Here is a 144,179-nt window from a genome sequence, read left to right as displayed (position 1 = left end):
GCTAACTGTCCCCAGTGAGACTAATCCAGTGCCCCATTGCAACAACAGATGATGCAACATATCACGAGCTCCAGCATTTTATGGAGTGACGGTTTCATTGGTATATTTCCACTTATTTTGGCTTGAAGATCTTTGTGATATGTTACAGAAAGCCGTGTCATTTGGTGATAACAGATGCTAAAAACCGATGTAGTATCAACAGGCAACGATGCATTTAGACAACAAACCCATATGGAAGTCAAATATATTGGCCAACACTGGCTGTTCCAGAGCCTTTGAGTCAGCTGTTTCATCTCTGTTACTGGTGGCATCCAGGAATTGTATGGGAGAATAATATAAAACATACTCTCTTTTGCAGTTAAGGTTCGAAGATGGAGATTTACAAAAAAAAACAATTATTATTGGTTTTCAATTTTTTTGTTGGCCAAAAAGTGTTACAAATGGTTAACTCATTCAGTGCAGGCTATATGAAATTCCAAAATATGTTTTCATTTGAAATGTAAAAGCAGTGTGAAAAAAAAAGATATATATATATGCATGTAGAGGTATTAGTAACCTGTTAGCCGAGCTTCAATAATCAATAAATAAATAGATGATACCGTTCTGTGGCTAACGAAATGCTTTTATTTGTGCGAGCTTTCGAGATACACTGATCTCTTCTTCCGGCGATGTTACAATGAATGAAGCAAGCAAAAGGTATACTTAAAAACAGTTTCTCTTGGAATGTTATCTGTGCTAGTCCTTCCCCCGGTGTGGATGTGTTTTATGGTGTCAAAAGGTTCCTGAAAGCAAGTGATGTAAGAGTGTGTGTGTGTGTGTATCTGTGTGAATATAAATGAATGGAGAGCCCACAGTATATACAGTGCAGTGCTATACAAAAGGTGTGTGTGGAGTGGGAGTGGATATAAATGGTATGGGTAGGTGTGGAAATGTGAGAGATTGTAGCACAACTAAAAGTGTGTGTGGATACTATGTGGTCCCTATAGGTGTATAGGGATGGAAAAATAAGGAGTATTAGTATGTGTAAGAGACAGCTGTGTGTGCATACATATAGCACAGTATGTACAGACATGGCCTATAGCGCTCATGGGAAGAGAGTTCACTTGTGTCAGTAATGACTCATAAAATTTCGATCTCTGTTTAGGCCACCGCTAAGTGTCCCGAACAGTTGCATAAATTGTGTTCATGCAACCGTCTCTCTTTCGGTGTTTTAAGATTACCTTTGAGTATGGCAACCCTCAGATCGTTCATCTTATGGCCAGAGTCAGAGAAATGTTCGCCGACAGGACTGTCTCTTGTTCCGCGCATGATGCTGTGGCGATGCAGGTTCATTCTCTTGTTTAGCCCCTGCCCTGTCTCACCTATGTAGTAGCAGCCCCCTGGGCATTTCATGCACATGATGAGGTACACGACAATGCTGGAGGAACAGGTGAACCTTCCTCTGATTTTGTATTCCCGATTCCTGTGTGGTATTTGTATTGTGTCCGCTGTGTAGAGCATTACGCAGGTTTTGCATCTTGGCATGGTTTCATCCCGCATTCAGTTGTACTGCTGAATACTTTACTCCTCACCATAATATTCTTGAGATTATGGGGTTGTCTGTATGATAAAAAGGGTACTTCAGGGAAGACCTGTTGCAGTCTTGTATCTTCCTGGAGGATGGATTGTGGTTTCCTGGCGATCTTGCGTAGGGCTCCTAGGTGTGGGTTATATGTGACCACCAAAGGTACCCTGTCGCTTGTCTTCTTCTGTTTGTATTCAAGGAGATCACTTCTTGGTATTCTGGTGGCTTTGTGAATTTGCTGGTCTACAATTCTGTCGTTATATCCACGGTTTATAAAATCTGATCTCAAGGCTTTAATCCGCTGGTCTCTGTCTGCTGTGTCGGAGCATATCTGGTTGTATCGTATGGCTTGACTGTAGATGGTTGCATGTTTGGTGTGTGTCGGGTGGAAGCTGTTGTCCCTCAAATAGCTGGCTCTGTCTGTAGGTTTGCGGTATACAGAAGTCTGTAGTTGGTTGTTCTTTATAGTAATGGTGGTGTCTAGGAAATGTACTTCATCCGGGGAATGGGTGAGTTTGAGGTTGATGGTCGGGTGGAACGTATTGAAGTTGTCATAGAGCTGTAGGAGGTCCTGTTCGCCAGAGGTCCAAATCAGGAGGATGTCATCGTTGTAGCGAAGGTATGTAAGGGGTTTCAAGTGACAGGTGGAAAGAAAGTCACTTTCTAGTTTTGCACAAAACAGATTGGCCTACTGTGGCGCCATCCGAGTACCCATAGCTGTCCCGGTTGTCTGGAGGTATGTGTCATTTCCAAATGTGAAGTAGTTATGGGTCAGAATAAATTCGATGCATTTAGTCACTGTCTCTGTGAGTGGCTCCTGCGGTCCCAGAAAGTATCTGCAGGCTGAAATCCCATCCTCGTGGGGGATGTTTGTATAAAGTGACTCTACATCCATAGTTGCTAGTAGTGTTCCTGTTGGGAGGGGGCCAATGGCATTAATTTTGTTTAGCAGGTCGGTGGTATCCTGGATATAGCTGGGTGTGTTCCTGACAAGTGGTTTTAGAATGCCCTCCAACCAGCCAGAAATATTCTCGGTAAGTGTGCCAGATCCAGAGATAATAGGGCGCCCAGGGTTACCCTCTTTGTGAATTTTAGGGAGCATGTAGAATGTGCCAGGTTTTGGGTTAGCTGGTATCAGGTCCAGAATTTGTTCTCTTGTGCGGATCGGGAGTGTTTTAATGATCCTGTTGAGTTCTCTCATGTATTTTTTAGTTGGATCCTCCTGCAGTTGGGTGTAATATTTTGAATCAGAGAGTTGTCTGTGCGCTTCCCGCAGGTAGTCTGTGGTGTTCATTATGACATCTGCTCCTCCCTTGTCCGCAGGTTTGATTGTTATGTTGTGGTTGGCCTTTAGCGATTCTATGGCTCTCCTCTCCATCAGTGTCAGATTATACGTTTGTTTCCTTACTTTGTCCAGGATGGTGGTTTTGGCGCTGTGTCTGAAGCTTTCAATGTACCGGTCCATTGTGGGGTTGCGCCCAGTTTGTGGGATCCAGTTGGATTTTTGCTTATCCCTGCTCATGTGCAGCGGCTCTCCTTCTGCCGTGTTGGCATAATCTTGGTTGTGTCTGTTGTGGAAGAACTCCATAAGACGCAGCCTTCCGAAGAATTCTTCCAGGTCACTGCACAGCTCAATCTTGTCCATAGGCTTGGTAGGGCAGAATGTGAGACCCTTTGATAATACTGAGGACTCTGCTTGATTAGATATATATATATATATATATATATATATATATATATATATATATATATATATGTATATATGTATATATGTTCTTGTTTAGCGCTGCTAGTTTTATGTAATATATCATTTCTTTTTTAATATTAAATACAACAGCAAGTTCTCCAAGAAATATATTTATACCTGTATTTCCCCCCAAATATAGTTGCTGGGAAATACTGGATCCAAATAAAAAAAGAAGTGTGTATAAAAAAAAATGTTTTCTCTGTTTAAATCTGTGGATTCTATGAACAGAAGAATAACACAATGGATCCCTGATTTCAGAATGTTCTCAAACTGACCGGTTTACATGTTGAGTTTAGCAAAACAATAATACTAAATCTGCAGCTCGTGCATAATATCCGTTATTGACTGATGAGGACTAATATTCACTGCAGAGCCTGTTCCACGTGCTGACTCCAAACTGATCCAATAATTGGAGATGCTTAAAACATTTCCTATCATGGAAAGGGTTAAAGAAAGGCTACCAAACACATTGGCCCAGGGGAGGCCCACCAAAAGGTCAGGTTCCCAGGATATCCCTGCCGAGCCAACTCTGCTGGAGCAGGCATATCCTGAAAACCTTGAGGATTGCAGTTGGCCACCCCTGCATTGGCCCTTTCAGTACCAGGTGTGCCAGCGACACAATTCCCCTTCCCCCTAGCATTCAAAGGGTTAAAGTTGGCGTTGTCGGCTTCGGCTCCTTGTGACTTTGGGCAAGTCACTTTATCTCCCTGTGCCTCAGGCATAAAAAAAACATAGATTGTAAGCTTCACGGGGCAGGGACTGTGTCTGCAAAATACACAAAATACTACGTAAAACTAGCAGCGCTACACAAGAACAAACAAACAATTATTATTATTATTATTAGTAGTAGTAATATTAAAGTTAATTCTGGCCATTTCATTACAGGCTTTCTTGCTATATTTACGGAAACAACCCCTGTTATTTTTGCAGCCCACTAGTGTAGTGGTGGCACTAATGTCCGCACTGCACAGAAATGTGCGGTGCTGCTGGAATTGATGAATTATTTAGATATACTGCAATAATGAGACTTCTCTGGGACTTCACATTTGCAAGTGGTTTAAATACCTGAATTAGAAAGTATAAATTGAAGGGGATTTCCCTGGTCTTTATTCCTGAAAATCCATCTGTACGTACAGGCTCGCCCATGTGGACGTGTGTGAAAGAGGTTCATCACAAACTGACCGCCCAGTTGTCCCACCTTCCCAATTTATGATCTATATCAGGAGTGGCCAACTCCTTTCCTGGAGGGCCACCAACAGGTCAGGTTTTAAGGATATCACTGCTTCAGCACAGGTGGTGCACCCAGTGGCTCAGTCATCAGCATGATTAAGGCACCTGAGTTTAATCCAGGATCTCCTTAGAACCTGACCTGTTGGTGGCCCTTTAGGACTGGAGTTGGCCGCCCCTGTTCAATATCATAAAACTTCTCAGATAAGACTCAAGGACCTTAATATGTACCCTTTGCAGGAGAGAAACTCTGAAAGTCATAAAGTGTTCCACCAAAGTACAGAAGGAAATCATATTCTCAGAGAACGAGAAGTGCTGGGGCTCTGGCAGGCTGAGAAGAAATGTCAGGAAGAGTGGTGGGTTTATGGAATAAATTCCCAGCAGAGGTGGTTGGGCCCTAATACAGTAAGGGAATTAAAACATGCTGGGGGTAGACAGAAATATATCAATATTAAAGAAAGCCAAGGGTGAGATAGGGTCTAAAGTTTCACAGCAAATGGGCAGAATGGGCGAGCCACGTAGTTTTTGCCTGCTGTCAAATTCTATGGTTGTTAAAAAAACGGGATGGTAAAGCGTGTGCGAAAATAAGGACAACCTCCAAAGAGAAAGACCAATTGGGCTGTTATGAACAGGCACCTCAAATGTCTCGTAGTAGGTTTTCCCCCGAAGGATCATGGGAAGAACATGAAATTTGCACACACACACGGTGTTTCCATGACCTAAATCTAATTTCTGGGTTCCATAAAGAAATCTTTATACCCAATGTCAGTTTTATCTGTACGAGGATCCAGACATCTTGGCAGGTGCCAGGGCGTGTCTTAAAAAGTAATCTATCAATTCCCCCCAGCTTTGGACAGTTTTACAACCTGAGGTCTTAGAAAGGGGAATTATATTATTCCAACTTTAATCAATGAGGATAAAATGCTTTGCAACTCTCTCCAAGTAATTACAAGATTTATTGCACCAGTTACAACATATTTAGGATAACCTCCAGGTCGTACACATACGCAATGTAAGTGGTTTCTATTTGTCATAGGGGTGTTTCGTTGATTTCTACTCTATGACGACCAAGTATAATCATTGTTTACATATTTATAAATGACACTTCTGAGGGCTGTACATGACACAAATGATTTTAGTGAAATTTAGGCTAAGAAAGTACAGAGCCTACAAACCCATGCAGGCATAGCGGTTTTCCAATCTGAGCTTCATCAGTCTGGATCTTGTTGTTGATTCACTGCATTGTGATGTTGGAATCAGGCTACAGACAAAACACATTATTACGCTTTCAATGCATCTCAAATCTCTTCATTAAATAATAATCCATTAAAAACTATTACCTAAAAAACACATCAGGTTTATTCATGGTAAAATACATACTCAAACAACCCACAATAAATGTATCTTTTTATTTTAGTTATTGCTGAAACTTTTCTGAGAAAAAACAAGTGGATACCTCTATGATATTTTTCTTCAATACACCATTTACTTTCAGGACTGGGCAGGAAGGGGCAACTGTCAGACCCGAGCTGTTTATCCAACATCCCTGTTACTATGTTGGAGTGTAATATGTATAGAGGTACATTTTCTAGTCATGACAAGGCAGGAAGAATATAATAACACCATACAGTTCTGGATACAAAATGTGAACAACAAACTTTACAATGTACAGAACAACCTTAATTACATGATGTGCTAAACACCTTTTAGAAATCTACATGTATCCCCCTCTTGGGGACTACTAGTTCTGTAAAGGGTTAATTGCATTAATGGGTTAACTGTGTGGGCTCACTCAGGTTACTCCCCACCATGTGATGTCAACGTAAGGGTATATATAGCTGCCTCTTATGTTCTAGAAGCAGGTTCTTCAGAGTTCTTGTCTTCCGTGTAAGGGAGGAGTGCTCGTTCATAGGTGATTTATGAGAAGAGAAAAACCAATAATAGTGTAGTAATAGAGACAATACTCTGTCTAATTAATGCTATATTGGTCTCACTCACAATATACTTCTTCTATGTTATAGAATGTCAGAGATCCTTCTCTCTCTGACGGGAGCCCTTTAATGAGATCTTTGTTGGGTTATGTGGTAAGTATAGTACCCCTTCTATCATGTGTCGCTTTTCCTCATACAGTGTGCCAACGGATGTAAAAGAAGAGAGATGTCGCAATAGTGTGATAACGTATAAATGATGTATGGCACAGAATAGCAGATAATATATGACACTCACATTCCAATAGATAAAATGTTTAATGGGAGAGGACTGTTGAGGGAGCTTCCGAATCTCGCCGTTTGTCTCCCTGGTCTGGTCTTCACATCTGCTGTAAACCGCATGCATCCGCGTCTACGTCTGCATACGTCACTTCCGGTGATGTGTCTGACTCAGGGCGGAAGTGGCTTCTCGGATAAGCTCGGGGCAGCAATGCCAGTCCCTTCAGTCTCCAGTCCTCCCAGGATCAACGATTCAACGTGTTTCCCGTAGGCTTTGGTTTTTCTCTTTCTTCTCATATATCACCTATGAACGAGCGCTCCTCCCTTACCTGGAAGACAAGAATACTACTACAGGGACAGCGAACAGACCCATACAAGGGTGTAGAGCAGGCCTGCACAACTCCAGTCCTCGAGGGCCGCAAACAGGCCAGGTTTTCAGGATATTCCTACTTCAACACAGCTGGCTCAATTAGTGGCTGAGTCATAGTGAGCCACTAATTGAGTCAGCTGTGCTGAAGTAGGGATATCCTGAAAACCTGGCCTGTTTGCGGCCCTCGAGGACTGGAGTTGTGCAGGCCTGGTGTAGAGCATCCATTTACTTCACTTATTTTCACATTGTCACTTGTTTGAGGGTGACGGGTTTTGCACTTATTGAAGTATTGTAATTCACATTATATATATAGGTATCACTTTTCATTTATTGATTTGACACAGTTCACTTTTTATTTTGCATTTAAAGAAGAGCCCGGTCCATATTTTCCTTTGTATCTTCAGAGTTCTGACTGGGGTCCTACTGTGAGTCCTATAAACAGGTTTGTGTGTGTATAGTCATGTGTATTAAGGTGTGTCCTGTCACCGTTGTCACCATTTGTTGCATATTCCGTTAGTAACATGCCCTTTAAGATAGCACCTGTAAGAGGAACAGGGACCTTAGTTTGTGGAAGAGGGATGCCACTTATTCTGGTCTCGTAAGGTTGCCGTTACCGTAGCTGCAGCCCGTATTCATGTAGAACCTGCCCTGTCCAGCAGGTTCTCACCGTATCACAGCCACCTACAAGCAGTCCTCACAATATCCTTTATAATGGGCCCTCAAGTTAAGTACCTCCCCGGCATAGGAGTGAGAGCTACCCGGGGATAAAGTCCAAAATTCTATTGTTTGCTATGAGCTCTGTCCAGATGTAACGTATGTCAATAAAGCACATTTTGTTTTTATAAAAGTTCCTGGCGCCCATCTTTTTCCTATCTGCTTATTCACGCCCAGCCTGCACCTACCCAGCACCCTGCAAAGGCCTGAGAGACTGAGCACTGCCAATGTGTATAGTCACTCTGAGGTGACCTTCTTGAGAGCCATGTAAGGAGGTTTACATACATTATACAATATACAAAAACACAATACATACAATAAACTGAAGATAATAATATATGTGCAACGTACACAGCTTGAGATTTGTGGAGTTATCCTGGATGACTGTGTAAACGTTCACACGCAATTCTTAATACATTTGCTTAATAACAAAGAGGTTGTGCATTTTTCCGAGACGTTTTTGTGATTTCATGAGAGAATTGTCATTGTGAGATATGGATCTAACACCTTGTTGCTTTTTGAAAATTCTGAAATATTTGACTGTAGCGAGCGTTCGAAATGTGCAATTTTTGCAAATGATTGTGAATATCTCACGTCTGACAATAACACTGAGGTAGTCAATATACTTCACGCAACAAACACTAACATGTTTCCAGGTTAAGCCTGTACAATAAGCCGCTCTGTCAAATATATATGTATGTATGTATGTCTTTATTTGTATAGCGCCATTCATGTACATAGCGCTTCACAGCAGTAATAGTTACAATCATATAAATAATAAGATTTAAATAACACATAATAAGATATAAATAACACAAAGGGAAGAAGTGCTTCAGACTTAAAAGTAACATTTAGGAAAAGGAGTCCCTGCTCCAAAGAGCTTACAATCTAATTGGTTGGTAGGAACGTACAGAGACAGTAGATGGGTATTCTGATAAGTGCGTCTGCAAAGTTCTATCTGTCCATGAAATGTCTGTGAATTCAATGTATAACCCTGTTCTTTTAATGAAACCATGTCTTTTTTATAACTCTGTGCCCAGGACATACTTGAAAACGAGAGGTATCTCTCAATGTATTACTTCCTGGTAAAACATTTTTATAAATAAATAAATATAAAAAGGGGCCAAGGTTAATGTAAGAGGTGTTAATTATCAGCCATTGAGCTACTCATATGCTTCCTTAAGCAGGTGTGTTTTACAAATATTTACATGGAGACTATTAAATAACAATTTCCAATAATAAAATATCTCACCAGCAACAAAACAACCAGAGGTGTGCAGCATTTAAAGCTGCAGTTCAAGCGCCCGTTTTTTTTTTACTTCAATAGTTTCATGTGGGCAATCTCTACTTACCTAAAGAACTGCATAGCTGCCGGTCAATTCGTTCTCCGTCTATTGATCGGCAAAGTTTGGCGACATCTTTAAATATGGGGAATATAAATGGTTGCTATAGCAACAAGCATGCTTTTAAAAATACAATACAAGAAAATTGGTCTTTCAAAGTTGTTGTTTTTTAAAACAGAAAATGCCAAAAGTATTTTTTCTTACTACAGAACTGATTTATTAAAAAAACCCACACATGCAGGATATTGCTTGAACTGCAGCTTTAAGGCCTAACTACTAAGTAGGGAGATTTACTGGTGGTCAAATATTCCTGGCCATTGTTTCCTAGATATATACGTATGGCTGGACAATATAACCCAGCTGTAATTATTTCTCTATGAATTTTCAGAAGGGTTTCTACAAGGGAAGACGTCCACTTCTGATATCCTCTCACGGTGTTGGGCTGCTGTCCAGTTACTAATTATCTTAGCTTCACTGGTGCTGAGAGTATTGAGATCTGATAGGTATTTCTTTTCGCAGTAATGTTTGCTGAGGAAACATATCCAACTGGCAGACTCGGGAAGATCTGACATACTCATGGTTTCAGCCGCTCGTGCCAAAGCATTATTTGCAATTTCATTTTCTGCAGAGTTTTCACCCTAATTAAACGTCCACCTCTCAGATGATAAAATATCCATTTAATAGACGGCAAATGCTGTCCCGCTCTGAGACATTATGACAGCGGTGGGGCGGACTTATTCATATCAGTAGCATTTTACCATCTAGTCTGTACTATTTCAGTTCTCCAAATACATGGGAGAATTTGGATCATTTTTATATCCAAGCACGACAGGGATGAGTAGCACCCAACAGAATAAAATATATTTGCCATTTTTAACCCCTTTACAATGGGATGCAGAAGAATGGAATGGAATATGTCTTAAGATAAGAATATCAATAAAAATTTAAGTTACAAAAAATGATCCAAATTACATTTCTCTGCGGCCACATGACAAATAAATCTGAACATTATTTTATCAAACGTTCAAGCTCAGTTGTTGCGAGAGGACACATTTTGACAGGGAGACAATAAATCACTGTTCTTGAGACCCAATCAATATTGTTACGTATTCAAAATTGTAGGAAATCAGTTTTATCAGTTCCTTATTCTAAAGAGCATTGACCATAGAAATGTGCAGTAGTATTCAACCAATACATTAAAAATAGTAGAAAAAGCAGGAGGTTGGTGTCTTTAAGTGGCTGTTACATTGTTGACACCGTGGCACTGAAAGGGTGTAATATAATCCAATTACTAACATACAGTTTTAAAGAAAATAAAATAACTGCGCCAACCGTATAAAATGGGTTCAAAGTTCAGTCCCTTCTGGAGTAAAGTCCTGCTGCCAGAGTCTCTGTAAGAGGTGATTCAACAACCTCTTGATTGTAACAGGAGAGTAAAGAAGGGGGGGATCCTCCGGCGCGATGTCTTACTCAGGTTTCCAGGACACATGCAATATAAACAGACAGAGGGACCACAATCAGGAAGGGTTAAAACACAATGGTATGCTGGAGATATGGTGTTAAGGAAGCACACTTACATTAAAACCTCTATATCCACCTTGAGTATGGTGTGTGTTTCACAGAACAACCTCAGAGAAAGGGGAAAGACAGAAAAAACATAGTATAACACCGTTTTTATTAAACAAAATTGATTAAAAAGAGATTGCCAACTCACAAGCGACCATTAAAAAATGGCATGGAATGGTGAAGTTTTCAGTCTCTGCCTGGACTGCCTCCCAGATGGTTAGGTGTCCGCATGGAGTCTGTCCCAGTAGATGATGAAGGCAATGCAGTGGTACGGGTGTAGATCGGGTGGTTCGTCCTGACTTGTGCACAGTCTGGTCTTCCTCCCGGTCGTCAGACTCCAGCTACCTCCATCCTCAGTAGTAATTGAGTGACTGTCCCAGTCTTCCGGAATCCACAGGAGATGAGTAAAGATCCCAAGGAGGTCCAGGCAGCAGCAGCAGCATACAATGGTAGGACTTGCAGGTCGTACCACTGCATTGCCTTCATCATCTACTGGGACAGACTCCATGCGGACACCTAACCATCTGGGAGGCAGTCCAGGCAGAGACTGAAAACTTCACCATTCCATGCCATTTTTTAATGGTCGCTTGTGAGTTGGCAATCTCTTTTTAATCAATTTTGTTTAATAAAAACGGTGTTATACTATGTTTTTTCTGTCTTTCCCCTTTCTCTGAGGTTGTTCTGTGAAACACACACCATACTCAAGGTGGATATAGAGGTTTTAATGTAAGTGTGCTTCCTTAACACCATATCTCCAGCATACCATTGTGTTTTAACCCTTCCTGATTGTGGTCCCTCTGTCTGTTTATATTGCATGTGTCCTGGAAACCTGAGTAAGACATCGCGCCGGAGGATCCCCCCCTTCTTTACTCTAACATACAGTTTTGATGCTAATGAGAAGAACTGGATCGACAAATACAGCTCAGTCCCGTTATAACGCGATCCGTTACAATGTGAATCCGCTTATAACGCGCTGCAAGCGCGGCTCCCAATTTGCGTATTTATGAATACTTTACAACACGATTATTGGTATCTTAAATACTTTATTGCACAATGCATACAATTGTACATTATTTCTAACGCGACCCGCTTATAGCGTGATGTGATTCGTTGGACCCCAAGCACAGCGTTATATGGTTGAGCTGTACATGTAACATGTCATTAACCTATAGTCTCAGAGTACCACGTTTATATAGCATTGTATTCAAAGGAAATCGGAAGTTTCATAAACAAACATCCCCAAACATGGTGATGAGTATGGAGTATGTGTTCCCAGCTGCATGGAGTTGTTCCCTGAATGGTGTAATTACAATATTCTACCATACACAGTCATCAGCGGCGGATATCAAAATCCGCCCTCCCCCCCAGGCACTTACATGTGGCGAACGCCTCCCTTCTGCCGCCTTCCTTCTCCTTGTGAATCGCAGCATCAAATGACGCCGCGGACATCACCAACGTAACGTCGCACGGCGTCTCGTTGCCTAGGTAACGTGACGTCATTTGACATTTTTGCAGCCCTATGCCCGGGGCCTTATGGGAAACGCAGCTGACAGGCATTCTCTTATTCGTGCTCCACGACGCGAGACGGAGTGTTTTACTTTAACAGTGTACCCCAAAATGCCCACATTTTAGAGAATCCCTTTTTTGTCAGTAATGGTTTTGAAGTTTTCTTTTTCCTGCTATCTGCAGTGACCGTCCCCTTTCTATTTCGTGCGGTAGCCTTTCAAACGTACACCTGCTTCTGTCAAAGTAAAAGCATTTTCTATTCAAATTGCACCTCTGGAGTTATTGCACCTGTAATACTCTCCAATAATACAATATTACTTATGTCAGTGTTTATTCCTTGCTGATCAATTGCATTGCTAGCCACGATGGCAGCAAACAGGTTCATCAAAGAACGCCTTCGAAACAATGAAGTATTGCCGACCCTTTAGCTGTGCAGGGGTTAAAAACAGAAGAACATCTCCCAACAATAGATCAGAAAAAAAGTATTTCCCTTTTTTAAATATTTACATGGGGGGGGGGGAATAAAATGTTCACATGATACGAGGGTTGTTAACCATAATCTCATTAAACTCCGATAATGATGTGGTATTGTTTTACTTTTTATTGTTCTGTTAAAATAACGAAGAAGAAAAGAAAGACTGGCGCAATGGATATTATCTTATAAATTATAGTTCCAAAACTCGTAAAATATTAGTGTCTGGATCGGCCATAAAATTAATGGCTGTGGATACTTTTCGTGTTACTCCCTTCACATTAATTTTATCACTTTAATAGTTTGCGCTTCCCCCCAGCCCCCCCCCCCCCTTTTACCTGGATATTTGAATTTACCAATAGCTATCTCGCATTTTATTAACCTCCTTCACTGCCAGGGGGTGGCATGCAGCACATACGAAGGTTTTCCATTGAGGGGCTACATCAACATGGTGAGTCCTAGGTCATTCTAATAGTGAGGGGTTACATCAACATGGTGAGTCCTAGGTCATTCTAATAGTGAGGGGCTACATCAACATAGTGAGTCCTAGGTCATTCTAATAGTGAGGGGCTACATCAACATGGTGAGTCCTAGGTCATTCTAATAGTGAGGGGCTACATCAACATGGTGAGTTCTAGGTCATTCTAATAGTGAGGGGCTACATCAACATGGTGAGTTCTAGGTCATTCTAATAGTGAGGGGTTACATCAACATGGTGAGTTCTAGGTCATTCTAATAGTGAGGGGCTACATCAACATGGTGAGTTCTAGGTCATTCTAATAGTGAGGGGCTACATCAACATAGTGAGTCCTAGGTCATTCTAATAGTGGGGTTACATCAACATGGTGAGTTCTAGGTCATTCTAATAGTGAGGGGCTACATCAACATAGTGAGTCCTAGGTCATTCTAATAGTGAGGGGTTACATCAACATGGTGAGTTCTATGTCATTCTAATAGTGAGGGGTTACATCAACATGGTGAGTTCTAGGTCCTTCTAATAGTGAGGGGCTACATCAACATAGTGAGTTCTAGGTCATTCTAATAGTGAGGGGCTACATCAACATAGTGAGTTCTAGGTCATTCTAATAGTGAGGGGTTACATCAACATAGTGAGTTCTAGGTCATTCTAATAGTGAGGGGCTACATCAACATAGTGAGTTCTATGTCATTCTTATAGTGAGGGGTTACATCAACATAGTGAGTTCTAGTTCATTCTAATAGTGAGGGGCTACATGAACATAGTGAGTTCTATGTCATTCTAATAGTGAGGGGTTACATCAACATAGTGAGTTCTAGGTCATTCTAATAGTGAGGGGTTACATCAACATAGTGAGTTCTAGGTCATTCTAATAGTGAGGGGTTACATCAACATAGTGAGTTCTAGTTCATTCTAATAGTGAGGGGCTACATCAACATAGTGAGTTCTATGTCATTCTAATAGTGAGGGGTTACATCAACATAGTGAGTTCTAGGTCATTCTAATAGTGAGGGGTTACATCAACATAGTGAGTTCTAGGTCATTCTAATAGTGAGGGGCTACATCAACATAGTGAGTTCTATGTCATTCTAATAGTGAGGGGTTACATCAACATAGTGAGTTCTAGGTCATTCTAATAGTGGAAACGATTGACGAGTTTTGGAGAGACTTTGCAAATCTGCTTTAAAAACTCAGCCTTGATCACAGCAACTTTGGAATCTCTGCAGCTTTATTTCCCCAGTTAGGTATTACCCCCTATATAAAATATAGTAGTATTGTTGTATATATTTTGGCATGCTGTTAGGCTTTCTCGGCTCATAGATATAAACATATCTTTTGCTGCATTGCTAGCCCATCTGGCAGTGAAACTGTTAACTTTGAAAAAACTAAGTGTTAGAAAGTAATATTCTAGGTTACAGAACTGATTGTTTAAGAATTACTGCGATGTGTTACTAAGTAGGCCTGATCTTTAGGCCAGGGGCCCCTCCCATGTAAGCTGGTGACCTCTCCACAAGGTCACGACTTCCCAAAAGAAATAAAGCTTCTATTCCTCGGATGTTCAGAACATAATCAGATTTGAGCTAGTTCCCTGTACAGTACGCCTAGTTATTGCTTTGCACGATACCAAAATAATGTGTTCTCCCAATACCTCCCATATGCTTTGAGAGCTCCTGCGGCCAATGAGAGAGCTGCTTCTCGTTCAGTTAATGAATCGCTGTGGCTGGGATGTTACTTTGCTAGCCAGCACCTCTGGAGTAGTCATCACTTTGCTGTAACGTAGAAGCTGCTCGTTCAGTGGAAGCCAAACTAGGAATGTGAGTCGAGATCGCAGCACGGTCAAAATTCGTTCAGCGTTTCAATTCTTGATGCTAACGTCCATCTTGATCCTGAGATCTGGGAGGAGAGACCACTTGCCAATCGCTTGCAAATTGTGAGGTGCTGTTCATCGGTGAAACAGCAAATTGATAGTGGAAAGGTGTGATTTTTGGGAAACGTTTAGCCCTGAAAAGTTCTGATCCGGGTTCGCCAGGATGCAGCGAGCAAGTTTGCAAATGCATTTTGGAAAGATTCGCACATTTCCAGCCAAGACTTTATCCGCCCTGCTAAACTGCTACCGTGTTACAGCTACTGTCACAGATCTCCTGGATAGGGACTGCTTTTAGATTTTAAGAGGTCAGTGGCGACTGAACTTATGAGGTCCCCTGTCACCCAATCCTCCTGACCTTTAATGTTGTATCTATGTTTGGCTGCCTGTCCCGCACTGACAGGGTTAATTGAATGTGTTGAAAAAACATTATCAGTGCACGGAACCAAACGGAGGCCTGCCTAATGCGCTCCAATTGCACAGTCAGTCACAACCAGTCACAATCAGTGAACCAACTTCAGTCATAAAATCAGTGTATGATCACACAATAATTAAATCAGTGTATTAATCACACAATCATAAATTCAGCGCACCAGCAGCACAATCACACAATCCATGCACCAAACTCCACAATCACACAATCAGTACACCAAAACCACAATCATAAATTCAGTGCAACAGCTGCACAATCCCACAATCCAGACAAAAACTCCACAATAACACAATCAGCGCATAAGCTGCACAATCGCACAGACAGCGCACCAACTCCACAATCACACAGATCATGCACGAAACTTCACAATCACATAATCCATGCACCAACTCAACAATCACACAATCAGCGTACCAGCTGCACAATCGCAAAATCCATGCGCCAAACTCCACAATCACACAATCAATGCACCAACTCCACAATCAAACAATCCATGCAACAAAATCCACAATCACACAATCAGTACACCATCTCCACAATCACACAATCCATGCACCAAGCTCCACAATCACACAATCAGTGCACCAACTCCACAATCACACAATCAGTGCACCAAATCCACAAACAGTGCACCTACTCCACAATCATACAATCATAATTAAGTGCACCAGCTGCATAATTGCAAAATCAGTATACAAACTCTACAATTACGGAATCAGTGCACCAAATCCACAATCAGTGCCCCAACTCCACAATCACCCCAATTAGTGCACCAACTTTCCTATCACACAATGAATGCACTAACTCCACAATCACACAATCAGTGCACCAATTCCACAATCATACAATCAGTGCACCAAATCCACAATCAGTGCACCTACTCGACAATCACACAATCATAAATTCAGTGCACCGGCTGCCCAATTGCAAAATTAGTGTACCAACTCTGCAATTACACAATCCATGCACCAAACTCCACAATCACAGAATCGGTGCACCAAATCCAAAATCAGTGCACCATCTCCACAATAACACAATCAGTGCACCTACTCCACAATTGCACAATCAGTGCACCAACTGCACAGTGACATCAGTTTTTTAACTTTCTTTTTGGAGTATTTCAAAATTGAAATCCTTCGCTGATGACAGTTCAAAAAGACTAATAATTAAGAATCGAAAGAGGTGCTGCTAGAAAATGCCATGAAAACCAGCTGATTTTGTGTTTGCATTTTACAATCATAGTTTATTACTAGGTTACAGCAAATGAAAAATTCACTTGTGAGCACAGTCACATGTCTCAGACAGGTCTGCCGCCCTGCTTTTCACTGTTATCTCCTAGCATACAGTGCTTCCACTGCAGCAAGGGATTCTGGGAAATGCCATGCAAATAAGCACACCGTGTCACCTTGTGCTTCAAATCCATTTTGACATGAACCCCTATAAGTTTATGCCTGCCGCATTACACAGCTTTTCAGCCCAGCCTGGGTTATTAAGTTACAGAATCCATGTCATTTTCAAACGCAATTACTCGTGCTTCTCTGTCTAATGAAAATAAAACAAAGCATGCGTGTGAATGCTTTTTTCTTTTTCCTTCTTTTTATTGTAGACGTGTGCCACGGTTTTTACCATCAGGTTGTATCTGGGAAGGAACATTGCTCAATTCACCACTAGCAGGGGAAATCAGGCATTCATAAAAGAATGTCACACTCACACAAAAATAAGACAAGGTGAAAAACTGGGCAGACTTCTTATACAAGAGACCTAGTAAACTTTCTCCAAAATGTGTTATCTTCATCACAGCTGAGCCGGCCAGCAAAACATCACAGATTCATGTACAATTTATCCTGAGCTCAAACCAAGAAAATATTGTGTTCTGCGTCCAGTTGGCAAAACATCAAAGTCATCATATGGTGTAAGGTGCTTTCTGACTTTTGTTTAACTAATATCCATATAATAAGAACCACATTTCATGAGTTACACTGTATGGTTTCAATTTTCAAAATGCCCTTGTTTGTGAAAAAGCAATGTATATGTGTCTATATTAGACATACACAAACAATTGTACATTTTTTCCTATATAATGCTACTTTTATAAAAAAAAAAACTGCTGAACATAGTAAGGTATTACAGATATAATGAGGCTGTGCCGTGACGAGTTTACAATCTGTTTGGTGTCTGGGATTTGAATCCTCCCATTAATATAAAGCTAAAGAATATGGGCATAGTATACTGTATTTATGTTATCTATAAATAGGAATTACCTATACTGAAGATACATTATCAATGAGTAGCTTAATTTATACAAGGTCAATGGGAACTTGTCAAGAATACAATGGATCACTATAATCTGTTGTAAAACAGGTTTAGGAGCAAATGTATGTATCATAATAGAAGATTAATTACATGTGACTCACATTATAGAGGAGATTGGAGAATTGTTGAAGTATATGGTGTTTGAGTCCTAGCAAGGACTAACCTCCGATATGGGGTAATGCAAGTCAGCGGCAGCTAATGCAGGATCGCAGTGCGATAACCCGTATCAGAGGTTAGCGAATTCCGGCAATAATCTTCCAAGTCACTTCACTCTCATGAGATTCATTTTCAACCCCAGTGATCCACACAGCGTCTCTAATTTTACTGCGGTATTTATTGTTGGCTAGAGAATCCGCAATGATACTGGCAGTCCTACTCCGCTTTACTGGAAGTTTCTTTTTTACTCAGCACGGCTTTAACAGCCGCAGCAGGGACTGATGGAATATTCATCCTCAGTTTCCAAAAATGTTTTATAGCTGCATTGACGATGCTGCTGCAAAATACGCTCTTCTGTGTCTTTATGATTAGAAAGGTGTGGGTTTTACTCTGTTTTTAGTTGAAGGTCATAAGCCGTACAAACCTCTATTGATCAGAGACATTATTTAAACATAACCTACTGTATTTATTTGCTCTGTTTCAGCTAAGTCAAACAAAAGGGGACAGTCTTTAAGTAAATCTCTGCATGACATTTGCTGCCATGTGGTTCATTCACTTGGTATACAGATGTTTTCAATCTGTACAGTTTGTCTCTCACATCCATATGAGATGAAGCAGGCTTGATTTGCACTGGGACAGATGCCAAAGAGAAGAGATATGTTGTTAACCATTAATAGTTTTCTTTGTGAAAGATTCATTCTTGGCCATCGCTGTACGGGCAGAAAGCACTTTTTCTTGAATTAAAAAATAATAATTTTATTTTGATCTATGCTCAATTAAAATAAACATTAGCAGTTCTAGTTGCCGAGTTAATTTATAGAATGGAAGAAATCTCAACGGGGCTGATGTACTAAGCGTCAAAACTGTTTTGTTTTTTTTAGGTTAAATTGGTGCACGCAAATCTAATTTGAAATTGCGCTCCTATACTCCTACACCCATCCCCTCCAATGTTTAAGCTTGCCCCACCCCACTTTCCAAGGTGGCAGGTTAGTTTCATTTTGCCAGGTTACGACAGATCCAATATGATCATTCTTCCTGTAATTATACAGGTGTAGCCATGCTGTAAAATGGCTGCAGTCATCTCTCCTGCTGACAGTAAGGCCTGGTAAGTTAGGGGCATGTCAGCAGTAATTATGGAGGTTTGCCCTCACACCCTGGTGAGGTGCCCTATGTATGGATGGGAGTGGTCACATGCTCTGAATCCATGATTAGTGATGTCAGAGTTGTGTCAGCCCCCAGAGGATACATAAGGCACAGCACTGTTCAAAAGTTAGTGGTTAGAGGAGGAGTTCAGAAGCTGTTGGAAGGTTATGTAAGAGCTATGAGACAAGGAGCAAGTCTGAGTGCAGGCTTGGGAGGAGACAGCTTATAAGACTGTGACCAGGGACCTGGCCCAGGGACTATCTCCCTAAGGGGAGATAGGGAATCCACCAATTAAGGGAAGACATACCTTTCAAAGGGAAGTGCGGTGAACATGGGAGGCTAAGAACACCCATTGTGGAGGGCAGCTTGCCCACCGTGCAATAAAGATGTTGCTGATAAAAGAAACCCTCGTGTGTAAGTGTGGAGTGATTACACAGGAGGCTGCACCACAGAGGAGTTCCTCACCAGGACCATCCACAAGCTCACGCTGGGATCCTGATGAGGTGGAGGCTCTGCACTGGATATAGGTAGGACTCAGCACACTACCTCAGCTGCCTGTCTGGGTTGGCAAATCCCCACACACCATCATGCGGGAGACTCAGGAGTCCTATTGCCAACAGGTGCACCACCAGACATCACACTGTAATGGGGACTGGTTAGACCACAGGGGCCAATATGAGATTGGGTGGGTCAGGCCGGTTCAGAAAACCCATTACATTTGGAGGCGCTGCTGAGAGAGACCTGTCAACAGGACAGGCTTTTGCTAGGTCACTGGGAAACAGGGAGAAGTGTCTGCTGCCGCTTTGTGCTGCGTTGGGACGGACCTAGGGATAGTCAGGGGGCTGATGGAGTTTGTCAGTTCGCAGGGACGACCTAGGGGCCTGAAAGGAGTGAGGGGTTTGGAGCCGGGCTATAGCTGTCCTAGTCACCTTGAGGTAGTGCTAGTTGGTAGGATGCCTAAAGGGATAGCCTGTTAACGTGGTCAGGAGTCCTGGAGAGGGTCTGCGCTAGGCTAACCAAGATAGGTAGACGCCCCAGTACTGCATGGAAGCCCCAGAGTACTCTAGCCCATTCCAGATCACTCACCGAAGGGAGCACAGACTGGGAGGAAGGAGATACAGCAGACACTGAGAGAGTGAGCCTAGCCTGAGGTAGTGCAACACGAGTCCAGCCTACATTAGGTACACAAGGTGGTGCATCAGGGCAATCTTTATTGTACCAGTGTGGTGGCTGCCCCGCAGAGAGGAGCCCCATGTACGATAACTGCTACGAGAGAATGTCGACCGCAAGAATGGAGGATTCGCGCAGTGCGGATAGTCCAAAATGGCGACCGGAGGCTAATGGAGAGAGCACACGTGGCGTGCGCCCCACTGAAGAGCAAGCTGTTGCTGACATGTCTTTTACAAGCCTGCTGTGGAGTAGAGCGAAAGCTGTAGCCGCACCGTTTTGGCCCTGCCTAGGACCGCGGGGTGCTACCCTGAATGATAGTAGCGAGGACATTGAGATTGTATCTGGAGAACAGGACTTACAAAATGGTGGCTCCCGCCTCCCTGGGAGACCGCGTGGGCCAGTTGCAGAAAATTCTGCAAATTCGGGACTTGCAAGGAGTTGGCCAGAAGTGGCGCCAACAGGGAAACCCCGCCCTGATGGGGGGTATGGCGCGAAAGCTGCAGCCGCGCCCTCATGGACAGTGACTAATTCAGCCCCAGTGCTGGGTCACCCGATAAATCTATGGGACCCTCCCCTAATCTCAACCAGGGGGAGTGGCTTCCAGTTATGCCCTGTGGGCATGGGTCCAGTGGATCCAGGAGCTGGTGAGCTGACGGCGCAATTACCAGAAGTAGTTCCGGCAGCTGGAGTTGTGTGCAAAAAGGAAGGGTATTTTGGACGCAAGGCAGCTGAAAGAAAACGGCTGGAATTGGCGGCGAAAGAGGAACTCCACCCTGTTGGGGGTAATAGCGCGAAATCGGAAGCCACGCCCCCCAGGACTGTGAAAAGTTCAGCCCCTGTGCCGGGGCATCCTATTCCGGTTTGGGACCCTCCCCAAATATTCACCAGGGGGAGGGGTCTCTATCTCTGCCAGGCAAGACACTAGTTGTCTGAGGGAGGAGCTGGATGTGAGCTTCCTGTCCCACAGTTGCGAGGAGCTGGTGAACAGGAGAGACCACTGTGCAAAGTGTCTCCTGGATCCAGCACTACCAAAAGCGAGATGGACATTGGGGTATATCCCTATTTATTGCCAGGAGGCTCCCTGGTAGTCAAGGCGGGAGCGGACACAGCCATGCTGACGGCTGAAGCCCCGCGTGCGGCCTGCACCGAACCAGTTGATCCCGGAGAATGGGAATCGCTCCTAATGATCGCAACGGAGCCTAGAGAGAAAGGGGTCTACAACCGCGTTGAGAACCCGGAACCTCACCGTCGGTCCCCTGTGGAAGTGCCACTACTAGCGTCGGAGTCTGCTTCATCGGACGAGGAGCAGGCAAGCCCGACATCGGTGGTGATGCGTCTAGCGGCGGACCACTACAACGGTGCTGCAAAAGAACCAGCACTTACCTGTGTTGCAGCGGAGCGGAGTCTCGAGGTGCCGAGATCGCCTGTGCGGAGACAACCGGAGCGGCGGAGTCCCACGGCCGTGGTGACTTACAGCGCGGAAGGAGGAAGAACCATCCCGAGCCGACGGAGCGGTGAGACACATCCTTACCCTCCACAGGCGCCGGTGGTGGCAACGGTGGAGGAAGGCCTAGCCCAGGCCCGAGCGGAGCGGAGAACAGAACCATCACTTCCGGCGGCGGATGTTGTTGTGGAGGAAGAGATCCTGCATGGGGATCCATCACAAGATGGCGGAGTATCCGGTTCCGGTGATGACGTCATTTCCGGCGGAGGTAGCGGAACGACCAGAGAGAGAACCACAATGCCTCGGCGATCGGTCAGTGCTTCCCGATCACCTGTGTCAACAAAGAGCTGGCAGGCTGCGAGGAGAGCTGAGACGGGTGAGGCCCAACCAGCGGCACGTCCGCACAATGATACGGGACTATCCGAAGGCAGAGAGCGGGTCGGAACCCCGCGGATGCCCATTTCCTGTCCCTATGCCCAACAACATAAACAGACAGACAAGTTCCTCCTTGAATGCACTCAGAAAGGTAAGTCAGAGCGATATGGTTGATAACATTAAAAACCTTTTAATCACCAAATAGTAAGAACATATTGTATAGAGGGAAATGGTAGAGGTAGTCCACGGCCAGTCCCTTAAGGTTTATGTCTGTCTGTTTATGTTGTTATTATAGTTTATCTTCTATTGCACCAGTTTGTGTGTTATTTGATTTCATATACTATCCTCATTTTTCTGACGCGGGAGCTTCCCCTTCCCCTGTCCCCTTCCCCCACCCCACCCCCAGATTAGCCCTATGCCCAACCCCATGCCCTAGATAAAACCCCTGTCCCAGTCACCTTTTCCTTTGGGTCCACATCCAGTTTGGGAGTGTCGGGAGGGTCCCAGGGAATCGGTGAGGAATGGACTGGGGAGAGACTGAACAGCTATGCCTCTGATGGTGGGTCGAGGGGTGGAGGGCAGTTGGGAAAAGTATCCGAGTCCCGATGGGTACCCAGTGTGGCCGTAGTTAAGTCTCAGGATAGCTCCAAACAAGAGAGGTGGTCTAGGCCTCTTTCATCAAGGACCTCTGGGATATCTTCTTGGGGGGATACAGAGGAGGGGGACTGACTAGAGTGGGGGTCTGAGGAACGTAAGGAGACCCGATGGTGGGCTCCCTTATTTGAGGGATACGTGGGGTGGATGGACCGCACACGGTTCTTACTACAGAAAGAGGACGTAGTGGACTATTGGTGGGCGGTGGGGGAATTTACACCGGCCCAGAGGGAGAGGGAGATGCAGGAACGATGGTTTCAGACATGTCAGCATTATATAGAGCCTATGGGGCCTGGGATATTATCTGACCCCGTGGACACAGACGAGCTCCTGTCATGGGTGTTGCCAGGGAGGGCAGGGAACGCAGAGCTGACTAGGAGCAGCCGGGCCGAGAGGGCTATTATAGCCAAGTACAAACACTCGCATGCCTGGAATACCCATACGTCCCTGAGCCCCTCATGGAGGGAGAAATTGAGTTTAAGATGGGTTCCACTGGTGAGGATAGGGGATATGGCACTGATAAGGAGGAAGGATCAGGGGAAGAAGATTGGGATCCTGGCGGGTTACCTAAGAAGTGTCACCCAGAGGGTTACAGCATTGCTGCTTTAAACCCAGTGGACCATGCTGTGCGTAGGCCACCGTAAGGGGGTATGGTAGTACCACTAATGGATACTCCATCAGGGAGTAATCCTGGTTGTTATCATCTAAAGTTAGGATGTATCTGTTATATGTTATGATATAAAGATGATGTTCTAATAATGATGTGTGTTCCATTTTACAGTGCTTCCTGAAGAAAGGTACTTCAAATTTAGGTCCCAGCCGGGGCCGGTGGGATTCACCAGGGGGAGAATGTAGCCATGCTGTAAAATGGCTGCAGTCATCTCTCCTGCTGACAGTAAGGCCTGGTAAGTTAGGGGCATGCCAGCAGTAATTATGGAGGTTTGCCCTCACACCCTGGTGAGGTGCCCTATGTATGGATGGGAGTGGTCACATGCTCTGAATCCATGATTAGTGATGTCAGAGTTGTGTCAGCCCCCAGAGGATACATAAGGCACAGCACTGTTCAAAAGTTAGTGGTTAGAGGAGGAGTTCAGAAGCTGTTGGAAGGTTATGTAAGAGCTATGAGACAAGGAGCAAGTCTGAGTGCAGGCTTGGGAGGAGACAGCTTATAAGACTGTGACCAGGGACCTGGCCCAGGGACTATCTCCCTAAGGGGAGATAGGGAATCCACCAATTAAGGGAAGACATACCTTTCAAAGGGAAGTCCGGTGAACATGGGAGGCTAAGAACACCCATTGTGGAGGGCAGATTGCCCACCGTGCAATAAAGATGTTGCTGATAAAAGAAACCCTCGTGTGTAAGTGTGGAGTGCACCACCAGACATCACACTGTAATGGGGACTGGTTAGACCACAGGGGCCAATATGAGATTGGGTGGGTCAGGCCGGTTCAGAAAACCCGTTACACAGGTAAATAAGAATTTTAACCCAGGTGAGTGTTAGGACCTGTTACGGTCATGCCTTGTAAGTGGCAGCAGGCTTAAGACGCTTTGGCCAAAGGGTTAAACTAAATGACCTTTTTATAAGAGATATATAGGTATTGCACTGTGTATTTTTTGTCACATTGGAAGTAGCTTTGGGCATTTTTGTTGTATACATTTAGCCACGCCCACTAGCACTCCTTTTGATACTTATATGCATATATATATTATGTGGTAATGGTTGGGGTTTCTCAGAGCTTGTTGGGAATCTGTGCACCTATATACTAACCTGAAATCTCTCCAGTAAAACAGTTTTTCATATTTTGTGGCACACCGACTGCGAAAGGTGTAGAGATGTAAACGGAATATACTAAAAAAGGATGTTTCCAAATAAATCTGTTTATATTATAAAAGCAGATGCATCAACCTAAAATGTATCTTATGCAGCGCAGGTTTACAAAAATATTATTTTCACAATATGGCTGTAATAAATAATATTACTCAAATAATTGATATTTACTAATTAGTTAAAAATAAAAATAATACACAAAATTCTGTTATAATTTAAATTTGATCAATCAGTTATTCAACACGAGGCAATGATATCAAAATTCATTTCAAACAACCAACAACGTGTAATTTGTATGACTCAAATAATATCTTAGTATGTAGGCCCCAAAGAGTTTGGTAACTCGTACTGCATGCTGGAGGAAACGTACCAATGTCTCCAGACTGCCCAAACAGGTAAAAAGTGGAGCACAAAAGAAATGCACTGGTTTTACTAAAGAAAAGGTATCGCATTGAAAGCGATTGGATTTTTCCCATGAATAATGTGGGCGTTACTTTGCTCCACGTTCTCTCTGGTTTTGCAGCCGGGAGACTTTCACATGCAGTCTCCGTTATTGGCAGACCAGTTGCATGCTTGATTATACTGCAATCGTTATGGAGGTCCTGTGGATAAGTTCCTTAGCTCTGTTGCTACATGAAAAAAAAGCACATGATAAAGCAATGTCAAATCTACTATCAATGTATAGAGTGAAACTGGGGTTTGGGATGAGAGATGAAGTATTGTATTTACATTGTGTTGTGTGAGCAACTTGGGATTGCAGAGTGAGTGAGGTCAGCACATGCTGCGGTCACTGATCAGTGCTGTAGCATGCTGGGCTATGGTTGCACTCTGCATAGAGATCTTCGTGGCTTCATTGCTGGCTGTAAAGTGGTTGGGGACATGACCTCTTTTAGCCCCCAGTGGCTGCGCATTTGGATGAAGTTTTCCAGATTTGTGAGAACTTGGGCCCACATCCACAAAACGGTGCTAAGCTTTAGCGCACTTTTACTCCCATTCATATAAATTAGAGCTAGGTGTGCTAACGCTTAGCACCCCTTTGTGGGTCTGGGCCCTGGTTCTACCAGTAATCTACGTGGATTTGATGACTACATTTCCGCATGATCAGCCCAAAGTTTGCATACAGACTTGCAGTAACATATTCCTGCTGAGAGATGCGGCAGCCGTGACAATGAATCATGTGCTTATAGAAAACTGTTTGGGGAGACATCAGCAAATCTAACTTTGACACTGTCATAGTCGGAAAGATCCACCGATTTTACTCTCCCCAGGAATTAATGAGCTTGTAAACTCATCTCTCTGTCTCTTAAAAACAAACACAAAGAAACAGAGTTTATGAGACAGTAAGCAGAATTATATGTGAGCTGCAAATAATGATGCCCCTTATCAACTGAATATCATTTTCTTTATTAAACCAACTAAGGGCCGGTCCTATTGAAATGAAGAGCCAATAGTAACAACTCTTCATTTGAAAGTTAAGTCGTGTGGTTTGGCAGCAAGTAACCTGAATTTATTTGTTTCTTCATTCCTTTCTGGCTCAGCAAAAGATATCGTAATTCAACACACTAGCTCTGTTTGGATGCTAGGCCGCTGGTTACAGGTTTCCTTGATTGTCTTCAACTGATCATGTAATCACTCTCAGTGCTGCAAGTAAATATTGCAAGATAGTTACAAATCATACTAGGGGCCTATGCTATAATCCTTGATAAGCCACTTTTCTCCAAAAAGGCCTACTGCTATTCAGTAAGCCTCGATAAGTAGCCGATAAAGGCCTTTATCTGCATTTTTTTCTCTCAAAAAAAAACATCGCCAAGCGAGCCGCGATAAGCCATTTATCGGCAGGTTCTCACATTTGTGCAATTCTACTAGCCTCGAGTAGATTATCGGGGCTAATCGAGGCTCTAGAATAGCGAATTCCTCTCAAAATCCTCCAGCCAGGAAAAGTTGGCATGTAAGCTGGGGAGAACCTGCCGAGAAGGCGGCGAGAGAGGACTTATGGATTGATGCCGGGAGTCTCCGGAGCTGATACACATTAATATCATACAACAAAAATCAAAGAAGCCCAAAGTTACATCCAATATGACAAAAATATACAGTGAAATAACTATATATCTCTTTAAAAAAGGGTCATTTAGTTAAACCCTTTGCCAAAGCATTTTAAGCCTGCAAGTCACTTCAAGGCATGACCAAATATTGCAGGTCCTAACACTAACTGATTAAAATTCTTATTTACCTCTACAGTTAGAGGAAGAATAATCGCATTAGATCTGTCCCAACCAGTTGCATGAAAGAGAACTTGCTTACTTGGAAAGTGGGGAGGGTTGAGTTTAAACCCCGGGAGGGAGCAGCCCCTAACCTCCACAACAGCTGAGACCAGCTGGACAAGGTTAATAAACACACAGATACCCAGCAAGTTCTAAGAACCCCCCAAAATTACCACATAATATATATATACAGCTGAACCCCGTTATAACACAGTACTCGGGGTCCACATAATGAGACTGCGTTATAACCGGGATCGCGTAAATTGTTTTTTTTTTTTTAAACAAAATGGCCGCCGCGATCAGGGGTTCCACTGGGACTTACCCGCATCTGCAGCTCTCTCTATTCTGTTTTGCTCAATGTATGATTCTGGTAAAAAGGTGTAAACTGCCTGGTCTCCCATGACAGACGTCACATCCTTAAAAAAAAAAAAAAAAGAGGCAGGCACATGATACAGCGTCCAATCGGATTGGAGCTGTACTATCTGACCCTAAAATGTAATGTCACAGGCACTATATAAGGCCTGTTCCGTCTCATTTTACCTCAAGAAGACGACGAGACAACATCCATTGGGGATTTAACATGGGGTACTTTGAATTGACAGATGAAGAAAGAACATTAAAGAAAAGAAGAAAATAGAGAGAGCCGCCTCTCCCTGCGCATATCTCGCCAGCGATCAAAAGTTTTTAATATAAATTTTAACACTAGTGTAGATGAGCAGGGGGTCACCGGAGCAGAACCGTGTTGATTTTAGGTCCGGTGACCCCCTGCTTCCTGAGATACAGGCCTCGTTATGGGCTGCCGGTATCTCCTACGCATTTAAATATCTCGCATCACGTGACCGTGGGAATAAAACGCATAGGTGATACCGGTACCCCATAATGGGGCCTGTACCTCAGGAAGCAGAAATCCCCGGACCAGAAATCAACACGGTTCTGCTCCAGAGACCCCCAGCTCATCTACACTAGTATTTAAATTTATATTAAAAACTTTTGATCGCTGGCGAGATATGCGCAGGGAGAGGCGGCTCTCTCTGTGCAGCTCTCTCTGCTGTCCAAAAGAAATCGCCAGGTAAGGCCTTTTCAGAGAGGCGATCATCACGTCGCCGGCTACTCGCCCGTTTTGGGAATTTTGCTATCACAGGTAATCGAGGCTTTCTGAATACCATGGTAGCAACACTCAAAAAAACGGCGGCGAAAACAGCCCGGCGATTTTTCTTATGGCAGCTACTAGCATAGGTCCCTAAGTATTAATATACACATGAGGTCTCTAAACCTCCTTCTAATTACATGGGAAATTAAAGTAACAACAATACCTAGCAGTTTATTCACCAGTGGACAATAACCACTATCAATCTTAAATGGCCATTCAAATTAATAAAGCCACTGATAACGGCTCATTTAGTGCCATTGACGCTTGGCAAGTCAGTCATGGTGTTTTTCTCGAATGTACCCTATCTTTCGATATTCTTCCTGAGTCTCCACCACAGAACTTTAACATCACCAACCTCTCTCTCCCACAAGGCTCCGTGCATGTGCAGGTAATGCTAAGTCGCATTCATACATTGACGTGCAACATGGGATTGCAAAAAAAAAATCATTGAGAGATGTAGAAGTTCCCTGTAGCCTGATTCGTATATGATTGGTCACATTACAGGTATGGATATAGAATGGATGGTTGGACTACAATTCCAGGATCCTGGAAATGGTCCTCATCTCCTGTGTGTTTATCATGAGAAGATCTCCTGGGGCTAATGAGAGATGGATAGGGATGTGCAGACAGATCTTATCAGACACAAATGGGGAGCTGGCTAGACTGCAGTGAATTGGAGGTATGCAGAAGGTTCACAGATAATGGTCTCTTTTTTTGTCCCTCATTTTGATCATCCTGAAAAGCCTTTGTTTCATAACAGCTTCTAACCTCCAGTTTTTTTCAGAGCTGTCAAATCAAATTGATTTTTAGTCATTTCAACTGAGGCAGGATCAGCAGACAGGGTCCCGTAGGTGAGCTGCCAGCGTATCTGTGAAGCCTCTTTTGTTGGTCTAATTACCAAATTCTTTAACGATAGAAGGAATTTGTTTGTGTTGCTGATGAGAGTTATTGGAATGGAGGCACTAAAGGCTAAATCCTTTATTAGCCCCATGATACAATCTTAACACTATCAATAAAGATTGAGAGAAGCGCTCCACTCAAGTGAGATATTGCTGCTATTGGAAGCCGCAGGATAAAGAACCCTAGTATAATGGAAGGGTAGAAGATGGTTAAGGTCCAAATCCAAAGAAATGTAACGCACCGCCAAAGAGAGTGGGTCAAAAAGCAGGTAAAAATGAAATATTTTGTTCGTCCATAAAAAACGGAAGTGTAAACCTCCTACATGTTTCATGCGTGTAGCCCTTTATCAAGGAGTGCTGTGGATTTATATGGACAATCATTATCAGTGATATTTTGCGGATCCGACACTAGAGCACTCACACCACTTAAAATTTTTCATATATAGAAAATGGTTAAACAGCATTGGCGATGGTTCAGACACACACATAACTAATGCAGATACCTACAAGTAAACTGGCAGGTGTTTTGTGATGAAAATCCCTTAGGAGATCAAAACGTTGGTTTCCACGATAAACCCGATAATTTCAATAGATAATTTGAGTGTCTGAAATATCTTCAATGCTGTTTGAATTATGGACATCTTTTAAAACTGCTTGTCCCTAATCCAGTAAATATTAAACCTTTTCATTAGAGATTGTGTGTTTGAAATCAACCTGTTGTTTTACACTAGATGGTAGATAACCACTTCACATCAGTGCTGTGTGCTGCTATTCCCTCTGACAGTGACTGAAATATGCTTTTGATAAATGGTAGTTAGTGGCCAGGGATCAGATATATCAACATCTGGCCAGAGGTTAGATATAGGCTGGAGCATGCACAGGGCCTGGAGCAGAGCAGGGACTAGAGAATGCACAGGGACTGGTACAGAGCAGGGACTGGAGCATGCACAGGGACTGGTACAGAGCAGGGACTGGAGAATGCACAGGGACTGGTACAGAGCAGGGACTGGTACAGAGCAGGGACTGGAGCATGCACAGGGACTGGTACAGAGCAGGGACTGGAGAATGCACAGGGACTGGTACAGAGCAGGGACTGGTACAGAGCAGGGACTGGGGAATGCACAGGGAATGGTACAGAGCAGGGACTGGAGCATGCACAGGGACTGGTACAGAATAGGGACACATCATGAGCAGAAAAGGGGACTGGTCCGAAGCAACTACTTAATAGACTGTATCAGCTAATGAGAAGAGGGAAGGGGTGTCCCTTAAAGGCAGATATGTTGCTGGATATTAGCTTTTCAGTCAGCTGTACTTTGGGTTCTGCGGTGGTGCAGAGGCTATGCAAATTAGGCTGAAATGCTGGATATTGTGGTTTGAGTCCAGTGAGACCTCACACAGCTAATGCCCATGGGATTCAGTAGGTGTACTAACACTGCAAAGATGTTATTCTTCAGAGAAATAAATGAATGTTTCCCAAAATTGCATTTTAATGAAAAAGTTCTGACTTCTTTCAGTGAAATTCCATTGGAATCTCAGATGCACAGAAAACAAGCAAGTAGGAGACATGATAGGCCAGGGACTGAAGGGGTTAAAATACATCAGATAACTGTTTTAACTGTCCAAATAAATAACATAATGTGTTTTTTGATACGATGCATCACATTATAAACTCCTCGTGGGTGAAATGAATCTCTAGGTGTTAAACGAGACGTCCAAAGTATCTCATAAAAACAACTCATGAAATGGTTTACAAATCTAAACTGCTGTTTTAAAGAAACAATCCAGTGTGAATGGCAGCATGCATGTGTATGGCAGCATGTGTATGCAGCATGCATGTGTATGGCAGCATGTGTATGCAGCATGCATGTGTATGGCAGCATGTGTATGCAGCATGCATGTGTATGGCAGCATGTGTATGCAGCATGCATGTGTATAGCAGAATGCATGTGTATGGCAGAATGCATGTGTATAGCAGAATGCATGTGTATGCATGTGTATGCAGCATGCATGTGTATAGCAGAATGCATGTGTATGGCAGAATGCATGTGTATGGCAGCATGCATGTGTATGGCAGCATGCATGTGTATGCATGTGTATGGCAGCATGCATGTGTATGCATGTGTATAGCAGCATGTGTATGGCAGCATGCAAGTGTATGGCAGCATGCATGTGTTTGGTAGCATGCATGTGTATGGCAGCATGTGTATGCATGTGTATGGCAGCATGTGTATGCATGTGTATGGCAGCATGCATGTATATGGCAGCATGCAGGTGTATGGCAGCGCAGCATGCATGTGTATGGAAGCATGCATGTGTATAGCAGCATGCATGTGTATGCCAGCGCATCATGCATGTATATAGCAGCATGCATGTGTATGGCAGCATGCATGTGTATGGCAGCATGCATGTGTATGGCAGCATACATGTGTATGGCAGCATGCATGTGTATAGCAGCATGCATGTATATGACAGCATGCATGTATATGGCAGTGCAGCATGCATGTATATGGCAGTGCAGCATGCATGTGTATGGCAGCATGCATGTGTATGGCAACATGCATGTGTATGGCAACATGCATGCATTTGGGAGCGGCGCTTACAGAGGCCCCGCGCTCTTCCCGAATGCATTTAAATGAAATGCCGGGGGAGCGGGGAAGGCCTCTGTAACTTCCCTTACTTCGGCTCTGGCGGCTCCTGGTGACACGTCGCTATGGCAACGTGACGTCAGAACGCCGGAGACAAGGTAAGGAGGGGGGAGGGTGGCGCGAGCTGGGGTCGAGAGCCAGCAGGGAGGCGCAGGGGGAAAAGTTTGCGCACCCCTGCCTTAGAAAACAACATAACAACCATTTCTAATTATCGTGGTCCTGGAGTCATACAGTACGGTGCTGTCATTTGCATTTGGGGTTTCAGGGCAGTTTCTGTGCTAAAGAACTTGCTAATGTAAAACCCGCCTGAAAGTGTAATGAAGCAAAAAGAGATCCAGGATTTTACCATGTTCACGTGAACTGGCAAATCCGCTTCTAGGGAGGACAGAAGGAGTCTAATAAATGCAAAAGCAATACACCTCAATTTAGTGAAAGCCTGTCACGTATTTCCACTGCGGAGGATTTAAATGAGTGTAACCAGAAGAGGAGGAGGTTTTTAGAGATCGCATTGTCGGGCTGCCCTCTGCATAGTCAATTTATGCCTTTTACTATGCTCTTATTCAATATACTGTGATGCAGCTTCCCTGTGCCGGAGAAGATTTTAGCCCCGCCATTCATTTGAATAGAGCTGTTCTGTTCTGCAGCACAAGCAGTTCCCAAAGCATATGGAATAGGGGCCTTAGAGAGGCGTGATTGGAAGCTGAACACATTCACTGCCAAAACACACACCGCAGATCTGTTGACATTCTGGTGTGTAAGTTTGTTTACAGCAAAGTACGATCAACCACAATATAAGTGTGATGTCCTGTAGATTACACAATATTACTGTAAACGAGCTATTGATGGGGGAAATATTTGATATGTCCTGATGGGAAGATTTCACCACAGTAACATCACAGGAAGTAACACATGTTCCTGCTGTATTTACAAACAATAAGTATGGGGAATAAAAAGGAAACCAATTAGCCAGTGAATAACTGAAATCTGGCAACATACAGTATAGCATGCTGAGTGTACAGTATGTTTCCGTTAAATTGGCAGTGTGATCTACAATGTCCAAGATAATATGCTTATAACTTACAGAGTGCCACAGTGGGCCCAGTGGGAAGTGAGTTGAGGAACCCAACAGAAGAATTGCCTCACCTCATGAAGTGAGCAGAGAGGCGCAGCATTTGTCATGGACATTAAAACTCTAATAGTAAATTGGTGAAACTCTGCTGCACTTGTAGGGGACACCTTTCATTCATCCCATTATAATATTGTGGAAGTAACTGTTTCCCTAACTCCCCCCCATTACAACTCTCTTTGCTCATTAAAGTTAAAAATGCTCAAAGTGCTCAAAGTGCCTTTGCATTGCGTGCACGAGATGCGGACATTTTTTGCTGAAGTTCGCAAATCAGGCAGGATGTTGCGGTTTTGTTGGGGAATATTTAGCATAAACAGAAAGCTACGTGAGACAAATTACCCAAGCATTAAAAGTCAATGTACCATGTCATGTGGTTCTTTATTTCTTGCCGTTTACAGCTATTTTGGCTTAATTCTCATGAAAAATGGAAAAATTCTAAACTTTTCTAAACTTTCACAAAATATTTAGCAAAACAAATTTGAAGACGTTTGCACATCTCAACTTTACACATTAACACTAAGTCACGCAACACAAAACTTACACTATTCCTCAATTCACTTATCTCCAATAAACTAGGGTTAAAAAACCTCACAAATATGACTTTATTTACTAACATTACTATCTTCATGTAACTCTCCCTGCCGAGCTCTTAACATCTTTATATCAGTGTCTCCATTAGTGGCTGCTCAGAAGGCATTTACCTTATTCAGGGTGCAGGCTGAGTGTCATGGAACAGGAATACCCCTGTCTGCACTTCTGTTTCACCCCCCCCCCCTTTCCTCGCAGCCCTGCTTGCCAGTTTATTAGTGCCAGCTGTATGTGTTTGGTTCTGCACACAAACACAGTGCTTGTGTGATAAATACAGTGCCATTTCCCCTCTCCCAGCAGCTTTCTGTATTAGAGATGCAACATTATTGCTACATGTTGTAGCTCCCCCAGACACTCCTGTGAGTTGCCATAGCAGCCCCAGCCTTTCTCTCAAATGGGCTAGTCTGCTTTCTCCCCCTCTGCTCTGCCCACAGATGGTCTGTCCCCAGACTATCTTACTACCCAGCATACATTGCCCTTTTCCTTTCCACCATACCACTGGACGAGTGAGTACCTTGCTGTAACCCCTGTAATGGTGCTGCAGGATTATCTTTTCACCTCCCTTTACTACTAAGCACACACAGAGATTTAGACCTACACCTCTACACAAGATACTGTTTTTCCCTGCTTTCTCCAAAATAAAGTAAGAAAAGAAACAGACCTTGTCGTGCTTGGAAAAGAGGGCGAGTTGAAACTATCTGAGCTAAGTCATCACCACGTGACCCTCTGGCTTCCAGAATACTGAGTGTGGTTGGGCGATGAGGTAGCAAAGGTAGAAATGATGGGCGCCAGGAAGTTTTGTAGTGCAAACACTCTTTATTTGCCCCCTTTAACAGGGCTCTTCTCATCCATACACTGTACTAACCGTTACAGGTGTCATCAGTTCCATTTAGTTTCTTTGTACTCTTGACTTTTACGTCCCCTGGTGCCCTCACTTAACACAGGTGCAGACACTTGGTTGGATTCTGCTTAATTGACATGTCCCGTTCTGCATAACGCCCATTACGCTCTGTCACTAGGGGCCCCTTCTCAGGCCCTGGCTGACTTAATATGGATAAGGGCTCTACATCCCACTCCTGTCTCTGAACTGCTACTTCTAGACAGATTAGGACTGAGGCGTGTATGGATCTGCCTGAGAGCTTGTCCTTTGCACCCTGGGTCCTCCCTCATGGCATGCCTGCACCCTCTTCTGTGAACTGCTGGGTTAACCTTGGCAATTTCTCGGGACCCTCTAAGGAAGGGCACTGTCCCTAACTAGAACATAATAAACGGAGACTGGTCATTTACTCAGGAATATTCTTCCTAACTATATACACTGAGGCTCCTCCAATCTCACCCCTCCAGGAACCTAACCTCTCACACCTTCTCAATCCTATATCTCTCTCCGGTGATGTTCTTGTTTCCAGGCAACACAGGGCGAGGCTTAGCATCTGCGGACTCACCCCCAGTCCTACGTAATAGGAAAAGTATCACTCTCAATGTGGGTCCACATCATTAACCCCTAAAAGGCCATGGCAACCCCATAGGGGGTTACGTTCATACAAACTTATGCTTAACATTGCTATAAATAAAGGGGTCATTTAACACATGTTGTTAATTAAGTTAAAAATCTTACTTGACGGGTATGTAATATCATTTCTTAGAAAACATAATAGCAGACAATTATTTAACAGCAAAAAATAAAAACAAGATCAGCACACATCCAAATACATAAATCCCAATATTTACTAATTGGATCCTGTAAGCTCTCCGGAGCAGGACTCGCATTACCTTCTGTAGCTGTTTATGTAATATACATCACTCTGTAACACCATTGTACCATGCTGTGGAATATTTTGACGCTTTACAAATTAGCGATCATAATAACAATTGTATTTACCCTATACTTACAGTATAGCATGCTGCATAAAAACCTATACAGTTTTTACTACTTGTAATATTTAATCTATATGGGGTTTTTGTTACATTTTGTGCCCACCCCACCAAGTTCGTCCCAGATCACACAAGTCCTAACTTCTAATTAAAAAATTTTTTTGTGAGAAAAGCAGGAGGAAATTAGCTCAGAGGACAGGGCAAAAAAATCCTCACTTTATCATGCTTTACCCAGAACATACGGTATCGCAAACGCACTCCAGTAAATAAAAAACAAAACAAAACAGTAGTACTGAGTGTACTGCATGAGTTTGGAACACACTAATGTAACCCCTTTGATGCCTGAGCTTACCAGTGCATTGCAAAGGAATGCCTTTATGCCGCTACCATACAACACAAACACCCTGCAAATAAAACACAAAAAGCATAGCATCTATATGTGCAAATAACACACCTTCAGTACCTGGCAAGCTAGTCATGGGTTTACTACCTGGCCAATTAGGCTGCAAAGATTTTAATACATCAATAAATTCTACATGGCTAATATGACATATTTGTATAATCTATTCTGGGTTAGCTAGTATTATCTTGCCCATGTACAGTATATAGTGGCCATGAAATACATAGTTAAGATAGGCCAGCATGATAGGTGATACAAATATGTGCTATTTTGTTGTTGTTGTATTGTTGCCTGATATCTACGGGTAACAGAGTTTAGTGAACATACTCCAAATAAGTAATTTGGTGTTAGTGACTAATTTCAATGCTCATTTTCATGCTTGCTGTTAAGTTTAAGTTCCCGCGCGAATGAATCACCCAGTAAAAATAATGCATTTATTTTTCTTTAACTCAGATTTTGACGCTCATCAGAGTTTAGTGAATCCGCGCCTTTGTATTATCTTATTGGGAAAACTGCCTGTAATTGGTGCTGGAGACACAACCCGTGGACAATTACATGTCAGTGATCTAGAAAGGTTTCACTGTACTAATTCAGGGTATAAATGCACATTCCTGCAATCTTGCAGAATCTGCTTGTCATTGTTAAGTGTTATTGTTAAGGTCGATTATTTAGGAATGTGTGTCGACATTCACATAAACCAAAATATTGAATCTTATGGTGAGTTCATATAGGAATGGATTTTGTTGTTGAGTTTAGTGTCCTAAAAACTAATTGTTAAGAGAGACATCCTGCTAAAGGAAACATTTAATCTTGAGTGTACATGGCCCGGTAACAATTGTGTTATTTGACCCATGTTGTTTGTCGGACATTTTTGATAATGTTTATCCTAAACAGGCCATCAAAAATATGTTTCTTATTGTATTCAAGAAAAACACAAGATGTTCAATCAACAAGTGGGATGTCTCAATTTCTCATTCGTGTCTAGGACAATGTGTGATGCGAGATCCATTTATTTCCTGACACATAACCTAAAGATACGGCAACATCCTTCCACTGCAAAGAACCCATGATAGCTTGCTGTTTGCCGTCACCGTTGCAGCCAAAAGATAGCACCTACGGGTGTTACTATAAAAAGCATGGAAAATAATGTTCATGTTTTTTTGGGATATAGTTAAGGTTTCTGTTAACCTGCTCAGTGCCAGAGGGCAGAACTACTTGTGCGTGTTATTGCCTTAGCTGCCAAAGCTCAAGCAATACATTTTAACCACTTTTTATTATTTTGTTATTTTGTTGACAGAGGTGGAGGAAGGGGTTTAATGATATTAGGGGTATAATCACAAATATAAATTGATATATTTTCTTATAAAGCAATAACAGAGTACATAGCGATGTACATCGAATTTTGAAGGCTCACTGAGTTCTTGTCCTGAAACTTATTTTGGTGTGTAAGGCACAAGAAGGTGAAATATTTTGCGCAGAGATGTGCAAAGCGTTTGTATGCGTTCGCAAGCGATTAAGTCAGTGTGCATTGTAATTTCATTTAATATGCTAATTTGCAAAATTCTCTAAATTGCCAGATTCGCTTAATGCTGAGACCATAAATGGGGTCCACACACCGTGTTTCGGTAACAGTTTCAGCTGCATTCAATCTGAACCCCTTAACTGTACATCTGCGTCGCCCCAAAGGCGGACGCCTGATGGGGTTCCCCAAGAGCTGCTCCCCTCTGCACAGGACCAGCGTGCTAAGAGTTAACATTTGCTGTACTATGTGGAACGTCAACCCAATGTTAATATGCCAAGAAGACAAAGAACTTTGAATTCGCAGTTGCATTCAATCTGAACCCTTTCAGTATACATCTGCGTCGTCCCAAAGGCGGACAGTCTTTGGCGCAGCCGAAGGGCAGCTGAAGGGTGTGAGCCATTTGTTGCTGCTCGCTGATGTTTGGTGATGTTAAACCTTCTCTATTTCAATCTGAAACTCACCAGCCCTTTTACCCAATTTACCAACTCTATCTGTCCATGAAATGTCTGTTAATTGACTGCATAACCCTGCTCTTTTAATGTAAACATATATTGTTATAACTCTGTGCCCAGGACATACTTGAAAAGAGAGGTAACTCACAATGTATTACTTCCTGGTAAAATATTTTTATAAATAAATTTTTTGCTGAAAGTGTACTAATTTGGTGACTTTTTTTTAGCCCCTTTCAGGAAAGAAACCCACAATTTTTTGGGAATGCATATAGGAACAGTATGTTCACCTCCAGTCTTCCTCGCATCACAAGGAAAGCAGACAATGGGATTCAAAGCAGGGTCACCTTCTTACACTTCCCACTAAACTATTCCATCACCCCCGCTGAGCTCTGAAACTGCTGAAAAGAGGAAACTATGACCATTAGTGTTTTTAGGTATTAGTAAATAGACTCTAACCCCATCCACAAGTGATTTTTGGAACTTGGTTTACATGTCTAACTAATCATCGAGTAAACGAAAGTTACCCAGAAGTAACTATAATGGTTAATCTCCCAGAACCATAATGTGCCATATTCATTCCGCAGCTTGTGTCAATGAAGAGGGTAATTACTTTCAGTAACTAGTTACATAATACTCATCTACCGCTAAATTAGTCCCGCAGGGAGTAAACATTAAGATACTGGTATCCCAGGGATCATGGGAGGGTAAGTTTTGACCTATTTAATGAGAGCAATTATGTTCAACTAAAATGTTTGCAACTGAAAGCCGTCCCAGTCAGACCCTGATGAAACATCTGTCTACATGGCTTTTTAGAAACTGTTTTTCTTGTATGTATTTCCCCTTTACTAATGCTTTTTCATTGCAGTTTTAACCAGGAGCACTGATGTTACTTATGGAGCAGGTATACCCTAGTTCTTTGTGTCTTGTATGGTCACTATTGGTCTATTACAGGGACTGCTGAACAGTAATGGGAAGGGAATCCAAGACAGGGCTAACATGACATATTCAGTACAGGGTGCTATGTTTTAGCATGGCCTAACTCCCAATGGGAGCAGAAAGGAGACAGGCCTGTACCGATCAGAGGTCACGTAACCCCCCTACTGCAGGGTATAGTTTTCAATACATTGCAGGCCTATCATGAAACTGATAGGTTCATTGACATATTTTACAGCTATTACTAGCCAATTGTGACTTTAAGAAATAAAACATTAGGGGACCATAACCTGCACCTTTTTAGAAGTAGATGCGGCGAATATGTATTGCTTTGCAATCCTCTGAAGGGATTACAACACTATTTAAGATCTTTTCTTTTTATGAGACACATTAAACCTTTGATTCATAACACAGCAAAACAGGAAAAAAAACAAAAACAATTAGGTGATAATAAAAAGTGATACAGCTCAACCCCGTTATAACGCGATCCGTTACAACTCGAATCCGCTTATAACGCGATGCAAGCGTGGCTCCCAATTTTTGTATTTATGAATACTTTACAACACGATTATTGGTATCTTAAATACTTTATTGTACAATGCATACAATGGTACATTATTTCTAACGCGATCCGCTTATAACACGATGTGTTACTTTGGACCCCAAGCACAGCGTTATAAGGGGGTTGAGCTGTACAAATCTATATGTACTGGAGTGACAATGTTCTGCGTATACTGAGTTTGCATTTACCCTAGCACAGGCACTGCAGAAATGTTTGGCATGCTTCTTAAAGCAAAGAGATCATTGAGACAGCAAACTCCTCAGGAAAGAATATCTAGCCTGCACGTGTGCTTTTGTGAATAATCCTTATGCATGACAATTCCCAGAGGCAGAGATATTATTGCTGCAAAGTTTCGGCTTCCAAAGTCATATCTGAAAAAAAATCAGGGTGCAGTTTCAAAACGGTGTTTTCGATGAAATGATGAATCTGCCCATTTTGCGGCCAGGCTGCAAATGTCAGCGAGCAGTGCTACATTCCACATCATAATTACCTTCTGCGGGAAGAGCTCTTTTCCAGGACTGTTTGCATGCTGCTGTTTTAATCAGAAAGCTGTCTATTTGTATGGTAATAGTTTCATCCCTGCTTTATTAGGGCTGTTGATGGAAAAGCAAAAATCAGATGTTTTACTATATCTCGGCTGGGCTATTTATCTGCGATATTTTTTATGTGCCAGCTTTAAATATTTCAGCCTCCTCTGCCCTAAATCCTCTTAATGAAAGAATGAAGAATGATAAAATACTTCCTTTCAGAAAGCCGAGGACTGGGCCAGCTCCCTTTCAACATGTTAATTCATTGGAAATTAGGTAAATATGTTCCACGGGGGCAATTCCTCGAAATCAAATAGGCCTGGGTAATCAATTGCACCCATCCCAAGGTCTGTCCAGTGCGTGCTCTCTGTACTGTGCATCTAGTACAGGGGCGGGCAACTCCAGTCCTCAAGGGCCACCAACAGGTCAGGTTTTTAGGATATCCCTGCTTCAGCACAGGTGGCTCAATCAGTGACTCAGTCACAGATTGCATCAACTGTGCTGAAGCAGAGATATCCTGAAAGCCTGACCTGTTGGAGGCCCTTTGGGATTGGAGTTGCCCGCCCCATACCAAGTAACACAGAGACACAGTGACACAGTAACACAGTGAGTTTGTCTAAACTAAGTGTAGCAGAGTCCCCATACACTGCCTCCGATGCGGGTGAACTGCTCCGCTGGCAGCTGGTCTGAGGACCTTGCATCGGGGAAACTGTGAGGGCGTGCATGCGCTGTCTCAGTAGAAGCGGCGGCCATCTTGGAAGTTGAGGAACCACAACTCCCAGAAGCCTCGGGACTAAGTTGAGGTGGCCATCTTAAATGGCTCCGCAGGTATTGTATAGAGACTACAAGTCCCAGAATGCCTGGGAAACGGGCCAGAGGTTTAGAGGAGGTTGCGCCGGGAAGGAGGGCGCTCAAAGAGAGGAGGATAGCCTCTGGGACAAGGAGCCAGTGTGCTCAGTGCTGGAGGAGGCGGCAAGACAGCAGGTAGTGCCCAGAGAGCAGTGCCTCCTGGACTAGGCCTAGACATTGCCCCTTAGGCCCCAGCTAGGCCCTTAGCGAACCTAAGTTTAGTGTTATAGGGAAGAACCCAGATAGGGACTCTCCCTTTAGTACCAGTGTAATGCCGGTGGACGGACGGCCACACGGCACTCTGCGACCTGGGACCAGGCCGCAGTATTCCGGGACACTTGGGTGAGACACTCCAGCTGGAGCTCACCCCACGAGGAGGATGGGAACCCTTAGGAAAGAGGGGAATTGTTGCCAGAGGTCCCGCTGTGTGGGACCTGCTCCAACACACCTCTCCAAGCAGCACCTGGGTACTGGAGGACCCTGGCAGGTACCCAACGTACACCAACATTCATAGGGGGTAGCACTATCTCACATTTGGGTGGGATTGCAGGGACAGACACCAGCGGTTATTGTACCCTCTGTACTTTGGGAGAACCACCATTATTATTATTATGCATTGCAGTGTATTGTTATGTTGGTGTCATTATATGTATGAGTAAAGTGTGTTTATATACATTGGTTGTATTATTATTAGTTAGTATTGTTTTCAATGAGGGGTCAATCCCGCCTACGCTAGGATCCTCTTAGGTGGAGAGATCGCCGTGAGAGATGGCATCCCAGGCTCCCCAGGAGCGGAGGCTCTGGCTTCCTGTAAGCCTCACAGGTACAGCAGCACGCGTGATCGCCCGCGTATTTCCCTTAGGCATAGGGAAAGGGGGCTACATATGGATTCAAGGTGGCTGATTCACTAAGCTATGATGTGGGATGCCACACCTGATCCGACGGTATCTGATATTCAAGTTAAAGGCAGATACCACAGGAGGAGGGAAGGGGGGGGGGGGCGAGGACATGGATAGGGTGTTTTTTGTGTTCAAATTATTTTCTGCTGTAGGGTATTCTAAGAAATCGTATTACATAACTGTTGAGCGAGATTTTAATTTCATTTTAACAATATTTTTAACTCAAGTATTTATCGCAATACTTAACATCTTTTATAAAATATATTGCACAGATTTAATAAAGATAGACATGTTAGTGTGAATAAAGCGATATGTGTGAGTTCCAAACGCAAGGTTCTTTCACCAGATGTGATATTAATGTCATTAGAGTATACAGTTATACCATATACATTAAAATGTAAGGCATACCGAAGTCGTCACTTGATGGGTTATTATTAACCCATTATTAACACATTTCTGCTTTGGAGGGGACAACATTCCATCGCCCTGAAATGGTTAAAACACAGCCAAGGTTTGTTTTACTCAACAATCTTTTCTTCAACTTGTTATGTACACTGTATTTAGAAAAATAATTTATTGTACTCCTCTAAAGAAGAGGAATAGGAGTATGATTATTAGTAAGTAATTCAATTTATTTCAGTGACCCCCAAATATATAAACTCATTGAAATGATTAATTACAAGCATGAGCCCTTTCAACGGTAGACCTCATCTAAATAAAGGGATTTATTTCCTGGACTCCGGACGTAAATCTTCATGTTTTCAGAAGCTGTTGGATGAAAACATTGAGGACTTTAGCTATTGGGGTATAAAGGACAAAATAGAAATCTATAAAACTGATTACCTTCAAATACGCTGAAGCAACTAGTGTGTGAGCACATATAGTTAAGTAGGCAGTACAATGCCAATTCCTGCTAACTGTTGGCTCCCTGTTCATAGTGAAGCCATCTTCCATGTCCTGGAGAAGAGGTCACCTTCATGTAAATGTATGGGACTGAAATCTTCTCAAGCAGTGGGAACACTGCTCCACGGCATATAGAATAGGTGCCTTAAACTTTTGTGTGCCTCAGCCCCTTTGGCTCATCGCGATCACGTGACTGCACCTTGGCGTATGATCATGTGACCACTCCTTGGATGATATGAAAGGAACGATGAGAAAGTCCTCAGCACAATCTCCCCTAGAGAAGTGAGCTCAACACCTTGGCCCCAGGAGAGCCAGCTCCCATGATGTGCTGGCACTCAAAGAGTTACAACCCGTTTAGCATCTTATTGAAGTGAAACTTCTTTAGTGACAGTACCATCCACAAAAATCTCATAGGGAAAAAAAACTGAAAATGGTCGTGAAAATATAAACGGAAGAGTGTGACTGCGCATAACCGGAAGTGACGTCATTGTAGTTGTAGTTTGGGAATGGCGCCGCAATAGAAATCAATGGGGCCTGAAGTTGCCGGCGGCTATCTTGGTTATGGCAACGCCGGAAGGGGTGGGCCAGAAACAGGATTTTCCTCTGCGGACTGGAGACAGCACAGGCAGTTGTCAAGGAGCCCCTGGAGGGAGAGGTGCTGTCGCAAGAGCCAGTAAGCTCCTGGACTAGACCAGTGCGTTTCCACCTAGGTCCCGATCATGTGTGTGTATGTATGTGTCTGTGTGTGTGTAAATATATACAGCTGAACCCTGTTATAACGTGGTGCTCGGGGTCCACATAATGAGTCCGCGTTATAACCAGGATCAAATTATAACCGGGAACGCGAAATGGCCACCACGTGAGGACTTACCAGGCATCTGAAGCTCTCTCCTCCCTGCAGCTTTCTCCTCTCTCCCTGCGTCCACGTGCGCAGCACACATCTCCACACACACCATAAAGAGTATTCAGGATTAGTCATGTCAGGCTGCGTTATTAACCCATTGGCGACCCATCCAACAACCAAAAAAAGGTGTGTGTGTACCGAGCACGTTTGTTCTAAATGAAACTTCTTTATCAATTTTGCCACTGAAATTGTTTTTTGGTTTTGATGTTTTTGATTGAATGAAAGATTTTTGAGAGTATAATTACAATTTCAGTGACACAACAGAAAGAAGTTTCACTTAAAACGTGCATGCTCGCCACACACACCCTTTTTTATTATTGTCACTATATTTTATTTGGAAGGTGCTAATATATTCCATAGGGTAGTCAGTGGTGGATTTCCCATTAGGCCTGATAGGCCTAGGCCTAGAGTGGCAAAATTTTGGGCGGCAAAATTTGGGAGGAGCATACATCGGCACTTGCCGGCTCACGCATGCTTTGGCCGGCAACGTGATGTTACACGGTGTCGTGCTGACATGGCAACGGGATGGCGCAGTGTCAAATCAGTGGAGGAGGTCGGCATAAGGTAAGTGCTAAAGTGCGGCATATTTTTAAATCCACCACTGGGTATAGTACAAGGGGATTAAATGCAGTGGTGTATGAGTGACATGATACCAAAATATGAAATCATTATTAACCATAAAAACTGTAGTGTCACATAGTAAACCAAAAAATGAGAATGTTAATGCATATTGACACAACAGTTAAGAAGTCATTTCTGGTAAGCTTTCATTTTATATCATTAATTTCCATTATATTTGGCAAAAGCAAGCGGTTCACCATAGTTTGGCCGGAAATGTAAAAGCACTGCAGCATATTACAGCACATTGCAGCATATTGCAGGAACACGCCGAGGATGGGTGATAACGCCATTATTAAACTTTGGACTTCTCAAAGAGATTCACTGAGAACTGGACCATACATACATTATACCAGCTGTCTGATTTGGATAATCTGGTAGAGATTAATGCTATCTTTTGATCTTTCAGGTTAACTTGTCATCCAAAAAACATTTATCTCCAACAGCGACAGCATACACATTTTATTGGAAATTCATGAATTTGAAATGGACATCTTATACTAAGCAGGGCCGGTCACTTCATATGCCTTCGTATGATTAAACAACATGATTCAACTCCCACAAATATTAGAGACTTTTATAATATTTTAGTATACATGGCCCTGGTATCTAGGACTCTCGTTTTGTGAATTTGAGGTCAACAACACATCCCTGCTTACATTTTATCTGACTCTATGGATTTCCATGTGCAAAACGCAGTGAATTGTAAAATAGCAGAGTACATTAGCATAAAATATGCCTAGTTTATTTCTGGAAGTCGTTGTATTGTAGGGAGAGATGGGGAGAAACACAAATGTATAAATATATTTGTTAAATCAAGATATTTTCTTTTATTCCGAGAGTACATGGAATTTCTGAAAACCTTTTGCAATCTGTGAACATTTATATTTATGTAAATGTGTTTATGGTTGTGTAGCATATTCGTTGTTGCACTTTATTTAGTGCAGCTTTATTTTTAGGTTGATTTGAAAGTTGGACAATAGGCGGTGGGAACAAAAGACCAGTGGGAAGGTTATTAATCAAAATAAATAATGCAAGAATGTTACAGATTATAACGGTTTCGCTTTTGCGGATGTTTCTGAGTGTTATTTTCAGCAGATTTAACTATTTTGTTGTCAAAGGCAGGAAAGAGGTTAAGGGATTTAATAAAGTGAAACACAGTATGTACCAGTGACGTTCCAACACCAAACTGCCAGGAAGAGGAAGAGAACTGAGTTGTTTTCGCAGCAAACTGTTCGCAGTGTCGCTGATGTTTGGTGATGTTAAAGTGTCTCTATTTCTATCTGAAACTCACCAGCCCTTTCTGACCTGTACCCAATTTTCCAACTTTATCTGTCCATGAAATATCTGTGAATTGACTGTATAACCCTGTTCTTTTAATGTAACCATGTATTGTTATAACTCGGTGCCCAGGACACACTTGAAAATGAGAGGTAACTCTCAATGTATTATTACTTCCTGGTAAAACATTTTTATAAATAAATAAACAAACAAATAAATAATTGTTTGGAAATGTGAACTGTGAAGCGTAAAACTATATGAACAAAAAATGGAGGGAAAAAAGTGACAAAGTGACAAATTGTGAACACTGAAAAAGTAGCGAAACAAAGAAACGCTGAGAACCGTCACAGACACTCCACATCTATTCGGGAAGAAGACATTCTCCAGAAAATGACAGGCAGATTCCTTTGTACGAATATGGTTACAAATGTTCAGTATGTCAAACTTTTTCTTGGCTCTTGATGATGAAGATCAGAGTGTAAACCTTCACAGAAGATAGATATCCTACAACAGATCATCGTCTCAGCATAGCTGCTGACTAACTGCTGGTGCATGAGATTTCCAAATGCTCACACAATTCTCCCATCGAAGAGTACAACATAATTATGACAAACACTGTCAGTTGTTTTAGCAACGCAGATGTTGTGTACTGTATATATGCTAAATTCGACCATCATTTTTACAGTGACATCTACATGACAGTACTTCTGTCCTGCAATAGGACTTGAGGAAAGTCTGACAAATGAAACGAAGAGAGAATCCATGTCTAAATTGTTTTGAACAGTCAATGGGGAAATTAGTTCAGGCAAAAGCGACTCAGGTTTTTCACTAGTGTTTTCCAATGGAAGATAATAGGGCATTTTGTCCAACTTCTTTGCTGTCAGGGATGCCTGTCAGCACAGCAATTTATACAGGACATAACTTTTCTCACCATGTATAGAGATAAATAATTTCCTGGATGAAGTGTCAGCAACACATTGTTGAGTTAAAACATGTTTTTCAGCTGTGCTACAGTATGTTACTAATCACATGCTGGAGTTCATTGAGGGTGTGCTCATACAGTAAAAACGAGTGATCAGTTAGAGTAGACATTATACAATAGTAAGTTGCAGTTGCTTTCTTGCTGCTTCTGATGTTGGAAAGGATTGTAAAATATATGCGAGTCCAGGTAATCTGGGCAAGATTTACACCTATCAATGAAACAAGGAGCTTTGAGCTGAAACCATTTCAATGTGACGGAACAGAGTTGGCAGAAAAGGTTTCACTCACATTTGTAAAGCAAGGATTATAAAATGGAATAAACATGTCAATTTACCCTCTCTCTATTAGTAGTAGCAGTGTAGGATATTTGTTATAAGGCACCCTTTCACCATCACTTAGGCTGCGCCCCCGCTGGCGCTGACATCATCAAAGCATGAGCGCAGGGTGTCCTGACAATTTTGCAAGCAGGAGGGAGGAGGTGTCCTGGTTGCTACCTTAGAAAATCTGGTCTCCCTACCTAAGCCTAAAACACTCACCTATAGATACACTATAACAGGAGTGGCCAACTCGAGTCCTCAAGGGCTAACAACAGGACAGGGTTTCAGAATAACTCTGCTTCAGCACAGGTGGCTCAATCTGAGCCACTGATTTCAGCCACCTGTGCTGAAGCAGGGTTATTCAGAAACCCTGTCCTTTTGTTAGCCCTTGAGGACTAGAGTTGGCCACTCCTGTTATAGTGTCAAAAGACTGAGCCACAGAATGAGCCACATGTGCTGAAGCAGGGAGCCACTGATTGAGTCACCTGTGCTGAAGCAGGGATATCCTGAAAGCTTGACCTGTTGGTGGCCCTTGAGGACTAGAGTTTCCCACCCCTGCACTTTAATATTGTGAGATATATTTTCAGATTGCTCTTTAACTTAAAGTAATGACAAACCTGCCTAATAAACAGGAGGTCAGGGGCAGGAACCAAAATAACATGGATTTTAAGGATTATCGCACACTGTTCTTTGACTCCCACCAAACATCTTGGTATAAGTGACTTATTAACAAAATATTTCTGGGGTGAAAAACTCACAATTAATAAACTGCTTACTATGCTTAGTGATGGACGGTTTCATTAGATACTTGTTATCTATTTAAAATCTTCAGTAAATAATTATCTTGTTTTTGCTGTTTTCGGATTATTTTCTGCATTGCTTGATTGCAGCTGCATGAAATAGCTCGAATGGAGTTTGATCTCGTCTCATAGAAATACCCGGAGACTGTGGATGCAACAAAATGTGCAAAAAGGTTTGCAAAATATTCTGATTTAAAAAAATAAATAAAAAAAACATGTTCACTATGATTCACAAATGCACAATAACATAGAAAAAGAACAGTGGCACGTGGGAGATTCACCATTTTAGCCGTGATGATCAGCACTTTTATTGTAGTATCTGTGCAAACCCATGTGTAGCCACAATGTTTCGGGGGGGGGGGAAACTACCCTTCGTTAGGTGGATTAGCATGGGCAGGGCCACTGACGGGTGGGGGGGGGGGAGGAGAACTGGAAAAAACAGGTCAGGTCCAAATTCTGCATCTGGCTGCCGGGTCTTTGATTGCTGCCATCCCCTAGCTGCTGCAACGGGCCTCCCCCCGCTGACTGGCGCCGGACGTTGGGTCCACCCAGAAGTCGGGCCCAGCTTCCATTTTTGCATGTGTCACGAAGGTCTGAGACCACCCCCAAGGTAAAATAGAGTGCGTGTGCAGGAGGGGAGACTTTGTGTGGGTATTGTGTGTGTGTGGGGGAGGAGGGAGTGGGAAGAATTGTGGGTATTGTTGGTGGTTAGTTGCGTGGGAATGGTTGGGGAGGGCATGTGTGGGAATTGCAGGGGGGGGAGGGATTGTGTTTCTATTTGAGGGGCTTGTGTGAGTATTGGGGAGGTGTTGTGTGGGTATTGGGAGGGAATTGTGTGTGTGTGCGTGGGGTTTTGTGTGAAGAGGGGGGGATTGAGGGAGTCGGATTGAGTGATGGGGGGGGGGGGAGTGACGAAATTGAGTGATATTCTAACGTTTGAGACTGCCGTCCAACGGGTAGAGCTGTCCTCGAGTGCCAACCTTACAATGTCCCTTATTTAAAATGCGGTAGTCACCTTCCTTGTGATGGGGTAGAGTTCAGCTCCCTTCAAAGTAGTCAAATGTTCTCCAGCAAAGGCAGAACCGTTGAATAGGGGCCAATAATTATAATTTAAAGTGTCTCTCAGTGAATATGGATTTCCCACAATGACTGAAAATATTGATGAAAGAGACTTTATGTAAATACATGAGGCTGCAGAACACTGAGTAACAATGTAAATTTATTGCTGAGATGGTCTCCAACAAATATAGCTCAACCCCGTTATAGTGCAATCCGCTACAACACGGATCCGCATATAACGCGGTCTAAGCGTGGCTCCCGTTTTTAAAAAGCAAAGCTGCATTTTTTTTTAAATACAAATATTCATTGCTTTATTGCTAACAGACACACATGGGGAAGAAGACACACACACCACTGTGCCCTGAGGTTTTGGCAACTGTTTTATTTGCAGCATAACCTGTGCTGTACAACAGTGGGTGCAGATTGCACCTATTTTTCTGTTCTCAGGAACATCACAGTCATACAAGACCTATATCGGAGCCACAATAAAGCACAAACATTAAAACATTCAATGCCATTTCTAAACCCATATCATAATAATAATAATAATAATAACATGTTCTTGTATAGCACTGCTAGTTTTATGTAGCGCTTTACAGAGACATTTTGCAGGCACAGGTCCCTGCCCTGTGAAGCTTACAAGCTATGTTTTTGTTGTACCTGAGGCACAGGGAGATAAAGTGACTTGCCCAAGGTCACGAGGAGCTGACACCGGGAATTGAACCAGGCTCCCCTGCTTCAACCTCAGTGCCAGTCAGTGTCTTTACTCACTGAGCCACTCCTTCTACCTGTAGAATTTTTTTTATAACCTCAAACAGATCAGCTGCAAAAGTAATTTTATTGTCAATATTTCTTGTAGTATGTGATCTTGACCAAATAAATGGTCTCCAGTCCCATGTAGCTTACTGCTTCCACTTCATTTCTATTCCGGGTTATGTTTTCCGGGGAACAATAACTTTATCGACACAGCAAAGGCAGAACTCAATCACAGTAAGTTTAATAAGTGCCTCCTGATCAGCTGCGGGTAAATGCAAAGTGCAGAGACCTCTTATCTGTAAAGATTCACTTACATGCGAAAAGGGTCGGAATCGAGAGAAAAACATTGGCAATGAAACCATTGATGTTGATGGCTGTTTGTGTGTGCAGATAAAATGTCTGTACTATGCACTGTATATTGTCATGTACAGATACTGTCTATTCAATCACTAAGGTCTTAGCTGCTTTGCTCTTGGTCCCAAAGTATCTGTACATTCTCTGTACTTCAGACACTAAGCAGAGGGATTTGCAGAGTGCACAAAAAGGTGAAGGAGCGTGGCTCCCGATTTCAAAAAGCTAAGCACACACACCCCACACACCCGCGGCTCCGATCTGTCTTTAGGATCCGGCACTTCCTGTCTCTCTCTCCCACCGGAGCCTCGTCCTGCTAACCCCCCCCTCCCTCCCCGGGTAACACAAGCCATTATGTGAGACAAGGCCGAGATGCGCAGGACAGCCCGGCTCAGGTGAGGTCTCAGGTCGCAGGCTCCAGCAGGGACTTGTGGCTGTTCCTGCAGTTGAATCCGGGCCTTGTTGAGCCGACACATGGGGTGCAACCATCGCGAGAGGAGGAGAACCCGGAAGTTCTGTGACTTGGCCACTGGAGGAGACGTCAGTGCAACGGACCCTCCGTGAGAGCTGTCTGCATCACGGTACTCTCTCACCTCCACTCCCGGGCTATTCTGCGCCGCATCTCATGCTGAAAATGCCTATTTATGGGGCTGTCTTGTTAGTCTCCCCTGCCTACACTACTTTGTATGCTGTTCGTGATGAATACATTCTGCTGATCTTACCCCCACGGTCTTATTTGATTTTTGTTGGGTTTTTTTGTTTTTTTTTCTACTGGCTATTTTTATATTTGTTTTTTGAGGTGGGCATATGTTTTGCCCTTGATACTTATTGATATCTCTCCGGCTCCACTCTTGAGATTGAAGTCGGTTTTGGTTGCAGTGTGATTTCTCACACTTTTTTATTGCAATTTGTCATCCTATTCATTTTATCTGTGCTTACAGAGTTGCACTATATATTTTCTCTGTTTTATGCCTCATGCACCCATCGGTGACCTGCGCTCCCTGATTTCCAACAAACTACGTCACACAAAGGATCACATAGGAGGATCCAGCGAGGGTCGAGCAGCACATTGTCACCGTTTGTATATTCCACTTTGTTTATTTGTATATTATTACAAGCTCAGAGCATTAACAGGAGCGCCTGGTGAAAAATCTTCTCTTCTCCAGCAGGGAGACCAGGGGTGGCAGGGGCAGGGGCAGTATAAGGGCAGGAGAGAGTGGGCCTAATGGGGGCAGCAAGGGTGGTCTGGAACAGCGGGGAGAGTTATCCCAGCTCTCCCCTTTTGGTGGACGCCGAACCCCTGATCGCGGCGGCCATTTTTTTTCAGCGATCCTCATTATAACACAGTCGCATTATGTGGACCCCAAGCACCGCGTTATAACAGGGGTTCAGCTATATGCAGATCCACGCTACACATGCTCCTTACATTGTGAATGCTTACTCCATGGATACATGCTGCCATTTACATAGTTACATAGTAGATGAGGTTGAAAAAAGACACGTCATTTTAACAGGGACTTATCCCTGTTGAAGAAACTATCTCTAAAATCCAGCAAGGATCTGGTTAAGTGCAGCAGGCAATTAACTAGACTCCACCTGGCCAATTAAGTCTGTAAGAAAAGCCTCCTTTTGCAAACAGTAGAGAGATTCCTTAGCTCACATTTGGGCTGACATAAGGAGGACTGCAGAGATTTCCTTAGCCAACAACTGGGCTGACCTGGGGAAAATATGATGTCTTGATGCACACAGAAGGACTGGATGCTGACAGCAAGACAAGGGGACAAGACCCCTCTGGACACAGAGAGTGGCATAGCAGACAAAGATGCTGACCCAGGAGAACAGAGAGGCCGTCCCATACAGCAACAACAACAGAAACAGATAAGAGACTTTCTTGTTGGACTGTTGTGTGTGTGTATATATATAAAATATATATATATATTTATATATATATATATATATATTTGTTTGGGGTAGTAACAGCCTAGCTACCCATCCAGTTCAGTTAGATAGCGCATATACAGTACTGTCTAGTTATTCTCCAAAGTGGAGCCGGTTTTTCTTTTGTTTTGTGTCTACATTGTTAAAGGAACAGGCAATAAAGTCTTATATTAATTTCACCATGAAACAGTCCCCATTTGCATACCTCTGCACACATCTCTTAGGCTAAGGTCCCGTTGCACGCGTCCGCACGGCTGGCTTGCTTGCCGGCGGCGCGTGCAACTCGCTGTACCGCGATCTGCGGTCTACAGGAAACTTTTCTCGGAGCGGGGGGGGGGGGCGTGGCCAAATGGGTCCGTGGGGGCGCGGCCATGACGTGAGGGGGCGCGGCCATGACGTGAGGGGGCGCGGTCATGACAGGGGGGGGCGGGGACCAAAACCAAAACAAAGCAGGGCTCACAGCACTGCAGCAGCTCTACACACAAGGAGCCATAGAGCCAGTCTATGATTGGCCCCTTCGCGTACCATGTGACGCGTTGCCGCAAGAGAACACCATTCTCTCATGTCTCCTGCTGGCTGCCGCGTCACAGTATGTCGCAAGTTACAAGTGAGGAGGGACTGGGACCCGATCGTGAGTTCAAACCGGAATGGTAAATTGAGCTCACGCCGCCGCCCGCGCCAACGGGCGCAGCGGGTCCCTGCCCTTACAGTCATCAAGTTCAGCCTATGCTAAATTTAGACGACAGATACTTTATCCTATATCCGTACTTACAGTATATTGATCCGCAAGAAGGCAAACAAAAAACCCCAGTGACACATTATCTAATGATATCTCATAACAGGAAAAATAAATTCCTTCCTGACTCCAAGAATTAGCAATCAGATTACTCCCTGGTTCAACATCCTTCCCATGTTTACTTATTAGGTACTGTATATTCCTGTATACCTTTCTAAAAATATGTCCAACCTTTTTTTGAACATATCTATGATATCTGCCATCACAGTCTCCATGGGTAATGAATTCCGCATTTTATCTACCCTTACTGTAAAGAACTCTTTTCTTTGTTGCTGGTGAAATCTCCTTTCCTCCAACCTTAAGGGATGACTCGAGTCCTTTGTAATCCCCACAATGCCACCCACCTTGGGAGGAATAGTTATTTTAAAAGCTCCTTATACTGTCCCCGAATATATTTGTATATAGTTATCATATCCCCTCTTAGACACCTCTTTTCTAATGTAAACAAATCTAGTTCAGCTAGCCTCTCCTCGTAACTCGATTATCCATCCCCTTAATTAATTTGGTGTCTCTTCTCTGCACTTTCTCTAGTTCCATAATGTCTTTTCTGAGGAGTGGCGCCCAAAACTGTAACCCATACTCTAGATGTGGTCTTACTAATGCTTTATAAAGGGGCATCATCTGTTAAAAATAAATGATGGGCACTCTGTGAAAAGAAGATTAGTTTCAAAATATCTTCAAAATAGCCCTTCTGAATGCACTACCATTCAACATGAAATAGTTTTATATCTTGAACTATGTGACATACAAGGAAATAGTAACATTTATATTGAGTGACTTCCTCACTAGGTTTATGGGCAGGCGTTCCTGCCTCCTTCTGTTGACCTTTGATAACCGTTGCTCTTATACACGCTTTGCATAATCTTTCCTTGAATATTGATTTGTCTGCCTTTGATTCTGTAAATGTAAATGATTCTGTACATTGTAGCTGTGTGTATGATTGGCAGTCTATAAAATTGCGTAGTACAAATAATAAATATTTGATGTAAATTCATTAGTTGTACTTTTGTATGGGAAGCAAAAAGTCATAAGCATTGTACTGCACGGTAAAATCGAGAGAATGGCAAGTGAGTTAAAAAATGTGGCGTTAGTGTGGGCTGCCACAAAGCTGCTTTTGAGGATAAACAAATAAAGAATTGAGACAATGAGGAAGGAGAAGGCATGTTAGGAATGTGGATATTTGGAGAATGCCGGGCATGGGGCAAGCAGCAAAATTACAAGGGAGAATCGAACCCTTGTACATTCCCACAGGCAGAAGGAAGTATGGAGTATGTTAGCTCAACCTTTACGGATCTTAGAAAATATGTATTTATTGGACTCTGAAAGGAGAAGTCCCTGTACAGCAAAGTTAAAGATGCACATAAAGAATGAAACCGTGTGAATATCCAGCAGTCTAATGTTATTTCATTTTTCGGCAGAAATACTGTAATAATTGTTTCGTGAATAGACGCAAAAACTTTTTTTTTCAACTCCCTCAAGAGACTCGCTGCCCTGCTCACTTAATTTACAGAACAACAATGTAGAAAACCAAATGTGCACTGTAAAAACTTTGTTAAAGGGGTTATTTTTTATTTTAGTATCACAGACTGTATGCTACATACAGTAGTGCCCCACTAACACAGCTGGTTCCGTTCCATGGCCCCGCCGCAAAGTGTAAATCGCCGAAAAGCGGAACCAGCGATTTTTGCCGTCTCATACCCTTCTGCTCATGCACAGACTTGCAGTCCCCTCTTCTGCGCATGCGCAAACTCGGCCGCTCCCCTGTTCTGTGCATGCGCGACCTCAGCTGCCTCCTTTCTGCGCATGCGCGACCTGGTCGTCTCCATTTGGCGTATGCGCAGACATGGTGGCACCCTTCTCGGTACCGCCATATTGGCGGATCGCTGAGAAGCGAAGCGCCAAGAAGCGGGGCCCTACTGTACTTTCAGTGCCTACTGACTGCTGTGTGCAATCTATATAATTTTTTATTTATTTATTTAGAAAAATGTTTAACCAGGAAGTAATGTCCTGGGCACAGAGTTATAAAAAAAATACATGGTTACATTAAAGAAAAGGGGTTATACAGTCAAATCGCTGGCAGATAGTGTTGGAAAAATGGGTACAGGGGATAAAAGGCTTGTGATAATACTGGAGGGCCAACAAATAAACACTTTAACTTTTACTTGTGTCCACTTACCTCACTTTGGTTAGTTTCACTATGTATATATATATGTATTTATATATATATATATATATATATACAGTGGTTGACAAATCACCAAAAAATCTACTCGCCACACAAAAAAATCTACTCGCCACCTAGTACCAAACGTGTGCTGCTTGGGCCAATATTTACTCGCCCGGGGCGAGCAAATGTATAGGTTTGTCGAACACTGTATATTTTATATATATATATATATATATATATATATATATATATATATATATATATATATATAATGTAGAGGTATCTGTACGTGTTAGCCGAGCTTAATAATCAAAAACAAATACTCGATACCGTACTGTGGCTAACGAAATGTTTTTTTTATTTTTATATTTCCTCCCCCCCCAGCTCCCTCCCCGTACCTCTGCTGGGGGGGAGGAGAGAAGGGAGCTGGTTCCTGGCCGGGGACTCAGTGACAGCTGATAGCCCGGCCGGGCTCAGGGAGAGCTGGGAGAGTTATCCCAGCTCTCCCCCTTCGGCGGACACAAACCCGTGATCGCGGCGGCTATTTTTTTAAAAATCGCCATCCCGGTTATAACGCGGTCGTATCGGGTGGACCTTTATCTATCTATCTATCTATCTATCTATCTATCTATCTATCTATCTATCTATCTATCTATCTATCTATGAGCATTTATTAACTGTTATAACCAACAAGGAACAAAATGAATAAAAATGGCTTTCCAAGTAGTTCTCAAATATCTTGACCACATGTAATTTGCAGGAACATTTACATTTTTGAGACATTAAGAAAGCTTTGATTGCATCGGTTTTTAGTCTGAAGGAAGATGCACATCCATCACGTTCAGCATTTCTTGAGGTTTTGCCAGTGGCAAAGAATTCTGTTAAATAACATCCATTAAAGCACATCACTGTACCTATCGATACCCTAAAGGTTTAAGAAGTCATCTAAGTTCCTTAGAAAAATGAGAAGAAATGGTTCATCTATCACACACTGGGGGAACATGTTCCACAGTCTTAAATCACTTACAGTAAAAAATCTCTTTCTTAAGATGAGAATAACATTGCCCCTGAGATGAAGCTTTTTTTCTCAATTGGCTAGCGTTAAAAAGATCCCTAAATAAATCTAAAGGCATTTTCTTTGCATTTTTAAGCATAACTGACATTTTATATGAAATATTTTCAGAAATCGTCTCTTTGAGGAGACTTGTTGGGGTACTCAAGGTACAGAAATGACATTAATGGTGAAATGATGTCATTTATCAGAAGAACTATACATGGTAACAAATGATTAACTAACCATTAGATTACAAGATGAGTGAAAATAACACCCCTCTTAATTCATTTTGTTGCTAAATGTAATAATCTTGTAGTAGTATAACACAAATCTCTACAAATAGTCTGTAAGGTGCCAGAACGCGAGATAGCACTATTTAGTAAATATGGGCCTGAGTCGATCAAGTAAAGTTTTTGTCTCAATATCTATATAGAGCTGTCCAATATCCTTCTTCAGGGATTACGAATAGGCCAAGGGCTTTATATATTAACAGGTACATTCGCACAAAACGGCACAACTAAGATTAATACATAGGTCCTGCCTGGCGCCGTTATATTTCAGCGCAAGTTGCGACAAAATAATGACTTTGCGCCAACATTTTGCCTTTGATACATAGCGCCCCAAGATCTGGGGATTTCTCTGATTTACTTATAAATAAACCTACCTCTAAAAGCCTGTCCCGTTGGTAACCCGCAATGTTTGAGCTTGGATAGCACTGCTCTATGTATGAATGAGATTTGCAGCTGCAGTAGAAGTTCAGGCTCCTTGATACACTGTAGGTGGGAGTCCACGTGGGGAAAGCGGAGCACAGCCGATCCAGAAATGAATGATCCGGGGCTAAGTAGTTATAATTAAAAAAGTATTTATTGTGGGTGCACAGCATGGTGGCACAGAGATATACCTCTTGACACACTGTATACTGTATGTTAATTCGACTCATCCATTTTGTTCTTGTTTTATCATCACTGAAATCCCAGGTAGAAACTTTGCTTTAAACAGTGCTGACTTTGTGTACGAGGCTTGAATCAAATATCTAACCCCCTCTCTCTCCACCTTTAAGACACATATTAAAACCCACCTCCTTAACGCCGCACATAGGTAGCTCCGTGTCTGATACTATACACCTCAGGCACTGATCTTGGCCCCTTGCAGACGCACTTACCAGAACACCTTCCGCCTGTCTCTGTACGTTCTCCCTACTTACCACATTGATTGTAAGCTCTTCGGGGCAGGGACTCCTTTTCCTAATGTTACTTTTATGTCTGAAGCGCGTCTTCCCATTATGTGTTATATTATTATGTCGCGTGTATCACTGCTGTTAAGTGCTATGTAAATAAATGGCGCTATATAAATAAAGATATACATATATAGAAATATAACAAGAGGTTCTCGACTTTCCCAGAGGTTTCAGAGAAGAGAATACTTGGGCCAGTGGCGGATTTCCCAATAGGCCCGAAAGGCCTGGGCCTATAGTGGCAAAATCTTGGTGCGGCAAAAATGTCCACCCCCATATACAGATGTTGCTCTCTCTGCCTATCGGGCCTGATGGGAAGGCACTTGCATGTGGCGGGCCGTCTCCTCGCTGCCGCCCACCTTCTCCTCCTGAACCGCAGCGTCAACTGACGCCGCGGACATCACGAACGTGACGTCACACAGCCTCTCGTTGCCTTGGCAACGTGACGTCGCACCGCCAAATTACGTTGCCATGGCAAAAATGACGCCGTAACGTCACTTTGATGGCGTCTGCGGCGTCACTGACGCTGTGATTTGGAAGGAGAACGAGGGGGTCTCCACAGGCAAGTGCCTAGGTGGCGGCGGATTTTCACATTTTTCGCCGCTGACTTGAGCCCATGCAAATTATATTATATTGGGATGGACATTTTTAAAAAGCCTAAAGCCTGGCTCTTGAGTTATCTGCTGTATTAGAAGGAAAGATTCAGCCAGAGTAGGCTGTTAAATCTCCCAGCCCAATCTGCAGCATTTCTATCATCTGTGGCGGTGGGTAAGCATGCAGTGGGATACCAGCTGTCTGCTGCCTAAGGCTGCGCTTATAGTGCCTTGCGACATCGCTCCAAAACAAATTAATTTACTCTATCGCAAGCGCTTATAGTAAACGCGACGGCGACGGAGCAACAGAGCGACAACGCTTCTAAAAATTTGGAAGCCGGGTAAATTTGATTTTTTAGAGACAGTCGCCACATGTGACTGTCTCTAAACCAATCAAATTGCGCGGCCCGCCCCTTTTCATGACGTCACTGGCCTTGTCGCCATCGACGTCGCTAAAAGTATAATTACAACTTTCGCTGGTGGCGACGGGTGACGTCATCGTAACACTATAAGCGCGGCATTAGGCCTCGGGCATGGTGCATCGGGCCGCGCTGATCAGCGCTCCTGCTCTGACTCGCCTGCTCAAACTGGAGCTTTTTTGTGTCCTGGCAGGCGAGGCAGTGAGCGCGCTTTGGGGGCGGTGCATAGGCGGGGCGGAGGCAGGCCGGAGGTGTGTCGGGAGGCGGATCGGAGGCGGGGCGGGAGGCAGGGCTAGTCCCTCGCTCCCATTGGATGTGAGCGGTCACGTGACCGCTCCTCCGCTTCCCTGTGCGGCAAATTTTAAATTTGCCTGTCTCGCCAAAATACCTGAGCCTCCGCACGCATCCGCACGCATGCGGAAGCGGCTGCTAAAGCCGCGCTGATGACAGATGCAGGGGGTAAGTGCATCTGCTCAGCGCGGCTCAGCGCGGCTCAGCGCGGCTCAGCGCGGCTCACCCTACTATGTCCCAGGCCTAAGGTTGAGATCATACTGTGTGCCAATTACAAATTGCAGGATCCTTAGAGGCCGTCCCTAGTGCGCGCGTGCACGACGGAGCGCGATGGCACGACCACATTTTGAAAAGACAAAAAAAAGTGTCTTTTCAAGCAATGGCCGCATCACGGCCCGCGTCACTTGAGCTGCTCAGCCAAACGTGGCGAACCAGCTCCGTGACGTCATTGCCACACCTCCACCACCCCCCATTGCCTGAATCAGAATGTGCAGAGATCGCTTGAACGTCGGGAGCGCGCCACGCGCTCAAGCACACAGTATGATCTCAGGCTTAGGATCTACAATTGTAAAGGTTTGAATAAAAAGTCCATCATGTTAGTGGAACCTACAGTAATGCAATATTGCATCTCACGCAAAGGTTTCGTGGAAGTTGAGTCAAACCAAACCCCCTATTATCACACTAACCCTGTCTGTTTGTCCCATCAGGGTGTTACTTACCTTTTCCCCAAACAATGAATTGCTAAAACCGTTTTCCTTGAAGCCCCAGTGTAGAATTTATCCTATTGAACCGCGCGTGCAATCTATCTTTTCCATAGTATGAAATATTCATTTTGCAGAAAGTGGCTAGATCATTTTTTAAAGCACAGGACCACTGTGATTTTCCAGGCTATAATTTAAATCGAATTCTAAGAAGGAATGTTAAAATGATAAACATGTTGTTTGTGATGTGTGACTCTTTAATGATGATGTTATTGAGCGAAGAAATTAGATCTGTGTCAGATGTGATTTTAAATAAGATACCTAACCTACAAAAGGGTTTTCAGAGACATTCTTCATGTTCGGAAACCACTTCTTTTCTTAGTGTATCTTACAACACACCACATTTTGTATTCTCAGATTTGTAAACGGGAAAGATTATGTATTTCCAAGATATGTAACAGAAGCTGACATACTGTATATATTTCTTTGTAGCATTCTGCTCTTTTTCCTCATCTTCTTGCTTTTAAAGTCAATTCTACATTCTGAAGACGTTTTAGGAGCTGATTCTATTTCCACCTTAACGCTTACCCGTCTGTTTTCGCGCAAAAAAACAGAATGAGCTCCATAGTCTTCAGATCCACGAGTACACGGGCGGCCAACTCCAGTCCTCAAGGGCCACCAACAGGTAAAGTTTTTAGGATATCCCTGCTTCAGCACAGGTGGCTCAATCAATGGCTCACTCTTCAACTGCATCACCTGTGCTGAAGCAGGGATATCCTTGAAACCTGACCTGTTGGTGGCCCTTGAGGACTGGAGTTGGCCTCCCCTGGTCTAGTGCAACATTTCGCAATAAAATGTGCATGAAAGGAAAGTTGATTTGTAATATATTCCGAAATGTAGCTCTGAGAATAAAACCAAGAAAATGTAATTAGCAGAAAATACTCTAATGGCAGACACCTTCAGACTGATCCTAAACTTTAGTATTAAAAAGGAATAGGAATGTCTGAGTAGTTACAACTTCTGTGATAGCACAAGCATTTTAAAAAGACTCGTGACAATATCTGCCAAATCCTTACCAGTTGGCTTCACTCTTTAGTTAGGCCAATTGGATTGTTTCAAAAGTATGTTTAGTGAAATGTAGTCAGAATGTATCCTTGTTTCTTGATGCAATATTTAATTAATTTATTTTTATTTTTAGCTGGAATTACATACAGTAGCAGTCTTTTAACATTTGTATTTTTTTTTTTTTAGTTAATAGTTTACATGGGGGTCCATATCACTTAAAGCTGCAGTTCAGTCTTTTTTTTTTTTAATTAATTTTTTTACTTCAATACTTTCATGTGAGCAATCTCTAATTACCTAAAGAACTGCATAGCTGCCGGTCAATTCGTTCTCCGTCTATTGATCGGCAAAGTTTGGCGACATCTTTAAATATGGGGAATGTAAATCGTTGCTATAGGAACAAGCATGCTTGTTAAAATAGAATACAAGAAAATTGGTCTTTCAAAGTTGTTGTTTTTTAAAACAGAAAATGCTAAAAGTATTTTTTCTTACTACAGAACTGATTTATTAAAAAAAAACACAAAAACACATACAGGATATTGCCTGAACTGCAGCTTTAAATTATCCAACACATTTCTGTCTCACCATGTGCCAGTTCTGCACACCAGTACTGCTTTATGGCAGTGGGGCTATGCTATGTGGTGATGTGCTGTAATGTTCCTTTTTTACACTTGGGCCAAAGCAGTGAATGTAAAAAATATACTGTAAATATGACTCCCCCTCCCCCCAACCATACAAGTAAATGTTATGGCAGGAGTACATTGTCAAGTTCTTAGGGGCCAGGGTATGCTAAAAACCTTACTGTGTTAATATTTTTACAATCAAAATCCCAACATAAATATATTTTTACTTTGTCACAACTCTCCATAAAACCTTTCACTTCACTCTCTGTGGTTGTGACCACTTTGACTTTGCTTCCAGACGGGGAAAACCATTCCATCCATTAAATATTGTCATGATTTTGTTTTTAAATCTGTCAGGGAAGCAGACCATACATCTTTTGGTAGTTGAAGTATCCATCATGCAGTGGGAATGCCAGAATTTTCCACTAATTCGGCCAAGAGTTCATATTCAGACCAAGAATATCTATGTAAACAAGGAGCGGTCATCATACAAAAGTGATTTTGTATCTCTTTTCTCCCTCAAACTCTAGTGTACTAAAACTATATCTTTGTCAGTAGAACATGCTACCCTGTCGCCTGTAGCTGACACACGGGGGATTTCTATTATATATATATATATATATATATATATATATATATATATATATATATATATATATATATACACATTGCTATGATGTCTAAACAAATAAAGATTCATATGGTAATCTCAGGAAGAACAAGGCTAGTAAGATGGGTGCAAATCTAACTCGTTTCCAAAAAGATTGATAAACCGGTTTCTTTCGTTTGATGTGCACAAATGGATATTAAATAATTTATATGTTGCTTGACATAATCAGGCATCTTTATCCATCTCTATAGGCTTGAATAATTCCTTGTAGTCATAATGTTTTCAATTGTTTGAATTCCGGTGTCCACTCCTTGTGACCTTGGGAAAGTCTCTGTTATTTCCCTGTGCACCAAAATTAGATTGTAAGCTCTACGGATCAGGGAATCATTGAGCCTGCTAAATTCTAATGTCAGGGCTATATAATGAAAAAATATGCTATTATATCCTACTCATTTGAATCATTTGACCCTTACAGCCTGTTCTGCGCCCCATACAGTATGTATAACATGACATTGAGGTACATTTCTGGTCTTTAACTCACTTTGTTCTAATCTCTCCCTTTGGAAAAGAGTTAAAGAGCTTCGCTGTACTCATCACCCGGCTGGAAAATGTACAGTAGATAAAATTGTTGCTTTTAAAGATGGGGCCTCCCGTCATACTATTGCCTTGGGCCTCACAAAACCGGAGCCGCCTCTGCCAGAGGTCACAAGCAAGCTGGTTTAATGCATTCATTAATTTATAACGACATTTCTATAGCAACCTTATCCAGGCGCTTAATGAGGTACAGAACCAGCACACCCAGTCACGGACAGGTATTTTATTGTTTTGGACTCATGGTCCTAAGCATGGTTACTGGATCAGCATTTTAAAGTCACTTTATACAGTATTTGGTGCAAACATTTTAATACAGAATTTTATTCCGTAAAAAGGATGTGAAACCTACAGACGCAAACAGTAACATTTGTCCTTTCTAAAGGGAACAACTCCTTTGGCACTGAAAGGGTTTGGGGTGGGCAGAAGATGACACTGTATAGACTACAAATATTTGTGATTGGCGCCTTTAAAGAATGAAAGAAATAGCGCAAGACATTAGACAGAGTCCTATGTTTTAGTCCTTAGGCTGAAGCAGAAACCAAGAGTTTATTTTCCTTAAATGTGACACCAAACTTGAGCGTTTTATAATTTATAAACCAGGAAATTAAGTCAGACGTGTCTCGATTTATAATGTTCACATATCAGTAATATACACTTTCCACTGACACCTCCTCCACCGTGTCCAAACTGTTCGTTTTTTTGTGTCAAAGAGGACTTTTTAAGACATTGTTTACCTTGCCTATAACAGTGTAATAAAATATAGTCAACCCCCCTCTCCCCCCTCTATGGAATAATACTGTATATATATATATATATATATATATATATATATATATATATATATATATATATATATATATATATATATATATATATATATATATTTGTGCTTCCCTTTTTCAGAACAGAACGTAACTTTATGTTCACTACCTGCTTAATTTCATGATGAAAAAAACAGCTGGCCACTGAAAGTCCGGAGCCAGCAGGAGGACCGGAGGATGGAGATGGATATCAGGCTGTGATGAACTGGGGCTACAGTCTCCTCTCACCCGGCTCTTGGAAGCCACATGAGGTCCAATGCCAGCGGTATTGTTAGAAGTGGGTATTTTCCTACTCTTGTACTTATTGTACCAAAAGAGTAAATACTAAAATGAACCGTAAAACGCTATAGGTATGTAATTAAAGGTGAGACCAAACACCCTTCATATAAAATATGCTGAAATACCGGCCAAATCAGCGTAATGTAACAAACTCAATTCAATCGAAGTGAAACTAATACATTGCTACCTGTGCATTATTCCCACTTCACATCATATTAAATAAGGGTTTATTTGTCTTGTGCATGGCTGATCTGCATGAAAGTCTATAAATAAAAACCTTGCTCATGTGAGTCTCACAATATGCCATACACTACTTACTGGCTCCTACATCTTTTAATATTATTTAAGTTGTTGTTCTGTTAGTCAACAAAGGAGACATTTCAGTGGGAAGAGAAGGGGAAAAAAGAAGGGATTCTCTTCTCATACAGTAAATCATTGAATTGAGACCTACTTTTACATTAAATAGACCATTATTCGGGTGGGATAATGATCGAAACAGCTATTCTGTAGTTATGCAGCTCCTACAACCATCCAAATTGAAGTGCCATTTTCATTCATGTTAATAACCATTCTCTCTGCAATGCATTGCACGTCCCTCCCATCGAAAAAGAGCCAGGCAGCTTAGTTAATGGGGAGACACAAATAGATACCTTCATTGGGCTCGCTTGATACTGGTATAAGCATGTGAATCCAACAAATTCCTGGCCAAACCTTTGCGTATGGATTTCTGTTAGGGAAGATTAGAGGCAAGGAGAAAGAAAACAGAACTTAAAATCAGGTTACCGAGGCATCATTTGATACTGGAGAGTAACCACTAAATGAAAGCTTTTCCTTCCTTTTAGCGCTTCCTCTTTTAAGGTTGGTTTTATTGATTTCTGTATTCCAATGCCACGAGTCTTTGCAAGGATCGCACTAAATTGTCCTTATTGTTCCTCGTACTGACTCAGGTACTAGACATTCTTTGGGTCATTTCCCAAGACGCGAAGGAGTGGCACCGCTGCAATAAATGCTAAATATGAATTATTATATATTTTATGAGGTGCAAACATACTGATGATCAGCATTTATCCGGAGGATACCAAGTAATATATCACTTGGAGAAGGAGGATCAGATGGTACATGTGACATGAGTGATAGTGTGAGTGTTAGTGTGAACAATATCCCATAGTGAGTAGAGGTGGTGTGAGTGGTAAGGCTAGTGGTGAGCACGTGGCAGTGTGATTATTGATGTGACTTGGTGTTGTGAGTGGTAGTGTTTGCTGTGTTGTGAGTGGTAGTGCGAATGAAGGGACAAGTGGTACTTTGATTAGTGGTCAAGGGCTAGTGTGGTTGAGTGGTGTGAAGAAGATTAGGGAATGGTGCACAGCTTCTGCGTACACACATTGTTGGGTCTTCTTGGCTAATGAGCACAAACGAGAAAACATCTTGGATTCTCCTTTTCCTGCTTGTGTTTCATTATGGTTTTCATCCTTTTCACCCCTATTTACACACATTAAATATATTATCTGTTCTTGTATCAAACAGACAGTATTAACAATATTCCTCCACTAATCACACCCAAATACCCCACCAATACGTCTCCCACTATCTTCCACTAGGGCTCTACAAATACTGTATCATAAAAACACTTCTATCAGTAATTACTGAGTCTTAGAGGGTATTATTATTATTGTTTATTTGTAAAACACCAACATATTCTGCGGCGCGGTACAATGGGGGTACAGAGATTTGATCATTACATAGACAGAGCTACATACAAATAAGGACAAACACCCCCAATCAGATACAGAGAGGGAATGGGGGCCCTGATCCTCAGAGCTTACAATCTAAAGGTAGAATGCAGCATGACGGCAGTCTGTATTCTGGGGCTAATATATATATATTTCTACAGATAAAAGACATTTAAAGGCCGGAACTATATAACGTTTGTATTAAGAGCGTATCCCTTAAATTCAGATGGTTGACATTTCCCCCACTAAAACATGAGATGCTGCTCTGACCAATCACCCCGAGAAGAATAAAACATGTCTCGTCCCATCAGAAGCTGCAGCTCTATTTGTGAAAGCTCAGACACTTCTGACACTTCTGAGTCCCAAGCCGCCTAGGTCTGAACCTGAGAAATTTGCACTTGACTTCAGAGCCCTGTTCTGACTCGGTTCAGTGACAGAAAACATAAATTATATCTTCTGTGAAGATACTTTTTCAACACTGAGCATTGACACGCTGTCAAAAAATAGCAAAGGCTTGTTACAAGACCATTGAGTTTGGAACTATATCTATAAATCCAGGATGACAGTTACCTTGAGTAGTGGTTGAAGTAAAGCAGCAAAGCAAGATTACAAACAGGCTGTGCCGTACACTTCCAGTCCTGCGGGGAGAAGCACGTTGTAAATAACCTACACGTCGGGAGTGGCCGTATATACCACGCGTGGCCTCATTCACTAAATAGCACCGTTTTATTGTATGGTAATACTGTAATGAATGTAGTCTTGTAGCAGAACACGTTGGGCAATATCTACTAAGCAGTATTCTGCCACGAGACAGGTTTTCAGGATATTCCAGCTTCAGCACAGGTGGCTCAATCAGAAGGCTGAGCCACCTGTGCTGAAGCAGATATAGCCTGTAAATCTGCCCTGTTGGGGGGGGCGGGGCTTGAGGACTGGAGTTGAGCACCCCTAATCTAGGGCCATATTTGTAGAGCACCGCTTTGTAATGCAGACGCAAGTCACTTATGTCTTCTCACCGAAGACAGTTGTAGGATCAGCTTCCTTTTCTTCTCCTCTCTGCTCTACAGCTCAGAACTGTACCGGGTTATGACATACAGCATGGTATCTGACTGTATGCTGTATGCCTAACCTTTCCCTGCCACAGGGGACTACACAGGGGACTACACTACTCATTACTGTCCTCCTGTTACAGAACGCAGGTCACAAACCAAATGGGGAGACCCTAAGTCTCTATCAAGACCTCAGAGATGATGAAGTCTATTAGCTGCAAAAACAGTGCCATATCCATCAAAGAAAAGGAATCGCATGAAAAGTAATGGTATTGTTTTTTTTTTAAATAAATCTGGTGCAGTTATTTTGCCCTGGTGTGGCCCACGTTTTGCAGCCAGGTGACTTTAGTAAATAACATCCTTGTTTATTCTACTTTCCTGAGTGCATAGCGTGTGTACTTGTGCTCAGCGAAATCTATAAGGGACTCTCGTATTGGTCAATTAAAAATCGGCAACATATCTACTTAAAATGTTTTGAGGCCAACATGTAGAAAAAAGCAGCGAGGGAAACCCTTTCACATCCCCCTGATTTACATGGCGTTGTGGGAACGGTTAGCCAGGAGAAGGCAGAAACTAATGTTTTAGATAATTATAAGAGAGCCCTTAATAAACTGGGACATTAGGGAAGCTACAAACACGCAGACACGCACACATGCACACATACATACCGATAAAGACAATAACTATTATACAAGTATATTTTTAGTCTTGGTATTTTACGATGATTATTATTATTAATAATAATAATAATAATATTTCATACTCCATATAACAATAAATTGATGTGGCATGAAAGGTTACAAACCATTTTGTTCAAACAGACTATTTACAAGTAGCAACAGGGTATCTATTTCCTGTCATCTCCATCATATATCTTCAGGCAGGGAGATGGGAGCCCAATTACAGCCTGATATCTAATCAATACACACCTTATTCCTAGAGCAGGAAGTAAAGGAGTAGGCCCTTGGGAGCCAGAGTTCAAATTACTCCACTGTCAATTCTAGATAGCAGCTAATGATAGAATATACTTCTGGAAGAAGGGGGTGGGATTAAGCCTATTAACCCTTTCAGCCCAGAAAGTAACTGCAGTTTAGCAATGTGTACATAATCTGCAATGGGAATGCTGAACATGGGATACATCACCAGTTAGAACAAAAAGGCACTGAAGGTCTATAAAGGCACTGAAGGTCTTTGATGGCCACCCGATGACCATCAGTTTATAGACAAGTTAAGCAAGTGCGTGGTAACCAGATCTAGCCATGTCTAAAGTTAGAGAACACATGATCACAATGGGTAAGGAACAAAGGGGGTTCTTCATTAAATGGCAATTGTGCCGATCCAGACACTATTGCACCGAAATTCCCACTGGAGTCATGGCTCACTGACCTCAATGGGAATTTCCATGTCATATTGGCCCTTTTCGACACTATCACAGTTTAAATGATAACTCTCAAAGAGTCAGATAAGCTTCATCTTCATAATATTTTCATCACACTCTTGCATACACCAGTTTCTGAAACAGACGCACCTTTCAAAGTCACTATCAATTCCTTACACCACACGTCAGTTGTCAGCGTAAATTGCATCCAACAATCCAACATAGATGAGGACGACCATATGGACGTTAATGGGAGAAACTCTTAATAGAGATTTCACTGTGAAGTGAATTTATACATTTTAATGTTGTGTTGAGGATGAACAGAATAAATATTTAACAGAATAAAGTCCATGTTCTTTTCCCTGATTAGTGTTTTACCTCTTGAGGTATTACATATACTGAAAGAAGGGAGGGCTGACAGATAGGAGAAAAGAACACTTTTATTGGATGCCAAAAAAAAAACAGATGATCAACATCAATCAGGCTACTGTATGGTGTTAAAATCATATACTGTCCTTGACCTGGAAATCACACGATGGTGGGTTAAATTCCTGGCTTGGTCTCTAACACTTGTTCTCTGTGATCTTTGGAAAATTTCCATTAACTCCCTAATAATAATAGTTTCATTGTCCCCCCATTTACTGCAGCCCCATGACACTGCCAGAACACCAGAGCTGTGCTGCTATGATCCTGAGGCGTCTGTGCGAAAGGCTCAAAAAGTATATTTGCAAGTACTTTGGAATTGTATGGTGCTATAAGTAAAATAAACGATGATTTTAAAAATTCTCTTTGATTTGGGGCAATAACATCACTATTGTGGCAATTTTTTTCTTAATGGAAATGGAACAAAAGGTTTATTTGGTGAAAACACTTTTCCATGAAACGTTATGGAATACTTTGGAAATACACACAATTTTCATTAAGAAGAAAATATACTTGGAGACACCGAAAAATCATAAGTCCACGTTTACCTTCCAAGAAACAGAATACAGCATAGGGGCGCGATAAATCTCCTTTAGTTTTTAGCCAGGAAGACTGCGTGTTGACATGTATTCAATCTCAACTGCATGCAGGTTTTATTGGCCAAGAAATTGCTGTCACTTGCAAGATGGCTCACATGCAGTCCTATATCAACAGAAAACATACAATTCCCACTTATGTCTCTTGGTTTAATCGATGCTTGAAGATTGCCCGGAATACTGGACAAGGCACCATCATTACAGAAGAGGTTGAGGAGACATTGTTACCATTATTGGCAAATGATTCCATGTTTTTTTTTCATTTCCTGAAGAGGAAAATTATTTAAACAGACCCGAATAAAATCAAAAGCACTTCTCCCTGCCTCTAATTTAACCACCTATGTACCATATAGCAACATAGATTTCATTTCTATTTTCAAAACATTCATGCCTGTTAACACCTTGACTACCATTGATAATGCCTGTTTAACAGTTTTTAACGTTTGTTTTAGAGCTTTTGGAGTTTAGGCGTAAGATTACCAATTCCAGCAACCATCCTGTACTATACTTCCTGGTTTCCTTAGGGCAGGGGGTGGCCCACTCCAGTCCTCAAGGGCCATCAACAGGTCAGGTTTTCAGGATATCCCTGCTTCTGATAACATAGGAGGTAGTTATCACAGCTCAACCTTAATATTTAGGCTGCGTGCAAATTAGTGGGAATCCTTTTTGTGATCACTCTTGGTAATTTGTAAAAAATATCCCTGCTTCTGCACAGCCATTGACTGAGCCACCTGTGCTGAAGCAGGGATATCCTGAAAACCTGCCCTGTTGGTGGCCCTTGAAGACTGGAGTTGCCCACTCCTGGATGTAGGGGATAGTTAGTGATTGCATCTAAAGGAGATCTGAATACTGCAGCACTCTGCACAAATTAATTGTAAGGTATTTCTTAGAAAATTCACAATGACAGCATTACGAAAAAGATATTTCACAGCACTTCCTCCTTGAAACTGGCTGAGTTTAAAGAGCATGATGGAAAATAAAAACATAGTAAACAAGCAAATATGAGGGACTAACCCATAAGGCTGCGCTTATAGTGCCGGCGATGGCGACAGTGATACGACGTTGCGGCAAAACAAATGCATTGCCGCCGTCGCGTGCGCGTATAGTAAGCGCAATGCGACGGCTTGGTCGCGATCGCTGGAAGTCGTCTCAATTTGATTTTTCCAGCGACCGCAACCTGACGTCACCGTCGCCGGCACTATAAGCGCAGCCTAAGAGCATCAAGAGCAATGCATTGTGGGTCTCTGTCTCCAGGAGAAGAAGCTGACAAACTGGTCTATAACTGACTTATTTTTAGCAGGACCAACAGCACGAGCCTTACTGACTGACGTTGTAACGAAGGTTTCTAGTAAAAGGTCAGGGAGAGCAGAAGTGTGTGAATGTGTCCCAGCTTGCCATGCTAATGTGTCCAGGCCACACGTTTGCACCAATGCTGTTTGGTCATTAGCTGGGCAAAATGGGCATTTTTGTTTTTATGACTATAACGCTAAACTTGACAAAGGTCAGTGTGTTTGACCGAAACGTTGATCTGTGTGGATTAAAATTCCTTTTTTCTTTTGTATGAGGACTTCTGGAGCGCCGGTTCCTTCTTGCGTGTGTCCTGTATAATGGATGTGTCCTTGGATGTGTCCTGTATAATGGTTAACTTGACCCTTTCCTCACAAACTTTGGCTAAATATGTTTTTGGAACGTTGATATTTTTGCAGTTTTTCCAGCCACCAATGTCCATCAGGAATTCTCATTTTGCACACCGCCCTTGGGAATGGGCGAGGAAGGGGGGGGGAGGGGAGGTTACTGTAGGCTTCTTTTAATGGACCAATTTAATCGTTCTGTATAGATGTAGGGTAGCTTCTTCATGCATACTGTATGCTACAGCTGAAGAAGAGGCTTGCAAGTACTACTTTAATGTACAACTATACCTATGTCGAACTCTCTATTGGACCATTACAGGCACCCTTCAAAGAATACATGAGTTTGCTGTCTGTATTATGATCTGTGCTACTGTCACCTTATCACCTATTGCTTTAGGTACAGGGGCTGCATTTTTACCATGGCTTTCCCTGTGCATCCATGCAGCGTTCAGAAATGAGATTACTGCTTCAGTGACCTGCGTTTATTACAGTGGAACCATTGGCTGAACTTCCTAAAATATCATTGAATTAGCTTTCTGCATGCAGCTGTGTTTATATGAAGGCCGTATCATGTATGTAAATACATTCAGATGCTGCTGGAGTTATTTTAAAACAATCTGTCTAATACTTATCAGCTTACTTAGAAGCATCAAGTTACCATGAGAAAGTCAGGAAATGATTGCAGAGAGCAGGGGGCTGGATTTGGTGCCAACTGAGCTGTTGGATAATATATAATAGAAGCATATTTGGCTTAATTGAGCAATAGGTAGAAAACCACATATAAATGAGTGGCATTTGCCTCTTATACACAGGGGAAAGGATATCTGCAGTTAAGTAACATTATTTATTTACCGTTTCCTCTTCCAAAAGCATTTAGCTATTATTACAAAACAACTTATAGACAGCGGCCCCCCTAGCAATCGGCGGAGGGCCTCCTGACCGGGGGGCTAGTCTCTGCCTCTCTGGCCCACCACCTCACCTACCCTAGCTGGTGGAGGGGCTACAGGTGGGCTACTTAAAGCGGGAGCACGGCCTGTTTGCAGAGCAGAGTGTATTATAGCCTTCTCTCGCCTAAACTTTGGGGCCTTGGCTATGTGTCCTCTTGTGTGGCCACTAGTCTGCGGGTGGGGCATGCAACAGGCCACTGCAGAAGAGGGATTGGGTTTTGGGGGTTTAATGTCACACTGTTGGTTGCGCTCCCCAGCCCCCAAGACACGCAGGGGCTGAGTGGGGCGGCACTAGAGGCGATCACGTGGCAGTCAACAGCTGGGTCTGGCCCATGGAAGTCTGCAGTGGGAGAATTTGCCGTGGCAAGGGTTTGCTGGTATAGACAGAAAATCCGAAGTTATTTTGGAAAGGGAACCATTTGGCGTTATTAGCCACTTTTACCGAGGGCCGGCCACCTTGAAAGGGTTGATTTATTTATTTAAGAAGTGTTTACCAAGGAGTGATACATTGAGTTGCCTCTCGTGTGCAAGAATGTCTTGGGCACAGAGCTATAATGACATAAACATGGTTACCAACACAGAATTAAAATGACTGGAAAGGGTTATACAGTACATACAGTTTACATGAAGGTAGAATGTCTGCTGTTCCAGGGAGCACGGTTAGCGGTTTAACATGAGGGGGCAAGCGGCATAGGGGGGCTAGAAAGCAGCTAAACAAGCTTGCAACATAGCTACTCTTCCTACCCCTCACCATGCCTTATTATTGTACTTCGTTTGAGGTGGGCAATGCGGAAGGTTATCATTTTATGGGGCATAAAATAGCGGTGTCAGATGGGGTGTAAACGCCGGGTATTAGGCAGTCTATGGGTGCGGTGAGTAAAGTGAAGGGGTTACCTTGCTAAATGTAACATGGAGGGTTTGGGATTCACCTGCAGTGTTCCTTTTACAGAGGGGTTGGAAACGTCACTGGTGGCGACATTGAAGCACGATTGTTAACACGGTAAATCTGCTGTGTAGTTGATTACAATGGTTGAATATTTCTTGTTTATTTCAGCTGGGATGTCTCATTGAGCAATCAGCCAATTTCCCCTCTTCTGGTTTCATTACACACACACGTGACGAAAGAAGTCATGTGGCATTATGCATGATTTCATCTATTAAAACTGATAACTGGGGTGGTGAGGGGACAATGCCCCCCCCCAGCCCCTGCTGGGGTGGGAGGCTACACAAGGTCCTCCTATGGGGTGAGGGGCTGCACATGGTCCCGCACTGTAGTGTGAGGGTGACACTTGGGCCCCCACTGGTGTGAGGGGAGGCACATGGGCCCCCGCTGCATGGGGGGGCTGCTGTCTTTGCATAATGAAGACATTTCCCTTGGGGGCAGGTGATTCACACACGGAATAGTACAGGACCCTCGCAGGGGTGGTAATCACTTTCCATCTTACACATAGTATATCTGATTCCATTGTCATGTTATGCGCTATCCCATGCTGTGAAACATCAGGAACAATGAAGTATCGGGGGGTGTTGTACCAAATCAACATTGTGAGATCCCTGGAAGGGCTGCAGGAATATAGCGGGTAAGTGCACGAGGCAGGCGTGGGCTGCAGTTACGGGGAGGCCGGTGCGTCTGCCTAATGGAGAAATCTCAACTGGGCTTATGTGATTCAGTCACGGAGCAAGGGCGGCTCCTCACAAGGGCGGCTCCTCACAAGGGCAGCTCCTCACAAGGGCGCTCCTCACAAGGGCGGCTCCTCACAAGGGCGCTCCTCACAAGGGCGCTCTTCACAAGGGCGCTCCTCACAAGGGCGCTCTTCACAAGGGCGGCTCCTCACAAGGGCGGCTCATCACAAGGGCGCTCCTCACAAGGGTGGCTCCTCACAAGGGCGCTCCTCACAAGGGCGCTCTTCACAAGGGCGGCTCCTCACAAGGGCGGCTCCTCACAATGGCGGCTCCTCACAATGGCGGCTCCTCACAAGGGTGGCAGGCGCATGGCATTATACAGGAGTTCATGTCAGCTAATGAAACTGATAACTAGGGCGAGAGAGCAAGGTGTAAATATATATAACTGTACATATAATATCAAAATACTGGGTTTACATCTTATTGATTACACATCTTAGATTCTCAACTCGGCGAATAAATGCTTTAGTAAGCCAAGTATATGGTACATTGGCATTCGCTAATATATAGTTGGGGGCAGTGTGATTTCAAATAGAAGGCACGTCTGGTCTTGTGGAAACATATTATGGCCAATTTTTACCTACATTTTTCCAGAGGGAATTATTCTGGAGTAATAAACCCAGAAAGCTAGAGGCTAGTTTGCTGCAATACAAAACCTAATTCCTTTACCTCACTCAGTTTTCGATATACACAAGCTGTGCTATTGGCTAGCCTGTTATGGTAACATAATGAAGTACATTACAGATTGACACAGACTTTACCATAATGTATAAATGTTTGGAATGCTGGTGGTGCGCGGTGCAGCATTGTGGATAGTGTGGCGGTCTGGATAGCTGGGAAGGCATCCTGTCCAGAGGGGTGAGGCTGGACGAGCCTGGCGTGTTACTGCCCGAGGTGCGGGTCATGCGGCCGTAGCAGGGCCCAGCCAGAGTGGCGGCCGTCTGCAGGGGGGGGCAGGCGGTGGGCGGCACGGTACAGCGTAGCGGTCAGTGTTGTGGTCTGGGTGGCTGGGAATGCATCTTGCGCACCTGTCCATGGTGTGATGCCACTAGAAAGAAAGTCATATTATTATATAGGGTCAACTCAGTACCGAGTGCGTGTGTGCGGCAGGTAGTGTAAAACGTGAGACACGACACACGTAAACACCGACACTGATAAAGAAGACATTGTAACCTTGGTATTTATGTAAGAGTATTTACAGTAAGAGTATTTACATCGTACCACAGCATACCTTGCACTTTGCTTAGGTATTAAATAAGACATAACACAGGAGAGTATAATGCAAAGCAGGGATAGATGCATCAACAATATAAGTATAGAAAGTTCAGTGGAACCTGGGGCTTCAAAATATTCCTAGCAATAAGAGACTGGCGAGGTCTCCTTAGACTTGAACAACTTCTTATAGAATTGGATAAGATCAGGCCCATAAATGTGTATGTTGAGTATATATTCAGGGGTGTCCAGTATAGTAACACAATAGGATAACACCTACCTGGCCCCACTCATATCAGAATGGGCGGCCTTCAGGGAGATGAATGGGGTAAAAGTATTCCCATATATCCTTAAGATTCTGACTTGTAAACACTCCCCTAGACATCCATATGTCTTCTCCATCCAGGCAAATGACTATTACTGCACATAGTCAATATACCTTATGATTTGTTGACTTCCAGGCCTGATCGATGTCCTCCGGTGTGCTGTCCGCGGGTATGGATGAACAAAATCGAAGAGGTTGCGATGCACCACCGAAAATGAAGAAGGAGGGTAGCTTGTATACAAAAATAGCTTTAATAGATCATAGGCATGTAGACGTCTACATGCCCATGATCTATTAAAGCTATTTTTGTATCCAAGCTACCCTCCTTCTTCATTTTTGGTGGTGCATCGCAACCTCTTCGATTTTGTTCAAAAACATACGTATACTGGGAAGAGGGAGTCGTTGTCCCAAAAAGGTGTTTTCAGAGACTTGCCGTAATATGATTTTAAAAAAAGGAGTTGCCTATATACAAACATTCAATGCATGGCAGTGCCCTCTGACGGTATAGGGGCTTTTGGCAATAATGGGTGGGATGCCTGCTTAGTACCATTGCAAAGACATGTCATGCTTTTTCTCCTACTCTGGCTAGTGCTGGCGAGGGGACTTTTCGAAAAGTGCAGATTAGGTGACACTGTTGTATTGTAAAGGTCATAGAACCCCCTGAATCACCTTTTATTTAAAAAAATAAAACACATCCATTCAGTAGAAGTCATGTGTCAAATATGAGAATAAGTCTTAGATCTTCATTGATCACAGATATCCAACTACGTTATTGGGGGAAATAAGAAACACACATTCACGTCTCAACAGCTCCACAAGCCTGCGTTACTTCATAATTACACAGCGTACAGCGCTCAGCTGAATAGTACAGGGTGCTCAATTCCAGTCCTCAAGGCCCCCCAACGCGTCAGTTTTTAAGGATATCCTAGCTTTCGGGTAGGTGTCTCCATCAGTGGCTCATGATTGAGCCACCTGTGCTGAAGCAGTGACTGATTGAGCATCCTGTGCTGAAGCAGGGACTGATTGAGCCATCTGTGCTGAAGCAAGGATATCCTTAAAACCTGACCTGTTGGGGGGGTCTTGAGGACTGGAGTTGAGCACCCCTGGAATATAATAATCTAGTACAATGGGCAAAATCTGCCCCCCACTGATGATCACATTATTGGTTAGGAATTGTCTGGATTGTTTGTGTAACTTCAGTTGACAATCCACGTTAACACTTTTGCAATGGAATTAAGAAGTAGTGCGGCTGTACTTGAATGCTGGGGTTATTGTTAGGGGGTTATTCATTAATCTGTGGTAGTGCCGATCGGGGCTATTTTCGGGCGAAAATCCCCATTGACTTCAATGGAGATATTTGTCCAAAAATGGCCAGGACAGACTGTTGTAGAAAGCTTATTGTGTATTCATTCTGTGAAAACAGACCGACTGACGGGGGCGGTAATGGCACACCGTGGGACAGGTTATCTAAACGGTAAGATCGCCGATCCGTGCGTGCGGACCCAGACGCCCCATTAACTCTGGCTCACATGCCGCCACTATCCTCTTTTTGCGGCCTTGGGTAAAGTGACTTTAGTTCCCTGTGGCCTTGACATCAAGAATTAGGTTGTAAACCCTACATGACAGAGACTTGTGCCGTTGACATTCTACACGGGGTTGCGTCCACTGCATCACTACAGAAGGGGGAAAAAAACAACATTATTTTATAGCAGAGAGGTTCCTTTTTTAAATAGATTCCATTCTGATTAGAGGGTGAATGTTTAGGATGGAAATCAAATGTAATAGTGCTCCGTACTACCCATCACCATTTCCCCGCTGCTGACGGTTATGCCATGTGTTGCTCTCAAATCGGTATCAGGTTTCTCCGCCATGGAAGGTGCATTTATTCTCAGATATAGAGCAAAACACCTAACGGACACATAGAAATGCAAAGCTCTCTCACCGGCTAATGATCTGTTTTGTTGTTTCAAAAGCTGCTTGAATGAAATCCCATTGAAGCCTTCTTGCTGAGCACTTTTCTCCCACAGCAGCTGAATATAATGCCTTTTTGTGTGTACTCTCTGTGCTCTGCTTGTTCCTACAATATTATTTCATTGTCATTCTTCTTTTTCCCCCCACCTCACATAAGAAATACATTTACAAGTGGGTTGAAGAACGTCTAAATTGAAAGAAAACAGGAAAGAAAACACAGTATGCATTCGAGTTATATCTGTTATATCTGTGAACTAAAAACTGCTTATCAGTGTTTGCATAGACAGGTAAAGTCTAGAAGATCTTGTTGCAAAATGTGTTTGTTTGTAGAATGTGAACTTTTAAGCTTTTCCTGCTAAAATAGTCTCAGAAGATTAGCTTTAGGGACAAAACAAAGCAATGTCAGAATTTATTGCCCTCAAGATAACTCATGAATGCATTTTCTGCCATCAGTAATTATGAGACAGCAGATTTAGTAGCTAAAAATAACGCCAGGATCCTGCATGCCATTTGCATCAACACTCAATTGTTGACTACAATTTAGACATATATAACATATAAGCAGTTATTGGAGTAAACTTGCGTCTGTGCGTGTATGAGGATTCTTCCAACTGTCTCCTTACAGTATGTCTTTTGTAGAGATGATTCAAAGTTTTTACAAAATATCCCTGCGGGAACGAGTATAAATATTCTTACAGAATAGTAATTGTAGTACAGGCAGTCTTCGCTTTTCCAACAGAATGCGTTCTGCAAACCCGCGTCGGACAGCAGACCGTCGGAAAGCGGGACCCATGTTAACCGGCGGCGGTTTCTGTTGGATACGCGAAACCGGCGGCTAATGCGTTTTTGGACTGCATTATGCGCCGTCGGAAAACGCATCAGACGGAAAGCGGAACGTCGGAAAGCGAGGACTACCTGTATACAGTTTGTGAGCTTTCAAACATTGAGTGTATTGACTGGTTACTCATAGATCTTTAACAAATCTATTAGAATGTTTGCAGGTATGTTACACAAACGGGTGTATTGTACAATGGAACGCTAAGTCACTGGAGCTGCAACTGTTTTCAACAATTATTGTAATTGTGTTAAAGTGGACTGGTAGTTTCCAAAGCACTTCTTCCTACTTTATAATGACCATGTAAAAAAGTGAAGTAGGCAAAATGTCAAGACCAGTCTGGCATCAAACATGAGAATACGTGTTCATGTGAACATACTCATTTTAATTTGAAAGTCACTGAACAATCCTCAGTTTCAATATCCCAGCTACCAAATGAGCTTGTTTCCAATCTAGAGCATATATTATTTGAATTAATTCTTACTTTTATACAACATAAAAATGATACTGTGTCCTTTTTGTCTGACTTTACTTTTGAACAGTTTTTCTTAAAAAAACAAACAAATTAGTTTCCTACATTGTGAAGGAAGATTCTGGTGATTTTGCTGTTATTCATTAGGACATTAAGCTATCATTTGTCTGCAATGGGTAAAGGGATCAGAATATTTGCAAACGATTTTAACAGCTTGGTTTACAACTGCTGATAACGTATGCAAACTGTGATACAGGTCAATTCAAGATCTTACCGTTCTAGTGTTTAATTTTGCTTGTATATATTTGTCTTTGCTATTGACATACGTGCTACAGCCAAGGTATGAATGGCTTTAAGAACTCTGTTGAACTGCAAGACACAAGATCTACATACGGATTTCTCACCTGTTTACCTGAGCCAGGGGCTGGTGCACCATGTGGAACCCATGGCTAAAGAAGAAAGAGACTGGAGATAAGAAAAAGGCAGATGGGAAAAGTGAGCAAGGGAAAGAAAGCAGAAAGGATAAAAGAGGGTTGATGATAAAGTGACACGTCCAGTTAGAGGAGGCATCAAATTTAGAGCTACATTTTGTGTAAGAGTCAAAATACCATTACTCTTATTACTGTTCATGAATACGCTGCATGTGAGTTGGTGAAACAGATTAATTATTAAAGATTAAACCATTCTGGTTGTCTGCACTTTAGTGTGAAGTAATGCAAAACTATGCAAAAATACATGGTTACGGGTATATTTCTGTCAACCAGAAGAGGGAAAGGGACTCGGGGATTCATATCTGATGACCTCTAAGATTGAATTATTTACAATTAGATGTTCTAGGCAAAATGTTTTATTTTGTTGGACATTTGCTGACATCAAATATTCCGTAAAAACCATCTTCCCAGTGCTGGAGAAGATTTTAGTCCCATGAATAGAGCTTTGTCTCTTCTCCAACACGAGGAAGATGGCTTCACATCATGTTGAATAGGGCAGAAGAGGGAGACTTGAAGTAATGTAATTATGCAGTGGAGACGCCAGTTAGAGTGTTGGGCTGCATAGAAGTAAATATTTCCAACAGAAAGATGACAATGCTACAGTTCATTGGGCATCAAATGTAAAGATGTTTCAAAGAAGAGGAACACAAATGGTGCATGATTCCCATGAAAGAAAACCTATCAAAAAAGGCTAGAGAATTTTAATATGCGAACCAGGAAGGATTGGAGAGGTGGGTATAAAAGACATTTCCAAACTAGTGATATAAATAAGATACATACAGGGGGTAGTCACATACAAAATTATTTTAGAGTATATCTTGGGTTAATAAGCGTTAAATCAAAATTATGCATGTGAAAGTCAGCTAGTGAGTTGACGCGGTTAAACCATCTATGTGCTAGTAAAACTTGACACAAAATATGCCTGAAAAATAAACTTGTCTTCCAATTGAGTTGTATTTCTCAGAGGATTACAAGCAGATTTACTGGGCATGTGAGGTGATTCATGAAGGCTTCCAAGCCTGAGATAGGAGGCTGAGGTATTTGATGAAGTGCTATATGTCCGGGTAATTTATTGATGCCTGACTTGGCTGCTAAATCTGACATCCTAGGACTACGTGAAGAATCCTTGTTAGCCTCCTTTATAGAAAGAATACTGAAGAAAAATGTAGATATGACAAGCTCTGTTAGCCACCTTCCTTATTTTAATGGTGCAACGAGGCAACATATCATGAAATTAAGTGAAGGCAGCCTCTATATATATTGGTATATGTGAATAGTCCCTTGAGAATGAATACCCAATCACTAAATATTGTTGGTTTACAGACATGCAAATTTGCAGATTATCTGAACAGAGCAGCTAAATGAACACATACATAATACATAATTTATCTACAAAATGCTATTAACATGTGCTGTATGTATACTGTATCTTTATTTATATAGCGCCATTAATGTAAATAGCACTTCACAGCCGTAATACAGGTGATAATCATATAAATAACAAATAATACAAGTCACACATAAAGGGAAGAAGTGCTTCAGACATAAAAGTAACATTTAGGAAAAGAAGCCCCTGCCCCGAAGAGCTCACAATCTAGTTGAATTCACTTCCGTTAATTAGGGAACCGATGTGTCATTTGGGGCTATAACAGTGTCATAGCGAATAGTTCAGTGAAGGGGTTAACAGGGCAGCTGAGCATTTTACACACATCTCTTTCCCCAGAGCAACACTTTACAGACTGCTTTCCCGGGAGATCATTTCTGGTGACTGCTACGTTCTGCAATACAAATTACAATGACACTTTGGGCAGGAGAGCCAGGTACATGTGACTTCTCATGGGTCAGCTCCTGGACATAGCTGTATAGATCTCTGGTAAGAAACCGTCGCGCAGAACAGCACACGATAACCAAGCAGAGGTGTTTACTGAGCTCTTGCACAGTGACACTATCATTGGCTTAATCGTGTCTCACTAAATGGGTTACGTAATTAGGTCATAATCCTGAGAACAACACATGGTTTTGAGATTGACATATCTATATAGGGTAGGCTTCCTAAGCTTTACTAATAATCATTGATGTAAAACCTCTGTCTTGGCTATCTCCGAACAGATAAACTACTCAGAACTTGAAAGTACAAATGAGTCCTGCACTGACTTTATCTCCCAACATGAAAAGGTTCTCAGCTTACAGACTGGCACACAGGCATGTAGGAAGCAGGTCAAAGAACACATCTTGTAATCTGCCTCTTTGGAAAATATACTCATTGATCAAAGTGTAAGACTATTTATTGGCATTGGCTAAAGTCATTTAAATCAGATAGGCCAGGGGGAAAAATGGATGGGTTACTTTAGATCAGCGGTGGCCAACTCGAGTCCTCAAAGCCACCACAGGCCAGGTTTTGAGGATATCCCTGCTTCAGCGCAGATGGGTCAATCAGTGGCTCAATCATTGTGCTGAAGCAGGGATATCCTGAAAACCTGACGTGTTGGTAGCTCTTGAGGACTGGAGGTGGCCACTCCTGCTTTAGATAGTAGTGCAGTAAAAATGTGGTGCAATGCATGCAACATTGTTACACAAAAGGACATGACAACACACAACAACCCCCTTGTGCTTGTATCTGCTTTTCTATCAACAGTTTCTCTTATTTTCATGCTCAGGGCTATACAGAGATTTAGAGACACAATCATCCTAATTGAGTGAGGTTTATCCTCTGTAAATGAGCAGTTTTTATCTCTCACTCAATCTTGAACTAATTGCTCATGATAGGTTACCTTTCAGGGTGTCTCCCGGAATATATTCCGTAATAAACTGTTACATGTAAAACTCGGGGAGAGGGTTAATGCCGGGGAAGCTTTCACTAAACAATGTGGCAACAAATGATCCATGCTTAGAATCGCATGCCGCACCTCGTCATTACGTGTGACAATGTCTATTTACAAGTCATACCAACAGCATTGGATCATTAGTCAACCAAATGTTTATCTTAGTGTGAAGATGACACAACCGAAAGGGTTAAAAAAAAAAAAAGGGCTTGGCGAGAAGAGGGGCGAAAGAATATTTAACCATCACAACATTGGACGCTGCTGAGAAACGGATACAAACTAACAATCTGTAGTTCTCATAGACAAATTGGTCTGGAACATATAGTGCATAATGCCATCCCTTACACACAGATACAGCAGCCATTGTTGCCCCTGGGACAGACATAACGCGTCAGCCGCAGGCGACATTAAACAGCATTAGGCACAGATTATACACGCCGCTTGCTAGCGCGAGTGTGAGCTCCTTCCCTATTTGCGGGGCTGCAGCGCGAGCGATCCCTGCTCATAGTGCTGGCGGCGATGAGGGGGCGTGGCAGGGGCGTCACGAAGCTCATTGGCTGAACCAGCTCACGTGACGCTGACGTCACGCGGCAGCCACCTGAGAAGACAACATTTATTGTCTTCTCAAAGCGCTGCCGCGTCAACGCGCCTCTTCGCTTGCAGGCGTGCGGGCGCTGGGGTAACTGCCATAGCCAATTACTGAAGTGTGCTTGATGGGCGCGCATGCAGCAACTCCGACACTATAAGCTCGGACTTAGACGTGTTCGAAAAAGGGGCGAGGTTATCACGCCCGCAAGTTCAGTAATGTCCGCTACATCTGTCTCTATCTTTCATTAGGCTATTTTGCAAGGAAAGATAAAATTAGATATATATCTTATTTTTACATTTTGATTAGCCTAATACACATAAAATATCCACTAGAATAGAAAAGTTGGGGATTTGCCCAAAAGCTATACATGTTTGTTACTTTACGCTGCAGCAGGAGAGATGTGTTATAGGGCTTTAGGTGCTGGTGTGTACACACATTGTGCACTTCCTAAGCAGGGTTATCCTATAAGACACTTTCTGGCAGTATCTAGGTGCCCTAATGTCCCATAATCTCAATAGATTTGGTATGTTGATTATGTAGTAATATTGCCTGCTTACAACAGACAGCTGAGCTATATGAGAATATTAAGCATTATAAGTATATTATCAGAAGGTTTTGCAGCCCACAGCTGCTTGGTACTGCAGCCCTGCAGTGATCTCTAAATAAGCCCATAAGATTGCTGAAGAGCTCAAGTTGTCTCTGCTTGTTTTGTCTCGTGCTGTATGGAATGATGAATTTCATACAGGTGTCTCCGTCTTCAGAGCCAGGTGAGGATTGATGGGGAACAGAAGAACGATCCATCATCATGGGCAGGTGGCACAGTATTGGAATTTTAGAAATGTGCTCCCGATCACATCCACTGCTGGGTGACTGTAACGACCCTATTTGTGATGCGTTACTGAAAATCAATGTGTAGCATTCAAGGTCAATGTACTGTTAGGAAACTCTTTAAGGGCTGATGGATGGATTGTATTCATTCAGAATAAATGTGAGAAGAAAGTGACAACTGAGGATCCTAATATTTGTGCCAACTTTAAAAGGCAGGCTTCCTCCTTGTTAGAGAAACCATATTCTCTCTGGGATTGCATCACTCGCTTCCTTTGTTCTGTATTTATTTATTTTTTTGCTGCTCAGGTGCTGTCATTGTGTAATGTATCTGGATATTTACATCAATTAATGCTCTTCCAAGTCTGAAATCAGCAGCCGCTGTTGCTGTGCATCCACAGTTGTTCATTTCAGCAATACCAGCAAAGAGAAAAATAGCTAACTAATGACTTCCCTGCCTACATTCTGCATGCTCAGGGAAGAAGGATCCAACTCTCTACGGATTTCTGAATAAACAAAATGTATTGTGCCACACAACGTTTGTCAAGTGACTGAGAAAGACTTATTGGTCGAAACGTTGTGTGGCCCAATACATTTTCTTTATTCAGAAATCCGTAGAGCGTTGGATCCTTCTTTCCTGAGTATTACCTTGGAATATACCTGACAGGTACCTCCTTGAACCAGCAGCACTGGTAAATTGTATGTATTTATCTTTTCATTGTGGAGTGCAGCATAACCCCTTTTAATTTACATTCTGCATGCCCCGTTTTATTGGTTCAGAACGGGGCCTCAATATCTGACTAATGCTTACTGCGATTGTTTGCTTTATCCACTGGAAACGTTTATTCTCATGCACTACAAAACACTGCACAAAAAGAAAAGACACATGCTCCCTTTCCCCTGGTACAGAAGCCCGGTAGCTGTAAAATAGTATTTTCCTCTTATTACTTTGTATCACATGTGATTAAGAGTCGGCAGAACACCAACAGTGTGCGTTGTATCTCTGTCTGAATGACGTTATGTAGGTCATTTGCATGAAGTATACCATACTTCCAAGTGACATTCCATACACCGTTTTCCAGTGACATTGTCCAGGTACATTGACGATTGTCATATTATGCAAAGACTATCACCTAACTGCATGTTGCCCGAGACATTTTGCTGACAAATGCTAAAATAATTATCCATTTGGGATAGGTTTTACCTTCTCCCTGAAATTATTCAGTGGGAAAAACTATTTAATAGAATTATATGCTGCTTTCTGATTTATGAATGAATGCTGAAAATTACCTGCACCATTACGATGACAGAATGCCTTTTATGTCCTTTTTGTTGAAAATCTCAGTGTGCTGCAGCATGCTGAAATGCCGCATCTTGTTTCGTGTTACATTGTGTGTGAGCACAAGCTAATTTGCAAGCGACAGACAATCACCCTGCTTTATCAAACAGCCATTCATTCCTGAAGCAGCGCCATAATACACCACGTACCACAAATGAAAACAGGTACGATTACTTCACAGGACGTTATTCAGAGCTTAATTGCAACTAGGAATATAAATAATTTGCTTAACTCGAGCTTAAATGGCTTGGAAATGATTAACGCTGAAATAAAGCAATTATTGAGCAGGGTTCAGGATGGCGTGTGGCATTTACTGAACACACACAGATACAATTCATGCGCTCTGATTTACAAGGGAAAATTGGGGCTTTTCAAGGTGCCGCCACAGTGTTATTTTATAACACTTAACCCTCTGAGTGCCACGGCCCGTCCAGCATACACGGTCACGTGACCGCTTCTCCAAAGGGGTCACGCGATCGCTCTGTCCCTGATGACAGAATAGAGGGGGAGGAGTCCTCTTTACATCCTGCGTGGATGCGATCTCCCCTAGAAAAACGAGCAGGCATTTTTTTTAAGTAGCTACTATATTATGATACCTCTGGATGCCACACCCCATAACATAGTACCTATGTCTCAGCGCACCCAAAGGGTTGATATATATATATATATATATATATATATATATATTTTTTTAAATTTTTCTCCTTGCTGCTGTTATGGATATCGTTGGACAATCTGTCTTTTTACCATTATGTTCCAAGATTGTGAGCAGACCCTTTGCACCCACATGTGGGATGAGATTAAGTGCTGGGTTAAATGCGTCATCCTGTCTGCGCTGTGTTAATTACGGGCGCCTTTCTTACATTATTTTGAGCACATTGTGAGATATTTTTCTCTCCATTTACAAAGGTGCAATTGGTACCCCTGAGATTTGCAAACCTATATTGAAAAGAATTAAAAGAGCTCCTCACTGTATATATTTTTCACACAGCATAAGTATAAAGTATAAGATACTGTTCTACAGCTCAACCCCGTTATAGCGCGATCCGTCACAACGCGAATCCGCTTATAGCGCGATGCAAGCGTGGCTCCCAATTTGCGTATTTATGAATACTTTACAACACGATTATTGGTGTCTTAAATACTTTATTGTACAATGCATACAATGGTACATTATTTCTAACGCGATCCGCTTATAACGCGATGTTATTCTTTGGACCCGAGCACAGCGTTATAAGGGGGTTGAGGTGTACATGGAATTGTGGACTCTAATATACACATTTTCCTTTGTACCCTTTCTCTTCTCTTTTACTTTTAACTGTGTGTCTTTTAACCTTGCAACATTGTTGTACTTTTTGAAACTGCAAGTCTGTCTAATTAAATTATAATGAGGAGTACTTTTTGCTCTTCCATACGTATTTTTAATAAAGGATAACCTGAGACCCACTGTAATATTCTAAACTAGGCTGATCTTTTAGTACTTGATGTTTTAAAAGTTTGTAGAGACAGAAGTCACGGTGCTAAACTGCAGAAGCAGCCCATGACTTCCTTCTTTTAACCCTGGCTGTTGGCTGGGGTTATACAGAAATTAAATATTAATACGTTTTAGCCCCTTTAGCAGAGAGATGTATTTTGCATCTGGAAGATCTGGGAAACAATAAGATGTTACCTATATAAAATGAAGGTTATATAATAATATACATGTAATGTTTCTATCACTAATACATAAAACCTCCGAACCTTCCCAAAGATGTATTACCATCATAAAAATAACCCCTTGAACAAAAATGATGTAATGTGTAAGACTGATTAACGTATCAATAATGTTATGGGGTCTATAAAGCTTTATGAAGGTTGCTTTGAAGCATGACTACAGACTATACATGCTGGTACCTTTTACCGGTATGTCACAAAAACATCCAATATTTCATCCAGCAACTGGCTTTGTTGAAAATAATATGTTTCGTTCAGACCTGCATATGCATAACAATAGGAATTTCATAGAAAGATGCTTTGCTCTTTGCATATATATTGTTTAATTGGGTTCAGATGGTCACAGTGAGCTGGCAATGACACAGGACCCTTACCTACGTTAGGGTCTTTACTGAAGGAGGGGCCTGCAATTATTATTATATCTTAACTGCTAAGGACACCGAGTTTTGTTGAATCAGGCCGCCTCCGTTCTCCCACTATGAAACCCCTAATACTCCTTATATTAGAATCTATTATCTCTAGTTCTTAACAGACTTATTTTCAATGTCTTTTGTAGAAATTACCACATTGTATAAAGATGTTGTTGTTCTGTAAAATGCTACATACTGCACATGGTTTGTGGTATTTTCCAGTAAAACAATGATAATAATAAAAAGGGTCACTGATTTAATGACCCAAAAAAGATTTTACAGCCGGCAAAGAAAAGACCAATAGAGCTTTTGGTCCCTTTGCTACCAGAGAGACTACAAAGCATTGTAAAGGGTTAAATTGGTATGATACCCAACCAATGTGGAAGAGATAAGAGCTTTCAGATTATCATAAGAGAAAATGTACCACAACACAGAGTTATTTCATTTGTATTGGTCCTGTAGACTGACCGAAAAATCAGCATCATTAATTTATATTCTAAGCTAATTGGGTCATAATGTAGGATATAAAAAAAGACCAAGAAAAATAAGGAGAAACCATGGCGGATGGAGGCAGAGCCATGTATACCACAGAGACACAATGGCGGATAGTGGCAGAGCCATGTATAACACAGAGATACCATGGCGGATAGAGGCAGAGCAATGTATAACAGAGAGACACAATGGCGGATAGAGACAGAGCCATGTATAACACAGAGATACCATGGCGGATAGTGGCAGAGCCATGTATAACACAGAGATACCATGGCGGATAGAGGCAGAGCAATGTATAACACAGAGATACCATGGCAGATAGAGGCAGAGCCATGTATAACATAGAGACACAATGGCGGATAGAGTGAGAGCAATGTATAACAGAGAGACACAATGGCGGATAGAGACAGAGCCATGTATAACACAGAGATACCATGGGAGATAGAGGAAGAGCCATGTATAACATAGACATGAGTCTAGCTTAAAGCTCATGGTGCTTTCTTTCCTTCCTCCGCTAAGGTATTGTCACGTGTGTTCACCACAAACTGGACTAGACCGCGGGGCTGAGGTGGGGATGTATATAACCACCGCCCTACAACCACGGGACCAGGTCCGGAGTGCAGAGTCAGTCGTGTAGCCAGGTCAGGGTAGGAGAGTTCGGGTATGTCGTGGTACTTGCCGTGGTCCGGGGTTGGAGAGAGAAGAATAGTTGATATCCGTAAGCTGTGGTCAAGGAGAGGAAAGCGCGGGGGTCCAATAACAAGCCAAAGTCCAGGGGTACAGAAGAGACAGGTCCCGGTAGCAGCGAGGACAGCACATAAACATCAGTTTATGCTCAGCAACTTGCACAGGAACAGACAGTGTAAATGAAGGAGGCGGGAACCAATCAGTATGCAGCAGTGGAGTGACATCAGACATAGGCTATGAGGTGATAGGAGGAGGGGAGATTGGCTGCAGGTGAGAGACATCTGATACCTGTCTTGGGATTAGCAGCCACGGTGCGTGTGCGCGTAGGAGGAGCGCGGCATGGGGCGAGCGCATCGCCAGCGGAGGCAGGTGCCGTGGTGACGTGCCGGAGACGTGCCTCTGTGGGTGTATTATTAGATTGGCGCGCACGTGCAGACAGGGGTCTGCGCGCGCCGCAGGTACTGTTGCGTAACGCGTCAGAGGGGCGGAGCCTGGCAGCGATCCTGACAGGTATTATACGGACAAACAATCTCTATATTTATTTCTTGATCCCAGCAAACATTACCGGAGGGGGGTACTTTTTTGCTGATTTACGTATAGGTAAAAATACAGGTACATCTATCAAACAACCAAAATAAATCTTATTATCATCACTAACATATATTCAGGTTTATCCATGTGATTGGTCTGACAGTTAGTGTGTCTGTTTCTACAGTATTTTATAAATTCTGGCGGAAAAAAAGGATCAAATCTATGATGAATCCCAATAATTTTTACCCTCCAAATTCCATCAGGAACGTAGTTTTATCATTCAACATACAACATACGAGTATTCTAAAACTTGCCTTAAACTTGCCTTGGAAAATCTGGGGCTATCACCAACAAGATCCAGGTGCATGCTGGGTACATGCTGCAAACATTTCAGTGACATTTCTGCAGAGACTAGTGGCCCATCGGATTAACACAGCAGGGGTCACATTCAGTTTGAATGGGACTGCCAGGGACCCCCGCTGTCTGTCTGCAGAAATGTCACTGAAATGTTTACAGCATGTACCCAGCATGTACCCAGGATTTACCCAGCATGTACCTGGGTCTTGTTGGTGATTGCCCCAGATTTGTTTTATTATACTCGTCTGCACTACTGTATGCATGTTTTTGTTGCATAGGAAAACAGCTCTCAACTCCCTACACCTCTCTTGTCTACACAGGGGGAAAAAAAGTCCACCTTCACCCTCTGCAATATCTTTCTCATATCAGGATTGGCCTTCTTGTAATGCAACATGGCCTAAATAAGACTTTATTAATTCATATATATTTTGTGAAACTATTAAGATAGTTATTGACACACCAAGAATACGATAATACAGGGGCTTCTCAGACTGCTCCATATTGCATACCCATTGAAATTTAATAATATTAGTTTGATGGACCAGCATGCCTGTATTCGGCTCTGTTGTATAATATACTTATATAGACAACTCAATTCAATTAGATTGTAAGCTCTTCGGAGCAGGGACTCCCTTTCCTAAATGTTACTTTTATGTCTGAGCACTTCTTCCCTTTGTGTTATTTATATCGTATTATTTATATGATTGTAACTATTACTGCTGTGAAGCGCTATGTACATTAATGGCGCTATATAAATTAAGACGTTCATTCATTCAATTAACAAATATTGGACTCGGCCTTTCGAAGTGATACAAAATGCACAGACATTAGGAGTGCATGAAGTGAATTTGAAAGGCTTTGCAGACCACCACTAAAGTGTTTGGGGACCACTGTTTCAGAACCATTGCAACAATAGCCACTGTGCTCTCAGTTACATACGTCAAAACTGAATGCAATTATGTCTCCATTTGGAAATGTGTTCTCCCATTGTCAAATTGCTCTGTAGTAAAAGCTTATCTGTCAAGACTTTTGATACCATCATGACTTAAAGCAATTACAGGTCAGCATCAAATTAATTACTAAACAAGTGAAAACAAGGGTTTGTTAGAATTTGGAACCACAAATCTTATTGTAATCCTGATTCCTAGACTAATTAAATTCTATCCATTAATGGTAAATGGATAACAGGTTTGAATAAAAGGTTATCACAGCCATTACAGTAATGAATTCAACTGTAAGCTCTTTGTTGCAGGAATTCCGCTCTCAAAATGTTCATCTTTAAATGTTGTGCAACTATCTCTGTGTTGTAACAGCATTCCCCTGTAATTAGGATTGTGTGCATGCAAATTTAGTAAAGTGTTGAGGACTTGGTTAATGTTAATGAAACAAATATTTCAGTGTAGTAATATATATATAACAGTATACAAACTGATGTAATACAGATGCAGCCACAAGTATTAGAACTCTTGCCTGGGAAATTCTGGGGCAGTCTCACAGTAAATGCCTCCAGATTGCAGTGACCCCCGCTGTGTTCATCCGATGGGCCATTAAGAATCTCACAGAAATGTTGAGGCATTTACTGTGAGACTGCCCCAGAATCTCCCATAATTTCCCAGGTAAATGTTCTAATACTGGTGGCTGCATCTGTATATATCACTGCTTTTATCCATTTTGACAAGTTCCATTTACCTGACAAAAATGGGTGCCATGGTATCCAGCTGAAATATCCAAAGAATATAGACATGGAGAGGTGGCGATACAGGCGGCTATATATGCCATGGCAACACCAAAGCCAAAAATGGAATATAATCTACCTGATAATGAACGGGTTTCAAAGTAAAAAGAGATTTTAGTAAATCAAAGAAGAACGAAAAAAGGCATGTATTAAAACTAGAAAACGATACATGAGGGAGATCCAGCGGGAGGTAAAATATTGCAGTTATATTCAAGATGTTAAAACACCGCTGTCATCTAAACTTAGAAGCAACACATCAAAAGTGTCATTAATATCACCAAACTACATGGCTAAAACATTCATGTGACGACTAGAATGTGGGTTTTTTAGTTACATGGTTATATAAAACAGATCCAAACTATAATTTATTGATCACTGGATCCAAAAGCAGATATTGAAAATCCGTAGACACACAGATACCCAACAAGCTGTGAGAAACCCCAAACATTACCACATTCTATAGTGTGTGTGTGTGTGTGTGTGTGTGTGTGTGTGTGTGTGTGTGTGTGTGTGTGTGTGTGTGTGTGTGTGTGTGTGTGTGTGTGTGTGTGTGTGTGTGTGTGTGTGTGTGTGTGTGTGTGTGTGTGTCAAAAGGAGTGCTAGTGGGCATGGCCAAATGTCCACAACAAAAAACAAACAAAGATGCCCAAAGCTACTTCCAATGTGATAAAAATACGCAGTGCAATACCTATATATTCTCTTGAAAAAGGGTAATTTAGTTTAACCCTTTGGCCAAAGTGTCTTAAGCCTGCTGCCTCTTCAAGGCATGACCGTTAGCAGGTCCTAACACTCCCTGAGTGTATTTTTGTCACATTGGAAGTAGCTTTGGGCATCTTTGTTTGTTTTTTGTTGTGTAAAGAAAATCCGTACACAGATATTATTATTTGCTATTATTATGTTTACTTATTTTAACTTCAACCATATAGAGAGGAAGTTACTAGCATAAACGAGAGATAATGATTATAAACTAAAGGGACGAGCATAAGCAAGAAAGGTAAGATTCATCGCTCTGTGTCACACATTTAAAAGGGGATCAGGCTGTGTTTACTGTACATAGCACATTTTGTCATTTTTATTGGGAAACCAGCAATACTGTGTAACAAGACAAAGGCTAACAAAGAGTAACAGCCATAAATACTAATAATACTAATAATAATACAGTGGATGCACCTGTCCCACTTCTTCTTTGGTTAACAAGGAGAAAGACTCCAGGTCTGGGCTTAGGCAACTCACCAAATGACCATAATTAGGGGCCTATGCAGAGAGCAGCGAATTTTCGAAATTCGCCATTTTTTGGAGATAATCGCGCAGAAAACAGCAGAAAATGGAGATTTCCGAAAATCGCGCCAATTTTTCATTTCTATTTGTAAAACTCGCCTCGCGGCTGGCGAGAACCGCAATCTCGCCAGTTTAAAATATATCCGTATGCAGAGAGGCGCGAACGGCATCTAGCGGCTGTTCGCGCCAATAAAATGGCGCGATTGTCTCCGTTTTGCCTCGCCAAAAAAAACTGGCGCTCGCGGCCATTGCAAAGGGAAAAAAAAAGGCGCGAATTTGTTTTTACATGTTTCCGAAGCGCGCATCTCGCCAATTTAAACTCGCCAGACGCATCCATGTTAAACATAGCAGAATTCGCACTTTTCTGCATATGGAGATTAAAACTCTCCAAAAAAGCTCCTTTTTATGAAATTCGCCATTTTTAAAATTCGCTGCTCTCTGCATGAGGCCCTTAGTGTTTATGATGATTTCAGATGAGGGAATGGAATACAGTGCTGTAACAGGTAAGCTGTCCGGATCCTACACTGTTGGTAACCCAATGCGTTTTTGGGGTCATGCAATGTTTTTAAGCCTGTCACAGCTCTACAAAGTGCGTCCACCAACTCCTTTGTGACACAAAAGGAGATACAATGTACACTGAGTGATGCCCTAAACAAAACGATTTCCCATGGCCAGTCACAAACACGCTCTCCTTTCCTCCAGGATGACAGTGATGTTGTAATTTCACACATCGCACATCTTATTACGGATGCTCTATCATTAGAACTTACACTGCTAGTCGATCAGTTTGCATTTTTTCCTCTTCAGTGCTATTGAATGGAACGGGTGATGAGATATCACCTTGATGAAAATACTTTGCAGTGCTTGTCCTTGACTGCCACATCCGAGAGTTACTGCGGTAAAGCAATAACACTGCATTAAATGCCTCAATTTCAGTTGCTGGGTAACTTTTCTGTGTTGGTCACCAAGGTCTTCTCTATTAATTGATGGTGCAATATGCTTCCAAGGACAGCATCAGCTGGTCTGGGCTATTAAATCACCCATTTCCATGTAAACCTAGGCAGGCTAAACCTGTTGGGGTTAGCTGGATCTACCACTAAACCCAGTAAAAGAGTATAAGTAAAGTAGTGGTACATAGCTTAATATAGAGGAGTGTAGGCACTTTGGACAAGCATCCTAAAAATGTACATAATTCAATAGAAACAGAAAACAAATGTCCCTTTATACTGAAAAGTAGTAACGCTTGTACATCAAAATGCATCACACAGCCAGATAAAAGTTCAACCACTGCAGGGTAAGTTTTCTAATGCATGGAAATTTTACAAATAGAGATTTCATGGCACAAAAATGACACATACCCATTAACATAGGATGGGAATGAGTGGGTTTCCCAAGCAAACATGTGCAAATGATTATCACAGACAAACACCAAATATGTCATTCATTCTGACCATATACTGGACATCACTTTGGCGAAGATGTTAAAAATATAATTCAAAATACAACTACAAAATCTTTTCTTGTACCTTTTCATGTACATTTAACAGAATATATACTAGACAATAGTGCAGTTCATAGCATATTCTGTGCGTTTAATGCATGCAACCTTTAACTGTGTTGCTATCTGATAGCATAACAATCATTACGTACTGTTAATACATGCTGTGATAAGTCCTTGCTCTCCAATGAATTGCTCACTCCTCCCGCACCAAAGTAGTTAAACTGTCTAGTCCATCTGCCATTTGCTCTTCCTTTCCTTAACAGGTGTTTCCTAACATTACCTGTGACTTCATGGAAACCCAGTTGAGTGGGTTACATACTGTTCCCGACATTATATTCCCAGAAAGAGAAAGGACATTTCATTTGGCCAGACTCCATCACCTTCCCTTTCCTTTCTCGTCAATGTTGCCAATTCATCCCATGGATGTGCAAAAGGTTAATCTTTATATGTGAATGCCAGGCTGAAGGCTACTCTCCATTGAAATGAATCCATTTGGTACCAGCATTCATTAGCTGTGTTGTGTACTTGGCCTTTGCTTTGCAATCCTTGCTTATTAAGAGCAGGGTTAAATTACTGATCACTCAACAAAGATCATACACACCAAACTTTACTAAGAGAAGGGATTTATGAGAGCTTGAAAGCTCATGTACAATTATAGCTGTGATGGAAAGGGGCTAGGGACCAGCATAATAAAGGTTGAGCCCAGTCCCTGGCCCCTGCTTGTCCTTTCTTAGGGCTCATCTGGCCACCAGAATCCGGAGGTCCCCGTTGAAATGTACCCGGTAGGCCTTTGCATCCCCTTTAACTGTGAATCCTTTATTCCTGTGTGATGTACCTTAGAATAAAAATGTAATTGTGAACAATAAAGCATAGCCAAGATCTCTGGACATGCAGGGCTTAGAACCCCTATGTGCAGCCCGCATGTCCAGAGAAATGGAGAGTGGCCAGGGGTGGAGATCGGACCCGGGGGCCATCCGCCCAAAAAGCGGAGCAGTTGGTTGTTTCTCCAGATGTCCCGACACCAAGCCCAGCAGGGGACATCCAGCCGGCTGAGGAAGCCGTTGCTGAGTGCCGCTAGGCACTGCTCTGATTGGCCCATATGTATTTCTCTAACTGCTCTTAACTCGCCTCTGTTCCGCCTCCAGCCATGGATTGGCCACTGCAAGTGAGCCCTTGAATCCTGATTGGTTCCCATGCATCATTCGCGCTGTGATTGGTCGCAGCCCCATTTACCATGACAGCGCAGAATCTATGTAAGGGGAACCCGATCAGGGTTCCAGGTCTCAGTCAGATCATGTCATGGAGGGGTATTAAGTGGTGTGCTCCGAGGCTGTGCCAGAGCCACCTGAAAATGAGGCTGAGAGCCTATCAGAGCAAGAGATTTAAAAGTGCTTCTGTGTTGAGGGACTGTGAGTTGCCAGAGAGCAGGACTTTGAGCGGGGGATTTGAAAGGCTCAGCCGCATATTGCACCAAAGAGGTCTGGACGGTTCCTACCCCGACGGAGTGTGGAAGCAAACCCCGGGTAAACCTGCTTCATTCAACTACTTCATCCTGTCTGGTGCCTTGATCCCATGAAAGAGTTCTGGTCTCCCATGACAATAGCCATAAACAATTCTCATGTTGGTCCATTACAAAGTATCACCTGCCCCAATCCTAAACTTCTTTGTGATTTATAAGGCTACAAGATGGCTGTATTATTGGTAAACCTCCACTGTACTGTAGATCAGATCCATTTTCTGAGCACTAGCAGCATTGCTCTTTGCATTATTTCTCTCCCTGCGGCTCAACAATCCTTCCCTTGTTGAAACCAAATTCCCCCCTCTGAGAAAAATAAATGGAATGAACTAGATAAAGCAATAAGCGTGGACAAAGGCACAATTGAATAAATTGATTTAATGGAAATGGTTTAATAGAAGAGAAAGAAAATACAGAGAAATAAATTAAATTAGAGGGTCATTTGTACAGAACCTGAAGTATTTATGAAACTCGTAAGCCCTGTAAATATTTCTGTTTCGGGTGCAGTGTTCCCAATGATACAGATGTTATCTGGGTAAAATAAATGTAAGCATTGTATATTCTGCCTCAAACGATCAGATAAATGGGAGACTAACGACATAGGGAAAAGGAGGCTGAATTTATACCCCTCCAAAAAACACCCCACAATAATGGTAACATCATTTCCCACAACTATTTTATCCACGGATGTAGAATCACAATGGTTATCAGGTTTGCCAGGATCTGCACACAGTTTTAATTTACACTAGACATCATTTTTAAAAAAATGATCTTTTGCTAACCCCTTCTCTGCCAGTGGGGTTCTGAAACTATAGGCACAAAGGGGCTTCAAATATTCTGTTATTTATTTTTTACCTTGTGCGGATTACAAATGGCTTTTTTCACCCTTACGATGGGGATAACGTTTTGTTAAATAGACAGATAGAAATGCTGTTCCATTACGCAAAAAGGTCTTAGCCTAAATCTCTCCCACTGTTCCCTGATTATCAACAAGCTAATGGTATCTGTGTAGACCTATATACAGTATAAGCATGACAAATGACTTTATCTGTAATTACGGCATATGGGATTACTACCTCATAGTAGTGGAATTACTACCACTAAATATGTCATTTTGGTGAACATTTATAAATGTATTTATAAACAGATAGACTTCCCTATACTTACATGGCCCATGATAGCATGTTTATGGTCAGTGCTAGAGAGCTGCTTTTAGGGGAAAGAGAAGCATTATACTAAGCATCTCTTTATGTTTCATTTACAAGCCTTTTTGAGGTTTACATAACGGGCATATTATAGTTTCTGAGATAAAAGTGCTGTACACATCACCCATAATAATAGAAATTTGCTAGTCATCTCATTGCTTGACATTTCCTTTTGAACAGATTGGAAAAGTGTTGCATTAGTTGCTCTGGACCATGGTTTTGGTTAAATGCTCCCAAGCATGAATGTGTAACACACTGGAACTTGCAGAAATTCGCAAGTTTGCAAATAGACCATGTCGAGATCCTGCTTTGGCCCAGCGTTTGGGTAATTCTGAGTCATCAGCAGATGCTTCTTCTGTCTGAGTGAGTGGGACGAGACATTCAAGGACATTATTCAAACCTTCAAACAATTACAATGACTACTGTAGGTAGTGAAAACTTCCCTATGAATACTAAGTGCAATATGATAAAGGAACAAATCCCTTTGTCTGGCGTTGTTGATGATGCGGCAAAGAAATATGTTGCTGGACCCTCTGATCACGAAGCGGTTAAATTAAGTGTAACATCACTATCCCTGTTAAGATTTATAGGTACAAATTGTTCCAAGCAAAGCATTAACATCCAACATTGGGTACATCTATGTTGGGTTGAAGATTTTCTCAACCTACAGTACAAGCTCGACTGGATTCCAAGGGATACCAAGACGACGACCAAAAGTAAGATGGGAGGATGATATGAGTAGAGAGGCTTGGAACCGCTGTAGCAGGAAGATGTTTGGGGGTGACCTTCATCCAGGAGTGAATTGACAGAAGAAGATGATGATATATGTATTTATATTGTGTATATATATTTTTTTACTGTTCAGCTTTGTTCACCCCCTTCCTACCCTTCTCTCCCCATCTCAGATGCATTGAGTGCTGTGTTTAAAATTTTTATTAATTTAAAAACACATTTTAAACAGTGATTTAATTGATTCTATAGGTTTTGTGTTTTAATATGCCTTCTGTTGAACTGATATTTTGATAAATATCATTACCGTAATCAATTTCTCAATATCATTATAATGAGAGAAGAATGGCAAACATTTTTTTATTATTGCTCAACCCTACTGTACATATTAGGTGAAATTGTGAGCAGGTTTGATTTTAACACCCTTTTTGGAATTTGAAAGATAGGATTTTAAAACTTTGAAATAAAGAGTGAATGCGTGTGAAAAAATATTTTGTTATCTAAGTGGTACTGGGTGTCAGGCTCAGAAAGCCTCTTCGACAAAGGCTGACCGTTACAGCCGAAACCTTGGCTCATGAAATACTTTTTCGTTTTGTACATCATTGTGCCTGTACTTTTCTCCACTCATATTATTTGGCCCTTTTGAGAGAATTATCTAAGTAAATATAATACATGTATTTGGCCACAAAACAACATGAGCCTGAAGTTTGTATTCTTCAAGGTGATGGCTGCAGATTGCCCATTGCTCGTCTTGTGGTCTATCTCAGGAATGGATGCTGATAGGTGGGTTATATGTGGGTTATATGTAGGCAGGATATCTGCAGCCTGCAATTTTCGGGTGCCTTACCTCTGACCTATTGATGTTGCTATTATTTATCTGGTAAAGTATTAGACTACCTACAGTACTTAACTTCTCAAGTGGATAATTAAAACCTCTTTAATGAGTTGCAGGGGCTGTCAACACAGTTAGGAATAATTAACTCACCATGCCTCTCCCTTTCTGTTAAACGTCTTTAAAATACAGGTTCAATATACAGTACAGTATGTATAATATATTCACTCTAATCTGAATTGGCTGTTTTCTGTTTAATAATATAAGACAAAATAATATCTGTTTCTCTCTTTAAGTGAGAAAGAAACAAAATCCCTGTTAATCCCGTGCTGTGCGGTCATTCTCACACCATACTGGTTTGGATGACTCAATGTGGCTTTTTGTGCTAGGGTTTATATCAATAGACTTCTTGTTGTCTGTTCAAGCCCCAGTGGGGTTACATAAGGACTGTCTCAATTCAATAGCTTTTCCCTCCACCATTGTCTTTTAATATAGGTTTATAGTCTCATAGATATATTCTGCATTGCAATTAGTCATAATACCCAGTAGTTTCTAAAGGCTTTCTGCAGCACAGAGTTTATTGCCCTTTGTACAGCTGACAAAGAAGCATTTGTTAAGAGCTGGATATATGAGGCAAATACAATGCATGAATTTTTGACTAAAACAAAAGGGGTGGGAAGCGGGGAAGCTAATGGGTGCTATTGACCAACTGTATCCTTTTCTCTTGTTGGTTATGGGTTTTTATAATGAGATTTTGAGCGATGAACACCTAAGGAAATATATAGCAGATTAACCTATAATAGGCAGCTGGGGCCTGCAATGCATTGTACTACTCATAATTACCGTTTGGAAATTTCAGTACAGCTCAACTCCGTTATAACACGATCCGCTACAGCGCGAATCCGCTTATAACGCGCTGCAAGCGTGGCTCCCAATTTTGGTATTTATGAATACTTTACAACACGATTATTGTTATCGTCAATACTTTTTTGTACAAATCATACAATTGTACATTGTTTCTAACGCGACCCGCTTATAGCGTGATGGGATTCTTTGGACCCCAAGCACAGTGTTTATAAGGGGGTTGGGCTGTAGTTTGGTATCTCAGTTACCATCTGAGATACACGCCACCATATTCCATTTTTATTGGTAAACATATTTTCTTTAATGCAGGTCAGTCGGTTCTTAGTCAATACAAGTGAGTCAAATGTCTGACATGACACAGAATTCTGTATAATGTTGGTAAAATAAATGTAAAAACAGGTTAAAACCAGTAACTTGAAGAAAAAAAATAAGAACTTAAATACAAAATGTCAACATTTCAACACCTACAAATAGAGGGATTTCTGGATTCAGGGAGGATAAATGACATTCGAAGCATACTGTATAGAGGATAAATGACATCAGATGGAATAATTCTGACTCAATAAGTGAGATTTCAATCAATTATAAAAAGCTCCTTATGAATGGGGATGAATTCCAATGAGTGAGACTCACTCCAGGCTGACGGGGATGGCGGGCCTCCAGTACTGACTTTCCTGGTGACAAGTTATTTTTTAAATTTTTGTTTAAGTGTTTGAATAACACAAATAATATTCAGAAAAGGATTGGAAATAGTTCTGAACACCTTGCGTTGCCTTGTATGTCCTGGAGCTTCCTGTCACCACATACCATTAAGTTTCATTTTTTTCTCAAATGTAGTAGAGTTAATCCCTTTACTAAACTAGTGACACTATCTCGCCCATTTAATATGTCCTTTAATTATTAAGGTTACACATAAATGGTTCACGTTTCTCTCCTGCTGACAGCTCAATAATGATTGACAGTCAGTGGCGTAACTAGCACCCCGCTAAACCCAAGAGAGCGAGGAACCAGCTGGTGGGGGCTTGAAATTGGGCCCAGCGGTGGTGGCCAGATGTCGGTCCAACATCCATGTCCGGCTGCTGGTGCTAGTGCCTCTGCTCGCTGCAGGGGGTGGGGTTCTCAGTCCTCCACGGCCAATTCCTTCTCCCCTGCCTGTTTCCCCCGCCAGAAGTCAGGCAGGCCGCCCATCGCTGAGCAACACTCTGCATCTAGCTCCCACATCCAACTGTCCCACACAGACGCAGCCACAACCAGAGCAGGCCTATCCCCCCCAGGTAAAAATCATCATTAGGGGAGGTGAAGTCTAGGGAAATTGAGTGCGGGGAAGGGTATTGAATGTGGGGGGAGGGAATTGAGCGTGGGGAGAGAGATTCAATGTGTGAGGAAGGAGGTATTGAGTGTGTGAGGAGGGTGGTTGTGTGTGTCAGGGGGGATTGAGTGTGTGACGGGGAGGATTGAGTATGAGGAGGGGGAGAGTGAGAGAGGAGGGGAGGATTGAGTGATAGAAAAGTGGGATTGAGTGAGAGGAGGGAGGATGGGGGGTGGAGAAATAGATGGAAGGAGGTAAAGGATCAGATAGGGGAGTGTGAGAAGGGGGAGAGAAATAGAGGGGGTGAGGGGCAGGTGAGAGGGGGAGGAGTGCAAGAGAGGGGGAGGCTCGCAAGGCAGCAGGAAACTATATATTTTACGGTTCGAGGGGGCAGTAATTTTTTGTTGTTGCAGTGGGGCATAAAAAATGTAGTTACGCCACGGGTGACAGTAGCTTCATTTGCATATCATTTGCATATAGTTTGCATGCCATTATCACTAATGTCCTTTATAGTTAACGCTATGTTCTTTATGGCAGAAAACGCGGCATAACATTGTTATCGTCCCAGTTTGTCTTATTGTGAAGTTACGTTCGGTTACCGCCATGTTAAGTGACTTAACGGAGCTTGGCGGATCTAGGCCTAAGAGCTAACATCTGCCTGATGTGTAGGGACACTGTATTCCCATATCGTGTGCAGGAAGCAGAGTGGCTCAAACTACTCCTCTCCTCTCCATACCGTTTCCTCCTCTCCTCGGCCCCACCCTGGGCTCCTGATGCCTCTCCTGATTGGCTGCATTACCCAGCAGCAACCAATAAGGATGGAGGAAGCTGCCCAGCCCCATAACAACAGCCCTGCTCTAGGAAATCCCGCGGCCCCGCAAGCCAGTCAGATCACTATGTCCAGAGAGGTAAAACCGGACACATACATGTCCAGTATTACCTCTATTTTTTTACTGGACAGAGTGTCCACATACAGGACAGTCTGGTTCACCTGGACACATTAACTTGCTGAGATTTGCAATACATAGAACTTCTGTGGCAAAGGGACAGAAACACATCACCAACTCAAGGGCATAAAATCCTGCTGTGTCCACCAACTGGAATATAAAACATTAGATTGCAAGCTCTTTGGGGCAGACATTACCTTTTATTTCTGTTTTCACTGAATCTGTAAATCTCTTATGCCTGCATTGTATAAATAGTACCTGACTTTTTAAATGTATACTGTAGCTCGACAGTAAAACGCTGTATACCAGGCTGGTACCGTGAATACATAACAAAAAAACATAATAATGACAATAATCGAAATACTGACACAAACATTAATTTTGATATACGTTTCCCTGGACTACTTGGTGTTGATATTGCAAATGGCATTTAAGTTATGTCCTGACCCTGGGAGGTGATGGTACATCATAACAGGGAATATGCAACAAGATAATTCTGTTAAATATTTTCAGAATTATAATTCATTATAGATATGGGATGCGTAAAAAAAATTTATCACCCCCTGTTACCTCCATTCCCACTGAACAAACTACAGGACCAAATTCAAATGAACTCTGCTCTTCAGTGCACTGCTGCTCCCTCTGGCAGCATTGGGGTTAATGAGATGGAATAAGTGGCTGGTATTAACCTCTGACTTTAAACTCTGCTCTTTCTCATTATGCAAACATATTTTTAGGATGTGTTTACTTTGTGTTTATTTATTTATATGACCCAGTAAATAATCTAATTAGTGGCACATATAGCTGATGGACGAGCCACTGTGAATATTCACTGCACACTTGTTCTGCCATTTATCTGAGTAGGTGGCACACCAGACCTATGTAATAAAGAATAATGAGACACCCTGAGAGCGTTGCAGAATAATGAGGGAAGACGCTTCTTGCCACTTGCTGGCTGTTTTTCTTTCGTATCGCAGTTCTTTCAGAGTTAAAGTCATATACACTGCAAATGAATTTAAAGCATTGAATTGATACGTATTAAACTACCGTTGCAGGGCCTCCCTTTTAAAAGGATGACATCATTTGGGTGGTAAAATCATGAGCTAAGGGTATTTGTGAATGGATTGCTTAGCAATGACATCTAATCAGAATACAACGCTCAGGACAGTTCTAGACTGCATGAAACCATTTTTGACTCCTTACAGGTATTCTATGTGAAAAGTCGTTAGGATTAGATTCACTGTATGTTACCAAGTCTAATTATTTGGAAGTACAGCAACTAAATAAATTCCGGAACCTGAACACGATTAGAAAACGCAGCCAGTATTATGTAAATACAGTAGGTGCATCACTGCTGTTCCAGGTTTGAGTTGACATAGAATTCCAAATTTTCCCGTGTTCTCTAATTATTATAAAACATAGACCCTGCCTGATCTTTCTCCTTTAATTTTCTGTCCCAGGATGATTCCCGTGTGCCTATCCCAGGTAATTGTGAATGCATCTACTATATATTCTTTAGCAAGTACTGAACTCCAACAGGCTCGCTGATTTGTAGCCGGAGAACAGACAGAGCTGCTCTAGTTAGTCAAATGAAAGTGCATTCTTCATCGCAGAGCCCAACAGCATAGAACATACATCATGAAATGACATACTCACCCACAGAGCATGTTAGCTCACAGCTGATCAGTGGAGTTTACGATATAATGGTGCAAGGTAACAACTGCTAGGCTGCGGACATGCTGGGAGCATGTGTGCGCGCGTCGGAGCGCGTGACGCCATGCTGCGCCTTCCGCTGAGACAGCTTGTGGACTGTGGGGTCTGGAGGAGGCTACGCGGCCAAGAGCAGCTATAATTCGAATTTGGGGGCGTGACGTCACGTGAGCATTTCGCCCTCATTGGCTGAACCATGCACGTGACCCGGCCCTCGCCCGGGAAAATGAAAAGACGTTGTCTCCTCTAGCATCGCTCTTCCCGACTTGCACTCGCACACTATAGACGTTTGCATAGACTTACATGTGTTTGATCGCGCGCGCCTAGCGTGTCCGTAGCCGTAGAGCGAGGAGTAAAGCGACAGATGATGGACGATACGCCTGATGTTACTGTAGATTAGTTTGGTGCTTTAGAGATATTGAGGATTCAATTGAACTACCTTCTTCCATTCAACTTTACTTTCATGAGCGTGCACCCCTAAAATGTTGTTCCCATTAACGCCAGCAACCTAATGGCTTGAAAGTGAAAGTGTGATGTTAGCAGGGAGTTGGCTCATCGTGGATATTGGAACACCCCAAGCTGAGAAGCAGAGTTTGTTTTGGCATTAAAAGAAAGGGGAATAAACACTGATAAGTGGGGTTGCGAAATGGGCTTTTCAGATTTAGACTTACTGTGAAACAAAAATAAATAGAAAAAGCCAAGAGTCATCCTTCCAATTTTATTTTATTGGAAAAGGTCACATCCCATCTGTATGTTGCCTGCTTCCAAGACATCTGATAGTGATATTGTTTTCAATTAACCTAGTAAGAGACGCAGAATTATTTTTTTATTTTGATTTACTAGGGAAAACGAATGGATTCCAGATGTGGTACTAAAGAATAATAACCAGCACACATAGTATGTGGGGATTATTATAGATATTACAAAAGGTATTTGTGGACATTATTTATTGTGAACCATTGTTGAACCAAACACAAGAATGACAATTTGTGTCGTGTATCAGCGTACATAGCAATGATATTCCATTGCTCAGATTTCTGCAGCAATTTAATTACATTAACTTTTCACATAATTAACTTTTGCATTAAAAAAAATCCCCACAAAATCATATGTTGTGTACTGTATATTTAGAAAATTACGTTTTGAACAGAGCTGTGCAAAACTTTCACACAATTCTGTGAAACTGTCAAATCTTTGGCTTTCTCTGCTCTTGAAATTTCGGGAAATAGTCACTTACAAATGTATGTTTCAGTGTCTCTGTGTTTTCCCCTCATCCCAGCAAGAAAGACACTTTCAGTCCTGACCAAATGTATTGCTACGGAACAAAATACAAGAACTAAATGCAGGTATAAGTATTGTGGTTATGCAGAAATACTAGAAATATTGCAAACCGAACTTGGATAAAAGTGCCCATGACTCATTTTGACGCCTCATTCCATTTTCTGCTTGCAGCTGTGTCAGACGTACAAAGCGTGTCAATCCAGTTTCATACATGTGACAGGCTGCTGGCCTGTACAATTTATGCCCCGCAGACCTGGTAGAAATTTTTACCGCTCGTAAAAAGGAAAAAAGATGAATATAACTTTTAAAAAAAACAATGAAGGGGAAAAGAGTATGTGTTTGTACTGTAACTAGAGGTGGCTGGATTTTCATTACCAACATACCATATAAAGTATACCCAGTACTTTCAGTTAAACAGCAGGAATTCTCTTCTCTCTATTGGGTTTTGCATGTTTCAGTCTCATCCATATTTTAATAATAATAACTTTATTTCAGATAGCGCTTTTATCCCAATGAGACTCAAAGCGCATCACAATTACAGTACAGTGCATGGTAAGCAGCTCATAGGATTTTTTCAGACACACCCCCTGCCCAGATGAGCTTACTATGTTTTTCGTGCCAGAGGCACAGAGAGATAAAGTGACTTGCCCGAGGTCACATGGAGCTGACACCAGGAATTGATCCAGGTTCCCCTGCTACATACTCTGTGTTGTTGTTATAAGTCACTGGGGCCGATTCACTAAACTACGTTAATTAGCGCTGAAATGGGTTACATCGCTCGGGCGAAAAAGGGTGAAGCCATAAGCGCTATTCACTAAGGCTGTTTGGCGCGTTTTCGGCCTGCCTTGCCCAAAAGGGCCATATCGCGCGATCACCTTCTTCCCCCCCCCCTGTTATCGTGCTAAAAGTTATTTAGCACGATAACTATTGTAAACAAAGCAGCCTGTAAGAACTGCATGGAGACGCTGCGTCTCAATGCACGGCTCTTACAGGCGATCGTGCTGTACAAATATGATTTTTAATAGTAGTATACATGAGCAGGGGGTCTCCTGAGCTGAACCGCATTGGTTTCAGGTCCGGGGGGCCCCTACTTCAGGAGATATAGGCCCCGTTATGGGGTGCCGGTATCCCCTGCAGAATGTAAATGTCCCGGTCATGTGATGCGGGAGCTTTACAAGTGCAGGGGATACCGGCACCCCATAACGGGGCCTATATCTCCTGAAGTAGGGGGCTCCCGGACCTGAAACCAATGCGGTTCAGCTCAGGGGACCCCCTGCTCCTGCACACTATTAATAAAAAATACATTAAAGCAGCTTCATTACCTTAGCGGCTATCCGCTAAGGCAATGAAGGGGTTAAGGCATAATAGCATGTTTATTGGGGACAATTGCCCACAATAAACATTGCTATATACAACACACATCCCCCCCGCCCCCTAACACATACACACTATAGTAATGGGCAAAATTACTATTATCCACATATGGATAATAATGCATTTGCCCATTAAATATACATTAATCACAATAAATACAATAAAAACATTTTGTACTCACCCTTGTCGGGCACCCACGATGAAGGCCATCCTCATCTTCCTCACCGTCCATACACTGGGGTGCTGAAAAATATACACAAGAAGAAAAAGAGCCAAACTAATGTCCCCTAACCCCTTAATGACCGTAGCGGCTATTAACCGCTACAGTCATTAAGGAGTTAAGCCACCCTGACCCGATACCCACCCTTCACCCATTTATTTGTACAGTGGCTTCATCATGTATGTATGTATATATATATATGTATATATATATATATATACTGTATATGCATGATTAACCAATATACAAATAAATGGTTAAGGATATACTGTACATGCCGAAATACAAATCTCTCCCAATATCAAACAGCACCAAGCAAAATCAATATCTAAGAAATGCAAATAAAAACACTCAATTTGACAATGTGTACATGATACAATTAATCTATGCATCATGTATACTATGCCAACCAATGCTCCAAATCAAATACACTATTCCAAACAAGATACAAATACAACCATTAAAGAAAAACAAAGCATCTCAACACAATTAAATTACCATCAATTAATCCAATCTCCAATCAATTACAATCCAAATCAATTACACACTTCAAATCCTAAAAACAAGCCATTGTGAAAAATAATCTATGTCAAAGTAACCATCACACTAAATCTAGCTTCCAAAAATAAGCCAATGAAATAATCTATAGCAAACAGCCTTTCAATAAACATTTGAAAAAATGCAATGTAGATTAGAAACACATTTTTACACAAAGCAGCAAATTGCAATTCCAAAAAACATCAAAACAAGGCAAGCAAACAAGTTTTTATTATATCTGTATGTATGTCCATCTATAGTTTACAGACATAAATACAGGTGCAATAAAAACAAATTGAATAACATTAAAAATCAACATACAATACAACCACTGACTTGTCCTGTATGTATGTATACCCATAGTGACATACATACATTCAGGGCAAATAAATGGACATTTAAAAAAATGGACGTCATGAAAAAAATTAACCACTCACCGAAATCAAGGGGAACCGGAAGCTCTCGAACAAGTAATCCAACAACAGGAACCAGGTAACCATAAATAAATAAACCCTTACAATCCACAAGTGTCTGTATCTTCTTTCTTCTATTTGTAATCCATAGTGGGGGTCTTCTCTGTCTTCTTCTGTCTTCTTCTGGGGTCTCCTGTCTTCTTCCGGGTCTTCTTATCTTCATCCGCCACGCCCTGATCTTCTTTCTTCCATAGGAGGTCTTTCCTCCTCGCCGTCTAGCTTCAAAATGAGACGACATAGGCTTTTATAGGCCTATGACGTCACATTTTCGTCATATGGTTCTCACGGTCCTGATTGGGCCCTGAAAACCATGTGCTTTGGCCGTAAAAAAAAAAATGATGACGTAATTTAAAGGCAATGACGCCAGTCAATCAGAATGGCTGTGCTTCAATTGCCTTTAAGATGACGTCACCCAAACAAACATGGCCGGCCTCATATGGTATGGTAGCCAATCAGAGCGTGGGAACTCAATCCCAAAGAAATATTTTCTAAGTCCAGCTCCTTTTGCGCCTGCCTTTAGCTGGCGCGTTTGTTAGGCGCGTTTTTTAAGGCCGATTCACTTAGCGCTGCTTAGTGAATCTCCTGTACTGGCAAAAAGCAGCGCAATAGCCTGATTGTGCACATTTTGCGCCGAGGGCTGAAAAAAGCCCTTTTAAGAGCGATAAAGTGCAGTTATCACTGCATAGTGAATCTCACTGCAGCCTTATCGGTCTTAAAGGGTACTTTGCGCTCTTAAACCCACTTAACATAGCTTAGTGAATCGGCCCCCGGTGTCTTTACTCACTGAGCCGCTTCTCCCTAGATTTTATTTTATTATACGTTTGCATTTTTATTTGTGTGTTATACTGAAAGTACTGCTTAGTGTGAAAGGTGCAGCATGAAAATAAACGAATAATATTAATATTAAGCCAAGCCCCTTATTCTGTAGTGTGAATAGCGCCAGTCCAGCGCCATTGCACAAAACGTCCCATTGACCTCAAAGAATCAGCGCTATTCGCATTTTACAGAATGAGAGTTAAGTGCGGTATTTATACAAAATTATCACATTTTTGCGTCAAATCATTATATATATATTTCTTTTTTTTAAAACGTCAATGTTCAAACTTTATTCAAGTATTGCAGTCTACCCGGTTATTGATGTGTAGTCTGATCTAGCCATTGCAGGGATGTGTTAGTTAAAATGAAGCAATAGGCAAGCACTGTTGAGTGACCAAAGACTTTAGAAACTGCAAACCAGACACTTTTGTGGTTCACCGCGGGCCCTTTCAGAGGTGGAAATCTTGACCACAGGGATGAAACTGATCACCTCATCCTGTCTTACAGCTAAAGGATTTCCTGATCATGTGGGAAGAGTCATACATATAAACTAGAATCATCACATCATGAACCCAGCATTCACTGGCCAAAGCCTCAGCAACCCATAACAAACAAATAACCCAATGGTAAATAAATACAGTACTACAGTGTGGTCAGAGGAGCACGGAATGGAAATAAACCAGGTCTCAAACCCAATTGAGATTCTGGGACCAAACATACTGTCTGCCTTAAGTCGCTGAAACAGCAATTATTGCGATTATGTGATTCACTGCTTGATGGAAATGATTTACCAGATTGGTCCTTTAGGCAAAATAGTAGCTACCCTTTAATTAATTATCAGTTGAAAAAAAGTATTAGAAAACCAACGTTTATTATTTGATGGTTAACAAATTAATTTAGAATAGTAAATGCCATTATCACAGGACAAGCGGAGGGGGAGAATGTCCTGGGAAGGGTTAGTAAATATAGGGGCACAGTTTGGTGTAAGTGACACGTACTCAACCATCAGTTACAGTATATTCCTCGAACATGTCCCGTGGTAAAAAAAACGATTTTGTTTAACTATTTCTACTTTGTGTAATACAAATGTGTATTTTGTGTCTGTTACAATTCCAAAAAGGCAGCATTCTGAAACAAACAATGCACAATTTCCCCTCGTTATAAATAAAAATTGTAATCAAGTCCAAAAATCTATATTAGCAGATAATTTAGTAGCAGAAATGTCCTTAGTACTTATCAAAAGTGATGTTTTCTAAGCCTTTTTTTCTCTGCTTTTTCAGTCAGGGTATTTTTTAGATTATATGATTGTCATGGGGGGACCGGAACTTTTAACACCGAAACCACCGGGATCACCATCACCAGACAGGATACAATAGTTGAATAACCGAAAGTTTATTCTGGCAAGCCAGCAAACACACAAAATACTCAACACAGTGAAACACTCACCAACTGGGGCCTGTGGGGCAAGAAACTCACGTCAACCAGGTTCAGGGGCCAGCTTCAGTCGGCTCGCCCTGAGCGTCTTCTTCCCCGGCTTCTCAGTGCTATTTCATACAAAGCACTTTTGAGTCTCCCGCCAGCCGTGTTTCCAATCAGCTCCAAAAATCATCTTGTTCCCTGATCGGCCACGCTCCTTACATAGCCCTCGATTGCTATACTTAACATGGGGCAGGGACACCGACCAATCAGGGCATGGATCAGAGGACGAGGGTTCGTCTGGCTGCACCAATCAGAGGAGGTGGCCCGCTTAAGCACTTTGGACCGCCCCTCGATGACGGAGTGGCTGGCAAGTGGCAAATTTGAACTTGCCAATGGAAATCGCGCCTACAGGGCTCAGACCCGGCAACGGTTCCCTTGGCCAGCCCTGTACCTCCCACTGGGTAGGCGACTCAGTGTCTACGGGGAACAAAGGATCTGCCCTGCTGAGAGCCCATCCCCAGACCTGGTAATCAGCCCTTCCCCGCTCACCATTTGTCACCGCACTTAGCCGCCCCCAGCCTTGGTCACGACCCGGCATGTCTCTGCAGACAGCCCAGCTAAGTGAACTACTGGGTTTACATACAGAGAAATGCTAATAACATCAATTACAGTACTGGCTTGCTGACTAACTGTATGGGGAACATGCTACATTCTAACATGGGGAATAAAAGTGCTTCTTCTTCATATGCAATCCCCGTTTCCCAATTCATACAGTTTTCCCCCTTCCAGGTAACACACAGGGATTAGCGCTTTTCTGGAAGGGGTTACACCAAACATTACATACACCAGCCAAATTGAGCCTCACAGAGGCTGCCATTACACACGGTATTGGGGCAGGCAGCCGGGCTTCACCTTTATTATGTGAGGCCGCTACCCCTACCGTCACAATGATAAACAAGTAGGGCTGAGTAGGGCTGAGCACCTGACAAATATTTATAATAAGGATTATGGGTCATATTACTAAGCATTGCTATGCCATGAGACACCTTCATGGCATATTCTCTTTAATGGGCTGTAAATTGTATTCCAGCACCAGAAGGTGTCTTATGGCATAGCACTGCTTAGTAAATTTGGCCCTCTATATTTGTATGTATATGTCAATGTAGTCATCTAAGGATGTGTTCCATTCCAATATTTGATTATAACAGAATAGAATTAGAAGTATTATGAAATGCATGGAATAGCACTCAGCTTTAGGACTGGTTGAATGCAAACAGAATGTAGCCACACTGGTTTCAGATGTGTGTGATATTTAAATAATGGTTTGTGGATTTCTTTACATTACCTACAAAACACAAATTGATGAGACTTTCAAAAGCAAAGTCAATGCATGGTTGTTTTTTTTTTTTTACATTTAATTGGATTTAAACTTAGATCCGTTTGGTGTAATACTAGGTGGGAACAATTAAAGCTAATACAGGAGCACTTCATCAAAGTTAAACTGATCTATTGTGAATATATTGGGACAATTCCCCAGATAGTCCTATGTAACATAGCTCTCCATTTCTCACCTTTTCCTGGGTCTCCTGATGCCTAACACTGATCTAGTTACTAGTTTATTTAAAACCTTCACGCAATGCATTCTTCCAAAAGGTTTCAAGCAACTTTGCTAGGCAGTAACTTTTCTTTCAAATAATACAAGATATTTGAAAATAATTACCACTCGTATTGCTCAACTGGCGTCTTTGGCTGAAGTTTCCAGCCTTTCCATCTGGCAGGTCTTCAATGTTAGGAGGTTCTATAAATAAAACAGGGGGGAAGTTCCACTATGATTAACTTGAAGTAGCTTAGTGGTAATAACACTACCTTTCAAGTGGGGATCCTGGTCTGAATCCCAGTATCATCTCCACGTTTGATCTTAGGCAAGTAACTAAGACACCTTGCAGCAATGGAAGACACCTTCCGGGCCAACATCTCCCATTATATCTCGGTGTCTTCGGCACCAAGCTAGAGTGTAAGCTCTTTGGGGAAGTGACTCTTTGAGCCTGCACAAATTAGTGATGCGTGCACTTTGAGCACTATATCAAGACAACACTTATTAGTAACTACAAACCAAACTCTTTGAGTGTGTTACATCAAACAGCAAGTAGTTATTCACAAAGCCGTGGGTGTTTGAGATCTGGTTGATAACTGCACACTGATCTGTGTTCTGTGTCAGCATTGGGTTTTTACATTAATTCCTTTGAACATGGATGTAGATAAGGATTCTGCGGAAATACACATTTTGTACCCACAGGGAGGTTATCTTTACACTCACCAACTTCTAGTCACAAACCATCAGACATCCTATAAATCTTTGCCATGTTTCATTAGTCAGGGATTACAATCGTTTTTCAGTGTGATTACCATCACTGAACAATAACATAGAAGTTAGACTGTGTTGTAATTAAACACATGATCCTTTTTTCCAGCAGACCTGTTCATGATCCTGCACTTTTTATTTCTACAGAAGGTGGAAAGCTGGTTAACATCATTTAAATAACATTTTATTTTTCCAAATGACAGGCCCAACCTAACATCTAATTATGTTAATTGGTGAATTACATTGACTACTACTGTCTACAAAAGATGATTACGTTAGTTCAATATCTTATTTCCTTTTAACCACCTCAGTGCAGCATGGTTTTACAATAAATGCCAAAGCCCAAGCAACAAAGCACTGACACAAAGAAACAAATAATGTATGTGTGTGTGTGTGTGTGTGTGTATATGCATTGACACATAGAAACAAATGCTTGTGTGTATGTAATGACACAAAGAAACAAATAATGTGTGTGTATGCACTGACACAATGAAACAAATAATGTGTGTGTGTGTGTGTGTGTGTGTGTGTGTGTGTGTGTGTGTGTGTGTGTGTGTGTGTGTGTGTGTGTGTGTGTGTGTGTGTGTGTGTGTGTGTGTGTGTGTGTGTGTGTGTGTGTGCACTGACACAATGAAACAAATGATATGTGTGTGTGTGTGTGTACACTGACACAATTAAACAAATGCTTGTGTGTATGCACTGACACAAAGAAGCAAATGTGTGTGTGTATGTCCTGACACACTGAAACAAATGCTTGTGTGTATGCACTGACACAATTAAACAAATAATGTGTGTGTATGCACTGACACAATTAAACAAATAATGTGTGTGCATGTGTGTGTGTGTATGCACTGACACAATGAAACAAATAATGTGTGTGTGTGTATGCACTGACACAATGAAACAAATGCTTGTGTGTGTATGCACTGACACAAAGAAACAAATGCTTGTGTGTGTATGCATTGACACAATGAAACAAATGTGTGTGTGTATGCACTGACATAATTAAACAAATGCTTGCGTGTATGCTGTATTTGATGAGTTAAAACAGGGTCAGAATAACAAGCTAAAGAACTACAATTTTATGAGCAAACAGGTCATTTTGTCTGGGTACTTTGTATGTATCATTAGATTCAATTAAACACACCACTCCATTGCTTATCATGATCTTTCTTTGTTGCCAACATCTCTGATTCCTTACTCTACAATTTCCTAGTATTATAAGTGATAGGTACAAATCTGCAGCAACTAGATGAGGACAATCCAAAGATATACCATTTTTCATTAACTAACTGCTAGTCGGATTTGTCAATTATGTGCGTCTTCCCTGATATTTGATCCTTTGTATGTGTGTTGACACCTTGAGTTGGGAAGGGTCTACAATCCATTAATTTAGCAAAAGTACCGTAGCCCAAAATACCATCCCAGAACCTCCAGTCCATTTACCAGCACTGGCACTTCCACTATTTTGCGCTGGTCCTCTATACCAGGGATGGACAACTCCAGTCAAGGGCCACCAACAGGCCAGGTTTTAGGGATATCCCTTCTTCAGCACAGGTGGCTCAATGAGTGGCTCACTGATTGGGCCACCTGTGCAGAAGCAGGGATATCCTTAAAACTTGAGCTGTTGGTGGCCCTTGAGAACTGGAGTTGGCTACCCCTGATCTATACTGTTCCCCTGATAGGATTTGGGGAGCTGTGTTTCTGCTTCCATGGCCCAAAAATACATTTCAGAGGGAAATTTCTGCTTTAACATGACTGTGCTCCCTGATTATCCCATCCCAAAAATCTGGGTTTAGTTTATAACCAATACTCCCTAACATTCAAGCACTAGATCTCAATTCTTTAATGACCCTCCAGCAACTATTTGTCAGTCAATATAGTTAAACATACAGCAGAATATTAATGAATAATAATAATGAATTTAGGGTCTATACCCTGAGCATTAACTTCTTCTTGATCCCAGCAGCCCCCTGGGTTTCTATTGACATGGCTTGCAATTAGCGTAGTCAGTTACCTCAGATACAGTATACTGTATTTCAAGTGGGGTTATCACTGCTATGGTTCTTCTTAATGCAGCTTGTGACTTCATGGGATAATCCCTCCTTGTGCCAAGGTATATAAATATTGTTATAAATAAGGTGGACGAATATCAGGAACATGTTTAAAGCTGCAGTTCAGTTTTTTTTTTATTTTTATTAATTTTTTTACTTCAATAGTTTCATGTGGGCAATCTCTAATTACCTAAAAAACTGCATAGCTGCCGGTCAATTCGTTCTCCGTCTATTGATCGGCAAAGTTTGGCGACATCTTTAAATATGGGGAATGTAAATCGTTGCTATAGGAACAAGCATGCGTGTTAAAATAGAATACAAGAAAATTGGTCTTTCAAAGTTGTTTTTTTTAAAACAGAAAATGCTAAAAGTATTTTTTCTTACTACAGAACTGATTTATTAAAAAAAACACACATGCAGGATATTGGCTGAACTGCAGCTTTAATGGGTCTGAAGCGTCAAATGACGCTGCGGGTCATGTGATGACATGTCATGTGACCCGTTGCCATTGCGACTCGGCATCAAATGACGCCGCTGGGTCATGTGAGGTCACGTCACATGACCCTGCAGCGTTGTTTAACGCGGCGGCGCCGAAGCTGGCTGAGTCACAGTAAGTGAAGTCACGCGGCCCCCCGCCATTTAATTTAAATACCAGCGGGCAAGAGTGTGGGGCCTCTGCAACCACCACACCCCCCAAAATCTCACGTGCCCCCCAGTTCGCGCACCTCTGGTCTAAGGGTGCACCCCTGGTCTAAGAGAAAACACATGATTCACAAACCCTTTCTCGTTCAGATACCATTAAGAAATGTACGTTGAAATTAAATTCCCAAAAAATAAAAGGAACTATACCTTTGCTATTGACATGGTTAGATTTGTTTAGGGAAGCCCGTTAGACCGTTAAATAATTTACAAAAGGTTGTTTTCTGGCCAGCTACGTGGGATTGCACCTTTAATATATATGATAACTTGTCATGGCTGAGAGGTTTGTTTTTGCAACTTCACGACCCTTTTTTTTGGAACCTTCGGCACACCACACAAATGTACAAATAGCTGTAATGATTGCACTTTTGCTCAAAGAAAGATGTGATTTTCGAATTCCCTCCAAGTTCATTCGTATTTGCAGTAAAAGAGAATGAATGCAAATGGATCTGAACAGCTATTATGAATAAATGATGCATGCCTAACAACTAAATTCGTGGTTTACTGAAAGAATATTGTTGCAAAATGCTTGTTTTTACGACTTGTGGAAAGTAATTAATCGCCGAACAGGCGTGCTCTACCACTAGTCTAGAATGATTGCAGCGAAGATTATTCAAGTGAAGTGTTAGTGTTCCTGCAATCTGGTTTTATATATTTAAAGAAGAATTGACTCAAAAATGCAAATAGAAGAATATACCCAGAATCCCTTGCTGCAGTGCTGTGTGATTATGGGGCTTGTCTGAGACATCAGAATGGGCGCATGTGTTCTTTATTATCACTGTGCATGTTGTTGTCACCTTTTCCTCACCATAAAGCCTGGGTCCCGCTGCTTCCGACGGCCCGTGCCGCCGCGGACCACCAGCCCCTTTCCTGTAGTGTGGAGGTCCCCGCTGGCTCCTTACTACTTGGCTGACTGCGTGCTGTGACGCGTCAGCCGGCCGGTGCTGCAAGCTCCCAGTAATTCGCAGCTCTGACGCGTCACGTGGTGCGGCAGTCAGCCAATGAGGGAAGGAGGGGATGGAAGTAGCTAAGGATGGGAGGCGGCTTGGGAGGGGAGCAGGGAAGGAGCTGTGTGTATGTGTGTGTGTATGTGTGTGTGTATGTGTGTGTGTATGTGTATGTGTTGTGTGTATCTGTTGTGTGTATGTGTTGTGTGTGGGGGTGGTGGAGGTGGGGTGGACGGCACCACTGCACCACGATCTTCAAAGTTTTAACACGCCCTCCCCTCCCACTCTCGCACCCCTCCCGCTCCGGCTCCCTCAGACATCATATCGCGGTCAATTGCCTGTCAGCGCGGGCGCGCTGACTGAGGGAGCGGGGCTTTAGCCTTACGTATTAGTGTACCTGATATGAAGCCATGACCTGCTTCACAATGCCAAGCCAGCAACCCTCACATGATATACTACCCCCAAGGGTCAAAAATGCTGTCTGCGAGTAGATTTGCAGGTTGTATACTTCTTTAACCCCATCTGTACTTTATAACCCATGTAAAACAGCAGTTCTGAGCTTAAAGGGATCCACATTCAAGTGGATAGAAGCAATAAGTTCTGTTACATCAGGTCTCCTAATGTGACGTTACCTAAAACAGGAACCCTGAGGTTAATGCGTATTCTCAAAGCTAATTATATGCAAAAACAACCGTTGGTCTACATCTCATTAGCAAATGTGAAAGCCTGCGCTTTTAGTGCTGGCGGCAAGAATGCATTGTCGCCGTCGTCAGCGCTTATACTGCACGCGATGGCGACAAAGCTACAAAGCGACAGTGCTACCAAAAATCTGGTAATCACTGATATTTGATTTTTTTCGGTGACGGTGTCCCCTTGCGGACTAGGGGTGCTCCCCCTAGGAGCTTCTTTGTGCCTCCCCCTTTTGTGACGTCACTGGCCTTGTAGCCAGCACCTAAACTTAAAATATAACTTTCGCAATGGCGACGGCTGACGTCATTGGTCGCGTCACCGTCGTCGGCACTATAAGCGTCACTTATTGTAGCATAATGTTGCGTTATCTTCCAATAACCGAACATTAAGTATGTCTTAGCGTTACTCTGATACAGAACCTACAATAGGTGTTTTACTCAAGTTGAGAAAGAGAGGAGAGGGAAATAACACAATATTAGTTTCACCATAGCCAACTGTGGGGTTCCACCATCCAGACAAGTGGTGTTCAACCTTTTTTCTCTCGGGGCACCCCTAATCACAGGGCTGAATTGCTGAGGCACCCCTAAAACAGGGCAATCAGTCATAGAAGAGACAGAGGGGCAGAGAATCATAGGAGACAGAGGGGGGAGAGAAAGAGAGAGAGTCACAGGGGGCAGAGAAAGACAGAGAGTCACAGGGGGGAGAGAAAGTCACAGAAGATACACACAACAGGACAGAACAAATACACACAGGACAGACACCAAGCCTAACCTCTCTACTGCCCATGCTTCGTCCTCGTCTGCTTGCCCCCCCGCACACCCCCAGAGGTTCCTGACACCACCTCCTGATTGGCAGCTGCTGGGTAATGCAGCCTATCAGGGTGGAGTAAACTGCCCAGCCCCCTAGCAACTGCCCTGCTTTCTCCCTGCTTTGGGATATCCGCAGCACCCTTTTCATCCTCACACGCAGAACCCTGGTTGGGAAACACTGATCAAAACACTGTCGAATCCCAAGTTTGGGGTTTGGATGGGAATATAATACCAAATTAAGGTATGACCTAACTAACATAACACTAAGTGCCCACGTTAACCTTAACGGACCTCTGTGCATATGCAGTGTTATGCGAATGCATCTCTTATTATCACTAACGGACATTATAGTTATCTCTTTATGGGAGAAAACATGGTATGTTAGAGCAGAGGTGTGCAAAGTGGGGGAGGGGGCGTGACATTTTCGGGGGGAGGGGAGGTCTCAGAGGCCCCGCAGGCTTCCCCACAACATTTAAAGAAGACCTCTGTATCGTCCCTTACATGCTCTCTGGCGACTTCTGGCGACGTGTCGCCATGGCAACGCAGTGTCAAATTATGCTGTGGGGTCACATGACATTGTGCCGTCAAAAGCCGGAGAAAAAGTAAGGGGGGAGTGGCAGCTGGGGGAGAGATCAGGTAGGGGGGCGCAGACAGAAAAGTTTGCTCACACCTGTGTCAGGGTATTCTGCTTACAGAGTACTCACATTACCTGCTATATTGTTGTATTGCATTAGTATACAGTAAGTACTCATCTTTACCTCACTTTAGTAATGTATATTGGCGCTGAAATAAAGCACTTATGTCTAAATTCTACGGGTCCACACAGGATGCTCTTTTCCGATGAAAACCCGCATTGATAAAATAAAGACTTGGCCATATAGCAAATTATCTGCATTTTGTATGTTTGTTTAATAGCTGCAAATATATTTAATAACTGGTCATATGTGCCCTACATACTTGCAAACTGTTTTTAATGAGTGGTACTTTGGAGCATACATAAGGCATAACACCCGGTACTTTCCAAATTCTTAGGTTGACGTGAACAGAACTAAATGGCAGCCATTTTAAAGGTCCTGAAATAATTTTACACTAGCCTTTCCAAGAAATATATATATAAAAAAATGGCGATGACGGTTTGTTTAAGAATCTAATTTTTACTCCAACTGTTACTCCAGCTTTAAAGTTAAAACGCACGAACTGTAGAAAAAAAAAGTCAAGAGAAAGTTCCATTGAGTGTTTTTTTTTTTTTTTTAGATTATATAGACTAAACTGCTACCATCAGTAGGAACTTAATTTAGGGTTATAATTAGGGTTTTGCATTAAATAAGGACAGTTAAGTATGTCTGGCCTGAAGACACTCCACACAAATGAAAACCAGACATTTGGCTCCTGACATTGGCACCGTTTGTAAACACCAAAATATACCAGTATTTGTGCAGTGCAAAAGTGAACACGCTCATTAAATGGGAATGAATTCTTATTTGCCAACAATGCATGACTGAAAAGGCTTATAGATAGACATTCTGCTCATATCCATGTGTTATTGTTTAGGTTGATTTGCCTTTTAGTGCAGCAGAATTGAAACACAAGGAAGTAGTAAGAATTTTTTATAGTCTATTTTATAGTTGTCAACATGCCTTGTAAGTAGAGTATCAATTTAAAGCACTAAACACAGAGTGGATTTTACTGAGCAGCGCTGTTTCTGCAGTTTCCAGGGCTGCGGTATTGTAAGAAAGTTAATAATACCGTTTCAGACAGGTTTAGATCAAAATTATTTTATATATAATGCTGCAGAGTATGTATGGTAGTCCTATATGTAGAACGTCTCTGGCATTCTGTTTTATTTGGGGAGGGGAGCGAGGGAGGTTCCGGAGGCACTAAGAGACAAAGAGGTGACAAGGACAGGAGCTCAAGGTCACAAGGATTCTGCCCCTGTGAGCAAAACTATTTAATCTACTAGAAGAACAGTAGCTGCATTACATGTCATGGTGACCTCAAGTCATCAGATGCAGAAAATATATTCACAACGTCTTACAACGTTTGAAGACATGCAAAATATGCATTTTTTTCCCCTCTTATATTTTTATGTTGGTTTATGGTCATAGGAAATTTGTTTGGCGTATTTAAAAATAGGACGTTTTTACCACTGTAAATCTTACAATCCGGTAACAATAGAAATTAGAAGTCAGGTAAATGCATGTAAATTAGTGACAAAATTCAATTAAAAACTCAGAGTCCACCAGGTCACGTATTGTGCTCCCCCGATGGAAGTCTGAGCATCTCACCGGGGCACACATCACGCTGCCTTAAAGTTGAACAAGTTAGGTTATAACTTTTGAAGAAGCAATTATGATTTTATTACATCTACTGCGCTGATGATTAATGCTGCAAGCCCCAGGGAAAACGCATCCTATCATTTGCAAACACACACTATAATTATGCATACCTCTCCAGGTACTGCAATCTGGGACCTAACAAAGACGATCTTTGACAAGAAGTGCCTCACTTGTAAAACATTACAGATGTGTTATCATATAAATGAGATAGCTCTAACGTGATAGTGTCCTAATAAATCTTTGGCTTAGATCGCAGGCAAGATATGTCGCAGGCGGATCCAAACAGTCACTTAATCTTCTCTACAAACTGTTTATGTTTCCAAACACCATATAATAATACATGCTTCACAGAGCTTTGATAGCTCGTGGATTAATGTGGTCTGTTTTCTTATGGGTCATTTTAGAAACACTCATTTTGTTAAATGATCTTTGCCAGTTGCAAGGTTATACGCTCGGTGCACTTACAGACTGCAGCAAACAGAGAGAGAGAGAGAGAGAGAAATAGATGATACTCCAAAAATCCTTCAATTTGCTTGGGTATTTATTGCACCTTTCCAATAAAAACAAAAAAACTGGGGACGAATAAAGCCTGCTTCAGTGTTTGTGAAGCTGGGAATTAGGTTATGTTTACCTCTCGTGAAATTAGGAATGGGGAATTAATCCAAGATATTTTGATACAAGTTGTTGTAAGAAATAACAATCAATTGATTAAACCTGTATTTAATATTTCAAATGTAACCGATAGTGAATACAAAGACAATCACGATTCCATCCTCATCTCACACAAGTTCCCAAACCTACGTGTTTGCCCTCTTCTGCAGGAATGTGCTCAACTCAAGGGTCTTGAAAACTGGGCTTTCCAAAGTGTTCAGTCCATTTACAAGTGTCCTTTAATGCAGTAAGTTTATTTTACACCTATTAAATCTATTGTTTAAACCAGCATTCAGGGTGCCTCATTTCTCTGTTTCACCACACGCCCCATATTGTACTTCATTGTAGAATACGTTGGTACCGTATAATGAAAAGATAACAATCATTTCTTTCTAATAGGCAGAATACCAAATCCAACAGGACTGGTTGACCCCCCCCCCCCCCCCCCATAATTCCGAGCCATCTGTTATTCTTTGAAGTTCTCACACTTGACATTTAGCCTAACGGTGACAAAAACAGAGCATAGGTATAATTACTTTGGGCTTCTCACCAAGGTGTCTCTCCCACTTGGCATCTTTAGCTTTGGTCCTTAGTGAGTTTTGGAGTAGGACTCCAGATCATAACCCCTATAATCAAAAGGTTATTTGACAATAATTGTAGGGATCAGTGTGACATCTTCATCATTACTGCTCCCTGCAGAGATCATTAGTTGTACTCTCATCAGAGAGTGAAAACGGTCTCCTGACATACAGTATGAAGTTGTTTGTGAAGTGGTTTCTAAAAAGATGTTAACTAAAAATCTAAGCAGTGTTTCAAAAACCGGCCCTAAAATATCAAAATGTAACCAAGATGAGAAGTCCCAAATAAATTCTCAGCAGTCCACCCAAAAATATCTTTCAATTACAAATCACTTCTTCCTTCCTTTGTCATAAACATCGTTACGCTGTTAAATTCCTCACTAGTTTTTGCAAAAATATTTATCTTATAAAAATGTTATGGGTTCGTAACCCAATGGGTGCCAAAGGGCTCTACATATCCAAATGGATCCATCCATTCTGAGTTTTTAAAGAGCTTGTTTGTAAACGAGATCAGATTGCTACAACTTTGGAATTGCTAAATATCTTTTATTTCTCATGGCTGTGTAAAGCCCTAATTAGTCCCTGCAGTACGGGAGCTGGGTGTTCATTGTGCCATATTTGTCATTGTGCTTTTGTAAGTCGCACTTCTATGAGTCTGCATTTGAAAAACAATCAATTCCATCTGTAGCCTCAGAAAACAACAGAAGGGAACATGTTTCATCATGCATCCGCTTTATTACAGCGTTTATTAAGGAGCTACAGCTCTATCCACTGCTAAGGTGATGCTATTTGTACACTTTAAGCAGTGTGACTATTTTTCTAACACAGGGCAACTTTCAGTTCTCAACGGCCACCAACAGGTTAGGTTTTAAAGATATATCCCTGCTTCAGCACAGGTGGGTCAGTCGTTGACTGAGCCACCTGTGCTGAAGCAGGGATATCCTTAAAACGTGTAGGAAAAATGGGTGGTAACAGCCACAAAGAGTCAGGGTCAAAGGTAATGAAAAAATGATTATTTATGGAAAAACATGTTAAAAAAAGGAGGGGTAACGTGTGTCGTATCAAGTAGTCTTGGAACGCGTAGGAGAGCGTTACCCCTCCTTTTTAACATGTTTTTCAATAAATAAGATTTTTTCATTTCCTTTGACCCTGACTCTCTCTCTGTGGCTGTGACCCTGACTCTCATTTGGATTGTTACAAGCAGCTGGCACGCCAATGCGCCATCCTCGGAGACAGATTATGGGGCGGTAGAGGAGGAGATGAACTATGAGTAGGAGTCTTTTCATTTTTGTCTAGGGACATCCCAATGAGGCTCAGAGGGCTGGATCTTTTTCACCCACTCTTTGCCTTCAGGGTATATCTGTCCCTTCTCATACACATTATTAGACTCCTCACCCATAATCATACATATATTTTTGGAAGAGTGTACCTCACACCCCTCTTTCTCTTTTTCAAGAGTACTATGTCTCCGCATAATATATTTTTTATGTCAACATTTGGGATCCAGTACTTGAACACCCAGTACCACTACTTTCTTCTATTTCATATCCTTAAAACTTGACCTGTTGGTGGCCCTTGAGGACTGGAGTCCTGATCTAACATATCTGCAGCAGATTTACACATTTCTGGCTTTTACATTTATGGACTTCCCATAGCCCCTCAAATGTTTGTTGGACTTCATGGCAATTTTTTGTTAGACCTTAATAAACATTTCACCCACCGGATCGAAACCATCATCAGCCTTCCTGATCACATGACGATGCTTTGAGTGGATTCAACATTAGAAATGTGCCAAACCGTCCTAAATGCATTTGCAAAATATTAAGTGTTCTTTTCCCCCTCAAATTCGTTTCCCTGCTAAATTTTTTGCAAGGCTCATAAATTTTGCCAAATTAGTCAACTTTCAGCTAAATATCACCAGACCGTGACAGAAACATGGGGTGTGAGGCCTGGTTTTAATCTCAGCTTTAAGAAAATATATTGCTTATTCTGGATTTCGTAATAAGCCAAATAAATAGAATTGCAAAGCACACTGACTTCACGCTTAGCGAATCGCTTGCGAACTCCGCTGCAGCCGCAGATTCTTTTGCGACTCAAAAAAGGCAACTTTTGCGTGGTTCGTGACTTCATGCAACAGCCTCGCACATCCCTATCCGAGAGGAATTCATATTGTGTTGTAGTTTTATGGACCTCAGCCAGTGATGTGTTTGGGACCCCCAGGTCAGGTAAGGGCCAGGTGGTCACTGCAACTACACGTGAGAATCTGTTGGAGTTTGGTTTGCCAAAATGTCTGCAAAACGTTTAAGATTTGTGCGTCTGAAAGTTTATACTCCTGAGGAGTTTGAGATTTCTCCAGGTCAGCGATGTTAGCGCTCGGGCAAAACAGAGGGAGAGACGACAGACTATTTTGCAAAATGCTTCAGTGTGAAAAATGTTTCTCATCTCTACTTATAACACTTTTTAATATGCCGTGAAATGTTCCCCTTTCTTGTCTTTGGACCTGCCATCTACGTGCAAGGGGAAGACTAATTCATAGTGTCCTGCAACCTGTAAGGATTTTCCCCTATTTTGAGTCTGCTAGCATTACTCAGTGTAAGATTGCAACATTGTTACTCCCTTGTTGGCTTTTCAGCCAGTTGCCTTGGCAACACTCCTTGCTCTTTTGTGAGATGGACTGCCCCTCCTCACCTTGCTAGTTGGCATAGTCCTTGACTTATTTCCTGTTTGTCTAGGCAAGCATGCTCTCTTTTCAGCCAGCAGCCATCTTGAGCAGTCACCTTTCTCATCTCCTCTGGTAAAGCTATTGTAATTTACCTATCCCTGATATCAAACTATCCCTGATACTAAGCCCTCCTATATACCTAGCATTACCCCACTGCCATCCTAGCTCCCTTTCCCCTCCATTGCTCCCATGCCCCACTTTTTTCCCTCAGTAACTTTTCCCCTTTTTATTTGTATTGTTGTTGCCCAAAATAAAGACTTCAGCAAATAAGAAGCTTCCCTTTGCTTGGTATATGGGATTTAGTTAAACTGCTCACGTGCCACAGTGAGCTTGGGACAGAACACATAGCATATTGAACAGGAGCCTATATGACAGATAACATCATTTGAAACTGGTTTAAAGCTTATAACATAAATACAATCTCCAGTGTTAACAGTTACAAAATGAAAGTTAAGATTTACTGTAGAAAGCAAAACAATGCTTGTAACCTTGTTAAATTAAACTATATAAGAAGCTCAATGTAGACAATCAACAGATGTTAACTAAATTGATATCACTGTATTATGTCAACAAGTACCAGATACACTGCAGGAGGTTCAGGTTCATTAAACGAGAAAGAGGAGTTTTTCCTTCGTACCTTGTAAATGTGTTAAACTGTTGTAATGTAATCTTAGAGATTACTGTAAAATTTGAGTTCAAAGTGTTTGTTCAAAATGTCCTCCTCCTGCTGAACGCAAGTCCAAAGACGAGAACGCTGCTGTCTGATTCCATAATCGATCCAGCTGCTCCCACTCGCTTCTCGGCCTTTTGGCTAAGATCAAGTGTAGTGTCTATCCTACCTGTGACAGGAGTAGGATGGACAGTGGCACACATTTGGTCCTCTGGCCTGGTCGAGTGGTGGGATGAGCCCAAGATTCCTTGGGTCCATACACCCCGGCATGAGTAATTCAGAGAGGAGGTTCTTAGTAGAGTGTCATCCGTGTGAAGCTCACTGTGGACAAGGTTATGCCCTTCCGCAGCGACACACAGGTACATCGAACAGTTCCCAGCATCAGACCTTGGTTTCTACAGATTTACTTCCCTCATTCACATCGCTCCTTGGCCTTCTGGCTCCTGCTATGGTCGCTGTAGCAGTGCACCCACTCTACACATAGCACTTACTTTGTGTTTGTGTGTGTGCGGAGGAGATGCAGTGATGCACGGCTAGTCACCGTCTCTCTTTGGAGAGAAAACGACCTGGGTGAGTAGCCTCCGGCCGAAAACAAAAAGTCTTGGACTTTCTTGCGGGCCTTCTGGCCGAAGAGGAGGATGTCCAGAACCCTGATGGAGGATGGCGTTAAGAAACCCTTGGACCTTCCTGGCCATCAGGCTGAAGATCGTTGACAGCAGAAACAGGACTTGTTCGACTTCGGGAGGATAGTCTCAAGCAAGAGCACCCAAGTGGCTTGAGATCACGGGGGAGGGGAAAAAAATGTCTTTGAGTGTTTTCTCTGGCTTTGCATATAATCCCATGCTGTGCTTAAAAGCTGTGTTATCAGCAAGCATTAGCTTATAAGGGTTCCATGTAAAATGGTTTCAGGCAAAAGGTGCCACGATGTGCTCATTTGCATGTCATTTCCCAGAATCCCTTGCTGCAGTGGAAGCACTGTAAGCCTCGTGATAATGGTGAAGGGCAGGGTTGTCCAAGACATGTGCCAGTGCTCACAAGTGATCTTTTTATTTGCAATATGCAATACGGTGGAGGTTTCTTGTTGCCTTTATCACCCACCATAACTTAAAATGTGATGGTATATATCTTCAAATCTGAGGGTATATATATATATAACTTAAAATGTGATGGTAGATATATATATATATATATATATATATATATATATATATATATATATATATATACAGTGTTCGACAAACCTATACATTTGCTCGCCCCGGGCGAGTGGATTTAACCCCCGGGCGAGTAAATATTGGCCCAAGCAGCACACGTTTGGTACTAGGTGGCGAGTAGATTTTTTTGTGTGGCGAGTAGATTTTTTTGGTGATTTGTCAACCACTGTGTATATATATATATATACACACATTTGATTGAGGTTACATTGCAGCTTTAAATTACTTGATTAATATAGATTTTTCGGTAACACCAACAAAATGTCTATCTAATAAAGTAATTTGATTCCTTCACATTCAGAAAGGTTAGCAGCACCAATTCCACAAATAGCTCTCCTGTAGTGAGCACGAGGCGTCGGACCCTCTTCGCTGTGAATGAAGCTGAATTATATCTGAAACGGCAGCAATTTTCTCCTGAGAGGCAGCTGCAGTCTCAGGTTCTGTGCTTTCAGCCGGCCTGCTCTGGGTGCATGAAATCACAGCACGCTGGGAGATTGCCCGGGACACAGTATTACTACTTGTACATAGAACCATAGAATGTGGCGGCAGACAATAAGCACTTCGCTCACCCAGTTTCCTATCTGCTGTAAAACCTCTCACCCTATTCCATCCTTGGCTTGCTCACGTATTTAAGATGACCTCAAGTCCAGGGTTGTCACCACTCCGGGTTTTGACCACGTATCTCTGGGCTTCGGGTTTAGCTTGTTAATCTCTGGTTGGCGGCGTGTTGTGGTGGCATCTCCCGGCATCCTATGGCATTGTCCTGCATCTCCCCCTCAACTCCCGTGAACATGGCTGTGTGGTGTCAAAGGACAATGCATTACATGACAACGGGACGCTAGGTGATGTCTCAGTCACGTGACACCCGTTGCCATGGTAACGGGATGCTACGTGACGCCGTGGCGCTATGCGGTGTCTCATTGCCATTACAACGTGACGCCACGTAACGTTGTGACATCATGTGGCGTTCCATTGTCATGGCAACGCGGCGTCATTTGACGCCACGCAGCCATGTTTACGGGAGTGGGAGCCGCCGCACCACCACGCCGCCGGTAAGAGAGAATATTTTTTACACTCATCTCCGGGTTGGCCTTCAGTAGAAGGTGGCAACCCTGCTCATGTCTACCCCAAGTGCTACAGTATGTATATTAATGGCGCTATATAAATAAAGACATGCATACATACATACAACTTTTGTATTATAATTATATTGTTGGTATTTAAAAAAAATCAGTCTAATAAAAACATTTATCAGATCCAATTTTCAGATCACGCGTCATATGTCATAACTTCAAGCTGCCCTTATTAGCTGAAGGTTCCAATGTCAACCAATGGGTACAAAAGACAAACCGTGGTACAAATCAGCTCGAACAGGTGGTCCTCATTAGAAGCCAAAAACGACATCCTGCACCTGCTTGAGTAACGCCCAAAATTTCAAACAATGGCAAAGGTTTATATTTTATTGTAAATATGTGGCCTATAATATTAAATTCATCTATATTTGTTTGAATCCAGATGAAACCCTGAGACACTAAAATGTGACAATATTGTCTTAGGTGTAATTACATTTTCAGGTTCCTGTGGAATGCTCAATGAATTAATAAATGCCCTTTGTACACAGGGATTTCAAGGGGATGATACCTGTCATAATAAGCAATCACTGGATTATTCTAATCATACGTTGATATAATAATTCATTTAAGAAATCTTCTTGTATAATTAAAAGCCATCTGTGGCACAGAGCCGGGCTTCCCTCCCAGCTAAATCTCTCAAACTCACTCGAGAATTAATTTGGAATAAAATCCAGGAGGGAAATAAAACTCTTTTTACCCTTTTGCTGCCAGAGGTGCCTGCAACGCACTGCAAAGCAGCGAAAGGGTTAAAGGTACTTGCCGTTTCAGGCTGAAAATTCCGGTGCATGTAGTGATGGGCACATTTTTTGCCAAAATTCAAATTTGCTGCAAAACTAGGGAGTTTTTTGTTACATTCAAATATTCGGAAATGCAAAAATAATCGAAAGTTTGCAAATTTGCAAAGAAAACGTTAAAAGATTGAAAAAAAAAAACCCCCAAATAAAATACGCACCATATGAATATTCTCCCTGGACTCCTGTATTGTTTTCAGACGTTACCGATATTTGTCCCATACACAAGTATAAAAGAAATCCAAAACCGTATTATGCAATTTATCTGGAAAAACAAACAACCAAGAATAAGCAGGTTAATCATGCTGGAGGCTAGGGAAGGAGGTAGTCTGGCAGTCCCAAATATTCTAAAATATTCTAAAATATTATGCCTCTCATATGAAGCAAATGGTTTATTGGCACTTCCCGGGAGGATTGTACTCTTGGGTGGACTTGAAAAGCTCAATTAAAAAAAATGATTAGGCAGCCCTCCTTGCTGTGGTCGTGTTCTGGGCCGGGCCTGGGGAGACGGCCTCAACCAGCAGTAATCGGGCTTTACTTTGAAAATCTGGCAGATGGCAATAAATAAGTATAAGGTGATGTCGGATCCATCCAGGCTCACTCCCTTATTTGGTAACCCAGGGTTTCTCCTGGGTTTTCAGGGACAGGGTTATGATACCTGGAGGCATAGAGGGATTTTAGAGATGGGAGATTTGTTGGTAAAAGATAAGCTAATGTTGTTTGAGGAACTGAAGGAAACGTACAATCTATCCCAAACTGAGCTGTTTAAGTACTGTATATGCAGGTCCGACATTTTGTAAGGGAGGGTTTTCACGGTGTAGAGTTCCCTAGACCCACACAATTCGAAGACTTATGCAAATCGAGAACATATCAAAAAGGGCTAATATCATCCCCGTACCAGGGTTTAATCCCAAAAAAAGGATACTGCCAATAACTATATGGAGCAGTGGGCTCTGAACTTCCAGACAGAGATAACGAGGGAGGACTGGGAGGATATATGGGAGAATACGGGTAAAACCTCTATTTATACGGCAACAAAAGAGAACACATAGAAAATCTTGTTAAGATGGTGTTACACCTCCAAGAGACTAAAGCAGATGTTCCAGGAGGCCTCAGATAGGTGCTGGAGGGGGTGTGGACAGATAGGAGATCTGGCGCATATTTGGTGGTATTGCCCGGCAATGCAGACGTACTGGACGACAGTATTGAAATTAAGATGTGTTGGATATCACGATCCCGCTAGATTCAATTCTAATTATTCTAACCAAACCTATGGAGAAGGTGAATCACTGCACACTCAAAATGGTTTCACATATACTAACGGCAGCTAGGTGCGTTGTGGCAGCGGCGTGGAAAAAGACACTCCCGCCTTCCAGAAGAGAGGCTATTAGAAGGGTTAATGAGGTCCAATTAATGGGGAGACACCTCATTTCTGAACCATCCTACAAGGAAGTATTATATGGTCTGGGAACCTTGGGATGATGGATGAGGCGGAGAGGACTGAGAGGAGTAGCCACCCCTAGCGGCAGAAAAGGTAATGCAAGGAAATGGCCCCAGAAGGAGAGCAGGGTTCCTGAGTGTAGAGTGTAGACTGTGTCATCTATATAATGTTGTATGAGATGGATTTTTTTCTTTATAGGAGTTCACAAGTATAATCTAGATCAGTGGTTTTCAACCTTTTTTTGGTTAAGGAACCCTATCATTATAATGTGAAATTCTGCGGAACCCCAACCTTCTCTAATAGCACGTCTGAGATCAGATGCATTGTAAGGAACCCCAACCCTCTCTAATAACACAACTGAGATCAGATGCATTGTAAGGAACCCCAACCCTCTCTAATTACATGTCTGAGACTAGATGCATTGTAAGGAACCCCAAACCTGTCTAATAGCGTGTCTGAGATCAGATGGATTGTGAGGTACCCCAACCCTCTCTAATAGTGTGTCTGAGATTAGATGGATTGTGAGGAACCCCAACCCTCTTTAATAGTGTGTCTGAGAACAAATGCATTGTAAGGAACCTCAACCCTCTCTAATAGCGTGTCGGAGAACATATGCATTGTAAGGAACCCCAACACTCTCTAATAGTGTGTCTGAGATCAGATGATTGTGAGGAACCTCAACCCTCTCTAATAGTGTGTCTGAGATCAGTTTCTTCTGTATTTGGTACAATATTCAAAGAACCTGCAAATTACAGGGACCCTTTAGGAATGCCCAGGGAACCCTTGTTGAAAAATACTGACCTAGATGTTTTCAGGACACTGAGGAATGCTACATGTAAGTCTCCTACACTCCAGCTTCTTCTTCGCTGACTGTCAGCACCATGGTTAGAGCAACAGAGACACAGCAGTTAGCACTAATGACGTGATGTAAATGTGGAGGAAAGGAAGCATTGAACACTGACAATTTATGGGTGAGCAAAGTATTTCGCAATATATACCTGTATGCTAATATTTTTTCAGTCTTTTTTCCCAAATGTGTCTCCTGTGAATAATTAAAACAGTAGATTTGACTGCTAATAATACTTTGTCTAGTGTAATTGTAATCTAATCTGGAACTTATAGTTCTTATCTTTTATCTTTATTTGGCTAAATATGGCAGCATTAAAAAGTTTACACAAAAATGAGAGATTAAAAACAACACAAACCAGTGGATTAACACTTTGCCTATGTACACACAAGAGTTTACAAACAGGCCTATCGTGAAAAAGATTAGGTAACAATTTGCAAAACACTACTAAGCATTTGGCTACTATGGAGAAATTCAAGGTTTATAATATTATATAAAATACTTGTTTAATTTTTATAGCAAGGTGGCGATCCCCTATATTTACCTACAGTAATACATGTGACACGGGCATTTGTTGGTTGTAGGCCTGGCCACCAAAAGCCTGTTATATTCAGATAACACACGTTCTTATTCAATAGTGTTATAAAGTCAGCTTGTCCCTAGCCCTGGGGATCTCACCTCCGGTCCTCAAGACTCCCCCAACAGACTATCCCAGCTTCAGCAAAGTGGGCTCAATTAGTCCCTGCTTCAGCACAGGCGGCTCAATCAGTCCCTGCTTCTGCACAGTTGGCTTAGTCGGTGACTGTGCTGAAGTAGGGATTTCCTTCAAACCTGACCTGTTGTGGGGGCTTGGGGACTGGAGTTGAGAACCGCTGCTCTAACCCAGGGGTGCGCAACCTGTTCTCTCTGTGCCCCCCTGCCTGAACTCACCCCCTGCTTGCATCCCCCCCCCCCTGCTCGGCATCAAATGACGCCGAGAGGTCATGTGATGTCACATTGCCATGGCAATGTGACCCCACGGCATCGCAGGTAGCCATGGCGACACGTTGCTGGAAAGTTAAGGTAAGTAAAGTTACAGAGGCCTCGTTCGATCCCCGGCAGTCAATTTAAATGCCTCAGGGGAAGCGCAGGGCCTCTTTAACCGCCGCGCCCCCCCCCCCCCCCCCAGTTTGCACACCACTGTTATAACCTAAAGAAACTCCCATTCAGGTCAACATAACTTTCCACACAGCAAAGCACTTTATTCAATACGCCCCACAGCCTTTAACTTCCTTAGCGGTGTTGATTTTGTGATGTTGCCCATCACTCAATCTTAGGGGGTAATTCATTAAACTGTCTTAGTGCCCGGATCGGCACCATCGCAGTTTAATGAATAAAACACCCCCAAAGAGCATAGCGGGAGGGCACTTGGGGTCAGCAGGTGTAATTACTGCGGACCATTCACCTGGTAGAAGATAAAGGTGTACAAAGTGTGAAAGTGCCATTAAACGCGGCGTTCCTTCTCATTGTACCGGAAGATTCCAGGTCTGAAATACGGCTTCAAATAAAACATTTTTTTTTTAATGAAATAACACTGTCCTTTACGAATAATGTTTAATCATGATCACATTAGGAGCAATTTATAAGAAAGTTCAGTAATAAAATGAAATCGCTGTGGGGAAAAGTAGGGTAAGAATGCCAGGATTAACTGGAGCCATAGAAAAAATAGATTAAGTTTAATGAAAAATTTCCCAGCGTTCAACATTTTTATTATAGTTAATAACGCCAAGCTTCATTTTTGTCTTTGGTAATTTTGTGTCCTTAATGGCTGGTACTCTGATTCCCCTATTGAATATTGGCAGACATTAATAAACTTAATTCTCCAGGTTTAAGTTTAATGTTAGTGAAATATATATGGTAGTTACATTTTCACTTAACAACTAACGGAAAAGTAATGGCCTTATGCTTTCAGGCTTATACAGGTTCCTCCAAGGAAGATACAGTGTAACCAAACGGAAGCAATCGTCTCTTCTGCGGGAGTGTCATAGTCTTCCAGCTGCAAAGCAGCAGGGAAAACCTGCAGCTCATATATCAGAAAACGCAACAGTTATTAAAGGTTTTTTCCATCAATCATTTACTGTAGTTTGGGACCATCATTTGATAATCAACCCTCTTAATACTTGTGTGCATGTGCATACGTGTGTGTGTGTGTGTGTGTGCACATGTGCATACATGTGTGTGCGCGCATGTGTTTCTGAGTGCGCATATTTCTGCATGTGTGCAGATGCGTTTTTCTGCGTCCGTTCATGTGTGCGCATGTGTGTTTGTGTGGGCGCATTTACATACGTGTGTGTGTGCATGTGCATACATGTGTGTGTGCGCGCATGTGTTTCTGAGTGCGCATATTTCTGCATGTGTGCATATGCGTTTTTCTGCGTGCGTTCCTGTGTGCGCATGCGTGTTTGCGTGTGTGCAAATATTTGGCCAGTCTTAATCTGGTCAATTCAATAAAGAACCTGTCATGGTCAGAGAGGCAGAATCAATGCCCACTGCCCAGGCTCAGCCTTACGAAATGTACAACTACAAGACGACTCTTTTTCCCCCCAAGCTTTTGCTGTTAATCATCGCTGAAGAAGAGATCTCCTTGGTTTACACTTTGATAGAGACAAGAAGTAAGACAGAGAATTAAGACTGACAAGCAGACAACAAGCTACTAAATAATGCCGGCGCTGTGCGCTGCGGGCTAAGTAATTTTCTTTGTGTCAGGTTATATCAGGAGTTATATGTAAAGATATGAAAAGTATGCATTGAATCTAGGTGCATTAGACGAAGAATTGAAGGTGTTTGAATATTTGCATGTGGCCTCAAATTATATTGAAATAAGGTGTCAATTTGGAAAAGGAAATAGATAATGCTGACTCAGAAGTGTGAAGGAAGGTGGAGCGTTGGAAATGCGACTTTATAAACTGCATTATAAAATATTACTATTAATCCCTTCAGTGCTGGAATGGAGTGCGGAGTTAGCTGTCTCAGGCACCTAACGTACTTTGATATCTATGTGAGTGCTTCACTAATCCTGTAGCAGACACTGCTTAGAATCTGGGCAGGCAGCTAAGTGAATAAGACATTCCGATTCTGCCGTGGATTCAATACAGCGTTGGATCTGGCAGATTCAATCAAGGCACAGGGTCCAGACGAGAGATAAAGCTGAGATCCTCTACACTGAGAATGTTTTCAGTACTAGTCTCACGTGTACAAAAAGTCTCAATGTAAGAACAGCACTATGTCTGCCCATCACTTAAAGATAAAGAGATGATACTGGATGCTCATCCCATTAATACTGTCACACTGGCTACAAGAAGTAATTAAAGCCTGTTCTATATTGATATTTCAGCATGCACTTGGTATAAGTTCTCCTTACCACCCTATTCTAAGTAGTATTAGTATTACACTGGTACTCTCTTTTTTGAATATGGAAAAACACAAAGAGTTGAAGGAGGAGAATGAACCTTTTCCACAAGCTCTGCAGGTTTTATTCCTTGACCGTATGGATAATTCACAGTTTATAAAAGAAAAAATATAAGAGTTACAACTGTTTTTAACTTTACGTCTGAGCGGGACATTTTTTTTAATGCTAGAAAAAGTTAAGCCGTTGATTCTGACGTTGGTATATTCGGAAGGTTGCAAATCAAAACACGCCTGTATATTTGTATATTTTCTATTTATTCGCAGTCAGTACTTGAAAACAAGATATTCGTCCGTATTATATAAATAAATACGTGAACCGTAATAAAAATAAAACGAATTGTGCCGTAGTGTAGTGGGATAGAAAATGGTAAAAAAGGAAAAAAACGGCAAAAGATAGATATGACCCCTTCCGTTCATTAACCCAGGTGCGCAAACTTTTCCCTGTGCGCACCCCTGCCTGCTCTCCTCAGCGCCTCGCGCCTCCCCTACTCAACTTCGGCGACAAATGATGCGCGTGGTCATGTGACATCACGTCGCCATGGTAATGTGATGTCACTTGACCCCGCGGCGTCATTTGACACCGGGTTACCAGGACGACGTATCGCTGGACGGGAAGGTAAGTGTATAATAGAGGCCTCGCGGGGTCCCCCGGCATTTAATTTAAATGCCTGGGGGGAGAGCGCGGGACCTGTATAACTGCCACACCCCCCAGAAAATCTAGCGCCCCCCAGTTTGCGCACCGCTGCATTAACCCATTCATTGTGTTGGTGATCTTGGCACTCCAGAAGTTACATTCTCCCATAATTGGCTACATTAACGTTTCTCCCAGGTATTTTCTGCATCTGTTCACCCATTCCATGGAAAATAGGAGTTAATTACATTTAATTAAATCATAATCCATTAACAGTGTAATCTCTTACTTACATACAATTAAATCATTGGCTATTTTAACAGCTCACCTCAGGTTGAAGAAGTCCTCATCTGTGTTAAATAAACAATGTTTAACCCTTATACAGCCTTTGCCCGCACGGAGGCATTTTGTGTCCATGGTGGACGCGCCGTGGGGGGGGGGGGGGGCGTGCATTTGCGTGTGCCTAGGGGCTTCACGGAGCTGGTTTGCCCTCAATGGACGATCCGCTCACGTGACCCGCCTGTCGTGCCAAGAAATCAGTTTGAACGGATTTCTTGCGCAACACAGGCCCCCTCCTGCTTGAGCCCACGCGCGTCCGCTCTATGGGTGCGATCAATGCTTTTAGGCAATGTGATCGGGCCACGCGCGGACGCCTCAGCGCGGTCTGCAGTACTATGGACCTGGCCTAAGAGTGGATAGACATTTTATTCTGCCATGTACTGAAGGAGATTAGAACCAGGAGCTATGCGACATTAATGGTTTATCTAAATAAGCTTAAAGAGAGACAATAAAATGTAGATCAATAGTGGATAAGCTAAGCTGGCACTACATTGCAAAATGTTAACATTCTTTCCTTTCAGAAGTCAGAATGAAGGAACTAGAATTAAAATGTGTCATTCTTTAAGGCTATATTCTCGAATGATGACATATATTTTTTGGCAAACAAGCCAACGAGGCAGACATTTTTATTCTGCCCTTGCAGAATCCTCAGATCCATTTAGAATAGGCATCACTTATTCACTTAGTCAAACCTTCTGCACGTAGTATTTTCATGCATTTTCTACAGTACAAGCAGCGGGATGCAGACACCATGCAAGGCTTAGAGCAGGGTTTCCAACCTTTTTTTGGTTAAGGAACCATAGAATTAGATTGTGAAATTCTCGGGAACCTAGAAGCCCTCTCCCCCCCCCCCCCCCCGTCTCTCTCCCTGACTGTCTCTCTCTTTCCCCCGTCTCTCTTCCTCCATCACACTCCCCACTTTCTCTGTTCCCCCCTTAGGACGGGTCCCCAGTGGTTACGGCGGCCTGTGCACCGCACGCCAGATACACACTTCTTATCAGGCTTCCCGTGTGGCAACGCGGTCACGTGGTGTCCGGGGAGCCAATGACAGGGCAGATAGTTTGGACCAATAGGAGCGCAGGTAGTGTAGACAAATGGCCACGCCCCCGTCATGGCCGCACTCCCTCACCCCCGTTTTGGCCACACACCCCGCGCCTCCCATACCTCCCTACAGACCACGGATCGTTGCTTTTAGCTGTGCACGTGCCACCAGGACGCCAGGCGTGCGTGCAGCAGCCAACACTGGGGCTGCAGCCTTACACTCCCTCCCTCTTCCCCTGTTACACTCACTCTCTCTTCCCCCCCCTTACACTCCCTCCCTCTTCCCCTGTTACACTCACTCTCTCTTCCCCCCCTTACACTCTCTCCCTCTTTCTTCCCCCCTTATGCTATCTCCCCATCCTTTCACTCTCTCTCTTCCCCCCTTACACTCCCTCACTCTCTATGTCCCCCTCACACAATCCCTCCCCCTCTCTCTTTTTCAAGGCCCTGACAGGGCTGAGGTCTCTATTTGGATTGTGTGCTACACATTGAGAATGCAAAAGACATAGGGGGCTAAATGATGTATTCACATCATATGGTAGAAACTGATAGAATTCCGCCATATGGCCCGGAGACTGTAATCAATGGAGTAAGGAATATTTATTGTTTTGTTTTAACAAGAATAATCGTTTCCTTGGAAGGTTATTTGTACTTTGAAATGACCTGGGGAAAAATAAGGGTTTGATGGCTCTGTCCGCTCCAAAACCAGCGGTTTTGGAATACCCTCTACTCAGGATAATGTTTAAGTAGTAAGTGTTTGTGTTTTAATGGAGTACAGCAAATAAAAATACCACTTGTGAGCATATTCTGAGTAATGACATTCAAATGATAACTCACAGTCTCACCTTTTGCTTCTGATCCATTTTAACAAGGACCCCCAAGAGCTTATGCCTGTCGCATTACACAGCTTTTCAGCACAGCCTGGGTTAAAGCAGTGCATAGCCAGTAACCCTACACACAGACAGCTGTTTCTACCTTTTGGGTTGCATAAGTGTGAAGCGTTGTATGCTGAGAGATTAAGCGGAATGGTTTGTGAACGGAGCACAGAGCCATACGTGACTGAGCGGCATGATCGCTAGGCCTATGTTCGACCTCCCCTCTTCTCCCTCCCCACTTATCGTTTGGCGTGACGTGCCGGTGGGTGTGAAATCATTCCCCCTCCCCCAACACCCTGACTGAGTTTTTCAGGTGTCCGGTCCCATTCCGATCCCCGGGGTTTGGATTATGATGAAAATATGAACATCGTCTGTTTTTTTGCTTCCTATGTAATATTTTGCATAACTGCTGAAAATAAAGAATATGAAATGGTTGGTTATTTAAAAAAACAAAAATAAAACAATTAATAATAAATAAGTGAATACAGTGAATAATTATTGGTGCCAGTTCAGCACAACACTGTTTTATGGATTATGATTCATCTTTTGCATCTTGATCATCATCGCTGTCAGCATTGTGAAGACCTAATATAAGTTCGCCCCCACGGGAATCAACTGCGGAATGTTCTTTGTTAATGTGACGTTATTCATCGAACATGCTGTAGTTCATTGCAATGAATAGCAGCTTTGCAGTGGTTGTTGGCAGTCGCCTCCTGCGATGGGAACTTTCAGTGCTGCCAGTGGTGCTAAATATTCTTTCAGTGTAGATACTAGAGTGCCTGCTCCCTCTCACTATATAACACAGGGATGGTAACATAGCGTACACCCCCCACACTGCACTGCTGAGTAGTGAGGGTGAGGGGGGCGGAGCAGAGAGCAGGAGGCTGCAGAGGGGAGTGAAGGCTGGGAGCAGAGCAAGTCGGGGTGCTCCAGTACTCTGCCTGTCCCTCCTCTCAATGTACACACTGTGGCCAGGGGAGTGGGAAATTGTCTGTGTGTGAGAGAGGGTCTGTGTGTGAGAGAGGGTCTGTGTGAGAGAGGGGCTGTGTGTGAGAGAGGGGCTGCGTGTGAGAGAGGGTCTTTGTGTGAGAGAGGGGCTGCGTGTCCGAGAGGGGCTGCGTGTGAGAGAGGGGCTGCGTGTGAGAGAGGGGCTGCGTGTGAGAGAGGGGCTGTGTGTGTCAGCGTGAGAGTGTGTGTCAGCGTGAGAGTGTGTCTGCGTGAGAGTGTGTATGCGTAAGAGTGTGTGCAGACCCTACAAAAACCCTGTACTTGGGGGGAGGTGGGGTGTTGGGGGGGAATAATCACCCTGAAAAGCCAGACTGAAAGCTAGAAAGGAATGTATTTGTACTAGTAAGCAAGCTGTTTAAAACAACTAATATACCCCTCTGAAACCTTCAGTCATATTCTGATATAATAAGACACCGCAGGTCTGGAGCAGGTCTGCATTGAAGTGGTTTTATCAGGTCTTAGTCGTCCGTGTATGAAGGTCTCCTGTTATGAAATGAACCGTTAAATAACACAGTGTGGCATTAATTATTGCTAGAAGGTGGTAAACAGTAATTATTGCAGTTACTTTACAGTTGAATGTGTTTCAAAACAAGCGTACGTATAATTAGACAATTTTCGCTCTATCACATGGCTCTGAAGGTACATTATATGTTTGCCTCTCGCTACATGTCTTAAATCAGTGTTTTTCAACCAGGGTTCCAAGGAACCTAAAGGGGTCCCTGTAATTTTAAGGTCATTTTAAAATTGCACCAAGTACAGAAGAATTTACAATGCATCTGATTTCAAACTCGCTACTAGAGCGTGTTGGGGTTCCTCAGAATTTCATGGGGTTCCTTGACAAAAAAAAGTTGGAAACCACTGTCTTAAATAGTCATCTTTCTGGGCAGGTTTGCATTTACATGTAGAGCATGTTCTATGTGCAGGGGTGGCCAACTCCAGTCCACAAGAGACACAGACAGGTCCGGAAAGCCCTGCTTTAGTACAGGTTGCTCAATCACTTGGGCAATCTGTGCTGAAGCAGGGCTATCCTTAAAACCTGACCTGTTGGTGACCCTTGGGGACTGGAGTCGGCCACTCCTGCTCTAGTGTATTCCGAAGAACCTCAGTGGCCAAGTTTTTCTATGCTGGTCATCTGTAAACTTTGAGGAGAAATTTTCTGACCTTTCCTTTGTACAAGTGTTTATTTTCTAAATAGAATTGCTAGGAAGAAAGGGAAGGAACAGTGGGCGATATTTTCTGGATATTCAAAGTAATTTATATTAGCTTTTTTTTTTAACAGTCCATTTCTAGTTCGTACACAGATCGGCAGACTAAGGCTACGTCCATAGAGGGGGGAGCCGTGCTCCTCCGCACTGACGCTGAGGCTCGCCTGCTCGGTCAGGAGCGATTCCATGGACTGGCAGGCAAGCCAGCGTGCGCAATCGGGAGACTGGGGGAGGCGGGGCAGTGACGTCGCTGGGCCAACAGACCGCGAAGCGCCGACATCAACGTCACGACGTCGACGTCATGACGCTGCTTCGCGCTGATTGGGTGTTTTCAGCCGACATCGCGCTGAGAAACAGGCTCTGCTGTCGGCTGAAAATCTCAGTGCCTCAGCACGCCCGCGGACGCTCACGGGAGCCCCTTCTATAGACATCCTCGTTGAGGATGACGGGCTCCTCGCGGAGCGTCAGCGCGGCTCAGCACGGCTCCCCCCTCTATGGATGTAGCCTTAACATTACACAACAAAATATGGCTAGGAAAGATTCTAGCGACAAAAAAAAAAAAGTTAATGTTGACCTCCATGCTCTATTAAAATACTTTTATTAAATACTTTCTAGAATGTTAAAAGCCAACTGTGTACTACCCACTGATGTGAAAATATGAAAGCAAATTTAGGATGGAATGTTGTAGAAGCCCCCTATTGTTACTCAGCTCTTAACTGCTTAGTAAAATCTGGTTACCTCTCTCCCACACGACATTCAGGTGATTTCTGCTGGTAATCATAGAAGCCAGGGGGCATTTGATTTACTGAATGATGTTACATTATTGAATGTGCCATTATTGTGCTCCTAGTCATGAGTTTAGCATCGTCTGAGCCGTTTATCATTTTGATATACTCAGCTCCTGCCTGCTTGTGCCATAAAATCTAAACTCTTCCATTACCTACATCTGTTTAGAGCTGTCAGAGGCCCCAGCAGGAGACGTTGGGCGGTCCTGCATGAATTCTTCTCAACTTTACTTACATCTATAGTCAACAATACAGCAACTCAAAATATTACATTCCAAAGACGTCTCGCAGAGTTCTCCATTTCCAGCGTGCTTTCTTAATAGGGTGATTTGGTGAAAGTAGGAATGCAAAAAATAATTAAATACTAGGGGGGGTGTATCACTCTCCTGGCTGCATATTTGATGCAAGACGACAGCACACAATAAAAGTGATGGGGGGGGGGGGATTTTTCCTGGTGGTATTTACTATGTTTTGCAATATTGTCGCCCGCAGTTTTGCAGTGCGGAGACTTGATCAATAACCTCCCTAATCAAATTGGTCCTTAATATTGAATATGCTTCGGGGTGCTTAAACGGGGTTTAATGCTTTGATAACAGGTGATCATAATGTATTGCTCAAGGGTAATTGGGAGCAGAGATTGTTGTGGAACCGGAGCACAGGTATTTATAGCCGCAGTACGCAGTGCTCAACATTTTTGTTTGAGGGGTGTGGGGGGATCCTTTTTTTTATACTACCTGAACTGGGGGTCTCTTGAAGCTGATCCGTGGTGCCCCTGCCTCCAGGGACCCCACCAGGCCCTGAGACTCGCTCTTGCAGCCCATAGAACGCTGCAAATCGCGGGGAGAGGACTTTCCATTGGTGACCCAGCAGCCATATATGTATTTTCTTTTTGTGTCACACAGGAATTGGGGGGAGGGAGGGGGCCTGGAGGTCCAGGGGACACAGATTAGCCCCATACCTCTCCTCCATCCTCTCCTCCAACCTGGTTCAGGGAATATAAGAAAACAAGTGCTGCTGCTTAAAATCCTCCATCCTTTTAAGTAAAACCTACATTATGGTGGAGCCAGTTGGCAACCGTACTTTAATAATTTCAATGGCAGTTCTCCATTGAAATGGCTGTAAGTGGGTGGAATGGATCAGCTAGCAGCACATTTCATGACATTTTCTATTTTGTTCCATTTTTTCCCCCACAGATTACATCACCGCACAGTTTGTACGGGCCAGCAGACTTCATCCCAATTATAATGTGACACGTCCATTTTTACTCTTGCTGTAATTCTCCCCCCCCCCCCTCTTTTGCTTATCAATAAAGAGAGATCTGCCTTGATCACTGCATCGATGATGGGTGATAAAAACAACTGTCTTAAATGCACATACTGAAACCTGGTACTGGGCTTACTTAAACTGGGCTCTCCAACAATAACAGAAAATTTCATGCAATTATTTATATAGTTATCAATCACAGGGTCCCTGGAGCTGAACGGCATTCATTTAAGCTCTGGCGACCCCCTGCTTCCCGAGATGTCTCTGTCTGTGTAGCGAAGCTCCAACGGATGATTTGCCAATGGAGATTTCAACCTCCATTTTGTTTCCCCAGCAGGGGATGGTAGAGTGGGCGCATTCAGAGGTAAGTATTTTGGGAACCAGGAGGCCCCCGGAACTAGAATTAATATGGTTCTGCTCCTTGGGTCCCCTGCTTCCCACCTAGGGGGGGGAGGGAGGAACCTAGTCAGAACCACAACTTTAAATGGCACCTTAACCATTACACCCCGGTATTGTATATAGTGTGAAATATACCCAGATGTTCACTGGGGCAGGCCATCTAAAGGTGTAATTGACTCTGCACAATATGGCTTTGGCTGGATGGGGATTCCTGCAGGTCACTGATGGGTAGAGCTCTGACTTCCAGGTGCAGCATTGCTACACAATACCTAGGATTTTTACATTGTTGGCTTTGTAAACTTCGAATATTGCTGGTTAATTGTTGGCTAGGAAAGACAAATTATGAGCAAGGGAACTGTTCTGGGAGGATTTAGTGTATTTGAATAATTTAGACCCCTGCGGTTAATCTGACAGGATTGTTTTTCTCTTCCCGTACCCTGCTGTTACAAGAATTAAAACTGCCGGGTGCACTGGCGTCTGTGCCGGGGCTTAGTAATGAGGTTGATCAGTCAATAAATGATTTTATGCAGCAAATTAAACTGTAAATTTGGTGCGGGTGGTAAATATTTTGAGTACAAAGATACCTGCCTAATGAGGAGGTCTGGGTGGGGGAACCATAACTGAAATGTCAATGCCTTAAATCTTTATCGCGGTAGGGTTTTGTGAAAAGTTTATTGCTGGAGTCTGATTTTTTTTTCCAGGTCTGTAAACAGCAGGGGGATATTTTATAGTCACTGTATTTACAGAAACATTTCACCTTTATTTACATCAGCAGAAGCAGAATGCAGATAACTTGCAGGCTTCTGAGGTTTTCACAATCACAATGGGAACAAAAATGTAAGTTTAAAGGTACAGTCCCCTACAGGGGGCTTTTATTTCAGAAAAAAACCCACAGTGCAGCATTACTATACAATGTAGCGCTGGTACTTCGAGCAGATAATGGGTTCAAATGTGTGTCTTCTTAGAATACAGATAATATACATTTAATTATGAGTTAACAAAGTATTTCCTCTGGGGGCAAAAGTACAATGAACTATAATAAAACATTTCAAATATCTAAAAAATAAAAATGTAAAAAAATAATAGAGAATAAAAAGGGACAAGATTCACTGCAGACAACGTAAGAAGGTTTGTTGAAAGGTCACTTCAACATAGTGTGCTGCAAAAATAAGTTTTAATAAAAAATAAAAGGAAATTGAAACAAACTTGAAGGGTCTACCAACCTCTGCACCTCCATATATCTCACATCTGATCGCTCGCTACACCCTCTGCACCTCCATATATCTTACCTCTGATCTCTCGTTACACCCCTCTGCACCTCCATATATCTCACCTCTGATCTCTCTTTACACCCCTCTGCACCTCCATATATCCCACCTCTGATCTCTCTTTACACCCCTCTGCACCTCCATATATCCCACCTCTGATCTCTCTTTACACCCCTCTGCACCTCCATATATCTCACCTCTGATCTCTCTTTACACCCCTCTGCACCTCCATATATCCCACCTCTGATCTCTCTTTACACCCCTCTGCACCTCCATATATCTCACCTCTGATCTCTCTTTACACCCCTCTGCACCTCCATATATCCCACCTCTGATCTCTCTTTACACCCCTCTGCACCTCCATATATCCCACCTCTGATCTCTCTTTACACCCCTCTGCACCTCCATATATCCCACCTCTGATCTCTCTTTACACCCCTACTTATCTTACGCTCAACCCAAGGTTGTCTCATCTTTGCACCTATTTCCTCTACCGGCCTCTGCCGTCTTAAACCTTTCTCACTAATCTCTCCCTACCTAAGCAAAAGCTCTTCCACTCGATATGCGTCAACATCTTCACTTTGCACCTTCACTTTGCACCATCAGTTTGCACCATCACTTTGCACATTCACTTTGCACATTCACTTTGCACCATCACTTTGCACCATCACTTTGCACCTTCACTTTGCACATTCAAAGTCTGGCTGAGAATTCCCCTCTTAAAAGAAGCATCTTGTTAGGTTATCTGCAACTGACTCCAGATGCCCTTAACCTTCCTCACTGCACTTTTCATAATACACTTTTACTCCTACTGTTTCCTTAAGCCTGCCAACATAACACTTAGAGTGTGAGCTCTTTGGGGCAGGGGCTCCCTTTGCCCTATGTTGTCATTTGCCTGTTGCTCTTATCCCCACTTTGTCATTTATTTACCATGTATTGTCATTTTGTAAAGCGCTGCATACACTGTGGCGCTATATAATTACAATTATAGATACATACATTTTACAGGTTAAATATATCTCACCCGGTTATTTTCGCTTATTTTACTTCTACTTACCGATGTAGCCAGACTAACCTTCCCGGGGGGAACCCGTGGAATCCTGACCGTGCCATTACCCGGCAGTGGTAAATCTCTCAGTGTGGGGGGGCCCATTCAGAAGACCCCCTCTGTCAGACGCGGTGATCCCCAGAGCCACGCACTTTCGCTTTTCCTCCGACGGCCCCAGGAACACCGTGTCTGGCTATACCTGCAGGTTTTAAGGCTGTGGTGTAATGATATCGATCACATATGTCTGAAGCACTTATTCCCATGACCTGTTATTTATATTATCAGTTAATTATTTGATTACCACGTGTATTACTACTGTGAAGCGCTATGTACATTAATGGCGCTATATAAATCAAGACATACTCATGTTAGCCTGTAATGCTATGCATAACAAACTCTGGGGGTACGAAACAGTCTCATAAAGGAGGTGACGCCAACAATCACACTCAATGCCGGCGGTAGAGTTCAATTTATGGCATCGTACAGTATATTCAAAAAAATCCCCCTAGGTTCCAGGGTAAAGGCCAGAATAACAGCTTCATCTGACTGGGTAGAAGGTGTAATACACAAGGTCAATAACATAAAGCAGGATAAGCTGTTTCGCATCTTAGGATCGGCTCCTTGTGGCTTTATCTCCCTCTGGTCCGGGTTTCAAAAATGAATCTCTTTGGGACAGGGATGTGCGCCTGAACAATGGTATGTACAGTGCTGTGTACACTACAGCTACATAAATACAAATATTGTTTTATAGGCTAACCAAACCACTTACGTCCACTGCATACACCAAACATCGGGGAGATTGCTGCCCACGAACCCTACATGTTGTCTGCATTTTATTCACTGCTATCCCTTTTTCATCTGCTCTGATGTGTGCCAATTATCGTGAGCCTGGAAATGAATGCTAGATTCCAGAGAATTGTCATAAAGCCCCTAGGCAAAGGGCTAGATTATTGCCAGAGAACGGCCAGATGGGAGCATGGTACAGTACCGTTACAGAGAGAGAGGGGAGAGAGGAGAGAGGAGAGAGAGTTGTCCCAAGAGGCTACAGGGGACATTGATCCGAGACTCATGTCTTGTGCACAGGAAGAAGACACTGTGCTGCTTTTACACGAGGCACTGAATGCATGCTAAGATCCATCCTAAATGTGTGCATGCATTATTACTTGCATTTGTATCATGCTCACTGCCCAAGGGTATTTGTCAGTCCTGGCAGATGAGAATGAAACGGTGATAAAGAATAACACTTTGTGAATGAAGTTGAACAAACACCTCTTTTTTTTTTTTTTTAATTCTGCATCTCAGATGCAACATTTTTCTTCCAATTACTGTTAATGTTCATCTGTGACATAATACAGACATTTGGCCAGAAAACACGGCGGGCCATATTTACTAAGTGGGGCTGTTCCATCAGGTTGCTGTAGACACCTTGGGGACCGTTAAGTTAACTGGGCCAAAAGGTGTCTCATGAAGTAGCACCGTTTAGTAAACATGTGCGTACATGTACTAAACATATAGAATTTAAAAAAAAGTAGAGCCTATAAAAAAAAAATTCCAGCACTTATTTATGTAGTTTAAACTATCAATGGAATTGCAAAACAAAAGCTTTCATTCTATTTGTGAGAAATAATGATCTGTGTTCTTTTTTCTGTATTGCTAAAAAAAAAAAAAAAAATCTTATTACAAAATGATGATGAGGTGGGACATATTCAGTCCATAAAATATCCTAAAAGCCATTTTTTTTTTTTACCTTTCAGACTTTCACTGCTGAAATGTTCAGCATCACCCCATACATGAGTATGAAGTATTAGGTAACATACAGGACCGTGCATTCAAACTGGTATCGCTTTCATATTGTGGAAAAGCACGAAATGTTTAGTGAGGATGCAGGAAGATAAATCCAGTAAGATACTCCTGAGTCAGAGGATCACCACTGATCCGAAGAGATTCAGAAACAAATGAATTGAGATATAAAAAAGCCCAGATGAAGATAAACACAAGAAGAAGAAAAAAAACATAGAAAAAAAGAATGAAATGAGCAATAATAGTGACCTGATTGGTGACGCTTGCACAATACTAAACAATGAGAACTTCTAAGAACTAAGGCCCATGGCCTTTGAAGCCGCTTTTCAGAGCTGGAGAAGAGATTATCTCCATTGAAATGAATGGGAATAAAGTATTCTCCAGTATGGGGAAGATAGCTTCACTGTTAACCATTTTTTCCCATTCAAATAGGAATTCAGATGTATGCATAGTACATAAGAATCGTGCTTTTACACAAGTGTAGCCTAGTGCCCCTGGCCATGGCTTTTCCACTGGCCTCAACACTATAAATCCTGATAGGAACAGGCAGTGTTGTGATTAAACTCCTGCACCAGGACTAGCCTGCAGTTGCATCCTGTATGGTTACAATGTTGCCACATCCAGGGGCAGGCCCAACCGGCAGTTTTGAGTGTCATACCTGGAGAGGGTACTGACTGGGTCACATGCAGATGGTGTGATGCCTGTCAGTACCTGGACCTGCCCTGTTATGGGGCAGGGTTACAAGCCCCTCCCCCGGGTATAAAAGCTGGCACCCCACCAAATTGTGGTGGTTGGTGTGTATCTTCCCTACCTCAGTGGAGTGGGAGTGATTCCCTCATCCCATCAGGGGATGAAGGAGGAGGGACTTGGGGCCTCAAGCCCCTGGGGTCTGCTCCTGGGATTGTGGAGGATGACCAGCTGTCGGCTGAATAAAGATCCAGTTGTACCAACAACACATGTATGTTATTGGGAGAAGAGAGTTGCCTGTGGGGACCATCCTGCCTCTGCCAGGATCCTCATGTCCGGTTGCTGCTCCCATACACCACAAGTGGAGCCCTCAGACCTCCTGTAAGACTGCAGGTGAGCTAACGGCACCAGAGAACACCCATGTAGCTGCCACATCTCCCGTAAGGTGGGGGGGGGGAGGTACGGGGGGGACAGGTGCTACACAAGCAAGCAAAGCTAAGGACCTAGTGGACATCCAATCTCTCCAGCTGCCATTCCGACCTATCATACTGCCCTGTGACAGGGAGGAACAAGAGACAGGAAAGTACTTGGCAACTCCAGACTTGTCAGTGCAATGCGCATCTAGTTTTGGAAATAAATGTTTATTGATAGGCCTGGAGCTGCCAAGTATTTTTGATTTGCTTTTGATTAGTCTAATGTTGTTTAACACTGATCCACGGGCCAACGTGGCAGCATTATATACAGGGGGAAAGAGCAAACCGTGACAGGACTACAAAAGCAAAGCATTAGTATCCACACAATTGACATTATTCTTGTTGAGGAAAGATCTGTGTATTATAATTTAAAGCAGCAATCTTCCCAGATCCAGCACATTCTATTCTCAGTTTGGGGGGCTCCATGGTTCCCGAGATAGTGATTGATAAAGGTATGAGCATTTAGCCTCCTCCAGGGGCGACAAGATAGCAGATTAAATCTCCTGTCCTCTGTTCCAGTTTCCTATTGGCCTGCGCAACGTGGGAGATTGAATCTGTTGTTACCCCTGGAGGAGGCTAAACGCTGATACCTGTAACTGGAGGGTCCCTGCAGCTGAAAATGAACTCTGGAGACCACCAGGTTCTCATAATATACAAAAAGGGAGGGGGGTGGAGGTGAGGGCAAAAGGGGGGATTGCTGCTTTAATTCAGGTGTGCTCAACTCCAGTCCTCAAGCCCCCCCCCCCACCCCCTCCTCCCCAACAGGTGAGATTTTCTGGATATCCCAGCTTCAGCACAGGTGGTTCAATCAGAGGCTCAGTCTTCGATTGCCCCACCTGTGCTGAAACAGGGAGTGATTGAGCCACCAGTGCTGAAGCAGGGATATCATAAAACCCTCCCCCCTAGGGAGGGGGGCGGGCTTGAAGACTGCAGTTGAGCACCCCTGCTTTAATCTATGAAGAACTATCATGTTAGTCTTTTAAATAGTACCACAGTCCATAACAAGTCTAGGAAAACACAGATAACCTAGGTACTGTAGTCTTCCAATAGGCAACATGTTAGAAAAATTGTAAGAAAAAAAGCATTTGCTGACTCACTGTTACTTCTATGAGAAGGAAGGTTTATCATCTCTGGGTGAAAAACAATGAGTATAGTAGAATTTTTCAAAGTACAACATAAAGAAAGTTTTAATTATAGGAAGCATAAAAATGTTCATTATAAGGCAGCAGCACCACAAATGTTCGCATTGCCTCCCCTCTGTGAACAAAGGGGAGAGTGTGGGAACATTTAGAGAAACAGTGTAT

At 42.5% G+C, this 144,179-nt stretch overlaps 1 long non-coding RNA gene across 1 annotated transcript; it reads right to left on the bottom strand.

Moving 5' to 3' along the window:
- Nucleotides 1-69,541: 69,541 nt before the first annotated feature.
- Nucleotides 69,542-124,579, bottom strand: LOC142470226 (uncharacterized). The gene is made up of 3 exons (XR_012789239.1): nucleotides 124,480-124,579; nucleotides 108,383-108,460; nucleotides 69,542-72,893 (listed from the first exon to the last, which is right to left on the bottom strand). It is a non-coding gene; the product is annotated as an uncharacterized LOC142470226 (long non-coding RNA).
- Between the last annotated feature and the right edge of the window lie 19,600 nt (nucleotides 124,580-144,179).

Source organism: Ascaphus truei, chromosome 19 (genome assembly GCF_040206685.1).
Source record: "Ascaphus truei isolate aAscTru1 chromosome 19, aAscTru1.hap1, whole genome shotgun sequence".
NCBI lineage: Eukaryota > Metazoa > Chordata > Amphibia > Anura > Ascaphidae > Ascaphus > Ascaphus truei.
The sequence above is the reverse complement of the archived record's forward strand: the minus strand, read 5'-3'. Positions and strand labels throughout refer to the sequence as shown.